General features: G+C 35.7%; 1 protein-coding gene across 1 annotated transcript; it reads left to right on the forward strand.

Annotated features, from left to right (window-relative positions):
- Window positions 1-4,526: 4,526 nt before the first annotated feature.
- Window positions 4,527-85,662, forward strand: LOC129741431 (uncharacterized). Its single transcript, XM_055733154.1, has 2 exons — window positions 4,527-8,011; window positions 85,533-85,662. The coding sequence occupies exons 1-2, from the start codon at window positions 4,527-4,529 to the stop codon at window positions 85,660-85,662; spliced, it is 3,615 nt and encodes a 1,204-aa protein (XP_055589129.1).
- Window positions 85,663-144,179: the final 58,517 nt, after the last annotated feature.

Consider the following 144,179-nt stretch of genomic DNA (forward strand, 5'->3'; position numbering starts at 1 on the left):
AAAAACGAGCCGGACTATCGACTTACAAGATGGTAGTGACTCCAAATAGCGATGATAAACAAAATACGACGGCCAAAGCGCAATCCCGAAGGCTGTACACGACGATGTGGACGAAGTTTGACTGCGTGGTAATGGACGACGAAACCTACGTCAATGCCGACTACAAGCAGCTTCCGGGTCAGGAGTTTTATACGGCAAAAGGAAGGGGAAAGGTAGCAGATATTTTCAAGCACACAATTCCTTCCCCTGACTATCTCAATTTATATGAAGTCGTTCAGTAGTTTGCTTGTACAAAACAAGCCAAAAGCTAAGTTGTTTCCAGAAAATGTCATCAAAAATGTTGCTCAGTGTAATTATCCTCATGAGTCCTAGCCGACGGGATTATAGCACCCAAAATTTGTATAATTTTGAAAAAAAAAAATCGTGTTATTTACGGCTACGTCCTTTCCTTCTTAGAATTTTGTTCCTATTATTTTCGCAAGGAAGAGTCAACAAGTATGCATTCTTTTGCATTCACAACTTTATTCATTATCGATCAATTTTCATCGAAGTTTTTATTCAAATATAGTTTTGTGATAATATAAAATGAAATCCGGCTTACATGCACTTTGCTCCATGCCACCATGTCATGCCATTCACTCATTCATGTAGAGCAACTCTAAATCAGGTTTTTCACATTTGACTTCCACCTTTCTATCGCTGTGGAATTTAACATCATTAATGTTTATTTAGTTTTCGTAAAAATCTCTTTATCAAATTCCTGTTCCGCCGCTCACTCGCTCGCTCATTCGGTATCCGGCTGCTATTCTGTTCTGGTTTTTGGCAAAGGTGCCGGAATGAGATTTTTCCTCGAGACTCGGTGCTTGAAGCTCGGGTCCCGGATGCTGCGGTTTTGATTGCCGGAAAACCCGCTCCCCCTTGGAATCTTCCGGGGGGAGGCGCTGATGTTTTTCGAAAAATTGGCTCAGCACTTTCTAACCATAAACGTTTGAATTATACCTAACCCTCCCGAGAAAGTTGTTCGGCTTTTTTCACCACCACCACCCGGTTGGAAAATGGCAAATCAAGTTTACCTGCCTCACTTCGAGAAGTTACTACCTTTGACTGATGGTGGAAGAAAAAGCGTCTATATTTGCTCGGTGATGCTATTTAATGTGCCGAGTTTGTCGATTGGTTAAAAAGACCGGGATCTGGGCTGTGGGTAGCAGAAAACTTATAAAAAAAACCTGCTCAAAGCACGAGTGAGGTTTCCGGTTTACCATCATGCTGCTAGAAAAGAGAAAAGGGTTTCGGTCGTTTAATTATCCTGCTCAAATCCAGGATCAACTCAATCAACATTCTAACAGCTTTCGCTTTGATGTTTTTGTTTCTTACCTCTTGGCAGGGATTGACCAGTCAGCTTCCAGCTCAGCAGGGTGATCGTTTAATGCAATTGAAGTTGATTTTAAATTTTTGAAGTGAATAGATTACACTTGAATGTGTTGATATTTCCTCTGAGCAAACATGAGAATACTGGATGGATGAAAAGATTTTTCGATTTTTACCCAGGCCATTAATGGAAAATTTTTATCGTCATTTCAAAATATAATAGAGTAGACGGTTCTTATCTAAAAATTGTTGGTTAGATCCTTTCTTTATTTCAGGCGTTATTTTCTCTGAGTCTGATCACTAATCCTAATCGTACTTCCACAGCCAGAACTTATGTCTGATCCCGGAGAATAATAAAAGGTTGTTATTATTCTTATGTCTTTGTTCATGTTTTCCACTATATTAACATAAAAACATCAAAATAATAGAAAACATAAATTGGCCAGGCCCAATGTGGAGCAGGGAACGCAGAGACGTCAGGAACCATACGCTGTTGACCATTTGGCCTAACATCCATTCGGCCAAATAACCTTCGGCCTGATGTCCCAGGCAGCAGGTCTCAGGTGATGAGGCAGCAGGTGTTAAAATCAATGTCGGAAAGACCAAGTCGATGGAAATCAACACAGAAAATCGTTCCAATTTCGTGGTAACTGGACAACAGGTTGAGAAAGTGGAGTGCTTCCAGTATCTTGGTAGCCAGATTACGCCTGATGGTGGTATCAAGAAGGACATCGAAACCCGGATCAGAAAAGCCCGGTTTGCGTTTGCGAGTCTCCGAAACATCTGGCGCTTACGCCAGATCTCTCTACGAACTAAGATTCGAATCTTCAACTCAAACGTCAAATCCGTAATGCTGTACGGGTGTGAAACTTGGTGCACATATGCGGTGACGACGCGAAAACTGCAAGTTTTTGTGAATCGCTGCCTGCGGAACATCATCCGCGCTTGGTGGCCTGGCAACTGGATCTCAAACGTTAAACTTCATCGCCGGTGTCATCAAAAGGCGCTAGAAATCGAGATTCGGGAACGTAAGTGGAGATGGATTGGAAACACGTTGCGAAGAGATGAAAACGAGATTTGCAGAGAGGTGCTTGATTGGAATCCAGATGGGCATCGAAGAAGAGGCAGGCCCAAAAGCTCGTGGCGGCGAAGTCTAGCCGCTGAAATCCGCACAGTTGACGAAAACCTTGGCTGGCAGCATGTGAAGACGCTGGGTCCGGATCGCCAACAGTGGAGATCTTTTATCTCAGCCCTATGCGTCGGTCAATCGGCGCCGGACCCTTAGCCTAGCCTGATGTCCCATTCGGCCATTGTCCTATTCGGCCGAACATCCGTCGGCCTTTTAACCCATTCGGCCAAACATCTTTCGGCCTATCGGCCTCGGCCGAATGTTCAGCCCCCGTTTTTGAGATATCGTCCAATACAGAAGTTCATTGAATAAATTTTTTGGGCAGGGTCACGAAAACTTCAGGAAAGTTCCAGCGGGAGACTCAAAAATAGCAGGAAATCAACTATATGATCAATCGTTCAAGGAGTCCTTGAGGATCTAAAAGTGTGCTAATTCGTTCTTATTTTCACTATTTATGATTTATTCCATGAAGATAGGGTATATTAGAGGTTTTATCAAGTGCAAATTAAAAATTTCGATTGGGGAAGTGACAAAAAAAAAGTTTTTTACTAGTTCATCTAGCTGACTAATAAACACGCCTGACTTCATTTCTGCAAGAAAAAAAAAACTTACCTCAGCAACAATAAACAAAACACGATGGTCAAATCGTGTGCAAAATATTGGAACCGCTAGCGAGATGATATTTTGAAAAATTACGTAAAGGACATCAAAACGAACTGTTTAACGGGCACTTGGTAGGCTTCCAGCAAGAAATTTTTCGTTGAAAAGTCTTGCCAGGATGTTCCGGAGATAAACAAAGAGAAAAAATTGAAAAAAAAAATTGATGTCTAGCACTTGAGGTAGCTGACGATCTATGAAAGCTGCAAATCAGTCAGTGTTACATAACTATTGACGGTTTTGTTTGTTTGTCTATTTGTCTGGGATTTTAACACTATCGTGTTATTCATCCCTAATATAACAATTAACACAATGGATGGCTAAATACACAAAGAAGTTATTTTCAAATGCGACCTTTTTCCCTGAATTACACTTCCATAGATTCTACAAAGTTGATACTATGTTTCGGTTGGATCTGGAATAGTACAATTACTCGAAAACAATGGTAAAGTGATTAAAAGTCAAATATGTTGTTTTTGTATCGAAGGAGGACTGTTAGAAAAGGAAGGAAAACATATCGACATTCAAAATGCTTGAACACCCCCAGCGATAAAAAACATCGCACGGCTTGACAGTCATGCCGTCGCGTATGTGTGGTAGTATGTGACTACCGAAACAGCTGACTGAAGCAGCCAGCAGCAGCACAGTTTAGCATAAACCACCGTCGACAGTAAGCCATCTCGCAATAAACCGCCGCGAATTAATCAAGTCGAAAGTAAAGTGTTTCAATATAACGATCCGCGAATTCCCCGACAAGTGTCCGAACCGGTAACGTGATTGGGTGAACGATTCCCCCGAACATTTTGGTCCTTCGAGCCGGATTCAGGACATTTGTGGAAGCCCCGTGGACCGCGGAATAGTGAAGCTGTTCGAGCTATTGTTCCTGCCTGCTAGCTGAACCATTTTGGACGCAGGATTCGCCATCGCTATTGCTGAGACGACGCCGCGACGCCATCGCAGATTTCGGTGCAATTGAAAATTGCAATCAATCAGCTGGGAGCAGTTTTTTGGAAGCAGATCCAGGAGGAACTGAAAGTTTTTTTGGTTTATTACGAGAACGGTAAAGTGTACGATTGGTGGCTTGATGCATGTGGCCTACCTGAGAGAAATAATAAAGATTTTGCATGTGAGTAAGTCTTGGTTTGTTGCATGTGGTGTGAGCCTTGTACGCTGTAATTTGGTCTCGGATTCTGCCGCTACATTTTCACTTTGCTGTTTTTTATTGGTTGCCTCCCCCTCGCTGCTGTCAATAGGGTTGCCAGTTGTCGGTTTCGTCGCGGTACTGTGGAACGTCGAGTTGATTTATCGGTCAGTGAATTAATATTGAAGTGTAACATATTTGGTGCAGTGTCAGATATTTAAAAGTGTAGCAATGTCTAAAAGTACGCTGAAGGCTTTGCTAAAACGTGAACGGCAGTTATATGTTATTTTTGATGGTACGGATAGATTCATCCAAACCTATCAGATTGATAGTGATCGGTGTCAATTAAGTTCGAGATTGCATGTGATTGATACTGTGTACAGTGAGTTTTTTGAAATACGGAGCAAAATTGAACTTTTGCTGGATGAAGCGGATGAGAAAGAGCAGAAAGATGCTGACAGTGAAGTCAAAGGAGAAATTGCCAAGCAACGTGAAGAGGAAAACGACAAGGTTCTACAACAATTCGATGACCGATACTTCGCCATCCGAGGTGACCTCCTTAGACTCCAAGGTGATAAGGATGCCTTAGGTGTGAACACAACCAGCAACAGTCAGAGTCAGTCTGCGTCAGGAAATACTTCGAGAGTAAAGCTACCAGAGATACGTTTGCCGTCCTTCAGTGGAAAAATAAGAGAGTGGATTACATTCCGGGATTCCTTCCGAAGCCTTATCCATGACAACGAGCATCTGACGGCTATGGATAAGTTTACATACCTACGTTCCTCTCTACAGGGTGATGCACTGAAGGAAATCAACAACATAGAGCTTTCAGAGGCAAACTACGATGTCGCCTGGAAAACTTTACAAGTTCGCTATGAAAATAAGAAGCTGATTGTGAAGGCTCATCTCGACGCTCTTTTCGCCCTCGAACCGCTTAAAAAGGAGAATTACGACGGTCTGAACTTCCTCATCAGCGAGTTCGAGAAAAACTTGATGATGTTGCAGAAAATCGGAGAGCCAACGGAGTCTTGGAGCACAATATTAGTCTACATGTTGTGTTCTAGGCTAGATTCTGCAACATTGCGCCAATGGGAGACGCATTACGGGTCTAAGGAGGTCCCAACGTACGAAGAGCTGCTACTGTTCCTGCAAGGTAATTGCTCTGTTCTCCAATCAATCACCTCTGCAAGAAATCCACCATCCGAAGCCCGTCAGACGAGATCAGCAGTTTGTAATACAACCATCAGATCAGTTTCACGTTGTCCGTTCTGTGCAGATCCATGGCACTCACCGTTCCAGTGTGGCAAATTTCAACGGATGAAGGTTCCCGAGCGAATGGATGCTGCCATTCGCAACAAGTTGTGTCGGAATTGTTTGATGCCAGGCCACTTCTACCGAAATTGTGAACGAGGTTCTTGCCATCATTGTCAGCAGAAGCACCACAGTATGTTACATTCCAGATCCTCCGTTCCACAGTCGCAGTTTTCGGCACAATACCGACAGCAGAGTCAAACGCGTTCGGTGCAGCAAATACCGTTTCAACCGCAACCGCAGCCAATGAATCAACAGCAACAACACAACTCAAGACCAATACAGCATGCGCACACCACTACACAGCATGCACAAACCCACTCACACAACACAAACACAAATCTAGACAACGCACAAGCCACCACAAGTCAGAATTACGTAGCACTTCCGTTTACACCGTCTCGTAATATTTTACTGTCCACGGCGATGATCCGAATCAAGGATCGTTTTGGAAATACACTTCTGGCACGTGCGCTGCTAGATTCGTGTTCTCAGCATTGTTTGATGACACGTGAATTCTCTCGACGGCTTAAGTTCCATGAAACTCCAACGTTTTTGTCGGTGCAAGGCATCGGCTCTTCTCAAATGGTTTCTACGAAGTTAGTTTCTGCAGAAGTTGGTTCCAGATCCCCCAGAATTTCACAGTTTAAAGAATGGATGCAATTTTTTGTACTGCCAAGGTTGACAGTTGATCTGCCTACTGCTGCTTTTGATCCTTCGATTCTTACGCTGCCGAGTTCGGCCTGTTTAGCAGATCCTGGGTTTTATGAGTCTGGTCCAATTGATGTTATAATTGGAGCCGAATTTTATATGGATTTACTGTCAGATGGAAGAATGAAGCCGTTAGAGAACGGACCCACATTACAGAATACAGTTTTCGGATGGATTGTGTCTGGTAGATTGCCCAATAATCAAAATTCAGTTTCTCAGTCAGAAGTTTATGTCTGTTCAGTCGGTGACATACAAGATCAGCTTACACGTTTTTGGGAGCTCGAAACATGTCATGTTCGCAGCATTCAGTCGATTGAAGAGTCAGCTTGTGAAGAGATTTTTAAGAATACTACTGTCAGAGATGAGTCAGGAAGATTTGTTGTAACGTTGCCCAAAAAAGAAGGTTTTTTGAATCGGATTGGAGATTCTAAACTTATCGCCACGAAACGGTTTTTGAGTTTGGAGAAACGATTATCAATGGATTCTGAATTGAAAAGGTTGTATTCTGAATTTATTCATGAGTATCAGAGTCTTGGTCATATGTCAGAAGTTATCGACAGCTCAAGTCAGTTAAATGAAGTTTGCTACTATTTGCCGCATCACGCAGTTCTTAAGCCCGAAAGTACCACGACAAAGTTACGGGTGGTTTTCGACGCTTCCTGTAAGTCGTCGACAGGAGTCTCTTTGAATGATGCGCTTATGGTTGGCCCGGTTGTACAAGATGAGCTGATCGATATTGTTTTGCGATTCAGATTGTGTCAGTTTGCGATTGTGGCAGATATTGCCAAAATGTACCGTATGATCCAAATTCAGAAATCAGACCAAAAATTACAGAGAATTCTTTGGCGAGACTCCACCGATCAACCCCTTCGCACTTACGAGTTGTTAACAGTAACCTACGGAACAGCGTCAGCGCCTTACTTGGCAACAAAGTGTTTGCAAGTCCTAGCCGATCAGGGTTCTAAAACTCATCCCTTAGCGACGAAGATTTTGGGTCGTTGTTTCTACGTCGATGATATGCTTGCTGGAGTTGACAGTATCGAAGAAGGTGTTCAGTTAGTCAAAGAAATGTCAGAATTAATGGACTCAGCAGGTATGTCCTTGCGAAAATACGTTTCGAACAGCTCAGAAATACTCTTAGAAATCCCTGAAAATCTTCGAGATGAACGTTCGGTTTTGGAGCTTGATTCATCAAGCTCGACGGTGAAAACTTTGGGATTGTTATGGGAACCAGAGTCAGATGTTTTTCGGTTTAGTACCCCAAGTTGGAAGAGTTCAGCACCCATTACGAAAAGGTCAATTTTGTCAGATGTTTCCAAGTTATTTGATCCATTGGGATTAGTCGGTCCTGTGATTATTCAGGCAAAAATTTTCGTTCAAGAACTTTGGAAACTACAATGTGGATGGGATGACGAACTTACCGAAGATTTGAAAAGCGCTTGGGATGAATACAGAAGAAATTTGATTGGGTTAGATAATGTGTCAGTACCACGATGGGTGGGTGTCAGTAAAACAGTCAGTTCATTACAAATTCATGGATTTTGTGATGCGTCAGAGAAGGCCTATGGGGCCTGTATTTATGTCAGAACTGTGTCAGGATCGGGAGAAACTGTTGTTCACTTGATGACCTCAAAATCACGAGTTGCCCCTCTAGAGAATCTCCAGAAAAAGAAGAAACGTCAGTCAATTCCAAGGTTAGAGCTATCGTCTGCATTACTGCTTGCTCACCTGTTTGAGAAGCTCGTGAAAGGCACGGAGCTGTCTTCTTTCAAATCTTTTTTCTGGACAGATTCGATGATAGTTAAATGTTGGCTTGCGTCTTCACCGTCGAGATGGACTAATTTTGTGGCAAATCGTGAGTCTGAAATCCAGCACATTACACGGTCGGGCGTGTGGAGTCATGTCGCAGGCACAGAAAACCCAGCGGATATCATATCGCGAGGAATGACCCCCGCTCAGTTACAGTATCAGTCTCTTTGGTTTCATGGTCCCAATTGGTTACGACTGGAGGAATCGCATTGGCCTCAACTTCAACAAGTTTGCCCAGAAATACCCAGTTCCTTGCTCGAAGAGAGAGGAGCTGTCACTGCCGTCACTGATTCTTTGACAACCAATGAGATATTTGAATTGAGAGCCTCACTTGTAGATTCAATTCGGTTGACCGCGTACTTTTTGCGATTTCGTTTCAATGCGCAAAAGTGTAACAACAGTAACAGAAAAGTCGGATATTTGTCAGCATCAGAGTTAGAAGAAGCCCTTCAGTGCTTAGTCAGATTGTCCCAAAAAGAAAGTTTTCCGAAAGAATATGCAGATTTGTCGAATAACCGTCAGATTTCAGTCAGTTCAAAGTTGCTGTCTCTCAATCCACGCATGATGAATGGAATAATTTGTGTCGGTGGTCGATTAGAGAATGCAGCAATCTCTGAAACTAGAAAACATCCGTTTATCTTGGACTATAAACATCCGCTTACTAGATCAGTCATGTTGTATTACCATCAGAAGTTGTTTCACGCTGGACAGCAGCTTTTGATTGCAACAGTTCGTCAGAAGTTTTGGCCAATTCATGCAGGTAGTTTGGCTCGGTCAATAATCCATAATTGCGTACGTTGTTTTCGTGCTAGACCCAAGATTCAAGAGCAGCTTATGGCTGATTTAACCCCGGAAAGAGTGACTCAAAACCCAGTATTTCAACGTGTGGGAGTAGATTACTGCGGCCCATTCCTTGTCACTTACCCCCAACGTCGATGTCGCCCGGTTAAGGTATTTGTAGCCATTGATGTGTGTCTGGTTACGAAAGCTGTGCATCTTGAAGTTGCGTCAGATTTGTCAACAGATGGGTTTCTTGCCACTTTCAAACGGTTTTGTGGCCGAAGAAGCACGCCAAGTTTGATTATGTGTGATAACGGCAGAAATTTTGTTGGAGCCAAACGGAAACTCGACGAGCTTTCCAAGTTATTCAGCGAGAATAGTTTCCAAGAATCGGTTGTAAAGCACTCAGCAAACCAGGGGATAGAATTTAAGTTTATCCCAGCTCGATCACCCAATTTTGGTGGACTTTGGGAGTCAGCAGTGAAGTCGTTCAAATCACTTTTGAAGCGCACTATTGGTACACGCACGTTGGGTCTAGAAGAACTGCAGACTGTCGTTGTACAAATTGAGGCAGTTCTAAATTCACGTCCGCTCACTCCGTGTAGTAACGATCCAAACGATTTCGAAGTGCTTACTCCTGGTCATTTTTTGGTTCAAAAATCGCTCACTGCTCCCCCAGAACAGAACTGGGAAGATGTACCAGACAATCGTTTAAATGTATTGCACAGAATGGAAAAAACAGCCCAACAAATTTGGAAAAGATGGTCAACTCAATACTTGTCTGATCTGCATAACAGAACGAAATGGTCAAAACAGCGAGATAACATCAAGGTCGGAACGATGGTAGTTCTTAAAGAGGACAATTTACCGCCATTACAGTGGGCAATCGGAAGAGTGTCAGAAATTCACCCTGGGTCAGATGGTAATGTCAGAGTTGTAACTGTTCGAACGCAATCTGGAAGTTACCAAAGAGGCATTTCGAAGATATGCATCTTACCAATTCGTGACAACGATGTCACATCAGAGAAAGAATAACAGAGTTAAATTTTGTCAGATTTGGGTTTCTATTTCAATTCTTAAGAATATACAATTTTATGTCCGATATAAAAAACCTGAGCATGCTGCATGTAGTTTAAGTCAGAAGTATTCCGTCAGATGTATTGTCAGTCAGTAACTATGTCAGAATGAAACATAAGGTTTCACTAACAGAGGCGTTAAGCGCCAGCACAGCATTGTGCACGTTCAAATTGAATTTGTGTCCAAATGGGACTAACAGCGGCGTTAAGCGCCAGCACAATTTAGTGCACGTTTTCGGGCAGAATTATTCCCCCTAAGATGCAGAGCGCATATCACCTAGCAAGGTTGATAGGTACCATCAACCTTCTCGTCCAGGCATAGCAGTAATCGACAGGCTTGGCCAGCATTGTCGATCGCAGCTTAAAACCAAGCACACTGGACCAGATTGGAAACCGTCAAAATCATCAGCGAGGAAGGACTCCAGGCGACGGAGGAATCAGCGGAGGCCTAGTGGCCTCCGCGCCAGGCAAGTTCCTTTCATGTTTGCACTTCGACGGTTTAAAAAGCGCTCTTCATCCTAACAGGTCACTCTGGTATTTTCACCGCACGTCATCGAATTACATCACACGTCGGTTGCATCGCAGAACACCACCGCAGTTGATCTCTCAGCACTACAAGGGTTGTAAGAAACCGACGATCCAGCAGCAACAAAACAACGGCAGTAAACATCAGCGCAGCCTAAAACAGTGAAACAAGCAGAAATTAGTTTCATCATTTAAAGAATTTGTTCAAATTCTTCTCACTGGTAACCGTATCCCTACTGCAAGGTCGCAGTCATCGCAGTTCACATCATGCTCATCAGCTGATCTCAAATATGCAGCAGCTAACGGGACATAAAGGATATGATGCAGCATTTGAACACACATAAACTAATACACTTCAGAACTTTTTCACACCCTAGATTAGTTTTCACAATATTATAAGCAGAATTTGCATTTATTTGTATAAAATCAGATCCACCGTAACAGAATCGCACTATGATGAAATCAAAACAAACACGAATTATGTTTATATACCGTTAGAGTAAGCGAGATAAATTGAAATGATATTTCAAGGCGGGCGGCATATGTTAGAAAAGGAAGGAAAACATATCGACATTCAAAATGCTTGAACACCCCCAGCGATAAAAAACATCGCACGGCTTGACAGTCATGCCGTCGCGTATGTGTGGTAGTATGTGACTACCGAAACAGCTGACTGAAGCAGCCAGCAGCAGCACAGTTTAGCATAAACCACCGTCGACAGTAAGCCATCTCGCAATAAACCGCCGCGAATTAATCAAGTCGAAAGTAAAGTGTTTCAATATAACGATCCGCGAATTCCCCGACAAGTGTCCGAACCGGTAACGTGATTGGGTGAACGATTCCCCCGAACAAGGACAATCTGCTAAAATTGTCATAACTTCGATAAAAGTAAAAGCTTTGAGTAATTTTGAAAGTCAAGCTTCAAGAATCAAAAACAGTTATAAATAGAAGCCTTGATTTAAAAAAAGGATGGTTCATACATAAGGTTGCCAGAATTTTTTCAACTCCCATCCGGGCCTAGCAATTCCGGGCATTTTTTCAAAAAAACCTGGCAAAATCCGGGCATGGATTTCAAATTTTCAAATCCAAAAACCGGGCAAAAACCAGGCAAAATTTAGGTGTTATTATTAAAGAAACTATAGTAAACAAAGAAGCGCAATCTGATCCCTTTCGAAATAATAAGCTTGCAACCCTGCTGTAGGGCTGCCTTTAAGACTGCTTGGTTTTGCTCGATTGGAATGACACTGACAGAAAATCAAAAATTCCAATCGTGACATTTCGTCTCTTTGTTTACTATAGGCTCGTTAGTTATTATATATAAAAGCAAAGAAAAAGTGCAAAAAAAATGAAATTAATATTTTATTAATGTAATTGCAGACTTCCAAAAAGTTTTTGGAACACTTAAATATTTAAAGGTTTATAAAAGTAAATCAGTGAATTTATTTGAAACAACCGTTGAAAATTTCCATACCGTTAATCGATTTTGCTGAAACTTACTCAAAAACTTTGTTTTTTTTTGTTTCTTTGTGAAAATTGTGAAAAAATCCGGGCAATATCCGGACTTTTTTCTTGATATCCGGGCAACCGGGCCGGACCGGACTTTCTCGAAATTTTGCATCAAATATCCGGGCAAACCCGGATAAATCCGGGCAATCTGGCAAGCTTATTCATACACAGTAAAAATTATTTCTTGAAAAAATAAGGCAAATGTCCTGTAGCAAAAAGGAGCAGGACATTTACCGTAATTTTACAGATCGAAAACATGATTACGTGACATTTAATTTTCAGTGTACAACTTTTCTACAGGACATTTGCTGTAATAACAAATGAGTTTCGTTAACTTAAAAAAAAAAATTAAATAAATTTCGTTAACTTTCAAGGAAACCTATTTTAAATTACAGGTTTTGTTAATTACAGGTGATTTATTTTAAAGGTTGCAGTTTTCAGTGACACGTAATAGTCAAAATTTTTTTCTGTGTAGTATGCATTATAGATGGCGCACCTGGCACAAAAAATTTAAGTCGATGAATTTCTTCATTGAACGTTATCTCAAAAACCACTAAACAAAACTTACAAAAATTTGTACATGTGAACATTACACTATCAGAAAGCTTCACTGAAATTTTCATGACAAGTGTTGCATTTTTTCCGAATACACTCCTTATTCTCCGCCGCCACTTTAATTTGTGGTACTTTCTTTTTCACGTTTTCTTTCTTTTTTAGGGGAACTTTATTTCTTCTATCAACGTTTTCTCCCACAAATAATATTCAAAACACATCAGACAGGGATTTCACCGTACTCAAGCAAGGCTAGCTTAGCTCTTTTCTCATAAAATATGCAACCTTAGTCTTTGTTTAACAAAAATATTAAAAATAAATGTTTACAAATTTAACAAGTCATTAACTTGTAAAAAATTAAATACATTTATTTTCAACAAGTTATTCTTTAGTATGAATTTATGAATTCAACAATTTTTAAGTGACATGGTAGTGAGTGTTTCATTTGAGTTCAAAACAAAAAAATTAAAAAAAAATCCTTTAATTTCCTGATTCTTATAAAGAAAAAGAAAGACTACTGTAAAAATGCAAGAAAATCTGTGATTGTGACTGAAGTTATATTTTGAATTTAATGTTTTTTAACTAACTGAATAAACGACAAGAATTTCAAAAGATCTTCTTTTAAAACTCAAGATGAAAAATCTTAATTTCATTTAAACTACGGAACTTTTATGCAAATTTAAAAGTGAGCTACAAATATACATGAATATTTTTCAAATTGTTTTCACATTGTTCTGTTGAAACTAAACTTCCAACATATATGTTGAAAATAACGAAATTACTTAGCTTCAATATTTCCCAGAGAACATGAACCGTTAACTCCGAATGTTGCTTCCCCGCTTAGAGTGGATCACGCTCCGGTTGTCCGATAATTTTTTGATAGTAAATCGAATTTAAAATGTTTCTTGTCTCATTTCATAACTTTCAGGCATAAATCAAACTTTTGAATTTATGTTTCAAGAGTCTTCAATATTTTCTAGCCAAAAAAAAATCACAACCGACATCAACGGTATTTTTAATAAGTTATATAAAATTCATTACAAAATAGTTATTCATGGAAAATGTTGCCAGAAGTAGATTTTTTTATTTACGTTGAGTGCTGAAAACATCGAGTTTTGCAACAAGCTATGCAATTTCGTAAAACTTACTTGAAAATCCATGAATTAACCTACAACTTACAAGAAGCGCATTTCACCAAAAAACCTCATGGGCTTGTGATGTAGCTCTGAATGACTGTCTGAAGGTTTCAGGTCATTTGGAAGCACGAGCTGGCGCAAAGGACTTGAAATTTGTATGGAGATTTTCGGCAAAATATATGAAAAATCGACATACTTTCACTCTTTGTGTTCTAAAATATGTTTCCATGTATGCTAGAAAGCTCAGATTTCAGGAATCGTAGCTCAAACAATGACGAAATTATGAAGCGATACGGATTGATTGTGATTAGTTATCCACAATTGAATGTGTGATTTTTTTCGCATTCTTAGATATCTCATGAACGGTGTATGGGCTAATCATCGCACTAACTAAAAACTCTTTTTTTTAATCCCAAAACAATGCTGCAGTTCATAGTTTTTCAAACCTTTCTTTAAATTTATCGGAAAGATATTTGGTATAAAATAAGCTACAACTTTGCCGAGGGCACAAGCTTTCAATCTGTTATTCTCATTATGTCGCATTGGATCGCATTGATCAAGTTAGTAGTATTAATCCACCTTTACACCGTTCACAATACATCGATGAAATGCGAAAAAAAAACACACATTAAATTGCGGTTAACTAATCACAGTCAATCCGTATCGCGTCACAATCTTCTACAAACTTATTTGTAATTGTTAAAACTACAATTTCTGAAATTATGCGCTTTCTAGCATACTGGAAACATATTACAGAACACAAAGAGTGAAAGTATGTAGATTTTTCATACATTTTTCCGAAAATCTCCATACAAATTTCAAGTCCTTTGCGCCAGCTCGTCTTTCTGCCGAATGACTTGAAACTTCCAGAAAATCATTTTTTCACCTAAATGCACCAATCTAGGGGGTGCCGCGTTTATATAAATAATAAATCATCCCATACAAATTTGGGCCAGTCTAGTAGAAATATGGGATACTCTAGTGAACCTTCATATAAGAGAAGCGACGCCTAATCCCTCTTAAAAAAAATATGTGGCAACATTGCCGAAAGCTTGGACAAAAAAAATCTTCAGCACTGTTTTCGGGCTCAATGTTCATTCAAGCTCTAAAGTAAACGCTCAGTACCGTCAACTGGGGCAACATGCAACAATTTTCAAATTCAATGGCTTCTAAAAAACTGATGTTCACAATTAATCCTACCCCTTATGCATCAAAAGTTTTAAGGATGCTGGGGTATCAAATTGGCGTAATTAGAAAAATTATAGGTTTCTTCAGTTTTTTTTAATTTTCTAAAAACATGCGATTTTCACCCTCCTTAGAAAATGGGGTAACTTGCAACAAACTTTGTTTTTAATGAAAAATCTTATGAACACGTACGAAAATTTATAGTTTTTAATATATAAGCGATGCCTAAAAGATCATTACGCATGACAACACCAATTGCAGTAGTTTTTGGGTCTGTAATAACTAATTTTCACATTTTTTCTGAAAATGAAGATGCTGCATACATTTAGGGGTTAAATAATACTACGAAAAATTCTAAAAGCTGAAATAATTAAAATAAATGTTTGGATGAATGAAATTCCAATGTTTACAAACGCGTGATGCAAAACATTCATATTCCAACACATGGAAACGAGATTTACAAGGTATTTCTTTGATTTGCATTTTGTTGCATTTAACCCCAGACACCTAACGGAATTTTAAAAATATTTATTTAAAAAAATTGGGTGATTGTTCGAAAAATATTTTTACACCAACAATGTTGGTATGACATGAGGAAACCAGTAAAAAGTTTGTAGGTAATATTATCAAGCCGATCCGTCATACTGGGTAATTCGGCATCGAAAAATGTTAAAATTTGTACATTTATTGCTCGATTTTTCAAATTTCACATAAAAATAAAAAAACTTAAGAAAACTAGCTTAAGATGTGAGAAATTATGTCATCATCATTTTGTGATCATTAAAAGATAACTTTATTACAATACATTAAATAAAAAATTGATTTAATGTAGTGTTATATAAATGTTGCATCGAACCCCGCTGTTGCATGATGCCCCGTTTGACGGTAACTCCAACAAAACAACATTGAATTTGATGCCCAAAGGATCACGACAAACCGTATGAATGACTTGAATTTTGTAAACAATCAGATAGTTTTCTAACTAGGAACACGGTCTACGAAAGCAGTGAAAAAAATGCACCTGATCAAAAATGTATATGACCAGCTATAAAATTATCTGTTTGAACTACAACAACAATCACGATAATATCCTTGGTTGTGTTATCAATTAGAAAGCTCTACGACAAAAGCTCTGATCGATTGGAATTGATTTTGACAGTTCTTTTGTATCGATTGGAATTGTGTGTTTCAGACATCGCTTTTCTTACATGTAGGTTCACTAGGACACTATAGGCACTTCCCGGCAATGTTATTCAAACCGTGTGGAGCACATCTCTCAGATTTCCCCTTTTTTCCCCTCGTTTTGACAGATTTAAGCTTTTTTCCTCAGATTTGAGCTTTCGTCTCCTATGCTCTCAAGGCAAAAAAAGCTTAAATCTGAGGAAAAAAAAGCTTAAAAACGAGATTCACGACCACTTATTTAAAAGATGTTGGTCATAGACAAATCGTGTAACGTTGCAGGGATCTGACTATAGGTGACTACAGGGCCGTAGGAAGAACCGGCTCATGGAGGGGGTTTTGATGACAATTTTTTTCCTCAATCATTTTTGCTTGAAAAATGCATGCACAATGCACAAGTGAAAAAAAATGTATATTTATGTATGAGATAGTGGGGAATCATGGGCCACTTTTTTGTTGTTGTTCCATAACTTCTTTATTATAAAAGATAAAATGAAAATAAAAAATGGTATGGTTTTCTACATTTTTAAGGTATTATAAGGTTTTTTTTTTAATTTTTAATAAGTTATTTTCCCCAAATTCTGACTGTTTGAAAAAAAAGCAATATTTTTTGGATTTTGAAAAATGGTGGGGAATCGTGGGCCACCAAATCCCAATTGACAAAGTAACATGGAAAATTTATGAATTGACCCAAAACTGTGATTTCCTATTCGTTATTTTAAAGCAATTTCAGATGATGAAATAAAAAATAGAGCTGTGTATGATCCAATAGGTTCCAAAACCTGGCTCGCGAACGTTTTGGCAAAATTTCTTATATAGGATTAACAAAATTTTTTTCATTACTCTTCATTTGGCATAAGAAAACTTTACAGATAGGAAAAACGTATTTTAAGTTCTGAATGTGTTTAAAAACACCAAAATATAGGTGGTTCAAGATGTGTGGCCCACGATTCCCCACAAGCTATGATTTGCAAATTGGTTGCGTTTGTGTAACTTATTGATGTTTCATCATAAATTCCTTTTCCATGTGAAAGATCATGAAAAAACTAAGATCATAAGCGTATGAGCATATTTTTGTTATGTACTTTAGGTTCCCCATCGATAAAATTAGCGGGTGTTTTTTTAATTATGTAAGTAAATTTTTCTAACTTTTTTTAGCTTGATAAATAAAAGAAGCATATGATGCGTATTTAAGTCAACAACATATAAAAATATATGCTCACGCAAAGCGACGACGATGACAGTTGGTTTGAGATTTTTATCTCAACACACATCTGAGATATTGAAAGTGGCCAACGTTTCCCCATGGCCCACGATACCCAACTCTCCCCTACTAATGACAAGTTATTCAGGTTGATTATATTGCGCATTAGAAGTTATTTATATTTGAAAATAAGTTCTAGGAATTAGGATTTTTTTTCATAAAGTTTTCAAAAATAAGAAGACATGTGATAAAGCTCAGTTGGTAAGTCAGTTGCCTCCTGAGCTGATGTCCGTGATTTCGAGCACATGAACACAGTTGTTCTTGTTGTTCCAGACAAGTTTTTCAATAACTGGTGTGCCAACTGCATTGTTGATAAAAGTCGCGAGTGACACAATGATGTAGAAACGATAATCGATAAAAAGGATTTTGAACGCTTCATTTAGAAGATTTTTTTTACTTAGGTATTTAAATGAGCAAGCTTATTCTTTTGAACCACAAGCATAACCATTTTAAGCATGCGTAAAAATGTATTAAATACTCTGAAATAGTTAAAAACAGAAATAGGGTTGCGGTTTAAATAAGGTATATTCTCTACTCTTGTAAACTCGATTAAAATTTAAAATTTTAGTAAGGACTTTTGATTTTGAAAAATTTGCAATAAATGTAAATAACATTAAATAAAAATTCCAGCTGAATTTTTACCTGAGGGTAAAAAACCAAGTCAAGAATTATAATTTATTATTATACATTTCATAATTTTAATCCTGTGATCGAAGTTTTCTAAATTAAAATCTAGATTAAAAGAAACAAATTCTTTTAAATGAATCTAGATCTGATTTTTTATATATGATTTTCACCAGGTTTGTGTTTCTTAACTGACATTGATTGAACTTTATTTTAATTTAATTTCAAATTTAATAAGTTCCTTCAATTTGAATCCTTAATAAAATTCTAACAGTGATATTTTAATATTGACTAGAAAAACTAAATTTGAGCTGAATCAAATGCGAATCTTGAATTTTTGTTCCAAGTCTGACTTCTGCGTTTTTAACCTTAATTCAAAACCTGATTCTTAATTCCAGATGAGAAATCCTATGAATGTAAAACCAAAAAGCAAAATTTGTGGCAGAACCCTTAACCAGAAATTTCTTATTTGATTCTGAATTTGTGGTTATCAGTATTATTTTTTTTAAATTATTTATTCGTAATTGAACTTAGTTTCACATTTTTCAATTCTAGACTCATACATTTTTCTTATGTTTCAACTCCGCATAAACACCGGATAAAAATGTTAGATCCTTATTCAAAAAACGGTTTGAATTTTAAATACAGACCCCGTTCGATTTTGGCAACATTCGATTTTGGCAACATACGAGCAAAAACCGTTCGTTTTTGGCAACATCCAAAATATATGATTTTTTTGTCACTTTTTTATTTTTTATTTTAATTTCAAATTAATCAAAATTAATGTAAAACGTAATACAAGCATGAAATTTTTCAATTTGGCTTAATTTTAATAGTTTTAAACAGCAAGACCAATAAAATTGAGCCAAATTGAAAAATTTTATGCTAATATAAGGATTAACATCTTAAAACCTTGCGAAATCAGGGCATATTGTTTCAAAATTTTCCCTAAAATCCTTCCAAAATTCAGGCAAATTCAAGAACTGTTCCAATAAAATCAAGATGAGAAACACGTGAAAAACTTTATGAATTTTATCGAAACACATCAGCCGATTAAGAATCATAAATATTGAAGTCTACCAAATCATTGATTATGTTTATTTTGACAAAATTTGTTTGAAAAAAAAATTGAACGCAAGGTACATAATTCTAAGGACTCAATTGAAATTTTTGTTTGATTTTGCAAATAGAGTGAGAAAATCTGGTTGAAATTCGTACAATCTGGTAAGCTTAGTCTAACTTTTTTGGAATTCATTATTTGGGACTCAATAATTATCAACAAGTGAAAATTTTTTTGAAAAACTGTTGTAGAATTGTTGTCTTGGCAAGAGATTTCGAGGTTTTGGAGTTGAGATTGTTACTCTTGAATCATTTTAGTTGTTCATCAAATTTGATTAGAAATTTCAAATTATATGTTTAGTATAAAAAATTTCACTTAGCATTTTTGGATCTTCATGGGGGGGGAGGGTTTAACCCCCATATCCCCCCCCCCCCCCCGTTCCTACGGCCATGGGTGACTATAGTTTCAAATCCCAACAGCTATCAAACTACTTTGATTTACTTCCGATTGTAAAGGTAGAATCCTCTCCAAAAATAAGGAAACAAAAAAAAAACGCTCGTCTCTAACAAATTTCCACTCCACTGATATTCAAATCGCTGCTCGCTGGAATCCGTGTGAAAATCAGATTGACGTGATATGTACGCGGAAACGATTGAATAAATCATTTAAATGGATGCGAATTTTCTAACCAGTCGCGGCTTTGCGTTGCAGCGCCAAAATTGTTGAACGACGACGTTCATGTAGATGCAGGTTGACTGTCTCTAAATCAATTGCAAATCATCACTAGCTAGCTAGGTAGTTCACAGTTTTTGCAGAGTGTAGGTAAATTGCAAATAAGCGAATGCATGCAACTATTCCGAAAACGCTCTATCTCTAATACGCGTTGCATCGATGCACTGTTTAAGGGAGGGAGTTGCTAACTGATTTGTATGCTGAGCACTTTCGGGGGCCAATTTAGGGAAAAGATTTTCCCGACTAAGTTCACAGAAAACTTTTACCCACCAACAGGAAAGCAACAGGGAATTCGGAGCCAAAAAAGCTCCATCGAAAGGTTGTGACGTGAATGCAAGTGCGATAAAAGCGCAGTTTGAATAAAATATTAGAAATCGTGATGCGTCTGAGTGCATTTGAAAGCGCCTTGGGAAAATAGAAAAAACCTGATGGCGTTTTTAGAAAACGTTCTACTAGATCTATTGAAATTAAAATATCAAAAGATGAATGTTTACATGAATGTGTAAGTCGAATGCTGTACAGGCAGTTTATTTGAACTCCAACCCGGATGAAAAAAATTTAGGCCTGTTTATGATGCACGTTGGGCTTGATTTGCAAAATAAAATATTTAGACAAAAATCTGTCCCCTTCACGGATTTGTTCAAATTACAAATTCGTGTTCGGAATGCAAAACCTGTGTGCTGTCGAAAATAGCGGTTTCAAGAAACGAAAAAAAAATGACAGATATTCGGAGTGCCAAATCGCACGTTGAGAGATTTCCAACCGCTTCGCGATATTCATTTTTTCCCATCAACATTCGCCGGCAGAGAAGTTTGGTTTTCCATGATTTGAACATACATATACGGCAAAATGTTCGCATAATCCGCATCTAGAACATGTCAGTCGTCGCTGGGCTGGGTTTTAGAAATGGCTGAAAAATAGGAGTGATCCAAAAAAAAAAAAAGAGATCCGAATAGCCAGGTACTGCACAACAGATTGACGAGTTCAAATCTGCTAAAACATCGAGAACGTCGCCAGCAGCAGTCAGATTTCGCGCAGCGAGCGCTAGTATGAAAATCCATTTGAGAGGGAATTAAAATGGACAGATTAAATTTTGTTTTCTGATCCGGATTGTTCGGACTTGTGCATTAGAAATTCACGTTGTTTCTGCATGTTTGTTTATAAATAATTTAATCCTAAACTAGAAATTGTGAAAAATTTTCAGCTTGGTTGTAGAAACACTAATGGCTGGATAAAATCTTATTGATATCAATTAGATTTTATTGGATTAGTCCAAGATTATGAATTGGATGTTTCCTATTCAAATTTCTAAATATTCAAAACGGTGCAATACAATAATTTTAAACCATAACGGGGACTTAACATAAAGAAAAATAGCTTTTCGAATTTAGTAGGATGCTTGTTTTGAGTTGGTATGTTGGTTTAGCATTGCATAGCATAGCATTGGGTGGCTACACACATCTTGCATTAACTGATACACAAGGTACAACCCATAATTAAAACCAGCACAAGATGCTAAAATGAGTGCATCACTCATTTAAAGTGTTAATTTCAAAAATAAGTGTGGTATCTTAATGCACCCCGCGACAAGTCAATTTAATCATAATGGGATAATCTAATACATGTTGTATTAATGTACTTGTAATGTACTTATACTATTTATGTATGTGAATAGAACTTTAGCGACCCTGGATGTTATATTCAGATAAGGAGAGGGAAGGGAATTTGTTGTGGAAAATCCTTTTTGGAAAATAGGATTAATAAACAAAAGAAACGTCAAAACTTGATGCATATTAAATAAATAATTTTCTAAAATAAATGATATCACCAAAATCCAACTGGTAGGTTTCAGTCGGTCCTATCTCCCAATTTTTTCTGGTTGTTGTCGATCGAAAAAAAGTCTCAAAATAGATGGAACCAAAGTAATCAAAAGTCGCATAGTTACTTAATCGTGTGCATTCAAAGTTCACATTCGGCTGAAAAAAGGTACTCGAGAGAAGTAACAATCATTTTTCGACCAAACATGAAAAGTCCATAGAAGTATCATGGAACATTCTTGTTCGTTCTAAACGACTAACAAAATTCGAAAATCATATATTTCTTTATTTCTTTATTGACATGTAACATACGATTGATTTTTTAACTCGTTACAGATTTGTAATAAATATAATAATAATTCAAGTTACTTTGTATAACTAATCCTGACGTTGATGGCAGTATTCTTAAATATTCGTTCAAGTCTTAACACTTCTATTAAGTCAAACCAGCAAATCCTCTTTGAAACGTGATTTTGAAATACTCATCTTAACTTGAATGGAGTTGGTTCCAGTTTTTTATTCTTCTAACAATGAAAGAATTACTGTAGTAGAATGAAGTATGAAGAGGAATAAGAAATCAAGATGAGCGTAAACTACGTAGTGGAATGAATAACGAATTCAAATTTCTTTTCGCCAGAAACTTCTTCTTGGTTGGAGTTTTTCTAATTTTTATACTTTCCGTAGCTGCGTGACTGTATTTAATATCATAAAAAGTAGAAAGCCTCCTTTTCTACTTTTTATGATATTAAATACAGTCACGCAGCTACGGAAAGTATAAAAATTAGAAAAACTGCAACCAAGAAGAAGTTTCTGGCGAAAAGTAACGCTTGCATAACGATCAAGGTTGTAAAAATATCGCACGCATGCATTCAAAGCCGTCTGTAAGCGATTCAATTGAGAAACATTGGCATTTGAGAATGTAAAACAACTAAATACGAAATGTGGCAGTACGAAGGTTTTGAAAAATTTTAGTTTATGTAGTGGTAGAATCTGTGTCTGGTACTTATTTCCAGCCTCATAGGTGTGAAATAAATTTTCGAACACTGTTGCTTCATTTGTGAATTCCAACTAAGATTGTTTTCAAAAATTACACCGAGATTGAAATTCCTTATTAGAAAATTGAATTTCATCACAATTTAGTAACAAAAAAAGGCTTCATTCTTGTTTCGTGAAAAGATAATAGCTTTAGTCGTGAATGAATTAATAGGTAAAAGGTTATTTACAGACCATTCAAAAAGTTTGGACAAATCTGAGTTCTTTCTATCAGCTACTTGTAAACGATTATATGGAGTTTCATTGCAAAGATGCAGTTGAACATCATCGGCGAACAGATGAATTTGACAATTTATGAGAACCGATGGGAGATCATTAACAGTGAGAACAATAGAGGACCTAAAACAGATCCCTGAGCGACACCAGAAGATATTGTTGTATAATTTGAAAGCATGTTCGCATAAAAAACAGTTTGCTGTCTACCATTAAGATAGGATTTTATCAGGTTAACTGCGGATGAACTAAAGTTAAAACAAGATAAAAGTTTCTCACAAAGTTTAGAATGTGACACTTGATCAAATGCGTTCTATCATTAACACAATTGTAACACCTTTTTTTTCGATGCACTGGGCGACGTCATCGTGGACGTTGGTATGATTGGACAGTACTATGATTTGCACGGAAACCTGACTGGAAGTCGTGAATAAAATTTAAGTTGTTGACGAAATCGAAAATATGTTTTTTCAATAACTTTTCAAAAACTTTAGAAAGTGTAAACAACAAGATAATTCATTGCTGCCAAGTAAACAAAAGTTCCATAAAACAGGCTGTTACAAGCTTATTCAGCTTTGTTTAACCTATGAATAGCACTCTACTCACCCTAAAATTTAAGTTCTTATCGATACTTCCAAAGTCCATAGTTGAAGCTGAGTAGAAGGCTATTCAGCCTCCTCATGAGACCTTAAAAAAAAGATTAATCAAAAGAATCATACTTTTCCTTGCTTTGGATGTTTATACCTATTTATTTTAATTTAAAGTTGCTTTAATTGTGAATGAGTTTTATACTTACTTGAAAAATGTGTATGCATGAAGATTTGAACCTGAACCAACGAGGTGAGGACTGAACACGGTACCTCTGTACCATGGCAATGCTTAGGATGCTGTTATTCTAAATCTCAATATCTAATAAACTTAGAGTTATCGTCTTTTTTAAAGCACGCGATATTTAAACCTTGTAAACATTCGCACCTATTCACCAAAGGATGTATCAAGTTCTTCCATGTGGTTGCTCATCAAGGTTTTTCCCAATCACGGCAATTAAGATTTTCGGAACTGTTTCTACTAACAGATAGAAACAGATAGATAGAAAAAGTTGAAGCCCAGCTCATCCAATTGGAGAATAAATTGTTACTAGCTGCGAGAAGCTACCGTCGATATTAGCCGGTGGTTTTGTTGCTCTAGATGCTGGAGGTTTCCCAGCTTTGGCTGTAATAATAACTCCGCAATGAAAAACAGGAGGAAAAGTCGGACTGTAAACAACGAGTTGTGTTTTTAGTTTCGATTTGTGAGATATGAATATTGTTAAAGTTTTAAAAACAATGTGAAATATACATATATTAGATTTATGTCATCCATCCATTTTGATTAAAACAGTTGATTTATTTGTGGGTTTAATGCGTTGTTAGAATATTCGTAGTTCTGATATTAAGTTATTCGCTCTTGTGCAAAATCTTAGAGAAAACGTTTGCATTGAAATTCTATAAAAGTTCCTCATGGAACCAAAAATTTCGTAGCAAATTGTGCATCGAACCAAAAAGTTTGAAGAAGTTTTATAGGGAACCAAAAAATTCGTAAGAAGTTCGTAACGAAGCACGAAAGGCTAAATTGAATCCAGGATTTTTAAGGTACTTTGAACGCAAAAAAAAGTTCTTTGCTGTTTGTTTAGACTTTTCATGTTAGTTCAGAAGTCCAAATCAAGCACTTATTTTAATTTCTCTCGATTACCTTTAAATCAGCCTCATTATTTTCATCTAGATTTTTTTTTTCCAAAAGATGCCTTTTTCATAAGTCGATGTTGAATTGGACAAAAATAGGTGGAAGGAGAAACGTTAAAAAAGTACAAATTATTTGGGAATATTATATTCATCTGCAATATTCTAAGCTTTTCCACACCAGAAGAAAAATAGTTATTAAAATTCCAAATCTTCTTATTTTCCTCCTTGATAAAAGCAACTCTCACAGCAACAGGAACGACACATCTAGCACCTTGAATATTTCAACAACAGCTGGTATCAAAGGCACACCATCGTGGTGGGAAATTCATTTATCGGCACTGTAAAAATATGGACCGATAATTTTCGAAATGTTGAAATCTACCGTGAAAAACGTGCAATTCTGAATTCAGAATTAAAAGCGAGAAACGGCTGTACAATAGGGTGTCCCAAAATTGCATAACTTCTGGGAATCTGGGGGCTCACCCTCCAAATGGTAGATTAGGATGTGCAAAACAAACTTTTGTATGGGACCGACTAAAAAAAATCATGTTTAGAGGTTCCGCAAGCTCGATCTTTGAAAAAAGTCCACTGTCAAAAGATTTGATTTTAAATAAATTCTAGGTCCAAAAATTTTCCTAAAACTTATATATTTTATATTTTTTTAAATTTTGTTTGAGTTTAATTCTACACGTAAAAAATTAAAAATGAACCAAATTTGTAACAAAATGTAAAACAAGCAGGCTATTTCCAAGAAAACAAATTTTTTTTGGTCCAAAAATTTCGGATTCAACTGAGCAAAATGTGTACCAAGCGTAAAATATTTTTGATACCAATGCCTCAAAAAGATGTGGATTTTTGTGCACTTAAACTTAAACTTTAAACTTGTGTGAAGAGCTATTCATGGTTTAACCCTTAACAAAAATCACAATTTAGGATATTTTTTATTCAATTTATCAAATTTGTCTTAATAAATATCTACTTTAAAATCAAAATACTTGCAAAAAAAGACTTGGATGGTTTAAGGAAGTCATCAGAAGGCCATATGCCGAATTTGAGCGGAATCGGACAACAGGAAGGGGTTGCACTGAATCTCAAGTGTGAAAGGGATTCTGAGGCATAGTGTTCTAAAGAAGCATAAAAAACTGGTTTTTCATCATACATTTTTTCCTTTAACAATCGATTGCTTGATTATGTATATTTTATTAAAATTTCAATTAAGACTAACATTTCACCTGAAGACTGCAACTCGATTGGACTTAAAGCAAAAAAGTTATGGCTGTTCAAAGATTGTATATTTGTGGCAAATTGTCGTTTAACACACAATGAGTACATTTTACTCATTGCGTTTTACAGAGCAATTTGCCTCAAAAACACAATCTTCGAACAGCCATAACTTTTTTGTTTTAAGTCCAATCGAGTTACAGTCTTCAGGTGAAATGTTGGCCTTAATTGAAATTTTAAAAAAATATACATAATCAAGCAATCGATTGTTAAAGAAAAAAATGTATGATGAAAAACCAGTTTTTTTTGCTTCTTTAGAACACTATGCCTCAGAATCCCTTTCACACTTGAGATTCAGTGCAACCCCTTCCTGTTGTCCGATTCCGCTCAAATTCGGCATATGGCCTTCTGATGACTTCCTTAAACCATCCAAGTCTTTTTTTGCAAGTATTTTGATTTTAAAGTAGATATTTATTAAGACAAATTTGATAAATTGGGTAAAAAATTATCCTAAATTGTGATTTTTGTTAAGAGTTAAACCATGAATAGCTCTTCACACAATGATACAAACAACATGTTTTGTTCAGCAAAGTTTAAGTGCATAAAAATCCACATCTTTTGATTGCATTGGTATCAACAATATTTTACGTTTGGTACACATTTTGCTCAGTTGAATCCGAAATTTTTGGAACAAAAGAATTTTTTTTCTTGGAAATAGCCTGCTTGTTTTACATTTTGATACAAATTTGGTTCATTTTTCATTTTTTACGTATAGTATTATACTCAAACAAAATTAAAAAAAATTAAAAATATATAAGTTTTATGAAAATTTTTGGACCCAGAATTTATTTAAAATCAAATCTTTTGACAGTGGACTTTTTTCAAAAATCGAGCTTGTGGAACCTCTAAACATGATTTTTTTTAGTCGGCCCTATACAAAAGTTTGTTTTGCACATCCTAATCTACCATTTGGAGGGTGAGCCCCCAAATTCCCAGAAGTTATGCAATTTTGGGACACCCTACTGTACAACGCCTTTTATTTTGTGGTTTTTTTTTATTCGAAGTTTGAATTTGAAAACTGAATAGCCTTCTAATCACCATTGATTATGGAACTTGGAAGTATCGATTAGAACATAAAATTTCAGCTGAACTTTCAGCTTTCAATCAGGGCTGAATAAGCTTGGCGGACAGTAATTAAAAAACTTATCTGGTACAACTGTGTTTGATGTTTGCTCTTGGGCTCGAACTCCCGGAAATCGGCTGAGGAAGCAACTGACTTGCCAACTAAGCTATATCACAAGCCCACTCAATGTACATGTGAAAAATACTGCGTGCCCATTATATGCTGGTTTTATTTACCTTGCCAAAATTCATATAACTGCAAGTTTTCCAAGTATCAAAAAATTGCTTCGGTGTGAAACTTAATGATTATAAATAACAAAAATTTGCTTAAATGCCTTTGATCATAGTTTTCTGTTATTCTTTCACATGAAAAAATGAATTTTTCATGTAGATCAAAAAGTCATTCAAACGTCACCAAATTGCAAATCATAAGAATGTAACATGTGGGGAATCATGGGCCTACTATGTGGAGTATTATGGATCACCTATTCTTAGTGGTTTTGTATAGGCACACAGCAAAAAAAAGGTGCGATTTAATATTACACAACTAACCTGGAATTCCGAGTGCTATCGAAGAAGCTTCAAGTTTTTTTTCACAGAAATTTTCCTAAAATAAGGATTTATCAAATAAGTATGGTAAAGGCACATTCCCTCAGATTTTATGTGAGGATTGATAGTACTTACCAGTAGAACAAATTCTCCTGAGCCCCACAATCCGTTTCTCAGATTTTAATGTTGATAGAATTTCTAACGTCAATTGAGAAAAACTTTGACTATTTGATGTAATACCAGAACTTCAAATGGTCAGTGTCAGTCGACTTTGATAGTGCCTTGGATGTCATGTACGATACTAAGTTTTGGTCAGCGACATAAGGATACAATGTCATGACCAAGTTGAAAGATCAACATTTTCATTGCTGCGTTTTTTTTGCTCACAGTGAAGATTTTATTGGTGCTTGGTCTTTCAATTCGTAAACGACTTTAATATTCTTTTGTTGACATTGACTACTAGTCGCTGGTCAGAATCGAGTGAAATTTACTGAAAACTATTAGCCTGGGGTATAACATAGAAGGTTGTGATATTGCACAAAATAATCTGATGGGCATCATTTTGATGTCATATTTCAGCGAAAATCCTGAATAATACAACATCGATTACAAAAATTACATCGGCCATCGTCACATTTTTTTCTATGTGTACTTTCATACTTTCATGACTCAAAATACATTTATCCTGTTTGTTAAGTTTTCTTATGGAAAGTAAACTGTCTTGAAAATATTGTATCAATTTTATTGAATGCTTTATAGACGTACATGAATGCTACACTCAGAAGAAATACTATAATACATTTCATAAGATATGTTTTATGAAGCGCTTATTTGAGCGCCAAATAATGCTTTATGAGTCTTTTTGCTCAATGTTCGTATGGTTTGTTACTATCGCCAGAAATGCATTTAATCTAGAGTGTCCATTTCCCGATCATTTTCCCATTCCCGGGAATCGGGAAATCTGGTGGCCTATTTCCCGGGAATTCCCGAGATCCCGGGAAATATTCAAAAGCGTGTAAAATATATGTACTTCGATTGAAATATAGCTTATTTAACTTTTTTTGCATACTAGTCCATAATTTGTTCAAAATGAATTCTTCTTTATGTTTTTTAAACTTATTTGGATCAAACTTTTTTCAACAATCACTCATTAAAAACATTCAAACGAGCTATAATATAACCTTAATAGGTCAAATGAAGAATTAATTCATGCAATTAGAGGGTAATAAAAAACATTATCTTTTTATTTGTTTTATTTATACCCCCTTTTTTCTCGTTTTTTTGAACACTACAAATTTGTTCTTCAGATGAAAAAAAAAACGATATCTTGGTCATTTTTAAGTTTTGAAATTCATCTGGTTTTCAAAGCCAAAGTGTATAAATGTTACTTTCGAGAAAGCACAATTTGCCTTCCTGCTGCGCGATTCCTCATTCCTCATTCCTCATTTATTTTTTGAAGAGTTTTGTTATAAGTTTTCGTACAGTGAAAAACAATGAAAACGGTATGGAAATGCATATAATCTTTTTGAACTTAACTATTTGAATTAGGAAAATTGCACCAAATGGCTGCAAAATGTCTACTGCCACAGGAATCGGCATATTTTTAAAGAGTTTTGTATGAATACATTTTCAAAATGATCAAAATGAAACTATGATTCCCGGGAATCGGGAATTCCCGATTTTTTTTAAATTCCCGGGAATTCCCGACCGGGAAATCCCGGGACGGACACTCTAATTTAATCTTAATCCTTTTTGAATTTATCAAAAAAAAAGTCCTTCTCACTTGTAATGTACTTCTTCATGTTAATAAATTTAATACAAACGGATCAACATTAAAACCACCGTTCATTTCCATTTTTCTGTTCGAGTGCCGAACAAAGCGGCCCTTCCGGCCGAGAGGGAACCCAAAAACTCGACCAAATTCAGGTTCATTTGTCCCAACCGGAAGAAAGGCATAGCAGCAAACCACATCCCGAAAAATGAGAGAATAACACCGCTTCATGGCATTCCGGTCCTGGTCAGATGACGTAACACTATTCTGAACTGAGGCCACCCAGCCAGCCAGCCAGCCCCCAGCATTCCAAAGCACAACCAGTCAGTTCCGGTCCGGTAGTGGGAAAAACTCTGCCATTGGCCAGACCAGAACCTTCATCGCCATTCAGATGGTCAGCAACAAAAAACTGCAAAATTATTTTACACTCGTTTATTGACCACATCAAACGCCATTTCCAGCCACTTTTGCAAAACGCTCAAAATGTTAGATATGGCGGTGCTTAAGCTTACCTTGATCCGTCCCCTTCCCCAGCACCATTACCCACGATTTTCCCGGCCTAGAGATTTTCCATCAGCCCGGAGGGAGACCGATTAACGAAAACACAATGTGGTTCCATCATCATCAGCAAAACTTTCATAATTCGATAAACGAGTTAAAAAAAAAAGAAAATAAAATGCAAACACAAAAATCTGACGCAATCCGGGAGCCCCCACAACAAAGCTCTTTCCGTCGCTCGCTGGCTGGCTGAAGATAATCCCCGGGATTGAATTATTTCCCATACACATTCAGAAAATGTTTTCGGTATGTTTTGTTTTTCCATTCAACTGGATAAATCATCACAGAGAAAAAGTTTAACGAGCTTATTCTTGTACAATGCAGCACGCAATTTTTGTGAAAAAAAACGAAAACACCGGTTATGAATGTTTTGGTGAGTTAATCTCGCTGCTAATCCATTCAAAAATAATTGCTTCATAGTGCAAACTAATGAAGATAAAAAAAAATTTCATATTATTTTGGTAAATTGACAGAATTCAATATGTATGTATATGAGGGTTGGCCGAATTGCAACTTTTCTCGAACTTCTCAAAGTCTGTAGTCTAAAAAGTTTCCTTTTTGGTTGAAATAACAGAATTTCCGCAGATTATTTAAAAAAAATGATATTTAGGTACTTGGGTGTTGATTTTATTTGCGTGAAAAAATCAGAAAATTTGTTAGGAGAATATCAATTTTTGGGTTCCCTTTAATATTTGGTTCACATGTATTGCAAATTAAATTATTATTTAAATATTGAATTGAAAAATATTGAAAATTTTCCGGCTACAACTTTGACGAAGACGGAAAAGCAGAAGGAGAAGCGAGAAAATAGATATCCATTTTGCTGACTTTTAATGGCTCGGTTTCATCACATTTTAAGGAACAGGTAAGTGGTCGCTCATAAACGTAGCTTAGCTTAGCTTGCTTAGCTTGGTTGACTACTCATATCCACCTTAAATCATTGAACTTGAAGTGCTTAGACATGACCATTCATTTAGAGCTTCAGAGAGCTAACATATTTGATTAGACTTTGTTCAACTTACGCACTTCGAATTCCATGGGTTTTTTTTTTGTTTTTTTGTTTTGTTTTTTTTTTTTTCAAGCTCTCAATTTCAAGCTTGTGAAAAAGTTTCAAAGTTTATTGAAAATCAAGTTTAAAACGTTATTTCGGTACGGAAGAACCCAGTTGTGATACCAATAATGGAGCGACCGATAAGAAAGCCAAAAGGACCATCTGAATTTTAGGAAAACGATGCTTAAGCTGGTTTCTTGGCTGATTCCGGTGGTTGTTGGAGAAACTTTGATTCAGCAGTGAAAATACCGGAGCTAAGTACATATTTATTTTTATTACTTTTCTGTGGCATATTTTTGCTTGTTGAAGTGCAACTGTTTGTATCTTTTTATGTAGCCTTCCAACAGTAGATGTGGTCTGTAGTTTATCAGTTTCTTTTTTGAAAATCGCTATCTCAATAACCCCTTTTTTATAATAACGGCATAAGATCGCCGGAAAACAGGAAACTATTTGGAAACTTAATAAATAGTTCGAGAGAGAGATAGTTGATACAGATAGTTCATTTACATCATTCGTTCCTGATTTTAAATTTCCCCTCAAAATGATATAACAAAATTAAATAGAGAATAAGCATATTCGAGCAGGATTCGACCAGACCGAACTGAACGCAAATGTGATATAATTGCAATTCGTTGATAGAAGTTCTAGTTTCGCGATTTATTCAAATAACGATTTTATTCGGGAAAACAGTGAAATTGAGAGATTTCAAAGAAGCAACCAGCTAGCAGTGAGCAATGCAATATATAATTTGTATTAATATTTTCATTTGCAATTTTCAAGCTAACTCAATTGAATACGAAAATACCAGAGTGCGGTTCAAAAGAAAAGATAACAATAAAAAATAGTTTTTAATATATCAGGCAGGAAACATAAAAAATTGATAATTTAGTGAAATCTTCATTTTTAAACTTTACTACAGTAAAATTTTCCCAATTCTTTTTTGGATAAGGAATATTTAAAGAAAATTATAAATTGAAAACTGGAACATATGATCATTTCAGGATGGGGAAAGCATGAAAATTTGGAAGTGTTAGATACTTGAATATATTTTGAAAATTGAATTTTAAAGATGTTGATAGTAAAGAATTTATAAGATGAAACTCTTAATTTTTGTAAACTATGGAATTATTTGGAATTTTGAAAACTTGAATAGATAACCTGAAAATTTCAAAACTAAAACATTATTAACATATGTACGTTCAACGGCCTACGCGGCCCTCATTAGATGGGAACCAATAAACGAAAGAATAATCGTAGCCAGATTCAGAACAAGGGTTAGAAACCTTACAATGGTCCAGTGTTATGCGCCAACTGACGTTGCCGACTTGCAGGAGAAAGAGCAGTTTTACAGTCAACTGAACAGCGTGGTAGAGAAAGGGTGACATTCAAATCCATTTGGGCGACTTCAACGCAAAGATTGGCTCCGACAATCAGGACCTTGAGCGCATCATGGGGCGCCATGGTCTAGGACAGATGAGCGAAAACGGAGAGCTGTTTGTAGAATTTTGTGGCAACAACAACATGGTGATCGGAGGATCGCTCTTCCCCCATCGACCAGCACATAAGGTCACTTGGGTATCCCGAGATGGCCGAACAGAAAATCAAATTGACCACATCTGCATCAGCCGAAAATGGAGAAGGAGCCTTCTTGATGTCCGCAACAAACGAAGCGCAGACATTGCATCTGACCATCACCTCGTCCTTGGCGAAATACGACTGAGAGTTGCGCGTGTCCAACGGCGCGAGGAGAAAGTCGGGTGTCGATACGACGTCCGCCGGTTGGAGAATCCAGAGGTGAAAAGGGCTTACGTTGAACAGCTAGAATCCCGAGCCTCGGAATTGCCAACAGACGGAACAGTCGAAGAACAGTGGTGTGGAATCAGGAATGCTTTTATCACGACGAGCCATGGTACTCTTGGTAAAGTGTGTGGAAGAAGAAGTGAATGGATGTCGGATGAAACTTGGAGGATGGTCGATGATCGGAGAAAGGCGAAAGTCGGAATTGAGCAGGCATGTACCGGGTCAGCCAAAGCAGCCGCCCGCTTACGATATGCGGAGCTGGAAAAGGCAGTAAAACGAGCTTGTAGACGAGACAAGAGAGCCTGGACAAACTCCCTAGCCGAAGAGGGAGAAAGAGCCGCCGCCATTGGAGATATCCGATTACTTTATGACATTTCTCGCCGCCTCAGTGGTGCAAGGACAAATGCAAGAATGCCGCTGAAAGACCGAGCAGGTCAGTTATTGACCGATCGAACAGATCAGCTCAAACGATGGACTGAGCACTTCGAACAACTCTTCCGAGTCACGAATGGCGATGGCCAACAGAATCCGCAGCTCGAAGCGCCAACAGTAAGTCGCATAAATGGCGTCAACTCGGAAGCGCCTTCGCTGGCTGAAATAGAAGCGGCAATCAAGAACATGAAATCCAACAAAGCACCTGGGATCGATTGCATCCCTGCTGAAATGCTGAAAGCCGACCCTGCCCTGTCAGCACAAATGTTGCACCGTCTCTTCGCCGACATCTGGGATACTGCAACATTCCCGGCCGACTGGATGCAGGGTATCCTCGTAAAGGTCCCGAAGAAAGGAGACCTGACAGAGTGCGGTAACTGGCGAGGCATAACGTTGATCTGTACAACCCTCAAAGTACTCTGCAAAGTGATCCTGAACAGGATCCAGGAGAAAATTGACGCTACACTCCGACGGCAACAAGCTGGATTCCGATCCGGACGATCATGTGTGGACCACATCACAACGCTACGAATCATACTGGAACAAATCAACGAATTCCAGGACTCTCTTCTGCTGGTTTTCGTTGATTTTGAAAAAGCATTTGACCGACTTAACCATGAAAACATCTGGGCGGCTCTAAGGCGACGAGGGGTCCCAGAGAAACTAGTCCATCTCATCGAAGCACAATACGAGGCATTTTCATGCAAGGTCTTGCACGATGGTGTCTTGTCCGAACCAATCCCGGTAACTGCTGGAGTGAGACAAGGATGTATTTTATCACCGCTACTTTTTCTCATCGTAATGGATGAGATTCTGACTGGATCGATCGACTGTGCACCGAACCGAGGATTGCCGTGGAATCCTACAACAATGGAGCAACTGAACGACCTTGACCTGGCTGACGATATTGTTTTGCTCGCCCAAACACAACCGGATATGCAGAGCAAACTCGACGACCTCACCGAAAGTTCCAAGGCAGCAGGTCTCAAAGTCAATGTCGGAAAGACCAAGTCTATGGAGATCAACACAGCAAATCCCTCCAGTTTCATGGTAGCTGGGCAACAAGTGGAGAAAGTGGAGTGCTTCCAGTATCTTGGTAGCCAGATAACGCCTGATGGTGGTACCAGGAAAGACATCGAAACCCGGATCAGAAAGGCCCGATTTGCGTTTGCGAGTCTCCGAAACATCTGGCGGTCACGCCAGATCTCTCTACGAACAAAAATCCGAATCTTCAACTCAAACGTCAAATCCGTATTGCTGTACGGGTGCGAAACTTGGTGCACATATGCGGTAACGACGCGAAAACTGCAAGTTTTTGTAAATCGCTGCCTGCGGAATATTATCCGCGCTTGGTGGCCTGGCAACTGGATCTCAAATGAGGAACTACATCGCCGGTGTCATCAGAGGGCGCTAGAAATCGAGATTCGGGAACGTAAGTGGAGATGGATTGGGCACACACTGCGAAAAGATGAAAACGAGATTTGCAGAGAAGCGCTAGATTGGAATCCAGAAGGTCATCGAAGAAGAGGCAGACCCAGAAACTCGTGGCGGCGAAGCCTAGCCGCTGAAATCCGAACTGTCGACGAGAATCTTGACTGGGACCAGGTGAAGACGCTGGCTCCGGATCGTCAACAGTGGAGGTCTTTTACAACGGCCCTATGCACCGGTGGATCGGCGCGGGATCATTAAGTAATTAAGTAAGTACGTTCAACATAAATTCAGAAATTTGAAGTATTAGAAACTAAGAAATTAAAAAAGTGTCAATTAGTGTACTGAACATTCCGAATTTAATCTGGATTTTTTTTTCTGAAGATTCTTCTAAAAATACAGATTTGAAAAATTATTGTAATTAAAATATTTTTTTATTCAAAAAGCAATTGAAAATTTTGACTTTTCATATTTGTGAATAGAATAAATGAAACTTTAAAAGTTTGAAATTTGGATTTGGAAAATTTTGAAAGTTTTCAACTCAAACCATGAAAATTTTTGTCAATTTCAGTGTGCACTAAAACATTTTTTTAATGGTTTATAGCTTGTTGTAGATTATAGGAAAGTTATTATGAAATCAGTCATTCTTTATTTTAATGTTTCTTTTTCTTGAAAAATGAGTTCAAAAGGGTTACATTAACATTTCAAGAAAATATATAATTCTAAAATATAATAGACTCATCTTGTCATTGTTTCCTACTTTTTAACTAATGTAGACGATTGACTAGGAAACCGTGAGAGTGCAAAAATAGAAAATAAAAGTTTTCATTAATTTCTGGTGAGAGACAACTAGAGATGTTTTCAAAAATTTCTATTGCAGAAATAATGCAAAATGAAATACATATCAATGGATAAGATAACCTTTCGAAAATAAATTAATTATGAAAGAATCTATTCAAAAATACTTTCGTTTAAAGTTTTAAAATCAAATAGTGCATGATTATAAACGGCAGATCTAGGGATACACTGAAATTGGTTTTCTTTATCATGTTTTTATTATTTCTGATAGAATTTGTTACAAATAAACTTAACTTATTTAAAACATTTGTTTGACTGATAAAAAATTCAATGGAAAATCTTTAACATTTTGGAATTTTATACCAAACATTTTTGATAATTTAATATGTGAGGCAACAGAGAGTAAAGAATCAAAGAGTTTTCAAAAAGGCAATATTCATAGAAAAACAATTTGGAAAAATTTGTGTCATTTTAAGTTGCTTTCTGCCTTCAACCATTAGATCCCTTTCGCAAACTCTTTGCTTCAACAGGGATCACGTTTAGGAAAAAGAGCTAGTTTATCAAGGAAGAAATTTGGATCTTATTGATTTGCCTTCAATATTTTACTCGATTCATTTTTATTGGACGTTTATGAAATGCCTCATAGAAATAGGAGTTTCCTTAGGAAATGTCTAGGAGCATAGGAGGTATAGGAAACTCATGATCGCACCATTTACCAAAATGGATCCTGATCTCTACCTTTCACCAACTAACACAACCCCTTCCTTGGATACTTGAATATGGATTCGCAGACGTATAGACGGTTTCCATAGTTTGTGATACTAGCTTATGTCTGGCTCTGACAATTTCAAATTTTTTTTTTGGAGTGCAAGAGCGAGAGGTTGCTAGTTAAACTTAAATAGTATCTTACTAACAATCCTTCCTTTTTCCCCATTGACTACTAGGACGTGGCCGGCGCCGTTATTAATCATATAAATCATATAAAAAAGGGAGAGCATCAGTTTTGTGCAATGAGAATGGATGCTAATCCCAAGCACCATTCTTTTGGACTTTGTGCAAAATTGATGGCCTCGATTAATCACCCAGGCTGGTGGCTTCTGGTAACCGGAACCAGGTGCTAGATGGGCAGATCTTTTGTGGTTTTTATGCCGATGAAGAAAACATGAACACTTATGAAACTAGTAGTTTTAAAGTGTATTTTGGTTAATGTGGTGAAAGTGAAAAAAGTTTTGAAAATGATCCATAAATTTGGCTATCCAAAACGTCTGCGAAGGAATTTGATCATTGTTCTTTGACTAACATTCCTCCTAGTGAGCAGAATGGCGTTCCAAGAGTCGAGCCGCTAATTGGAAAGAAATTTTCATGGATATCAAATTCCGAAGATTGATTTGGTCTTGGATCTGAATTTAAAACGAAAAAGGTGGTTTTGGTTGGTGTGAAGATTTAGTGACATATCAACACCGCTTTCAAGTGAAGTTTTCTATAGAAATGTGTCCAGAATGTGTCATCATCGAAAGCAGAAAGTTCATTTAGGGTTGTTAATGAAAGTTATTGAAAAAAGGGGGAAGGTGGCGATGGTAAAGCGGTGGTAGTAAAGTGGTCTACAATTTTCGTCCTACGAGCTGACTGCCAGAAGGATAGATGAAAATGTTGTTGAAATTGACCGATGGTTGCTGCGATTGACGACAGTTTTTTTAAAGCTACCAAAAATGCAGTGATTGGCAGAGAATAGTAATATTGAATATCGAAATTCTCAGTAGCGACCCTTTTCAAGATTACTGGAATCAGGATGAATTGGAAGATGGCAGCGATCGAGTATAATTCCATTTAATTAACATTGGTGAGATCGTTTCTTTATAAAATTTTCATATGCTTTTACACTATCATTTATTTATTTTAATTGATTACCAATCCCGTCCTCTAAATAGGATCTCCTATATAAATGTTCCTTTCTCTATATTTCTGAATACATAACACTGGGTCGCATAAGGTCCCTGCACCTGGAAAGTTTTTTTTTTCAATGATATCCCCATTATTTCTATTATAAGGGTAATATTTTTGAAAAACCTTTCGAGTTCCAAGCAGACCTCGAAGGTTTTATGTTTTATTAATATTTTCTGATTCTTATTTTTATTTTCAAGAGCGAGTAAAGGCGCTTTATCCTTGGTCGATGACTAGAAATGATTGTACATTGAAATCCGAAGCAGTTGAACAAAAATAATAAACCATTGAACTTTAAAATAATTTTTGTTAATTACATCACATTCTGTAAGAGGCATTTTGCAGAATGTGATGTAGGTTCTTAGGTTTTGTGATATCTGTGTACAAAATAAATCATTTCCAGCCACTCAAGAATGGTCCAATTGGTGGAGTTATCCTACATGACACATGGTTTTCTGTCAAGGAGCATTTATCTTAGCATGCTTCCAACGATATTGCCCATTTGAAACGTATGGTACTGGTGGTCCACGTTTCTTCTGTTCCTGTGCTCCAGATGTCTCTGCGTTCTCTGCTCCATGGTAGGCCCAACCATTTTATGTTTTTGATCATTTTAATGTTTTTATGTTAAAATAATCAAAAACATGAACAAAGACAAGAAGAATAATAACTCGCTTTTATTGTTCTTTGGGACTCAGACATAAGTTCTGGCTGTGGAAGTACGATTAGTGATTAGTGATTAGTGAATTGATGGCCTCGATTAATCACGGAGTAGCAACCATTGGCGACGTGGAACTTAATCTGCTTAGCCACGCCAGCGATCATGGAATTCGAAATGTATAGTTTGAAAATAATGTAAAAAATACGAAGTTTCTCTGGAATCGATTTAAAAAAAAAACCTTAAATTGAAGCATTTCAAGTTCAATGATTTAAGGTGGATATGAGTAGTCAACCAAGCTAAGCTAAGCTAAGCTTACGCACTTCGAATTCCATGATCGCTGGCGTGGCTAAGCAGAACAAGTTCTACCTCGCCAATGGTTGCTACTCCGTGATTGATCGAGGCCATCAATTTTGTGCAAGAACCAAAAGAATGGTGCTTGGGACTAGCAGTTCATTCACAATGCACAAAACTCATGCTCTCCCTTTGAAAATGATCAATAACAGCGCCGGCCACGTCCTAGTAGTCAAAGAGGGATGAAGGAAAGATTGTTAGTAGGATATTTTATCGGATCAATTAACAACCTTTTGTCCCTCTATTTTCCAAAGATAAATTTCGAAAAAATCAGAAACAAAGGTATGTCAATATCACCAACTATAGAAATCGTCTATACGTCTGCGAATCTATATATTTAAATATCCAAGGCAAGGGTTGTGTTAAAAGGGGAAAGGTTAAAGATCAGAATCCATTTTGGTCAATGGTGCGATCGAGTTTTCCTACACCTCCTATTCTCCTAGATTTTTCCTAAGGAAACTCCTATTTCTATCTTTGAGGCAGTAGAAAGAAACTAAGAAAGACCTGTACCTAGTAAAGTGAAAAATGTGTTTAATTTTTTTAACTAACTTGCATTCCTAATTCTTATTCCTGATAGACTAATGTTTTTCCAAAAACAACTTTTCAGAGTTAAGATACTTTTATCATACTTCTAAGCATATTTATAAGGAAATGTTTAAAATATTAAAATGTTGTTGATGGATGAAGTGAATCGTCTCTTTGTTCTAGTTGATTTTTAACTTGTTATGTAGTTTGGGATAACTGAATAAAATCGTTTTTGGAACTCATTAGTACAATTTAACTCTTTGCCTCATACTCTTTATGAAAAATTTATCTCATTTTAACAAAGTTTTATGACGGTAAAAATGTTTAATCATTTATTAACATACGTGATGGTTATAAAAATTATTATGGAATTAATAATTATTTATCAAAGTATAAATAATGCAATTTGTTAAAGTGAATCATTTATTGACCCTTATTGTTTTATATCAACTTACAGCACTGTTTAATACTATAAACAGAATGCAAAATGAACACTACGTTATTGAATCTTAAGGTATCACGACGAAATGATTGAAAATTTGATATGTTAATACTATTGTTGATTGTTTATATTGCTGAAGATAATTTGATGCAGGAATAGGTGCATAACTAATTTATTTTGATACTGATGACTGAATGATAAATTTATGTTGGTGGTTAATCACAGTTTCAAATCAATCTAGCTAGATTCAAAAATATTTATATTAATTATCATTTCCAATCAATAATGCATTCTTGAAAATCCCCTATTTGTTTCCTCAGCCTCGTGGTGACAAGGCTTTTTGAAAATCTATACCTTTACAATCCAACCTTACGAGAGAATAGTTCTGTTGAAACATCTATTAACGCTAAAAATAGATGGTTTTTCCTTTGTCAATACTTTAGCAACGCGTTAAAATAAACACTCATAAATGCTATTCTTATAACTATAGATGATGAAAATAGTTTCTCAAATGTACGATAATGCCTTTCAATTAATCGATACCATTGTTCAATTCATCAATTTTTTTTTTAAACAAACACAAACACATACAGGATCTCAATGAAACTTTATGTTTCCTCGAAAAGATTCCTTTTTCTTAACTCTAAGCGTACAACTTTCGAGGATATGATGGCTAGCATCTTACAACCACCAACCCACAGGAACTATGTATGCCGTGACCGGGATTCGATCTCATACCCACTGGCTTAGAAGACTTGAAGGCTATCCTCTACGCCACGGGCTGCGGCTGATTCAGAGCTTAATGTAAAATGTAGTAAAATGATGATAACAAAAACTTTAATGCAGTATAATTTCGGTAAATGAGGCCGGCTCATTTCGTCGGAATGACCCAAATTCAAAGAAAAAGCCAACAAAACATATTTAAAATAAAAATTAAAAAACTTGACCAAATGTGAGGGTCAAACCTAGTCGATGGTAGGCCATTTAGATGCATCAAACCGCAGATCTTTTAAGCTGCTGGGAGGATATGAGACTCATTTCGAGTCTCCCGAACAAGACCAAAGATTCGAGACCCTCCGCAGCCATCAAAACAGCGTATCCGTCTCCCAACGGATGCCAGGCTTCAGAATGCTTCTTCGAAAAGCAAACAAACAAAAAACTTTAGAAACGAAATACTTATCTGAAGTGATGTTAATTCCTTCGGACATTTCAAAAACAGAAATCACGTATCGCCAGTGTTATTCCAATATCTTCTGTTCCAGTAACGGCGTATCGAGACCGGCTATCCATACACATAGTTTTTGCTTCGTTACGCTCAATTTTGATGCGGATTTTGACACTTTAACCATAAAATGTTCACTTGGCACCTGATGATTTTTTCTTCACAGAACTAATCCGAATCCGCTTAGTAGCAGAGTTATATATCGATCTCAACTCTCATAGCCTAAATTCTCCAGAAATATAAAGAAAAATTTCACCATTTACAGCTTCGAAAAATTTGGTGTCAAAATTTTGCGTCTGCTTCTATTCAGGCCCAGCCTACTCTTCCTTTTCGGTAAGTGGTGGCTCATAAACGTAACTACAAAAATCGATCATATTTTCCGAAGAGTTAGCCACCCTCTTGATCATTGAAGTTTTCCTTATCCTGACAAAATTATCGGCTAGGGACATTTTATATTCCTTTTTCACACTTTAAATTTTATCTACAGCAAAATTGCATTGCCTCTTTTCGAAAGAGCATAACATGATTCACAAGAATTGTTCTTAGAAAAAGGAAAATTCTGATTTATTCATGATTGTTTTTTGGACGATTATTTGGTTCTTTTAATTGCTGAATCATACATAAAATATGCTCATGAGAAAGCCAAGCAATCGAGCGGCTGGTTAAAATTGTTTCGGTAGCCTCAGACGAAGTTTACTCGTTTGAAAAAGACATGAATTTGTTCGAACTAGGATTGTCCAATCTTGGATCGATCTTTTTGACTCAGATTTTCGATTTTTTTTATCATCTTTTAGTCATGAAAAGATAGATTAAATCGGTTTGTTTTCAAATCAATCGTTCGATCTTTTTAAATTTTTCTCTCCTTGGTGTGTTAGAGACATAAAGATGAAATTTTCAGAACCGATTTTATGTTCAACTGTACATCTGTTTGGCATCTGGTCGATACCGATACTCCAAATAAAATTGGCGTTTGCGGAATTCCTGTCAGTAGATTTTAATGTAGTAAGTACCTTCATTAGAGTTTGGAAGCATTTTTTATTAGGTAAGACTGTTAATAAACCTTTAAAACTTCTTGTTCTTTTTTTTGCTTTTTTTTATTTCAAAACGTAACCCCCCTTGCTAAAAATCGGAAGATCGATCTATCAGAGATCGATCCTTAAGCTCCTAATTTCTTGGTGGATCGATACTGTGGCCGTTTATTTGAATCAATCTTGGAGATCAATCTTTTCCTAAAGATCGAACTATCCTAGTTCGAGCCCAACATGCTGCACGATTGGAAATGCACAAACTTAATTCAATTTACATTTATTTTTGGTAATTTTATATTGCAAATGATAGAGAATCTACACAACAAATTTTAAATAGCTGGAAACCAGCAAATTTTTTTTTTTTTGGTTTTTGCCCTGCTTCGGTTTTCTAGCAAAATTTCCAGCAAAATAAATTGCTGGAAACGATCAGCAAAATCAGCAATCTTAAATTGCTGAAAATTGGCAATTTTTTTTCGAAACACAACCGGAATTCTAATTTAATTCTAAATTTCAATGGTTCTTTAGCTATGTATAAATCGAAATTGTGTGTGTTCATTATTCATCGCTGGAATGTGAAAGAACACAATGTCAATTGTATTTATTGGGAAATCATTTGTCAAATAGAATTTTACCTTGCAACTCCTCCAACGTCATTGTGGAAACAGTCTTCACTCGAGCAAAAAAACTGACAAAACAACAAAAAATCCACGCTTGAAAGATCGATAGCTGATTTTTCAGCAATGCAGATTTTTTTTTTGCTGAAAATACAGGCAAAAATTTAATATTATTTTTAAGAATATTTTAAGACCATAAAATCAATAACTTTCCTGTTAAAATAATATTTCTGAAAATTGGACGGAAATCTGTCAGTGTTGCTAGTTTCTCTTCATAAAAATATGATTGCTCGGTTTGGGGCGCATCAACTATTTTTTCGCTCCTCCTACCGCTTTGCCGTCTTCGGACAAATTGTAGTTAGAGAATTTTCCAGTAAGTTTCATATATTGGAATTTCATTTGCATTTCGTGAAAACAAAATATTCATGAATAAGCAGAAATTTGAAGTTCTATGAATAAATTTTCGCGTTTTTTTCCATACAAAATTTAAAATCAATACCCGGACACCTAAATCTCATTTTAAAATCTGCGAAAATTCTGTTGATCGTTTTGGCCAAAAAAGAAACTTTTTAGATATTTAACAGGGGTTTAAAAATTCAAGAAAAGTCGAATTTGACCTACCCTAAGTTCATGAAGTTGTACCAATTTGTTTGAAACAAAGAGTAGGGTGATTTGTCAATCGTTGCACAGGTAAGCACATGAACTTGATTTTTGGCTGTATTTTAGTAATTGGGACCGAATTCTCTCGATTTTTTTTCTTATATTTTTTTTTGTATCTTGTTGATTTTACTCATGCAAGATTGGTCAACAAGATACAAAAGTTCAGGTGATAGAAAAAGTCACATGAAAATTTAAAAGATCATTCAAAAACTGGCCTTGTGATATAGCTCAGTCGGCAAGTCAGTTGCCTCCTGAGCCGATGTCCGCGAGTTCGAGCCCAAGAGTAATATCGATCACAGTTGTACCGGGTAAGTTTTCAATAACTGTCCGCCAACTACAACGTTGCTATAAAGTTGCGAATGCCATAAAGATGGTAAAAAGACTATAATCGAAACAAAAAAAAAGCTTGTCTGTGCCCAAAAATTGCGCAGGCAAATTTAATGTCGTTCCTTATGTTATGCGATTTTTCCAATGGTTTCACATCTTAAAAGCCTTGTTAAGGCTCAGTGATCATATGGTAGGGTTATGAAAACTTCTAGTTTAAATGCAATCCAATTTGGAGACGGCCTCTTTTGAAGGAGTCATTCCTATAAACCGTCCAATGCACAATGGGAAAATTTGGACTCAAAATCAAAGACGACCGAAATATTGACAATTTTAGTCATCCTGTAAAAAAAAAGGTAAAAGATTGACAAATTACCCTACATCAGGAGTGAGCAACCTTTTGAAGCAACGGGCCACTTTAATTTGAAATTCTTTCGGCGGGCCGCATCAAAATAAAATTTAATTTTTATATTATAAGAGATGGAAAGGTTTCAAAATTATTGTAAAACATTTTTTTACTAGATTTGTCAATGTTACAGTTTACATTTTGGATTCTAAAAAATATTTACAGATTTCATAAATTTTAAATTTAATTTAGACACCTCTGGGACAGGTTTTCTAAGGCTGAATCATAAAAATCTTATGACTTTGGTAATGTGGATGTCTAATTTTTAAGTTAAATGACTCTTTTTAATCAATTTTTTGCATGATATGTCTATGAAAATAGCATCACACATAACACAAGTTAAAAAAATTCACATTTTTCCTAGGTGCAAAGAATCTCAGAACTGATTTTGACTTATTCAGGGGCGCTGAATCCAAATATGTATTCAATTAGTTTTTTTTTATCAGCTCTAGTTTTCGAGATAATTTTAATAAATAGGTAAAAAATAAGTTTCATTTTATGTCCTTTTTTGACAAAACTGTTTAATACAAATTCTATTGACTTATTGTCACTTTAAAAAAAACACACAAGTAATTTTGTATTCTGAAAAAAGATGTGGAAGTTTTCTTTTTGTTATCCAAACCTGCAAAAACTGGGAATTTATAAGAAATTTCAAAGAAAAATCAAACTAAATTGAATCTTTGATATTTTTAAAACCGTAAGTCAAATTATTCCGCAGTCTTCAACAAACTTGCTGATAAAATTAAAATCTTCAGTTCAAAAACATTCTTTTATGAGGTCAGAAGAAGTTTTAATCTTATTTTTTGAATTTCTATAAATTGCAGAATTCAATTTGTGAAAGCGTTTTATCTTTGAAACAAGAATATCTTGACAATATCTGAGTCCTTGATTGAAAAAAAGGATAGTAGATTGATTGAAAATCAGCTTTTGATTATTATGTAGGTTTATTGGTTTATCAGTTATGAAAGATCCAACCTTTACCCAAAACTGATCAATTTAAAAATTTCCACACGCCATATTACCGAAACTAGAAGCAATAACCGAAATATTTGAAATGTTTTGAATGAAGGACGCCAATCTCTTACAAAATCAGTTGAAACATAAGCACCAAAAATGCTGTTTCACTGAGTAATCGTTACAATTTTTTTGGATTGAATCACAGAATTACAGATATTGTTTTTGTCGAGGTATCAGAGTTCTATCGATATGATATCTATAATCGTTAGCCCAGTTTTTATTATAAAATTTTCCTTATTTCTCTCATTAATCAAGAACAAAAATATATCACTTCATCATACAATTTGAACTTTGTTTGAAACGAAAAATCAAGCCTTAACTACCTTCTATATAAAGTATTTCCGATAAATAAAAAGAACTCAATAAAAAGATTAAATCCTAAAGTCAACAATCTGGATGATTATGGGAAAAATACAACTGAAAACAAGCGACGTGCAAATCAAGTTATTGATATATCATGTTTTTGGTTTAGTAGGTGCTATTTTATGATAATTAAAAAAAAAAATCGTGAAATAAATTCAATTTGAGATTATCTCCGCGGGCCGCACAAAAATGCCTCGAGGGCCGCATGCGGCACGCGGACCGCGGGTTGCTCACCCCTGCCCTACATGATTTCCAAAAATGTCTTTCTTACCTTCAATTTTGAGTTCTAAGATTTCTAATAAAATTTAAAAGTCAGATTTTAACTCCGAAATGTTGAGATAAGGGGAAAAATTCCACCGTTGAAGCTTCTTGATTTTAAAATTTTTATATTGAAAGAAAAATTTGTGAGAGTTTGGGATTTTAAAAATAAAAACAAGTAAGCACATATGGATCAAGAACTTGAGGACTGGTTTTTAGAAGATGTAACTTTTTAAGCGGCAAATCCGTTATTGAAAGTAATCTGATTGCAATAGAAAAGAGTATAAAAGGAAAACAGCCTTTAAAAAAAGGTATTTAAAAATTAAAAAACCACAAAATTTCATTGTATTGTATTGTATTGTATTGTATTGTATTGTATTGTATTGTATTGTATTGTATTGTATTGTATTGTATTGTATTGTGTTGTATTGTATTGTATTGTATTGTATTGTATTGTATTGTATTGTATTGTATTGTATTGTATTGTATTGTATTGTATTGTATTGTATTGTATTGTATTGTATTGTATTGTATTGTATTGTATTGTATTGTATTGTATTGTATTGTATTGTATTGTATTGTATTGTATTGTATTGTATTGTATTGTATTGTATTGTATTGTATTGTATTGTATTGTATTGTATTGTATTGTATTGTATTGTATTGTATTGTATTGTATTGTATTGTATTGTATTGTATTGTATTGTATTGTATTGTATTGTATTGTATTGTATTGTATTGTATTGTATTGTTTTGTATTGCATTGTATTGTATTCTTTTTTATTGAAAAATATCTTTTATATCTTAGTACCCAAACCAAAATACCCCATGTTAAGAGCAATATTAAAATATCTATTGAAGCTCCAATGTTTCTTTATGTTCCACTCCGGCTTTGTTTTTTTCCTGTACCATGTCTTTTCTGCACCGTCCATGTTCCACGCTACTAAAGTTTCGCCAGAACCCATGTTCCGTCACATGTTACAGAATGAAACAAAACCAAACTTGAGCTTCATTTACCTATAAGGTACCCTTTCTCGCCCAGTTGGATTCAGACATGCATACCTGGTTAGTACCCTATGATTGTACGCTCCGGGGAAAAGTCCCTTCGAAAATTTCCGGGCCCCATACCGTTCTTTCGTGTTGTACCTTCAGTTTTCTTTCGCTTAACAAGAGCTGATTTATGATTTCCTGAGTATGGTACCTATAGTTTTTCTTTTCTTCCTCCTCGTTCAGGAGTGATGATAAAATTATAGGGTGCACCCAAGATTTACGATATGTCGCCCGAGTGACCGACAAGTAGCTTCATTTTTCAAACAATAAGGGGATAAGTTGATAATCATGCAAGCGTGGTGAGATTTTTTCCTACCGATTTTTCCTTGCTCGGAGGCATCAACAGGAGAAAAAAAGCTGAACCCAAAGCTGTCTCAAGAGCGACTTTCAGTTTTGGCGAACGGTCAAAGTAGATGGCATATGCGATATTCTTTCGTTTTTTTTCCTTCAGATTTGTGAAAATATAAACTGTAGTACCTTAACCGGATGGTAACAGAGGTGGACAAATGTTGCGAAGAGGAAAAAAAGATTCGTAAATCCTCTCCGAATGGTCATTGTTGTCGAAATTTTAAAATATGATTCCCGGGCAACAATTCGGGTGCTACTTGTTGTTGATCCAGAACTCTCTCTAGGGTTGGCCACTTTCTCCGCTTAATAGGGACCGTACTTCAAGTTCGTAATGATACTAACCGATGGCAATCCGCGTACCCTATGTAGTTAGCCGAAAGTGGCCAGGAAAAACAACTCTTGGCCAAACATTTCCACATTCGAGTGGCCGGCCACACAAACACGGTACATTGCACCTGAACTAAGGCAACCTTAATCGGCTAACGTGGGTGCGCCCCATCATCGTCAGCGAGCATCCGAAGCTGCTGGATGGGAGAGGATTTTTCGAAGCAAAATTCTAGCATAACAGTCGAGTGCCATCTACAATAGCCGGTAATGGCCGCTCTGGTTGCTCTAGAACCGGACTTTGGCGCCGTTCCTAGGGCAATAAAAGTATTGTATCCTCCGGTTCTCGAGGTTCATACGGCAACGCAACCGGACCACCGACTCGGAATACAAAACAATCATGCAATCCGGAAGCTTTAAAGAGCTTATAATGAATTAAAAATTGCGGCGAAAACAGAATACGATTTTTTTTCTGGATGTACCGTGCATATCTTCAACGAGATGGTGTTTTCATAAATGCTGAAAAAAACCATCAACCAAATATTCCAGTTTTTTCGACTCCAGTCATTCTGACAATTTCAGAATCCACTAAACAATGAATAACATTCAATCTCTCGGAGAAACTCGCGAATGAATTTTATCATTGAAAACTTAGTTAAAGGCGTTACACGGAACATTTGTATCAACTGTGTCCAAGCGATGCATGCCTTTCTCGTATTCGATAAATAATACTATTACTTTCTGTTTATGGGCGATATCCTCGAACTAAACGCCACAGCCCGTGGCGTAGAGGATAGCCTTCAAGTCTTTTTAGTCAGCGGGCATGAGATCGAATCCCGGTCACGGCATACATAGTACACTTTCCATAGGTTGGTGGTTTTAGCATTTGTAAAATGCTAGCCATCATATCCTCGAAAGATGTACGCTTAGAGTTAAGAAAAAAGGAATCTCTTCAAGGAAACATCAAGTTTCATTGAGATCCTGTATGTGTTTGTGTTTGCTTTATCAAAATATTTTGGTGCTTGTGGCTGAAAATCTCGTAAATAAAGACAAAAAAAAAATATTTTGAGAGTCTCTGAATTCCAATTTAATTATGGTTTGTAATTCAGTGATATTGGCAAGTAAAAGTTGGCGTTTATGTAGGTAAAGGGTGATACGGTCAAAATTTGGTCAATATCAACTTGACGTATTTCTTTCAATTTTGCATTTAAAAAACCTGAACACCCCTCATTTTGAAGGTGTGTGTGTAGAATGTTGCTCCTATTTTGATTTTGGAATTCACTCTTCAGTTGTGAAAATGCCGTCCAAGGAAGAAGAGCAGCGTATCAAAATTTTGCTCACGTATCGCGAAAATCCGAGCTACTCGCACGCAAAGCTGGCAAAATCGCTAAAAGTTGCCAAATCAACCGTTACAAATGTAATTAAAGTGTTTAGGGAACGTTTATCGACAGCCAGGAAGTCTGCATCGGGGGGAAATCGAAAACAGGAAGCCGCTGAGACGACAAAGAGAGTTGCCGGTAGTTTCAAGCGAAACCCTAACCTCGCTCTCCGAGATGCCGCAAATAAGCTGGGTGTATCGTCTACAACCGTGCATCGAGCCAAAAAACGAGCCGGACTATCGACTTACAAGAAGGTAGTGACTTCAAATCGCGATGATAAACAAAATACGACGGCCAAAGCGCGATCCCGGAGGCTGTACACGACGATGCTGACGAAGTTTGACTGTGTGGTAATGGACGACGTAGGTTTGTCAAAGCCGACTACAAGCAGCTTTCGGGACAGGAGTTTTATACGGCAAAAGGAAGGGAAAGGTAGCAGATATTTTCAAGCACATGAAACTGTCAAAGTTCGCGAAAAAATATATGGTTTGGCAAGTCATTTGTACCTGTGGCTTGAAAAGCAGCATTTTCATAGCTTCCGGGACTGTCAACCAAGAAATTTACGTGAAAGATTGTTTTAATAAACGTCTGCTGCCTTTCCTGAAGAAACACGGTTGTTCCGTACTGTTTTGGCCGGATTTGGCATCTTGCATTACGGTAAAAAGGCCATTGAGTGGTACGCCGCCAACAACATGCAGGTGATTCCCCAGGACAAGAACCCTCCCAAGACGCCAGACCTCCGCCCAATTGAGAAATACTGGGATATTGTCAAGCGGAACCTAAAGAAGACCACAAAAACTGCTAAGGACGAGCAGCAGTTCAAGGCAAACTGGCTTTCAGCGGCGAAGAAGGTGGACAAGGTGACTGTACAAAATCTGATGGCAGGAGTTAAGCGTAAGGCCCGGCAATTCGGATTTGTAAAAGCGGAAGCCTAACTGAATATTTTCCTGAATTTTATACTAACTAAACATGAAAAAGAAATTTTATTTGATTTTTTAAATAAACGATTTCACCGATTTACACGCGTTTTCCCTTGACCAAATTTTGACCGTATCACCCTTTACATTTATTTGAAAAATTTTGCGGTACTTTACGCTTAATAAATTATTACATTAAATACATTAGAGGGTGGAACGACCAAAAAGTGCTTAATATCTACAAATCACTAGTCCCGTTATTGAAAATTTGAAAACAACTACTGGAAGCTTCTTTTTTTGTTTTCAAAGATGTGTAGAATAATTTGCTCATTTTGTTTTCGGCGCTAGCTCTCAGTTGTCAAAACGGCACCCAAGTGACCCACGCAAGACCCACGGAATCAAAAATTTTGCACAAGCATAGGCACGGTATCTCTGAAAGAACTATTTTATTTATCGAAAATTAGCATCGCATATTTTTGCACAATTTGAAAGCTGGGACTTTCCCCTTTCATTTGAGCTCAAGTTTGAAATAATTCAGTGAATTAACCTTTGAACCTGTAAACCGTTAAAATGGTTAAAAAATCTTCAAAAAAATTAAATGTTCTTCAAATTTGGGCTCAAATGAAAGGGGAAAGTCCCAGCTTTCAAATTGTGCTATAATAAGTGATGCTTATTTCCGAAAAATCAGGTTTTTTTTTCAGAGACGCCATGACCGAATTTTTTAGTCGGATCATTTGGCGAAAAGGTCGCATACCACTTTAGGGCCTTTTTAGAGGCACTCATTGACGTTAATTTCCTGATTGGTGAACCAGAATATCACCTGCCAAACCAAGTATGTTTAACGAGCATCGACAATTTAATGTTTATAAATATCTTTGCTCTTTTCCACTACCCGTAGCCGTGAAGAATTCTTCAATTCAGACGTTATCTTTTAAGACAAATTGACCGTTTTGCTAACTAACTATGCTACAAAAGCTTGAATTCTAGGAGAGTGTGATACCTTTTTTGAACATCGATCCCTTTGCACGGAGGCCAGTTTTACAACTAAAGAACTAGCGCCCAAAAAAAAAAAAAAATCTACACACCTGTGACAAAAAAATTGGGATTTCCCATCTTTTTAAAAATATAATTGATTATGGAATTAAATAATCCTACGTTGCAGTTAAACACTTTTTGGTCGTTACACCCTTTACTAGTCATTAGTTTTGAATCAGTCTCTTAAAATAAAGCTTGCTTCAAATAGAATTGGAATAAAAACAATTTTCAGCTAGCCTAGATGCAGACCACCATGGATCATCAGTTAGTGAGCATCAGTCTTTTAACGAACCTTGAGTTTAACGGTCGCGTATAAGAAGTGAAAAAACGGAAATTTTGGGATTGTCCGAAAATCAACTTACATGTAGGGGAGAGGAGGGCTATATGCGCATATTAAGGAAATCACTCATTTTCTCCCATATTCCAATAGATAGGATTCTCAAAACTATATACACATGAGCGGACATCTGTTTTATATACGTTAGAGCAATTTTTTTGTTAAAATCTCTTACCGTTTTTGTGAAAATAATTTTATAATAAAAGAAGTCAAAATAGCAGATTTCCGAAACTGGCGGGCTAAATGCGCATATTTATGTTTTTAGCTATATTTCATTAATACTTGCAATATTTTGATATTATTTAATTGAAAATGGTAGAAACGGACGTTAAGCATACGTCAAGACTGAAATTTCGGTGGAATTTTTTACATCACTAGTTCTTTTGCATGAAACATAGTTAAATATGCCATATGGCCATATTTCATGGTAATATTTTGCTCATATCGTATTTTCATCGGATCAGTATGAAGTTCTTCTTTTTTCGCTGTAAGGTCGTGATTTGGGCGCAGATTTCATGTTTAAATGATAAAAAGTAAAAAATTTATAAAACTAATCTATTTTTCTTGATATAGGCATTTTACCTGCTTTGATATGGGCATTCAGAACCTGTCTCTTATTCCAATATATTATCAAATACAACTTTTCCAAAAACTTCAATTTGTTGAATTCCCGATTTCCAGATGAATAAGAAAGAAAAACCATCAAAATTTATGTTCCCAGAACTCGTACGCACGATAATTAAAGTTCAATATATTATAACAAAACTGACAGAAATCTTGTTTGAATTTTTAAATTTTTTCGACTTTATAAAACAATTTTATTTTTTCATGCCATGTGTTAAAAGCGTATTACCCTCAAACTGCACTGATTAGATATGATGAATCTCCAGCCATATCGTCAATCGGCTGGATGCGCATATTACCCAACATACGCATTTAGGAACACTTCCCCCTACGACAAACTGTGTACAATTTTTCCCTTCTTGCGGCTTCTATGTTGATTTTATACTAATTACGATTTCCGGAATGTCAAAAATACATACGTGGAGCTGACAAAATCCCCATACGTGGGCGCCAAGAATTTACAAATCCGTCGACCAGAGCGCAACAATAAAGCTTTGTTCTTTAAGAAATGCGACACTTCCTTTAGCTGATAGCTCATGTTCAAAATTTTGACAGCATTATGTTTCCTGTGAAAATTACTTATCGACTTATTTTTTAATTTTTTTTAAATTGACGCGTTTTTAGGATATTTACGATACAAAAGAAAAAGAAAAAAATATTTTGCTAAGTTTCCTTCAAAATTCATCATTTTGATAATGACAGCTGACAAAATCTCTGATTATTCAAAGAATTACTGTGTTTGTGGGTGGTGGAAAAGTATGCAAACACTGTCAAAAATGTCCACAAAGTTCAAATCAAGCATGGGTCGATTCACGATGACGTATGTTCCCTTTTATGGTGACAGTTCGCACGTCCTGTTTACAAAATTTAATGAACGAGAAATGGGGAGCGGCGAAATTTTTCGTATAGCTGCACGGTCAAGAAATTTAACTCAAAACTCAGTTTGAGGATAGCAAAAAACCAACTCCCATTTTGTGAACTAAATTTAGCACATTTTTTTGGTTTCTAAACGGTTATCTTCGGTTATCGGGACAGAAAGTTGTAAATTCTTTAAAATTTCGAAAACTCCTTTTCGTTTGTTTATTAAAATGTTTCAAAATTTTTTTAAACTCTTTTTGCAACTCATTCCTTCTGGACTAACCCACTTTGCATTGAATATTCTAGGGAAGTGGGACTATTCAGGGACAGAAGATTCCAATAAATTCTCTGATAAACGTACTGAAAGAAAAGGCTGAACTGTTCTAAATTGTTACGATATAATAGTTTGGAGGAATAAAAATAACGTCGGGTAGTTTAACTTTTAAGTTATTTATTTTAATAATTTTTTTTTTCAGCTGGATTAACAAACAAAATGATTGATTTTTCGTTATTAAAACCATGTAATTTCCTTTGGCGGCATCCATAAATTACGTAACGCAAAAAATGCACTTTTTTGACCCCCTTCCCCCCGTATGTCAGAAATCGTAACGCTTCGACGTACCCCCCTATGAAATTACGTAACGCTGATAATAACCCCCTCCCCTCCATCTTCTCAAGTTTTAAAATACTGATATTCGAGGATCCAAAAAAGATTTTAACATAATTTTGTTAACGTTCTTCAAAACGGAATTAACATCTATCCAAACTAAATCGCTTCGTAGTACTTATTGATGCTCTCTGATAAAATAAATTGATTGTCTTATTACGAGTTGTTCTGTGTTTTTTCACTAATGATTACATAGTTTACTTCATTTTGTTTAAGGAGCATAACTTTTTATGCAAAATATACTCCACTTAATATTCATCGGAGTTATCAAAATTGCAATTTAAATCCATTGAAAAAAATAGTAAAATTTCCGTTTTAAGGTTGTATTGAGTTCTTGGGGGTAAACGTACCTAATATCCGGTTTTCCAGCGTGTATTTTACGGATATTCAATACACTTTTAAGGTGTCTATCTCAGAATCTTTAAAGAGAAAAGTTTACAAACCAGTTTCAATCATGTTGAAGCTTACAAATTTTAAGCTGATTTTGGTTTGTTTATCATTCTGCAAAAATTGCATGACATCAAAATAGCTGCGATTATGTACACTGAAATTTTTAAGGAAAAAATCGTTACGTAACGATGCGCATACCTCCCGCCCTCCCCCATGTCACAAATCGTAATGTTCGAGCTTACTACCTCCCCCCCCCTCCCCCTAGGAGCGTTACGTAATTTATGGATGCCCCTTAACTGAGCTTAGAACTTTTGCTAAAAACGTGTGAATGAAAATATAATGTGGACCCAAATGTTTGCTTTGCTTCCTCAGCGTGTGAAATTGGAAAATAAGGAATCAAAACAGGAATCGCAAAATGTCAAAAACAGTGAGGCCAGGCAGTACGTGAATCGACCAATTAGAGTGAAGTACATGATCGGCAACTACGGTTGTTTGCTGATTTTACTACAGTATTGCTCCGATTTTGTCAGCCCCATCTTGAATTTAGGGCTGACAAAACAGGGTACCTGACAAAATCGGGAAAATTTTTTTCTTGAAAATAATTTCAATTTTGATTTGATAATTGTCCATTTACTTGTTATTTCGATATTTTATGTCAATACCGTTATAACGGGTGACATTGACCCCTTTTCTTCATTTTTTACCCTTCTTACAAAGAAGGGTATACATGTCGCTTGAAAAATCAACTTTCGATCTGAGGCCCGGAGGGCCAAGTGTCATATACCATTCGACTCAGTTCGCGAGATCGGAACATGTTTGTATGTGTGTGTGTATATTACAAAATAAAGTCACACATGTTTCTCGATGACCGCTTGACCGATTTGAGTTCTTGATGCGTCAAATGAAAGGTATTGGAAATAGCAAAATGGAGGACCTGTTCAAGAACTCAACTCTAAGTGATTGTTTACAAACACTCTTCATACAATGGATTGTGTACATGCCATTTGAAAAACCGTTGGTGCGTAGCTGCAGGATTGATATACAATTGCAAAACAGCTGAATTTGTTGATCACATAAGTTAGATCACTTTAAACTTAATACATCTTGAACCTATCAGCACGTGTTGACAACTCACTGCTGCCAACATTACAGAAATGCTTCATGATTAGGTGTCAATATTCAACAACCTCTTTCTGCTTCCAACCGCCGATGAGGTTAGTTCTAAACGCCAAATAAAATCTGAAAATACTGTTTCCTAATACCGCAGTAATATCAGAAACACCATCAAGAACCTTCATTATAACTAACTTTAAAAAGCGTCACCATTAATAGCTAAGCACTGTGTAGAGCAAGGTTTGTACTATCCTAAGTGCTTCAAATTGTATGGTTTCCAAAACAGATGGTTTTTTTTAACAATTTACAGATGTCTCCAAAAATAGTGGCTATAGAGAAAAAAAAATGAAGTTCGCTCATCCTTAAGGAAAAAGTCAAAATCCTTCGGAATCTTGAGAACAACGCTGCGAAGAAAGCAGACATCGCGAAGAAGTACAACATTCATCCAAAAATAGTCAGAAAAATTCAAAAGAATGCTGACTCCATACTTCGTGCGGCATCCAACACCTCGTGTCGTCTTGGTAAGACTTTCTAATACGTTTCTACAGGTGCGTATAAAAATTTATTTTGTTTCTTTGGTTTCTTAACCAACGACGCCTGAACAAAACAGTTTCTTCGACCATGCTCATAGTCAAAGCTCAAACATTTGCTGAAAGTTGCAACGTCCCAGATGCTTATGCTTATGCTTATGCTTGCTTATGCTTATGATACATACACAGCCAGATCTTGTCAGCATCCCGGTGAGTAGTAAAAGTACATTTACTACTCATCTTAACTTGGCCGGGCCCACTGTGCAGTATTGGACGCAGAGACAACTGGAACACAGGGAGGAAGAAACGTGGACAACAGTACCATACGTTTCCATGGCTATAACTACGATTCTAACGTTGGGAGCACATATGCTAAATTTCCTGTGCTCCTTGGTGGTGGTCCGAGGAATTCGTCCTTCTGGGGATGGAAATGATGTTTTTCTGCACAGAAATACCAAACCCTATGTAGAAGTTATAAGCTTATAAATGTTTTTTTTACCAAGAATCATTATGTAAAAAATTTACGATTTCAGTATATAATTTACGTTAGATATTGTACATATTGAAAATTGAGGGTTCCGGATTTCAATGCACTACCATTTCTGGTCTTTGACCTTGGATATAGCGCCTTTGCTCGCTCTTGGAAAGAAACATTATAAGAACAAAAAAAAAATTAGTGTCAACACCCCCCCTCCCCCTCCCCCCCCATAACTTTTACAGCAACGTACACATGAACAAACATGCAAGAACATGATATCTTTATTTTAAGATTGTGTCACAGAAAAAAAAAATGTGCCCTCACCTTCCCACTGTGCTAAGACACCAATCTTTGTCAGTGGTTTAGAATAAAAAAAATACTCCCCGGCCTCTCAATGGTAAATGTCAAACTAAAAACTCTACAAAATTAAGGTGTAGAAAGATAATACTTAGCTTTGAAAGTTGCAACGTCCCAGATTCATTTAAACTTTCACTGCACTGGATACATAACTTCAAAAAGCGCTATGGTATCCGCAAGCATAAGATATGTGGCGAAGCGTTGTCGAGCGATATAGGAAGTGTTGAGGGTTTTTTGGAGAACTTCCACGAGGAAATTCTTCATGGAGAGCTTACTGCTCAGATGGTATATAATGCGGACGAATCGAGATTGTTTTTTAAAAATGTTGCCAACAGAATCACTTGTTGGTTCGAAAGAGGCAAGTGCTCCAGGGCGTAAAATTATTAAAGAGCGCATCACTTGTCACAGCAGACCATAAGATCCCTCTGGTCGTAATCGGAAAATCTCGGAATCCCAGAACCTTTAAGAACGTCAAACTTCCCGTAACGTATCTGCGTCCAAAAATCCATGGATGACCAGGGACCTGTTCCGTTCCTGGTTTTTCAATGATTTTGTTCCTGCAGTACGGCGATTTCAACCTCGTTCCATTCGTCATCAATGAAAACTCTTATGAACCTTCAATCATCCCCAACCCTTAAAATACCAAGTGGTTAATGGGTGGTCCTCTACGTGGGTCAGGACAACCCCCAAAAAACATACAGTGTTAAATGACTGGGAATTTTAGTTCAAAAACAGAAAATTCCAACTAAATTTAAAGGCTGACAAAATCGGGATAAAATGCTGACAAAATCGGGGATAGACAAAATCGGGGGTAGACAAAATCGGGAGCTGACAAAATCGGAACAATACTGTACTGCTATACTCTTGAATCTTTAAAAAATATTTTTGTGATAAAACAACTGTTAAATTCAATTTTTTTGCTCGGAAAATCTTTTTAAAAATACAATGTATTAGGGTTCAACAAATTCTTGCTTAAGTTAGTTCATGTTTATTTTCAAGAAAGTAGAAATACAGTGTGATATATTGGGCGCAAATTTCCAAACAATTCAAAGCATGGCCGTAGGAACGGGGGGGGGGGGGTTTTGGGGGTTAAACCCCCCCCATGAGGGTCCAAAAAAGCAAGCGAGGTATTCTACTCTACACTCAAAATTTGTAATTCATAATCAAATTATGATAATAGAGCAAAAATATTCAAGAGTAACTATCTGAACTAAAAACTAATACAAAAACCTCAAAAACCCATTTCAAGTTCAAAATTCTGCTACAATTTTTCAAAATTTTCTCACTTGTTCATAGAATATGGTTGTCAGATTTTTTTTCAGCACGGATCCGGGCTGTTTTATATAAAAACCTGACAAAATCAGGGTATTTGATTTAAAAATTGTCGACCAATTCAAGGCAAAACCGGGCAAATTTGATTAAAACCTAGGAATTGCTCATCAAAAATCTAGAAAAAATAACTTGAAAAACCTTTCATAATATTTTTTGAAACTTGCTGCATAAATTTCGGACGCATGCATATTAAAAAATTACATCACAATTTGTTTTTTTAGGTTTGATTTAAGAATGAGAATGAGAACAAACCCGGGTAAAATCCGGGCTTTTCCAATGAAATCTGGGCAACCAGGTCGGACCGGACTTTTCCCAAATTTTATATTAAATATCCGGGCCAACCCGGTTAAAACCGGGCAATTTCGCTACCTTATCATAGAAATTAAGGTCTGAATATTGAATTTTAAATTAAATCCATTTTGGAGATTCTGGTTCCATATACCCATAACCAAAATTGTATTTCTACATATTTTCGTATTTCTGATTTTATATCAAGTTAAGGATTCTTGATTTTCAGTTCGAATAATTATAAGAAATTAGGAATGAAAAGCTGATATGAAATCTTTGTTCGAATTCGGTATTGCATTTCATATCAAATTTGAAACATGTATTTCGAAAATCAAATGCATTTGCAATATTTTGATAATAGTTTTCCGAATATGGAAAAAGAAGAAATTTGTTTTATATTCAAATTCGAAATTCTTTAACTTTATTGTAACATAAAATTTAAACATTTGAAGCATCTACGTGGCGAGCCAAAATTGAAAACCAGATTTTGATTCATCATTCGAAATTTACATTTTAAATCAGATTCACAAAACAGATAAAAAATAAACAATTGAAATAATGAATTAAGATTAAACCAGCACTACAGAATTTTAATAAAAGATTCATGAATGGAGTCTCTAAGATTTGGTTCATGAAGTTCTGATCTGGAATTAGGATCAGAAAACGTATTTTTTGTACATTTCAGAAATCGTATTGAAATTCGGAAATAGATTCAAAGTTCAATTTTTGAACTCAGGTTTAGAATTCAGATTGAAAATTCAGAAAAAGATTCAGCTTGTGAATAAATTTTTCAATCAACATAAAATTGTTAAGAAATTCAAGAAAACATAAACTCAAAAATTTGTTTGTCAATTCAATTTCCAGATTTCAAAGTTTTTTATCAGAATAAGTTTGTGTACACAATTCAGCTGAAAATCACAGATAAAAATTAGAATTTGAGTTAATTTTCTAAGTTTTGATTCATGCAAAATATTCCAAATTATTTAAAAAAAGAATCATCCACAGGATTTTTAGTATGGAATTGGTTCTTTATGAAAAATATTTCCTGTTTAAGAAACATGTACCTGATCTTCACCTAAAAAATCTGCACAAATTTTTAAATTTTTTCGGTGTATCGGATAACATTATTAATACTACAGCTTTTTTAAAGCCAAATTTCAAACTAAAATCATAAATTTAGTTCAAGTTTGCATCAAGCAAATTTGATTTGAAAATTTTTTATCTCTTACTGATTTTTTTTGGAAAATTTTATTAATTTTCATTAATGGTTTGAATCTTGGAATTTGCAAAAGAGTTTAAAAGATTGAGCTTGTTTTATTTGAGTATAGAATAAGTTTTTTTTTAAGAAATTGAAGGCGACCCTAAAAAGAACATATTTTATGATCAAATCAAATAACTTTGATCTACCAGACTTTTGAACAAATTCAAAAAATTTTATCATCTATAAAAGCAAATTTCATATTTTGTTCCTAGAGGTTTCGTTAAAAAAAATTAGACTCACCCTTAAGGCTAAGAACCACTTTTCTAAAGTGACTTTTTTTGAGGTTTTTTTTAAGACACTTCGTGTTAAGAGAAGACACAGTTACTTAAGTTACTTTAAAATGAGTAATCATATAGTTACAACCATAATTTGTTTTAATGTTTTTTTATTCGTGTGCTGATAGACAAAAAATCATAGGTAAAAATTTGTCACCAAAACCCCCCCCATGAGTCGGTTCTTCCTACGGCCCTGATTCAAAGCTCAATTGCACTTGTGTTATTCTCTTCAGTATTTCATATTTTCCGTCAGTACGTTCAACGCCACATGTCAAGGTAAATTTTATTTTCAAAACGATTACACTTCAACGTCTTTTTGTACATTTTTGTAAAATTGTAATTTTTGTCATTTTTGTCATTTTTGTCATTTTTGTCATTTTTGTCATTTTTGTCATTTTTGTCATTTTTGTCACTTTTGTCATTTTTGTCATTTTTGTCATTTTTGTCATTTTTGTCATTTTTGTCATTTTTGTCATGTTTGTCATTTTTATCATTTTTGTCATTTTTGTCATTTTTGTCATTTTTGTCATTTTTGTCATTTTTGTCATTTTTGTCATTTTTGTCATTTTTGTCATTTTTGTCATTTTTGTCATTTTTGTCATTTTTGTCATTTTTGTCATTTTTGTCATTTTTGTCATTTTTGTCATTTTTGTCATTTTTGTCATTTTTGTCATTTTTGTCATTTTTGTCATTTTTGTCATTTTTGTCATTTTTGTCATTTTTGTCATTTTTGTCATTTTTGTCATTTTTGTCATTTTTGTCATTTTTGTCATTTTTGTCATTTTTGTCATTTTTGTCATTTTTGTCATTTTTGTCATTTTTGTCATTTTTGTCATTTTTGTCATTTTTGTCATTTTTGTCATTTTTGTCATTTTTGTCATTTTTGTCATTTTTGTCATTTTTGTCATTTTTGTCATTTTTGTCATTTTTGTCATTTTTGTCATTTTTGTCATTTTTGTCATTTTTGTCATTTTTGTCATTTTTGTCATTTTTGTCATTTTTGTCATTTTTGTCATTTTTGTCATTTTTGTCATTTTTGTCATTTTTGTCATTTTTGTCATTTTTGTCATTTTTGTCATTTTTGTCATTTTTGTCATTTTTGTCATTTTTGTCATTTTTGTCATTTTTGTCATTTTTGTCATTTTTGTCATTTTTGTCATTTTTGTCATTTTTGTCATTTTTGTCATTTTTGTCATTTTTGTCATTTTTGTCATTTTTGTCATTTTTGTCATTTTTGTCATTTTTGTCATTTTTGTCATTTTTGTCATTTTTGTCATTTTTGTCATTTTTGTCATTTTTGTCATTTTTGTCATTTTTGTCATTTTTGTCATTTTTGTCATTTTTGTCATTTTTGTCATTTTTGTCATTTTTGTCATTTTTGTCATTTTTGTCATTTTTGTCATTTTTGTCATTTTTGTCATTTTTGTCATTTTTGTCATTTTTGTCATTTTTGTCATTTTTGTCATTTTTGTCATTTTTGTCATTTTTGTCATTTTTGTCATTTTTGTCATTTTTGTCATTTTTGTCATTTTTGTCATTTTTGTCATTTTTGTCATTTTTGTCATTTTTGTCATTTTTGTCATTTTTGTCATATTTGTCATTTTTGTCATTTTTGTCATTTTTGTCATTTTTGTCATTTTTGTCATTTTTGTCATTTTTGTCATTTTTGTCATTTTTGTCATTTTTGTCATTTTTGTCATTTTTGTCATTTTTGTCACATCTGTGCTTTTGGTTAGTTCAGGCTCTCTAGTTGATGCTTCTTCAAGCTATTTGGTATATTTATTTTTATTTTCTCAAATTCTGCATATAATAGGTTTTTGAAATTTCAGGCTTCTTGTCTCATCTAGGGATATCGGTGGATTACGGTTTGAAAAGTTTCAAATCTAACCTATTTTTCAAAATGAAATTGAAAACAGCAAACCACAGTCGATTCCATAAATACTAGCTTTCCAATCCAAATGTTTTATTTATCGTTAGCCACAAATCCTACCCCATTATGAAGCCATGGTGCGTTCGTTGATTGAAAATCGCACCAGCCGGTTTGGGGGAAAATGGAATTATTGCTTCAATCGCTCCCACCCATTTTCACCGTGGTGGACAATGCAAACCCAGGGAGAGAGTTTGTGGCTTCCGCTCAATGGACTCCCGAAATCTGGGCAACGTGGTTTGAAGGATTAAGCTGCTTTTCGATTAAGCTGGTTTGATTTATAAATATGCAATAATACAGGCTGATGCGTTTGGTACTGTACTGGTTATTGTGACCATATTTCGACAACACAATGAAATAATTCAGCTGTTTTTAAAGTTTGACTATCTTACAACGGTTGCAATTCAGAATTTTTACCATTGCACTTCGTTTAAAAAGGAATAGGGTCGAAATATTTCTGCCTCATAAACGTAGCTTGATGAAATAAAGCTTGCAAATGAACTAATCAATCATGCATCAGGACTTGTAGTCAGTCAAGCAATAAATTTTTGCCACATGCATTCAATTGCAACAACAACCACCACAAAAAAACGCACCGCAATTTTCCGAAAAACATTTGCATAAGGTACAATTTTTACCGTCAAAAGCCTGTAATTGAAAATTATACCACCCTCCTTCTCATTCTCTTCCCAGATCCATCCACCTTACCCACATTATCACCGAGCATATAAAATGATTTCTTCTCGTGTCTCATTGCCGCTGGCTGACGATAAATTATTCAACATTTTGTAAAGTATGGAAGAGAAAACCCCACCGAGAAAAGATGTGGGATCCTTGCTTGTCTCACGCTGATCACCTGCGGAATATATTTTGTGTTTTTTTCTCCACCCAACATCTTCACTTGCTTGAGTTCCACATTTGATACAATTCGCTACGGTAATGTTGCAGCTTTGAAGCGGTCCGATGTACTAGAATGATGTATTTTTGAAAGAAAAAAATGTTTCTTAACTTTAAAAATAAAATGGCTATCGAAAATATTTTATGAAACCGTTAGGTGCTTTAGGTGAATTAAATTTATTTAAACGTTCCAGTGAATAATTTTGAGAAAAGCTCTTTATTATATAGAAGGAATTTTTTTTTACAAAATTGAGCCAACGTAATTGATCACATTGTATCTATCCGCACCAAAAATCCGCTTCAAGCGGTGTACCGGTGTTTAACCTCAAACTATAAAATCAAAAAAAAAAAAAAACGACAACGGAAAAGAGGGAAACGGTTTTCCGAACCACTTTTATTATATGTTAATCAGTTTAGCCACAAGCTAATAAGACGAATATGTTCATCGCAACATTTTTTTTGCTTGGTGTTGCCCTTTTCGGTTAAGCTTGATATAATTTGAGCTGCGTTGCATATGGTCGGTTCCAGGAGATCAGGGCAAAAAAAAAAGAAAAGAAAATTAGTTCACTCATTTCCCGCTCGGTGCTCCATGCATAACATTGTGATCAGAAAAAATTTATCTTGTTCGAATTATCCACCGACCTGGACTGGAGAGTGGGTTCTGTAAAAGAATCAAGGGTACATCATGCTATTTTAATAGGAAATGTTGGTTCAGGATACATGAACGTGCACGTTTCCCCGGATGGTTTCAAATTTTGAAAGAAGTCCCATGGACCACAGCTTAAAAGAATGCAAATATGTTTGGAAACGTAAGATGGTGAGATGGTTGCAATTTTTTTTATTTATTAATTAGCTGAACCAAAATTTATTCAAAAGTTAATCAAAATTTTGATTTTGTAAAAAAAATTTAAGTTTTATTTGAAATTAATTCAGAAGCAACTTCTTTCAAATGAAAGCTGTGACTTTTGTCACGAAGTTACAACGTTAAACTAGATTTACAATAGGATTTTAATCATTGTGTCTTGTGTCTAATGCAAATTTTATATTTTAATGTAATTTGTTGCATAAGGCCGTATTGGTAATGCCAAAGTTTATGTTTTTTATATGAAGCCCTTCTTCTTCTCCATCCAATGTAAAGGAGGTATCGAACAATTATGTACGAAGATATTACATCTTATACATAAGAGATCTATTAATGATGTCTTCAGCAAAAATGCTCATCAAATCACGTGCTTTGATAATCTTAAATTAAATATTAGAGTGTGTCATTTTTTTTTCCATGATTTACACATTAAAGCTGACAGAGCCAAATTGTTTTTCACAAAATTTTAGTCAACTATTTCTAAGCCAACTCTGCCGAAGACACCACATACATAAGATGATTGGTACGTGAGTTATGATTTTTTGAAGGTTGAAATGTTAAGATGTATCGAAAATAACAGTATTCTGGCTCTAACTTGTGAATGGATTCACGGAAATTAAGAAAAAAGTAAAAATTTACCGAGAAGTGAGGTGGTTTTTGTCCACCCAGCTTCTCCGTAAATTTTACCTTCTTTTATTCACCTAGAAAAAAGGTAAATTTTTCCTTTTTTCAATTCACCTAGAAAAATAATAAATAATAGCGTTTGCCATTCACAGATTTGAAAGGTAAATGCTAGTTGGTTTGGTTGGTTTCTGCAATAAAAATAAAATAAAAACAAAATTTATTTAACAATTGATATTTGTTTGAGATAAATAGACTTTATTGTTGAGGCAAGTCCTTTCTTTGTCAGGCTCGCGTTCTTCCACTTCGCCTTCTGAATAATTCGGTCAGGTCCGGCTTTTTCGGAATGATATCTGGAGGATGACGTGGAATATATCTCGAAGCTTTGTGGGCCAATTTGAAACAAAAGCAAGTATTATAACGAGAACACCAACAAATAAATGATATCTAAGAAAATACTAACCATTCTGTTCCGATTTTCACATTTTGGGCAAGAAGCAAAACTTGTTCCTGACTGACAAAACAGCTTAACCTCAATAAACGGGTTCGGCGAATAGTTACTTTCTTCGAGATGAATTGTTCCGTTTTTGTTTAGCTCAATCCAGGTCAACTTCACCTCCCTACGAGGTTAGATTTACCTTTTTTGGATTCGCCTTTTTCTCGGTGAATTGTACTTTTTTTGTCTACTCGATTCAGGTAAACTTTACCTCACTGTGAGGTGAGTTTCACCTCGAAAAGATATTAGTTGCCTTTTCGACTTCCACGAACGTTCTCCTTGCTATCTCCGTAAAATTTACCTTTTAATTATTTTCCGTGTTTATATAAGAAAAATATATTGTAAGCATTTGTATGAAATCAAAATGAGCACATTTTTTTTCGCAGGAGGGGATTTTGTTTTATTATCTGACAATTTGCGCCGGGGGTCTTTCGATCTTCTCCAAAATTGGAATTTGGTTCATTTTTACGACTTCAAAATTTATGTAGTTTTTCAGATTTCTAACATTGTTGTTTTTTGAGTTAGCCTCGGTTAGATTATTTGTAAATAAAAAATAACCATATTTCAAAGCTACCTAACTCTGTTATTTTTCACGGAAATTATAAAATACCACATCAAAATGCATTGAATTTTTATCAGCTATCCTAACAAAATACTTTAAAAAAATTATTAATGACCTTCAATATGAAAAATTGTAAATAAGCTTTAAATTGCGTCAAAAAGCACCGTCTGCATCACCGTATATTTTGCAAAAAATACCATTGTACAGCGCAATTTATGATACAATTTTCATCTGAAGACACAAAAGTGGGCCAACAACTCCTTGAAGAGTTATGAAAGAAATGATGACAATAAATCTCTTTTTTGCATTTAAAACAAACAATGGTCGAACAACTGCACTCGCATATGGAGGTAGCGCGCCCTTTTAACAACATGGAAACAAAAAAACTTATCAAAGCAGGTAAAAACACTATTTTTTTGTGCTTTGTAGAGTGTTTGCAGCAAAACTGAACTGAAATCATTCTTAAGAAATGAATACCTTCGAGGAAACATCAAGTTTTGTTGTGGTCCTGTTTAAAAACATTGAATAAAATCATTTGAATTTATGTTTATTTTAAAACTGGTGCTAAATTTTAAGAGGATTCAAATAAAAATTTAAAATTTCATGAATATAAGTTTGAAGTTATGGCTGCTTTTTTATCTATCCGAAATTGTAGTAATTAGTTTGCTAAATTTATGGTAAATTTAGTTTAGGAATTTTGATTACCAAGGATTAAGATAGGCGTTGTATTTTCAACACAAACTGAATGATGTCAGGTGGAAAAATATATTTTTGATTTTTCTTTATTTTATTTAATTCTTACTTGATCCGGGTTATTTAATGCAAATTTTTTAGGAATTTTCTATAAAGTGCTCCCTTTTTTATTTTAATAATTTTTTAAAGAAATTATCCAGACACTAGCTATTTTTTTAAAATTCTACTGTGTTGTGACTTACAACTTGTGAGCCTACTTAGTCGAATGATTCAATTGAATTGTTGGGGACCTTCAATGAATACTTAAAATCTTCAATTTCGCATTAATTCTTTTTTTTATGACCACCCCCTAAAATCACAGGAAAAAAACTCTCTAATTAGACCTTGAGTATCAATTTGACACTACTCGCTTGAAATATTTCTCTTCCTTTCTAGTGAATATGAGTTTATTGCGAAAATCTTGCGTAAACATACTAAAAATCCAATGAAAAGTTGAACTTAAGAGCCAGAGAGAGCCAATCTGAGAAATTGCAAATTGACAAAAGGTTTGAAAAACTGCTATCTTTGAAAATTCATCAAAAATTCTGTATGTCGTATTTTGACAATCTTAAACTGCCAAAATGTGCCAAATCTTGTCAACTTTCTAACATTTTTTTCTAAATTTATCTGGTTTGACTCAATCAATTCATGGGTGCACCTCGAGCAGTATCAGAGAATCAGCTGATTTGTTTGCTGAATTTTTCAGCAAACTCCTCAACTCCTGACTGTGCTGATACGTATTTTCGAAACCTGCCGAACTACGACGTCAGGCTACCGCAACCTCTATTTACCGATCAGGAGTTGCTAAACGTTCTCAGTACGCTCGATCCATCGAAAGGTCCAGGTCCAGATGGAATTCCATCGTCGTTGGTTTCGAGAATAGCTGTTTCGCTTGCAACACCGTATGTCTAATTTTTAACCGATCCATCTCAGAAGAAGTTTTTCCTAGCCTTTGGAAAATCGCTTCAATTTTTCCAATTCATAAGTCTGGAAATGCTCATCGTGTGGAGAATTACCGGCCAATTTCAATCCTCTGCTGTTTTTCAAAAGTGCTTGAAGTTTTGATGTATGAAAGGCTGTGGAAAAGTCCAGCACGGGTTCATCCGGAAAAGATCGACGTTGACCAACTTGATGTGCTATGCCAGTGAATTGTATGCTGCAACTGATAAAAAACTGCAAGTGGACTCAATATATGTCGACTTTGCCAAAGCCTTCGATAAAGTGCCGCATATGGTCGTGATGGAGAAACTTAAGCTCTACGGTTTCCCAGAATGGGCAACCAAATGGTTGCATTCATACCTGTTACATCGTCATGGCTTTATAAATATTCTTGGAATTCATTCTACTAGTTTCGATATGCCGTCTGGTGTTACACAGGGAAGTCACTTAGGACCGCTTATCTTTGTGATTTTCATTAAAGATCTTGCAAGTTTCCTTCAATCGCCAAAACTAATGTTCGCAGATGATTTTAAAATCTACAGGATCATTGACTCGAGAGTGGACTGTGCTGCGCTTCAAGAAGACATCAATATACTACTCGCATGGTGTGGAAAACATGGTATGGAAGAAAACGCCGATAAATGCAAGTGTATCAGCTTTTTTAGAACCAGAACCTCCGTGGTCTTCGAATACGCTTTTGGTGGCACTCCGGTTGAAAGAGTTGTCACCATTAAGGATCTAGGAGTAACCTTTGATCAGAAGCTCTCGTTTAATCAGCACATCGTGACAACAACAGCTTAGCCTTTGCTATGCTTGGATTCCTGCGACGAAATACTTTGAGCTTTGAGGACCCATACGCTCTCAAGACAGTGTTCTGCTCTTTAGTACGAAGTGTCTTGGAATATGCGGCACCAGTTTGGGCACCCTACCACTGTTATCAACTCGGTAACATTGTTTTTGTTATTTTATTTTTGAATTATTCGATGGGTAGGAATAAGGTTTAAAACATTATAAACAACTAGCTCAAGGCAACGAAACGTTGTATTTGAATTCTACACTGCGAAGTAGGCGAAACCGAAAAAGCACATGCGTTGAACTGAGGCGTTGCTTACGCTTGAACGCAACGACCACAACCACGCGTTCTGGAAGAACGCAAATAAGCAGCGCAGCGTCGAGACGCGGAAGTTTCTTGGTGAGTATTGACGCATCACCAAGCCTCTTGGTTTCCGGCGGCGACGGACGTATTCAATAAGTGCTCCGCAAAGTGTTGGGACGACAACGAATTCCCACGGTCCGAACAAAAATCAGCGTTCAAGTTAGCCAGTTCTAGTTTTGGACCGATCACCGCCGCAGCCAGAGACCAGCTTGGACCGAATCCCATCTCCCGTGTGTGCGTGACCGTTATACGCGTGGCTCGATCATTTTGGTCAGCATTTCATCGAGCCCGAGGTGAGGCGACTGTTCAGTCGAAAAACCCGAGGTGCGCGCTAAGCCAAAAGCGCGTGGTTGGTCTGCATAGCCAAGGAGAGAGACCGAACCGACCAGCCGTGCCATGAGTGTGGTGCGTGGTACTGTGCCGCTCCTCCCGTTCCATCCAGGCGTCGCCCGGCCCGTGGCGACTCCAACGTTCGACCGAGTGGGTCGATTGCCCCGCTTTCCATCCGAGACCAAGAATTCGCCGAATACATCTGATTTAAAAAAGGTATTTATCTTTTAGGAATCCACCCATCCGAAAACTCCCCCAGCCTAACACGCCCTGAGACCCAGGAACTAAACAGGCCTTGAGCGCCCAAACCCGTTAGTCCCCGTGGCTTTAGACCAGGGACTGGGTGTTGCTGGGCAGCCCCTTCTGGGTTGACCCGTTCCTGGGGAAAAAGCAAAGTTTCACCACTCTGTTCATATCGAACGGATCGAACGAATTCAGAAAAAAATTCTTCGTTATGCACTGCGTCGACTGCCCTGGCGAGACCCCGTAAGGCTACCGCCTTACCCACAAAGGTGCGCACTTTTGTCTATTCAGGTCTCCGATTCAAAGAAGAACATATTTGCAGCGAATGTTTGTATACGATATCCTGACAAATTGCTCCAAAGCTTGAGTTTGCACGCTCCAGCACGTCGTTTGCGCAATCAAACCACCTTCTGGCTACCTAGAAGCAGAACAGTTTTTGGACAAAACCACCCGCTTTATCGATGTTGTCAGGTCTTCAACGATGTGTCATACTTGTTTGACTTCAATGTATCAAAATCAATGTTTCAATGTGCAATCCGTGACGTTCCTTAGCTTTAACGTAACTTTAATTTAAACATAAGTTAATTTTACCATTCGGTCTGTATGACAGCCATCAAAGACTCAAATAAATAAATAAATTTTGACGGTTCATTGATTGATAAGTCCGGATTTTGCACAACTTTTTTTTCATTTTTTGTGGTCATGAACTTAAAAAATTAAAAAAAAATAATAATGCATCCTTATGTGCAACGTATAGCTTCTTCCTTCAGTTTTCTGGGACACTTAATTGATTTTTTAAATTCCGTAGCTGATCTACAGTCTTTTTCCGAAGCATGTTTACTCGTATTTTCTTTTTTTAGAATGAAAACTGAAGTGCTGGTTTCCAGCACGAATGAGGCGAATGAGAGTGAGTTATGTTTGCGTGGACTTTTTGTTAAAATTTGTGATATTTTAACATCGATGAAAAAAATTGAATATAAAAAAATCTCTTCTCGATATATTTTTTAATTTCTCATCTGATCGAGTATTTACATATAAGTGAAAGAGCACACGTAAAATCGATGTGAAGCATAAGAAACTTCATTTACGTGAAAAATACCTTTAAACTAATTTCAAAATTTTATTTTCCGTGCAGATACTCTTTGTCTGAATTTGCATTTAGAGTAGAGAAATTTAATGGGGTTCTTCTTTAACTTTTACTTCAATACGGAATTCATCACAATTTTCTTTTAAAATAAACGATTTTGGAGTTCATACACTACGTTTTTTTTAACACGGTATGTAATCCACTGTGTTGATTTGCGAGAGCCGTGGAGAAGAACCGTGCTTATGTCAAAAAGCTATGTAAAAAACGCCGTGTTAGAAAAACTGAGTGAAAAAACCGCCTATTAAAACCTTAGTTTACTAAATATAAGCCAATTAACTATAATAATATACCACTGATATTGTTTATGTTTGAATTTTGTTGGTCTAACTCGAAAGATGTTAGACCTCTGTTATGCCCTCTTATTTATATTAGGAGCACTCACTGACCTTTAAATCAAGTCAAATTAAATTAAATGAAATAACCACTATGAAGTTTTTCAATTTCCAGGGCAACATACTTCAAAAAACCTGAATAAACAGAAGTTGTTGGAAAGTCAACTTTGCCGAAAACTTCAAAACTCTTTTTTTCAAATATTTCTTGAAAATATGATTGATTATATTTGACAATCTTTCCATAGCAATGCAGAGTCAGATACACTGTAATATTTGTTTGCCCTGAATAATTTTTTTCAGTTTTCTCTTCGAACATAGGGTGAGTGCTCTTACTTTAGACTTTAGACCTAAAGCCTACTTTAGTCCTAAAACGCCGAATATGATTAATTTTGCTTGCATTATTGGATAAAGATACTCCTATGAATACAATGAACTCTTATTCTTCCTTAATCCAACCATTCAGCTTTTTCAACAAAAAGACTTTTTTTCTAAAATTTGCAACGTTTTTGAAAACGTTCCTCCTCATCGGTGGCACGTAGATCAGACAGCTCAATTAGCGGGACGCGTTTCGAGAAATTAAAGTGAATAAGAGAAAATCACGTTTTTTACTTTCCAAGCCAAAGTTTAAAGGGAAATTACTTTCACTGCAAAACAACATGATCCATACAACCTATTTTCTCTAAAATAAATGAAAATCAATGGAATTTAATGAAAAGTGGCGGTTTAGAGTATCAAACTCTCGGCCAAGCTATCAAAATCATACATACATACGAAAATCAATGGAAAACCAGGAAAATTCTTAAAGGGTCCATAAATAGGAGACTTTTGACTTTGATGTTCCGTTTTTAGACCTGACATCACCAGAACTGTGTTTCAATACCAACAAATCAACAAAGGTGCGAATTTTTGATTGAGACATAATTCGGAACCAATATTGAACATTCGTAAAAAATTTTTTCCTATAGTTTCAGCTTTTGTACTGCTGATAGAGATGACGGGGAGTGAAAGTATTTGAGATATTCGTAACATAAATTTACCTGTTTTTATGAGATAAACATGATTATTAAAAAACTACCGCTTAAAGGGTCCAAAATAGGGCAACTAAACCTATGTATTTACTTTTCGGATACAGCTTTACATGAATACTTTGTCCCTAAGCTCCAAGAAACTATTTATCTTGTGCCAGAAATAGATATTCTACCAATGTTTTATGCAATAACGCCCAATTCCTACTGGCAGCTGTCTTTGAAAAACGTCAAACTCGAGAAGGAAATCGGGCATCTCCGCTGCTGCACCGAGATCGGTTTTATTTTCCCCAAACACGAGGCTGATATCTAATTTGTTGCTCTCACAAATCACCATTTACCGGCATGTACTTTTTGGTGGCCGCTACCTCAAGTCGGCATCCTTCAAACTTGTTAAGTTGTATTCTGTTCCGTCAAGAAGCTGAAGGATGCATGAGTTTTTTTTCTGGTTTGTTTTCCACTGATGGAACATTTTCATCATATATTATTCAGGAATGCTTATCTGTCCAGGACTATCGGCGAAATGGTTGGTGTTGCTAAAACAAGTTTGACATGAAAGCACCTTCCACTTTTTCCAGGCATCAGTGTGGCAGCATCAGCAGCATTCTTCATCATTGATGGGATCTTCGTTGAGCTGAGACTCTGCATCAACCGCAAGCAAAATTAAGATGGGGGTTGGTTTTGCAAAAAAAAAGAAGAAAAATAAGAACGGCAGCATAAAATGCTGTAACGCCTCGCTTTGAAGCCACATGACACGGAAAGTATCAAGAGAGTGAGCAGCCAAAATGTTTGTCTTTAGCCCCGAGCAACCAAGGGTGGTTTATGATATTTGTGACGTTTTTATTTTTTGAAACGGTGTGTTTCGGTTTTTTTTCCCATACCGTGCATCTCGCGTGTCTTGTCAGGCGGGCACGTTTATGGACACGTTTTTTTTTCCTTCCCAGTTCTCCTTTTGCTCCTTCCGACATCTGGATGCTGTATGGCAGCGGCAGGCTACGATTCCCCCTGGACCGGGGAGCGAATAAAACAAAATGTGTCGGTTAAGGAGTTCGGGACAGTTGACTGTGAGTTGTGTGCGAATTTTCTTGTCAAATTTAGTGTCCGCCTAATTTGCATAATCTGATAGGTTACATGGAGCGGCGTAAAAATAAATTCTCACGGGATGCCTTTTGATTGTATGGTTAAATTTTCAGTAACTTCAATAGGATGTTTTTATTTTCTAGATAACAGAACTCCAGCCAGACTACATTTTATTGGGATACAGATGGCTTTCAATTCAATTTATTCTTACTTGTCCCTCAGCTTTATCTTAACAGAAGGAAATAAAAACATTAGAATTTTATAAAATGTTGATTAGCCGACAAAAAAAAGATATTGTAAATTTGATATAACACAAGAATGACAATGAGCGAAAACCAATAAATTTTTAAAATATTTTGTAAGTTTGAGACCCTGGATAAAGTATTATCCATTAAGTGTATTTTACATTTTAATAACGCTAATGATTATCTACAACTTCGCTGAATAAACGATAGGCGAAATTCCGAAGGGTTCACGAGCTTAAAATTTTTTTTTTCGAAACATAAGAAATTTTCAGATTTTTGATGTAAAACTTCCGGAGATGCAAAAAGTGACATTTTGATGAGATCGGAAAATTTTAGATAAATTGAGAGCTGATATTTAAAAATTAAAAGTGACTGGTTTTACACATCACAGCTGGTTATGTGAAAAGTTCATATAATTTTTTTTTTGCTATGATTTCATTACTTTATTTTCATGACGATGAAGGAATTTGAATGAAAAAAAATAGGTTCTATTTTCAGACACCAACAAATTATAATAATTTTCTCATAAATCTTCAATTCTTCATGAATATAGTGAACATGTAGTCGATTCCAAAATGGCATAAATTATGAAAATTGATTAGGTAATTTTGAAAATACAGTCAAAAAAGTAATCCGAATCTATTAAACGCTAACCGGTAAATTTTTCTTTTTATACCGTAATAGAAGGTTAAAGATTCCTTCCGGGCCCGAGGAAAACCACCAAACGTTGTGCTAGTCAGTTTTAATCGGATATGAGAAAAGTCCGCCATGTTTGTAAATTTTGAAATGATATTGCTCCCGCATGGGCTTCAAGTGAGATAATCATCGTCATGTTCTCTTTGCAACCAGCAGTGCAGCCAGATGGCTCCAAATGAGAATTGAGTAATATTGACCAATGAGAGAACAGGAAAATATTGTCGCTGGCAACGATTTGAAGGCTGGGAGAGCAAAAACTTACGGTCTCTTGTATTCTTGCGATAGGTACGAATGGGTATGAATAAGGTGTCGGATAACGCCCAATTCGTGCAATTTTCATCGTTTTAGAGAGAAAAGAAACTTATGTAGGGGAAAACTGTACAAGACACACCAGCGGGGTAAGATGGTCCATGTCATATTTTTTTTTTAAATACTACAACTGATGGCTACGAATGATGTTATTCTTTATTATTGTTGCGGCAAACAAGCTTTTCTATCATGAACTTAATGGAAACAATAAAATTTTGGGTAAAACACACTAAATAAATTTGATCCAAAATAAAAAAATAGAATACACAGCAGGAAAAATAAGAGTAATTTTGAATCGAAAACGATGCGCGAAAACGGAACATCGTTTTTGATCTAAAATTCTAATAAAGCGTGTAAATTTAGATCGAAAAAAATGCACGAAAATGGATCAGCATATTGTCGTGTAAAAATAAACAACGATGTAAAATTTTCTAAGCTTTAATCTGGATGTTTTCAATTTTTGTTAAATATCCGGGTTTTGGATGCTTCATATCAGGCGCGGTCCTATGGGGGGGGTGATCGGGGTGATCACCCCCCCCCCCCCCCCAAGCGGTAAAAAACCGTTACAAAACACTCGTAAACGCTGGAATTTCTATAAAAGTTCGAACTTTTCCTAGTGGGTTTTCTTTCGAATTTTCAAAATTTTCCACTCCGTGGGGGTGATTGTTAAATAAAAGAATTTATAAATTTTATAAACTCTTAAAAATGGAATAAAAAAATCGGTCCGCCAAACTAAAATAGTTGTAACTTGCTATTCCCTAGACCGTTTTTCACCACATTACTTTTGTTAATGCACTTGCGGTGTTAAATTCGAAAGTCCTGACCATATATGCATCTTTCATACATTTTTATACATTCATTTCTATTTAATTTTCTAAAAATACCAAAAATACTACTTCTTGGTAGTATTTGATGAACAAAACCTGATAAATTTTTTTTTTGTTTCGATTATAGTCGTTTTACCATCTTTATGGCATTCGCGACTTTATCAACGTTGCAGTTGGCGGATCGTTATTGAAAAACTTATCCGGTACAATTGCGTTCGATGTTTACTCTTGGACTCGAACTCGCGGACATGATAAAAAATGAGTTCAGGAATATACCTTAAAAACAGTTTTTAAAACATATGCTCCAAAAACTAGCCTTTGTATTTTTTTTTCAGATAAGATAAAACCAGTGTTAATAATATCCCGTCATCAATCGACTATTCTCTCGGGAACAAGGCAATCGCTCAAGATATTTTTTCCAATTTTTTATCAACACGGCTGGAGTTCCAAATTCGCACCAATTATATCACTCATACTGCAGCTCATCCACACAATAATAGTTAAAGTTTTAAGTAGAAATCTAGCTTAAAAATTTAAGTTGAAAAACCATCCTCAATCTGAAAGTTTCGTTATTTCAATTGCGATTAATTAAGACTTTTTTTTTTATTGAAAACTAGAATTAGCTTTAAGAAATTAACTCTTTATTATTTTTTTTATTTAAATTATACAATACAAGTTTGAAAATATTGAGTGCATGAAGCAAAAATAATTTTTTTCACTTTTTTTACTAAATCATTTGTTTCAAATTTGTAACAATTTCTTCCGATTCAGTACAAATAAATCTTAAAATCTATGAAAGCTTGAATTTAAGAGAAAACAAATAAAAATGAAGTTCCGAAAGCTGCATACTTAAGAATTTGATTTTAATGATTTTGATTTAGAATTAAATTTATAAATAGGAAATGAAAAATCGTAACAAGAGTTTATATTGATTCGATTCAGCAATATGCTTCAGAAAAATAATAAAATATTCAGTTTTAAATTCATAGAAATTGTTAACACTTTCTCAAATAAATGTTTTGATTTCCAAAGGTATTGTTGCAAAACGAGAATCACTTAAATTTTGGTGAGAGTTTTGCGGTAATATATAGATACTCAAGAAAAATATTGTACAGAAAAAACTTGAAAATTTATTCACATTTTCTTCTATAAGAAAGTGTGTATTTTTTCTTTTGTAAAATCACATTCATATCGGAAGATTCTTTGAAATTTTCAAATTGATAGTTATTGAACTGCTCAATATACAATTGACGAAAATCATCTTTTTGTTAACAATTATTCGCAGTGAATATTAAAAATTCGCAGATTGTTTTATAAAAGGACGAGAATAAGCGGTTTAAAAGGGTATAAAAAAGTATGTAGAGAAAGTTTGTTAAACTTCTCTAATTTCAAATTTTTTGAAACACAAACCTGTAATTAAGATAAATGAAATTTGAAGGGAAGAGAAGAAGCAGTGTGCATCATGGTCGTGTAATATTGTTTTTTTTTGAAGAAGTGTATCTCATCAAGTTCATCCATTACTTTAATGATTGATCACTAAGATAAAAGAAATCGTTTGAATCATTACAAATTTTATGCTGATATGAAATGTTTTTCAAGAACCCAATTTCAGCCTCTATTTTCTATCTAAATGTTCAACTCCACATTCAAAATGGTATTAATAAATTCACATAAACAATTTTTTAGATGAAAAGAATTAAAGAGCGAATTTTTATTTATGTTGGTGCCCTTAATTATTTTCAAATAGGTTATAAATTATTTTGCACTTTTGTGACAAAACTTTCAAACATTAAAATTAAAATTCGAAATTAGGCTTCATACCACATTTCTTTCCGAAAGAACGCAAGTAATTTTGACTTCTCTGAAAAGAAATCATTGAAGTTTTCTGTTTGTTTAATGTTTCCAATTCTGTAATATAATAGACTTTTAACGAATGTTTAAAGAAGTAATGACTACATTTAATTTAAGCAATTTCTCAAAGCAGAAACAAAATCGTTTTTCAAAATTCAGTAATTTTTTAAACAAAATAAAATCTTTGTTTCTTAAAACTTTCTTTAGTATTGTCAAAAATACGTGTCTTTCCGAATTATTAAAAACTTAACATTTTGTTTGATCATCATAAAAGTATTATATATTCTTTAACTGAATAAAGTATAATAAACAAATTCAGAATCAGTTTTCTCATGCTAAATCGTAAGTACATGAGTTATCAATGATTGATTTCACTCAAAACTAATTCATTTTAAAACTTATAAACTTCATATCACCAATACGAGAGGTGATAAACAAAATCTAGTTGAAGATTCGAGTTCAGCGCTCCAAAATCTACTAAATTAATCATTAAAACATACACACCAACATCCTATCTCTTGAATTATTTTGGTAAGATGTTTTTATTAGAAAAAATCTTTTTCAAATTTTGAAAACTAATCCTGTTCATCTTCATATAAAATTTTAATTTATTAAGAGTCACCCTGATTTTGTTTGTTAATTTAGTAATAGAGTATTTAGAGTTGTAGTAATAGAAAGTTAGAAGGAGAAATATTCCCGGCACATAAAAACTTCAGTAAAACAAGTAAAATGCCTTTATAATATACTTTGTAAATCCAAAAAAATAGAAAGTAAGTAGAAATATAAGAATATTAAAAATCAGAGAGAAGAATTCTATAAGAAGCAATATTCCCATTGACGGCGAAAAAATATTCAGAGCTTGAATTTTAAACTATAACTCCGCTTGAAAATTTAAAAGAGATTTGCTATTTTTTTTTAAATTACTTTAAATAATCTTTTTCCAATCGTTCATGATTTTTATTTAATCTAAGTAGCAACTTTTAAAAATAATTTTAAGCGCAATGGGAACTTAATTAGTATTTGCGATATTTTTTTTTCAATATTTATAATAAAACCTGAAACTCCTTGTTTTTATTTTTATCAGTTTCGTATTTGATCATTAAATAATATTAATAAAGGATTTTATTTCTGACTTTGATAACTGACACTCTTGAAATGAAATTTATTATTCTCATTTTCAAATTAATCATCTACCTATTTCGAATAAATTCTCTGAGGTTCAGTTTGGATATATTTTCCTGATCGATAATTCACATTTCAAATTGTGTTTGAATAGTATTTTAAATGGATGACTTTACACAGGAATTTTTCGACCAACCCTACCCCGCCTCCGCCCACTAACTCTCCAAATGAACGTTTTTTCGCCATATATTTACGTTATTGACTGATTTTTGAAAATTTGGAAAATCACCCCCCCCAAGAGCCAGCTCTAGGACCGCCCCTGCTTCATATGCTATTGAAAACAGTGATAAATTTTATAAACAATTTATTTTAACTTAACAGTACAAAAGTAAATTTAAAAAATTCACCCACAATCATCACCAAGAGCAGCGCCAGGCAGGTACTTTATTGGAATCGAAGATGACTATAATGAATCCTGATCATATTTTAAGAGTATCAAATTTTGTACCGGGCAACCATGGTTCCGGATCCACGTCACTGCAAAGAAAGAAGAGAAACTCATTTTCAACATCTCCGGTTTATTGCTTGAAATTTCACTTCATGTATTTACAGATATTTACCTAATCGGGATCCTGTGTGTTTTGCCTTTTTGGGCATCGATTTGCTCTGGCTTGCATTGATCCGTTGAACTATCGCGAACTGCTTCTAACTTTGCTGTTCGTTCTATAGAAAACCCCATCGCGTGTCAAAATTATTGAACTTAGTCTACGAAAAAAAAAAAAAAAAAGAAAAACAGTTGATCTGTCATACTTTACATTGTTTGAGATGTGAATTTAAATTTAAAAAAATATTTTTCAAACCGGGAGTATAAATTTATACCAAAAGAGCTCAATTTTACACTTTTTCATTAAAATCTATTAAAAATAAATCAAAAAGGGTGTAAAATTACATCTTTCCACAATTACACTGTGGAAAAAATAGATCCCTCTCATTTTAGATTATGTATACTTTTAGAACATTTTTGCTGTGTAGAATTAAAAATAGAAAAAAATTGTGATTTGAAATTATTTTCAAAGCAAAAATATTTTCCGATATAAAAAAACGCTTTTTTTCTAAATTTATTTGCATTTATTAACATTAATTTTGTACTTTTAGCTTTTATCCATCTTCGCCATAGCAGAAGCTCTCTCATTCTGCCGAGATGCTGTCTGATTAAGGCATCGGTACGATTCGCTATTCCAACAAATTCTGGAACATACCTTCATAATCAATCAAGATCTTAACTGTGGCTCGGCTGCCTAGAGCTTGTCGTGGGTCGATGAACCTGTAAATTGCACTTCCGTCTGGCATCTGAAAAAAATAATGAAAAATTAAATCTTACCCAAACTTCTGTGTTTCGAGAAGTTCTGTACCCACCGATCCTATAATTTTGGACGGTTCCATTGCTGTTGTTTATTGCAACACCATGGTTCCGGAAACCATATGACGATAAATGACGACCCAACTATGGTCACCTCGACGTCGCTTTCTTCAAATAATCACGAATTTCTCAAATATTTTTAGCGATTTATTTTTCTTTTTATTTATAATTTAACACTTTACACGTTTATTGAAAAAAAAAAACTTAATATTTTTCTAAAACTAATCTCATATTGATTTCAAGTAATTAAAAATGTGAGTGTATGAATAACAAATTTTTTAGCTATTTGCAATTGATTTTTTTATGTAAATATTACTGCAAAAATTGCATTTAAAATATAAAAAAAAGAAAAAAAAAAGGGTTTGGTGAAACGACTCCCCTTACTTTTTCTGCGTGTTTCAAATAAGCAGTCAAAAACGCTGAAATTAAATGAATTGATTTAAAAAGAAAACTTTTACAACATTGAATATCTTTTCTGGGGTACAAGTTGGGTTTGTGCTTTGTTCACATGAATTGTACTGTAAGAATCAAGGAATAGTTTACACCCAAAGTTATATTTTTGCTGAAAATTTGATTTTCTCATACAAATTCCCATACAAAATTAAAACTCGATGCGCTAATTCAGGACTGGATCGATCGAATTCTAAAAATTTTATTGCTTTTTCTGGCAGCAAAAACAACCAAAAAAAGTGATGAGAGGTGTACAATTTAAGAATTTGAAATTTTCATACAAAGCTTGCAGCAGTCTTATACATATTACCCGCACTTTGGTAGGTAAATGCTGTTTTTTTCAATATTCGAACGATAATTTTTATAATGTACTAGCTGACCCGGTAAACTTCGTCTTACCGTCTTTGCGTCCACTTTCCATTAATTCTTTGCTGTTTAACTTTAAAAATGCATCAAATGTAAAGTTGTAAATCGTTTCGCTTTCGTGAACATGTCCTATTTTTTTTAAACGTTTCCCTCCTTTCCGTTTACTCGAATTGTCCCCCTTTATTCTATTGAAAAAAAAACCTAAGAAATTTCACTCGTAGAATTAAGGTTTTACTTAAATTATCAAAAAATAACATTCAATAAATCTTACATGCATCTTACTTTTGAACTGCTTTTTTTTTTACTTTTGTACTTAATTCGGATGTTTTGAATATTGCCGAATGGTATCAGGTATCAGCTTCCTGTTGCAAATTCGATTTTTTTCAACACTGAACGTAACCATCAAACTTGGCAAGCCTCGTGCTAAAAAAATCAACTGTTTTGTAACTTGGTCCATAAATAACTATATGTTGATAATATCTATGTTTCATTTATTGAATACCATTTAGTTGATTTACTCCGCTTTGCTCGAGTTCATTTTAAGGTTTAAATCGAAATCAAAAGTTTCTCATTAATTGTAAACTTATTGCATATGAAACTTTATGGAAATAGAATTTTGAATATCGGAACAATTTTTGAAATATTTGCCCAATATTCTACCTAATGCAGCACTCTCAGCCCCTGCTTAGCTTTGGATGGTATATTTTTCAGAACTGAAGAAATAAAAAAAAAAAACATTAGAGAAGATTTTTTGTAATTATCATTTTAAAGCAGCTTTTGTTTACCATCCTCGTCCTTCGAAGTAGTTGGAAATATTGTTCATATTTTCACTAAAATCATGTCCAAAAAAGGTTCGCTGTTTTTAATTATTCATTCAAGGAAAAATGCATTTTAAATTTCTTTGACCTTTAACCCAATTTATTAAGGAAACAATTGGTTTAGAAAGGAGGAAAAAATATGTTTAGATTTTTTGTCATTCAACCGAATCCCAGCATTTTTGCCAATTTAACCAATTGTTTATTAAGATTCTAACTGAAGCATTGGGGTGTTCTGATTTCAAAATTATCTGAGTAGTGTTGAAGGTAATCGGTGACTTCATTCAAGATTATGTGATATTTTTAAGATTTAATAAAATTTCAAAAAAATAAAAAATATCGAAAAGAAGTTATCTGCTAGGGCTACGATGATTTCATGAGTTCATTCTTTTTTCTGGAAATTTACATGTAAACATAGCCTCACAGTGTCTTTTTTTTTATTTTGAATTGTACTTTTTAATAAAGAAACACCGGGGCAAGTGCGACCAGATACCACCGTGTGAAATGACAGGAGTTAATATTATTTTCAAAACATTCAGGTTATATTAAAAACTTATCTAAAAAAGTTTGCTTCTGCTATAAAAAAATATGCTTCTGGAATATCAATCACAAAAAAAAATGCGCAATTAAGTATAGCGTCTATCTGAGAACCGCTATAATGGTGCCAGTAATTTATCTTTTGTTGTCTCCAGAATGATTTAGCGAGAAAAGCTGTAATTTTGAATGTAGAATAAATAAAAACTTCCTTCAGTGTTATTTTCCTCCGAAAATGGTCTGACCAAACTTTTCAAGAAAAAAGCGGACCTAAAGTATTTTCTATGTAGCCAAAATATGTAAAACAAAAACACACGTTCATGTTAAGTACGAACTTGAATTGTAAACGAACAGTGAACCTGTAAACAGATTTTCAGTGGATGATTTAAAAAAAAAGTTGACTTTACTTAGTCAGATTGTTTACCTTCTTAATAGTGTACTTTCTTAACTGAAAATTCTTCCGAAAAATGAATATCCTCACTTTTTGTTATGAAAATAACTTTCACTTATGCTTGCAAAACAATCAAAAAGTTCTTTGTAAAGTCTGCTTCATTTAATATTGGAACACAAACAATTGCGTGTATTTCAGTCATTTATTAACGAATTCATAATTTGTTTTTCATACAAATGTAGCCTTTTCTTTACTCTTTCATAAAAAAAAATTAAAAAAATTATTCATTGCTGTTTCGAAGAAATTCTCGTACTTTTCCCGTAATACGGCACATTAGGCGGCGCACACCCTTTTCGTCCACCGTTTTGGCGATTTGATTCCACCAGTTCTTCATTTGAGTCATGTTCCTAACAAGTATTCCTTTTGCCTTAAGCCTCCGCTTCGTGATTGCCCAATATTTCTCTATCGGCCGGAACTGGGGGCAGTTTGGGGGGTTGAGGTCCTTCGGTATTACGCTGACCCCGTTCGTTGCGTACCATTCCATAACCGTTTTGCTGTAATGGCAGCTTGCGAGGTCCGGCCAAAACATTACTGGACGGTCGTGGGCACGAATAAACGGCAGAATCCGTTTCTGTAGGCACTCTTTTTTGTAGACTTCTGATGTCATTGTCTTGTCAGTGAGAAAGACTTTGGTTTTCTGTCCACAACTGCATATCCCTGCCAAATCATGTACTTGCGGGCGAATTTATCCGCAAACACGAACTTAAATTTTGCAGGTACATCCCCCCGAGCCGTCGCCAAATAAAATTTTTGACCTGGGATTTGCCCAAAGTCCGCCTTCACGTAGGTCTCATCGTCCATCAGAATACATCCGTCGAACTTGGTCAGCACTTGGTCATACAGCTTTCGAGCACGGATTCTGGCCACATTGTTCTGCTTCAGCGTCCGATTTGGCTGTTTGCTGGCTCGGAATGACCTTATTCCTTCCCGGAGACGAAGCGTACTGTGAGCGGCCTGGAACTTATTGGCCAAATCGCGGTCTGAAAGATTGGGATTCCTCTTGACGGCCTTGATGACTTTCCCACGCAGTTTCCGGTCGACAGTTCCACTCCGACGCTTCGAATGCGGCTTCCGAGCCGTCGTCAATGTTTCCTTGTACTGCTTGATAACACGCCATACGGTATTTCTGGGCATTTTAAGCTGTTTAGCTAGCTTCGATGCCGACAACAATGGATTTTCAAGAAAACTGTGCACAATTTGATCTCTCCGTTCGGCTTCCATGGCGGTTGTTTACAAAATGCTATCGTTTGGTGTTATGACATAAATACATGGTGAAAGGTAATGAATTTCCCGACACGTGGGTGAAAAAAGTTTCCAAATCCGTCCACTAGGAGCGCCACAATGAGCAAAAGAATTTGTTCCAATATTAAATGAAGCAGACTTTATTCGGTTTTTAAGTAAACTTCAATCCGATATAATCCATTTTAAAGGACATGTTTAGTTCATGTGTCTGTTCATTTTCATTGCATTTTTTTGCTGCATTAAAAATTTAAAGGCGTTTGATACATCTTATTCATTTTTCTGTTATAGATATAAATCAAAACTTACCTTCTAGGCGTATTGGATTAAACAATGTATGTAAAGCTTCTCTCAAACGTCCTACCATTATTTCATATGCATCAGTTCTGAATTCTGAATTCATATTTATCAGACAATAATTGCTGTTTTAATTAACACGAAATCAAAATAGTTTTAATATTTACAATCGTTTAATTGGTTTTGATCCAATCGGCAAAATATCAATCTGGGTCACATCTAGGCGTCAATCATTACCATGTGCTGTACAAATGAGCTAGGAATCAAGAAGAAAAAAAACACATCTAGGCTTCATATCGCAACCACGTGCATTGAAAATATGCTTGATTGAGAAATAGGCACCCAAATATTTCCACTAATCAGTATGCTATGCCATGGTTACTATCCTCTCACGACGTTTGCTCGCGACGCCCCGTCCTTGGAGACGAAAAACAAACCGCCAAAATGAAAATAAAACTCGAAAAAATTGAAGGCCATGACTTTGATTTGATTCAAAAAACTACAAATTTAATTTTTACGGACAATTGATGCCACTTTTTGTTATTTTTATTCAATATAAACCGATTCGCATGCCCACAGAATATTCTAAAAATAATTTCACTTGTACCTTTTGAGTAATTTCGGAGGAGTAGTACTACAAACACCGTTACAAGAGAATTTTATATAAAAGATATGGAACGTATTTATATCAAAACAGCATAAAATATAGCTACCAAAATGTTTACTTGAGTCCTTTTAACGAATGCGATGATAACAAACTGAGAAGGTTACACAACGATAAATTTGTTTTTGAGTTAATGGGAGCTTACCTGAGTGATCCCATACCGTCTTTTTGTCCGTTCGCACTGCAAGTTTCCGCTTATGGGGCGAGCCATGCTTGGCCTACTAATGGGTAGGGGTACACAGAAAAAAATCTGAATCCTTAACGACACTGAAATTGAAAACCTTTATTATTACATGACATGGAACGCGATTTATTTATGTAAATTTACAAAATAAAAATGGTTGAATCCTTAACAGCACTGAATTCTAATGACACAAATATTACTTGACACGGGACGCGATTATTTGATGTAAATTTACATCACATATGATGTAAATAAAAAGAAGCATCACATACGACGGAATTTTCAGTGCGAATTAAATATTACACGTCTTAATATTTTACATGTCTTTCAAATTTAGCACGTCTGTTGAAGATTGCAGACGTGTAATATTCAACTCGCACTGAAAATTCCATCATATGTGATGCTTCTTTTTCGTTACATCATATGTGATGTAATTTTGCATTTTTTTGGTCACACGAAATTCTCAACAACACTGAATTGGAAATTTCTCAAATTTACACGACATGAAATATTACAATACACTGAACTTGATAATGTCATGTAAAATTATAAACTGTGAAGAACAAGACCAGACAAATGTGACAAAAACTGTTAGTCAAGTCGTGCGCCAAAGTATTGTCCCCGCGCGCGAGTAAGTTAATCGGTGTTGATGGTTCCCGGAGATATTCGAAAAGCAGGGATGCTGTTCTGGAAGCGGATCCACGGTGTTCAACATTGGATCCGGTACTTCGCGTAAAAAATAAAAGAAATAAAATATAATGTGTGTTAAATAAAATTTTTGCCGCTTAATAAAATGAATCATATTAATTATAGATGAGTTTTATTTTTATTAAGAGACGTGAAAATTCCAGCATTGAATCATATTAACAATAAATAAAACAAATCAAATTCCATTTGGAAAGTTTTTCTTCCTACATTCAGTGATTTTATAATTTACATCATTTTTATTTTACACGTTGCTAAATTTTACATCATTTTTTATTTTACCCGTTGCAAAATTTTACTGGCGTGTAATTTCCAACTAGCACTGAATATTCCGTCATATATGATGCTTCTTTTTATTTACATCATATGTGATGTAATTTTACAGATTTTTTTGGTAGTGTGTAGATGCAACTATATCTATGTATATCTACTACTTCATAGTAGTAGGCCCGTGCGGAACACAAATTTGGTATGTGATTATAATGCGTCTAAATAAATTCTACCCGTTCTTTTTCACCATCTTTCATTTCTCCTAACTTTCTATCCGTCTACAAAATTTCATAATCTAAAGCTGTCCCCACTAAAAAGGGCATCACTTTTTACCGATAAGGCCGATGAATTAAATAACATTATTTTTAATTTACATTTTTCCCTTTCTGTCTTGAATTGCTTTCTCTCAAGGTGTATAGTTAATAGAGTGTCCGTCCCGGGATTTCCCGGGAAATTTAAAAATTCGGGAATTCCCGATTCCCGGGAATCGTAGTTTCATTCCCGGGAAATCCCGACATGTATGAAATAATTTCTCTGGAAAAGCCTGAAAGTCTCCGTAATCATTCTTATTGTTTTTTTTTTTTTGAAAATATAGTCATACAAAATTCATTGAGAATATGCCGATTCCTGTGGCAGTAGACATTTTGCAACCATTTGGTACAATTATTTTATTCAAATAGATTAGTTTAAAAAGATTATATATCGCCACGCCGTATTCATTGAACGAAAACCAACAATAGTTCGAAAAATATATGAAAAATCGCGTAGCAGGTTGAAAGATTGTGTTTTCTCAAAAGTAACATTCATGCACTTGTTTCCTTTTGGTTTTGAAAGCTAGATTAACTTCAAAACCACAAAATGAAGAATACATCGTTTTTTTTCATATGAAAAGCAAATATTTGAAGTTCTCAGAGAAACGAAAATTTTTTGGTATAATCAAACAAATAAAAATAATTTTTTTTTCAACACCTAGTTGCATGGATGAATTCTTCATTTGACTTATACAGATTATTTTATAGTTCGTTAGACTGTTTTTAATTTATCATTGTTGAAAACAGTTTGATCAATTTGATTAATTAATTTGATAAGTTAAAAAACATTGTAAAGTGTACCTTTTGAACAAATTATGGGCTCGTATGCATGACAGGTTCGATAAGCTATGTATATTTGAATCGAAGTGCATATATTATACATGATTTTGAATATTTCCTTGGATCCCGGGAATTCCCGGGAAATAGGCCACCAGAATTCCCGATTCCCGGGAATGAGAAAATGGCCGGGAAATGGACACTCTAATAGTTAATCAACCAATTGTTAACAAGCAAAACCGACTTTGGCGTACTCAAAATCTTTTTGTTGATTCATAAACTTAAACCAGAGTTTAAAGACGGATCATATTATTTAAGTTACCAAATTTAAGTTGGCCAAAACAAGCGCACAACAAATCAGAAACGAAACAATTTTTTTATTTGCAGCAAAACATCCTCCAGCAAACAAAGAATCGATCAGCATTATTAATGTTAATAAATGAAACTATACAATATCCATAACAGCAAAGAAAAAATGTGGACATTATTTATTTTAACCTCTTTCAAATGTCTCGAATAGCGCTTAAACCTTTGATGTTCGGTCTTAAAATATTCACCCAAAAATTACTTTCATAAAAAACGGATTTATGCTTAAACGAAGCCTTTTTTATATTAAAATGGAATTTTTGAAAAACATAATTTTGACAAGCGTTGTTTATTTTCTATCCGATTTAAAGTAAGGAATGTGAACTTTGTTGCTATTGAACTAAATGTTTTACATGCTTAAATTTGTTTTACATAAAATAACGCCCCCTTATTTTGATAACTATGCTCAGTAATAGCAATAAAATTTAGAGCACTATTGATGTACATAATTAAATCCATAAACTATAGTTTATTCATCACCAAAAACCATTCCCATTGGATGCTGCCCCAAAAAGTAATAAACATCCATCCAATCTGAGAGCCAAGAATTTAGCAACAAATAACCGTTCGCCTTCTGGTTGGCGCAAAATCTTTTGCTTTTCTTTTCTTTTCTCGAGACTCGATGTCTTGCAGAGGGGCCAAGAAGAAACAACAACAGCATCAACATCCGAGAATACCGCGCCCACAGCCACTTGTTGCTTACAATCGACTGTCAGTGAGGGAGCTTTTCCCCCATTTGGGGCTGCAGGCTGGAGCGAGATGACAACAGTTTCATGCCGAGTCGTAGTCACGGCATCATTATTGGGGGCTTTTCATGCTTCCGAATGGCGTTGAATCGTGAAAGCTTTCGATGGGGGGAAAAAGAGGCAACATCATGTTTACACATATGTGCTGGCTGTCGTCGTTGAGCATTGGCCATGTGCTCGCAGCTGCACAAGTATGATTCCTTCAAGAGATTTGCATTCGGCTGCCATGTGACCTGGTTTCTGCTTTGTATGTTGGCAGATGTCCTACAAGCCATATGTACTTGGCATGCGAGTGGTTGAGACTTCAGGGTGGTTTACGGTGTTGGAGTTGATTGCTCCACCCTTTTTCCAAGATGTTCATCAAGTTGATGCTCGAGATGGTAAATTTGATTATGTTTTAACGACTCTTGATATATTTAAGACTCAAGTCTGTCGGAATGAATGTCTATATTTTTGAAGTACGTTTTTTATATCAGTTTTAGATAAAAATTAGTTAAAGGTTTAATTTACCCTGTATTCAGAGTAATTTTTCCTTTATCCAAACTTATTTTTTTGTTTTAAAATGCCATAAGTTAGAAATGAACTTTATGTTTATCAAATTATATGAAACAAAAATCTTCATCAATTTTTCTTCGTGTCAATGGAAACTTGTTGCTACCCGCGATCGAGGTACAATTTGCGCCACGTTGTCTCCGCCAAAGTAGTCATCTCATTCCCCCAACAGAAACTTTCTGAAAAACGCTACAGCTGGAGCTTTTGGGGCCGATGCGCATGCTCCAAAGACGTTCGGCATGTGGCCGGCCTTATGTACAAGGAGGAAGATACCGGTTGCGAATGCACTTTCGTACTGCTCGTGTGGATTGTTTTGATTTGGTATCGTACCCGGTCGGTCGGGGGATCTGCTTTTAGCTTTCCGTTGGACCGTTCCATACTTTAGTAGCGAATGGCACCAGCTGGTAAGCGGTTCGGTCAAAAGCTGGAGATGCGTGCTAGATTAATGAGGGTGGGTTTTAAACTGAATAAAATTTCTTAAATTTTGAGCACTTGATTGAATTATACATATCGCATCTGATCAAAAATCTAAAATTACTTTTTTATTCAAAAAACTGAACCTCATGAAGCCACCACCGGACTGTGATGGAAACAGTTCTTGGAAGTGATCCCTAGAAAATCCTCTTTCCTTTCCTATAATCAGATATTTCCTGAGTCAGATGCTTTTTTATTTGGAAAATCATAATGTCAGTTGATTTCTATTTTGAACGTTGAAGGTGGGATTTGTTCAAGAATTTTTCGAAAGAGAAATCGTTTTTTTTTAAATTGATTATTCGTTTCCTGTAGAAATTGAAATGTTTTTATCAGTTTCAAATACGATGAATCTATAAAAATGTATATCTACCTATAAAAAACCTTAGGGGAGAATGAGGATACTTTATCCCTGGGGATACTTGATTCCTTCGCTATATCTCGAAACAGAAATGTCTTACAAATATCAAATTTTCAAGAAAAATGTGCCAAATAGAACAATACAACAATGCTGTTATCTTAACACGTTTTAAAAATTTCTCGCGTATTTCTTCGTATGAAACAAAATGTAAACAAAGAGTTTATTACGAAAAAATGCAAAAACTGACATAAACTAGTCCCAACTTCTTTCCATTTAGCATATTTGTAGCCTGGACATCATATTCTATATGTGGAATACAAATTTGTAAGTTGTTTTGATAACTTTTGCAGCATTTTTTGTGAATTCTCCAGATGTTTCATACGACGTGATGAAAGCTCATGCGAGATTTGATTTTTCGAGTTATTGAACTTTGTTTGAAAAATTTAACAAAATATGATTTAAAGTTCTTTTCTCATCACATTAAAATGTTTCCCACATGAATAAATTAGAATAAAAATATTTATTCCAATATGTCAAGAAGAAGTTTTCTAAAATACAGTAAGGTTTTTTTTACACTGATATACGAACCGCGTAAAAAAAAACCGTGTAAAAAAAACCGTGTTAATTCCCGAAAACCGTGTAAAAAAAAGCCGTGCTAATTCCCGAAAACCGTGTAAAAAAAAAACCGTGCTAATTCCCGAAAACCGTGTAAAAAAGACCATTCGAATTCTGCAGCTTTGAAGTTCTGACACTTAAGACCTGAGACCTGAGACTTGAGACATAAGAACTGGACTTGAAAATGTAGACTTGAGACATGAGACCTGAGACTTTAGACATGGAACCTGAGACCTAAATCCAGGGACCTGAGATCTGAGACATGAAACCTGAGACTTGAAGATTGAGACCAAAGACATGGGACATTAGACCTGAGACCTGAGACTAGAAACCTAAGACAAAAAACACGAGACCTGAGACCTGAGACATGGGACATGAGACCTGAGACATGAGACTTGAGACTTAAGACATGACACCTGAGACCTGAGACCTGAGACATGAGACATGAGACAAGAGGCATGAGACATGAGATATGAGAGCTGAGACCTGAGACATGAGACATGAGACATAAGGCATGAGACCTGAGGTATGAGACAAGAGCCATGAAAGATTAGACCTGAGACATGAGACTTTAGACCTGAGACAAGCTACTAGTGTTATTACCGCGAAAAATTATAGCTTCGATTATAACTTGCGACCCCTCTAGTGAAAGGGTTTGACATGTAGGTGACGAAAAACAGTGTCGCGAAATCGCTAGTCTAAGCTACTAGTGTTAGTACCGCGAAAAATTAGTTTAGCTCCGATTTCAACTTTTGACCAGTCAAGTGAAAGGGTTTGACTTGTAGATGACGAAAAATAGTGTCGCGACTTCGCTAGTACAAGCTACTAGTGTTAGTACCGCGAGAAATTAGTTAAGCTCCGATTTAGACTTGCGACCCCTCTAGTGAAAGGGTTTGACTTGTAGGTGACGAAAAACAGTGTCGCGAAATTGCTAGTCCAAGCTACTAGTGTTAGTACCGCGAAAAATTAGTTTAGCTCCGATTTCAACTTTCGATCAGTCAAGTGAAAGGGTTTGACTTGTAGATGACGAAAAATAGTGTCGCCACTTCGCTAGTACAAGCTACTAGTGTTAGTACCGCGAGAAATTAGTTAAGCTCCGATTTAGACTTGCGATCCCTCTAGTGAAAGGGTTTGACTTGTAGGTGACGAAAAACAGTGTCGCGAAATCGCTAGTCCAAGCTACTAGTGTTAGTACCGCGAAAAATTAGTTTAGCTCCGATTTCAACTTTCGACCGGTCAAGTGAAAGGGTTTGACTTGTAGTTGACGAAAATTAGTGTCGCGACTTCGCTAGTACAAGCTACTAGTGTTAGTACCGCGAGAAATTAGTTAAGCTCCGATTTAGACTTGCGACCCCTCTAGTGAAAGGGTTTGACTTGTAGTTGACGAAAAACAGTGTCGCGAAATTGCTAGTCCAAGCTACTAGTGTTAGTACCGCGAAAAATTAGTTTAGCTCCGATTTCAACTTTCGATCAGTCAAGTGAAAGGGTTTGACTTGTAGATGACGAAAAATAGTGTCGCCACTTCGCTAGTACAAGCTACTAGTGTTAGTACCGCGAGAAATTAGTTAAGCTCCGATTTAGACTTGCGATCCCTCTAGTGAAAGGGTTTGACTTGTAGGTGACGAAAAACAGTGTCGCGAAATCGCTAGTCCAAGCTACTAGTGTTAGTACCGCGAAAAATTAGTTTAGCTCCGATTTCAACTTTCGACCGGTCAAGTGAAAGGGTTTGACTTGTAGTTGACGAAAATTAGTGTCGCGACTTCGCTAGTACAAGCTACTAGTGTTAGTACCGCGAAAAATTAGTTTAGCTCCGATTTCAACTTTCGACCAGTCAAGTGAAAGGGTTTGACTTGTAGGTAACGAAAAATAGTGTCGCGAGTTAGCTAGTACAAGCTACTAGGATTAGTACCGCGAGAAATTAGTTAAGCTCCGATTTAGACTTGCGACCCCTCTAGTGAAAGGGTTTGACTTGTAGATGATGAAAAATAGAGTTGCGATTCCGCTAGTCCAAGCTACCAGTGTTAGTACCGCGAGAAATTAGTTAAGCTCCGATTTCAACTTTCGACCCGTCAAGTGAAAGGGTTTGACTTGTAGTTGACAAAAAATAGTGTCGCGACTTCGCTAGTCAATCCCTTTCACTTGACGGGTCGAAAGTTGAAATCGGAGCTTAACTAATTTCTCGCGCTACTAACACTAGTAGCTTGGACTAGCGAAATCGCAACTCTATTTTTCATCATCTACAAGTCAAACCCTTTCACTAGAGGGGTCGCAAGTTGAAATCGGAGCTTAACTAATTTCTCGCGGTTCTAATCCTAGTAGCTTGTACTAGCGAAGTCACGACACTATTTTTCGTCAACTACAAGTCAAACCCTTTCATTTGACCGGTCGAAAGTTGAAATCGGAGCTAAACTAATTTCTCGTGGTACTAACACTAGTAGCTTGAACTAGCGAAGTCGCGACACTATTTTTCGTCATCTACAAGTCAAACCTTTTCATTAGAGGGGTCGCAAGTCTAAATCGGAGCTTAACTAGTTTCTCGCGGTACTAACACTAGTAGCTTGTACTAGCGAAGTCGCGACACTATTTTTCGTCAACTACAAGTCAAACCCTTTCACCAGAGGGGTCGAAAGTTGAAATCGGAGCTAAACTAATTTTTCGCGGTACTAACACTAGTAGCTTGTACTAGCGAAGTCGCGACACTATTTTTCATCACCTACAAGTCAAACCCTTCTACTAGAGGGGTAAAAAGTTGAAATCGGAGCTAAACTCATTTTTCGCGGTACTAACACTAGTAGCTTGTACTAGCGAAGTCGCGACACTATTTTTCATCACCTACAAGTCAAACCCTTCTACAAAAGGGGTCGCAAGTTGAAATCGAAGCTTAATTAATTTCTCGCGGTACTAATCCTAATAGCTTGTACTAGCGAAGTCACGACACTATTTTTCGTCAACTACAAGTCAAACCCTTTCATTTGACCGGTCGCAAGTTGAAATCGGAGCTTAACTAATTTCTCGCGGTACTAATCCTAGTAGCTTGTACTAGCGAAGTCGCGACACTATTTTTCGTCATCTACAAGTCAAAACCTTTCATTAGAGGGGTCGCATGTAGAAATCGGAGCTAAACTTGTTTCTCGCGGTACTAATTCTAGTAGCTTGTCTCTGGTCTCAGGTCCAAAGTCTCATGTCTCAGGTCTCAGGTCTCATGTTTCATGGCCCTTGTCTCTTGCCTCAGGTTTCATGTCTTATGTCTCATGCCTCATGTCCCATGTCTCAGGTCTAAAGTCTCATGTTTCATGGCTCTTGTCTCATGCCTCAGGTCTCAGGTCTCAGGTCTCATGTCTCATGCTGAGGTCTCAAGTCCAATATCCCTTATCTCAGCTTCCAGGTCTCAGGTCTCATGTCTAATTTCTAATGTTTCATGTCTCAGGTCTCATGTCTTATGTCTCATGTCTCAGGTCTCAGGTCTCAGGTCTCAGGTCTCAGGTCTCAGGTCTCAAGTCTCAGGTTTCAGGTCTCAGGTCCCAGGTCTTAGGTCTCATGTATCATGTTCTTAGTCTAAGAGATAAGATTTTCCCAACTTCAAAAAGATTCTAAGTGTTTTTCTTTGAAAAGGACTTAGAATATTTTCTCTCAAAAACCGTGTTAATTCGCGAAAACCGTGTAAAAAAAAACTGTGTTAATTCCCGAAAACCATGTAAAAAAAGCCGTGTAAAAAAAAACCGCGTAAAAAAAACCGTGTAAAAAAAAACCTAGGTGTATATGTTTTGGGTATAATTGATCCCTATAGTCCAACAAGATATATTTTCCTCCTGAATGGATCGTGATCATTCGTTATCATGAAATTACTAATATCTGTCCAATAACTAATAATTATTCAGTAACTATCTGATAAAAAGGACTAAAAATACTGTATTTAAACTTGAAAAATGCATCTTAAAGTATGTAATGACTCTTGGGTAGCAGACACACTTTAAGAATTTTCTTTGACTGATACTTACAAACTGTGAAATAAGAACAAATGTGGCAAAAAATAGTCAATGGAGCTCTTATTTTCGGATTTAACTAGATTTTGCTTAGGGTCAGGGCACTTTGCAGGATCCAATCTCCTTTAGTAAAGAATCAAGTCTTTTGTAGCTTTAAAATTATAACATTTTTTGGTCTCACGAAAATGCTTCTAGTTCATCTGCGAGTTCATGTATCGTTCTAACTTTTAGAGCATATAAACTTGAAATTACACGAAATCAGAAAATGTAACAGACGGCGAGTTGCTAAATTTTTCCAAAAAGATAAGATGAAAATAAGAAAAGAAATTAGAGTATCCCCATTCTCCCCTAATGTGACACATATCGTTTCACTTTCATTTGATTTTGGCATCAATTACATTTTGATTTCGCGCGGTCATTAATGTATGTAAAATAATTGAAATTTGGGTTACATATTAGATTAATAATTACGAGCAAAAGTTTAGAAAATCATATCGGAAACATATAGGGGAGATGGGGGCATAATGGTCACCTTAAGCAAAACGCTTATTTAACCATAGAGAACAGCTGTAATATGTGAATTACATCATTGTTTCGTGTTCAGACACTCAAATAGTCCATTGCCTAATTGGATGAAACTTGAAAAAGTAGATAAAAACGTTTTAAAATTCATTTTAAAAATTTTTGCCGAAAGCTGAAAACCAGTCACTGTGGAGGCATAATGAGAAACCCCCCGAGGCAGTATGAGCACCATTTATGAAGGCAAGATGAGCGTTTTCTGCCGGGGAATCTAGCAGCGAATTCGACTCGATGAAGTCAACTGAATCATAGAGCTACAGCTTAAATTGACGATTTGACTTATTGGTTGGATGTCGGAGAGGTAATCAGTAGGCTCGGGTTCGATTCCTGGTCGAGGTGATTTTTTTTTCATTTATGATTCATGATCATGATTGCACTAAACGGTGAGGCGTAGATTCATCAAACAAAGCAATAACAAAATAATCTAGGTCTGTTTGTAGAATTCAAAGAACTAACACAGTACATTTTTTTAAACTTCCTTTGTTAAATTCTGACATACATTAAAAAAAAAAGAAGTCGGGCAAAAGAGGGACATGTACACACTAAGTGGAAGGGAAATATAGGTACAACAGTACCTCTGAATCATAGCGATTATTGCAAGTGGAGTGGATTGCCAACCATTGTAGGTTTCTTAGGGTTGGATGCCTTCTCTCGACGAACCATCGGCCGTGGAAGCCCTAGAAGTCAATTCGAAGGCCAAGCCACACAGACATAGGCTGGACCTTGCTACCGATGGGGGAATCATACATACATACATACATACAATAGTACATCTGAATCATAGCTTAACCATAAAGCAGATTCAGAGCACAAAGTCTTGATTTTATATATTTTTATTTAACTGACCAGTTAGCGCTCTGGTTAGAGGACTTCAATGAGCTTCTTTTTTTTTTTTTTTTATTTCTAAATTAAGTTTTATTAGGCATATTACTTTACAAAGTATTTATGTGCCGGGGGGCTTATTTAATTTCATTTTTACACTATTGGGAAGAGGGGGTTGGAAAGGATTAGGATTGGGAGGAGGGGTTGAAAGAGGAGAGTTTGTTTTGCCGTAATCCTTTACGGCAGAGGAAGATGATTTGTTGGTCTCGTTGAGGAGATCATTGCTTTCGGTAGGTACACCATGTGCTCGGCGAGGGCAAGGTGATCGCTTTCGAGGAGGGCTTTCCACAGTAAGTGCTTTCGGTCCAGATTCTTCTGTTTGGTGAACACGTTTCATTTGTTGCTGTTCGGTTCGATTCTGCTGCGGGTGATTTGCGTTCTTTTGTGCTATCCCTGATCGAGTAATAGATGCGTAGCTGGTCGAGTTAGAGTTGGTGCAAATTGTGCGACGGGCTTCTGCTATGGTTACATTTTTTTCTACGCTCATCCTCAAAACGGCTTCTTCTTCTATCCATTTCCTACAGCTTTTTTCGGTGGGTGAGTGATCCGATGATTGGCATGTTTGGCAGAACTTAGTACCAGGGCATCCAGTTGAGTCATGTTTTGTGCTACAACATATGCTGCATGCTTTTTCGAATGTGCAACGTTTTTTGGTGTGATTGTAACGATAACAAAGCTTACAAAGCAGTGGTTGTGGTATATAAATGCGAGTGCGCACTCGAAGCAATCCGAATTGCACGAACTCCGGTATAATTGTTGAATTTATCGTTAGCACCAAAGTTGGTGTACCGACAATACCATCGGGTGTTTTTTTCGTAATGCGGCGAACGTGTGTTATTTTTTGATTCGATAATTCGGAAAGTAGCTCTTCATCTGTCATACCATTAACTTCGTCACATCGCACAACAAATTTTCTGCTATTTAATGTAGGATGTCTTCCAAATTCGATGGGAGTACCATCTTCTAGCTTTTTAAGTAGTAGTAAATGCCTACCTTGGTCTTTATTCCTGATCTTCAGGACGTACCATTTCTTGTTGCGGTCGTAGAAGGCTCCTTCAATTTTTCCAACTTGTTTTTCGATAGATCTTCCAATCAGAAACGGGTTATTTGGTAGATTGTGTCCATCTGCAGCGCGCAAAAATATGTAGTACAGCTTCCCATGCATGTTGGTTGGGTCTAGCCATTCCGGAAGAGTACGTTCCGGCTTATCACCGGGTGACGGACTCATTGTAAAACGCTCACCAAACTTTAATACTCATTTGAAAAATAATTTTAGCCTTTGTTTTCAGCAAGCACCGAGATCGAAAAATCGACTGGTCTTGCTGGAGGCTGAGAAAGAACTCAATGAGCTTCTGTGACGCCAAATTTGAAACAGGCGATATTAACACTGCACGAAGCTGTAGCAGTGGATTCCAGAACCAGGATTGACGTATGATACGGAATATCAGAGTACGATATTAGAGGAGCTTTGACTCTTCTTAACACTATACCATTCTAAAGCTAAGGGAACATGTGTCAATACAAGAGAAGTGACATATATTAGGTGAAACAGATATGACTGTCGACATGCGGTACAAGTTTTGATCAAAAACTTGATTTAATAGGGAACATTGAGGCCTTTAGGCAACCCTAAAAAAAAATATATTTTTTTGAAATTTTTTTTTCCACGGAAACGATATTTGCACGGCTTCAATGATTGAATAACCATGATGCAATTTCTACAATTTAATATCTTTATATAAACGGACGTTTATATCCACAAAATTCTGTTGCCAATCCAAAGATAGAAGGGACTGAATACTTGTCCATTATAAGGAAAATACAGTAATTTTGCGCTTGACGTAACAGATATAACTAACGTAATTTAGATCATATGCTTCTATGATTTCAAATCGGTTAATATTAACAGATAGCCAGAAGCAATGGGATCGTAAGAGATTTTATTGAACGGAGTTACTAGGAGAGCAAAGAGATTTGTTAAATGAAAAATCATATTCCAAATTGGTAGAACGAGAAAATATGGAAGAATACAGCTTGTGCAAATGCAAGTACTACATATGCACTATTGGCATACCCTTCTCGAGAGAAAATACGTACAAAGGTTAAAAAATACTAGCAAAAATTTAAAACTGATTCAGATTCAAAACATTTCCTTCCAATGTTTTGAACTTGAAAAACTTCTGAACTCTGCATGCAATAATTGACCTTGACCTATTTTCTCCCCCGCCCAGATACAGCCTCATTGATTTCCAATAGACAGAAATATGAGATAAACGTATCTGGGAAGTACTGGATAAGTCGCCTCGTACGACATGGACCAGTATCCCAGTGGCAGTATTCTTTAGGCCGCTGCCACACAGCCAGTCTACTGATTACCTCTCCGACACCTTACCAATAGGCCAAATCGACAGACGAAACAAGTTAAGCTGTAGCTCTATTATCCAGTTGACTTCATCGAGTTGAATTCGCTGCTAGATTCCCCGGCAGAAAATGCTCATTATGCCTTCATTGATAGTGCTCTGTTCGCCTCCAGTGAACAAATTAAAGTAAAAAAGCGTTTTAAAATTGATTAAAGTGAAAAATCGAAAATTTAATGATGTTGAAAATTGAGAAACAGTGTGTAGATCATATTGCAGTGCGTACATTTCAGATCAAGATGATTTAGAGGTCATAAAAGCTTATTTGGTGGTGCTCAAAAATTATAATATTTTCGTCACTTGAGAACCTAGCTGATTATTATTTAATATTTCTGTAAAGATGAAAAGGATATTTCTTTTTTGGTGAAAAATTTATACTATAGGTAGTACGAAACAAGTCCTTATGTTATTTGTTTAAGAAAATATGTACTTATGTATAAAAAAGGAGTGCTTATTATGCCCTGGGTGCTCATTAGACCCACATCTCCCCTACACGTGGCTTAATTAATATGAATGGAAAACGGTAGCATTATTACAAAAAGGAAGAAAACATACCTCAGTTCTGCAAATTCCTCAACAGATGTCTGCATAAAATACTAAAAATTACCTGAAGATGGCGTTGGAACGTATATTGGAACGTTTTGACATTAGTGCCATCTTTATCAGCATTTGAGTAAGCTACTACCAAATATCAAATATAGTAATAACACAAATATATTAATAAAACCAATATACCTCACTCTTCAAAAAACAAGGCGACATATCAAACATGCCATCTTATGGAAAAAGTCCTAACTAACATGTATAAACATCGACGATATTAACTAATTCTGGAGAATTTATGACTTGTAGGTGGCACTGTTGCCAGTTGGTGGTAGCGATTTCGGTACTTTCAGTGACTTTAGAAGGAACTTTCGTCAGAAGGTGGTGCTGACATGCGGGTCATTGATGAGATGTATGGAAAAGGCTGACAGTGGGGTACATTTGTTTTAATATATTTGGACCAATATACCTCACTCTTCAAAAAACAAGGCGACACTTAGTGACTTTAGTAGGAACTTTTGTCAGTACATGGTGCTGATATGCTTGCCCTTGATGAGATGTATGGAGAAGGCTGACAGCAGGTGCTATCGGCTTCCACGAAATTCTGGCGACAAAACACTAGCGCCAGATAAGGGTTGACGGGTTGCGATCGAGCCTCGAGCTTAAAAATTTTTCACGCATACACATGCACCAGTGCAAATTTCCTTATCCTAAACAATATAAGCAGACACATTGTGTGAGTGAAGTGACGCTTGATTTTCAATGTATTCGCGTGATGATGTGCTTTTACTCAAAGCTTGAATGCAAAGCAGCAATGCTTGAGTAGAATGCTGTAAAGCTTGGATCCCATCTCGCAGGGCGGCAGCACCATAAACATTTTGTAGGCGTCGCCAACGATTTGTTCGAATAAAAATCAGCCCGACTATCTTGATACTTGGAGATCTTAAAAAAAAAGACATACACCGTCTTAGCCGATTTAGGCTTTACAGACTGAATAAATGACGTGGACAACTTAAGATTAACATTTAACACCCAGTACCAAGATGGGAATCGAACCCATGCCATCAGTGGATCAGCGATTACCGTCTTACCACGCTAACCACTCGACCACCGAGACGACCAGATCTTTGCTGAAAGTGAGGTATATTTGTTTTACTATATTTGTCTCCATGGTGGCGTCATCACAAGACCAAAGACGGAAACAACACAAAATATTCGCGAATTATCTTTCACTACGTGCAGAAAACTTTTAAGTTCCGATATTTGCACACGCACCAGCACTTTACACATCATTAATATAGAAAATCTACTTAAAAACTCGATCATAACATTTTGTATTTTCACCTCCTGAACCGATGTCCGTGAGTTTGAGCCCAAGAGTAAACATCGAACTCAGTTGTACCGGATAAGTTTTTCAATAACGATCCGCAAACTGTAACTTTGATAAAGTTGCAAATGCCATAAAGATGGTAAAACGACTAAAATTGAAACAAAAAAAAAATGTATTTTCACGATTAAATCTCTTCACACTCGAATCACTTTTTGACCAATGCAGTAATTTTTTGGTGTGCAAAAAAAAATGTCAAAGGCTTTTGACGTGATTAACATATATGCTCTCCTGTCAGTGCTGTATAAAAATGGGATCACCGAAATTTGTCTTCAGTGGATTCATTCGTACCTGAAAGAAAGAGTCCAATTTGTGAAGATAGGGAATGCGAGATCCAGGGAAATCTCAGTCAACAGCGGCGTACCACAAGGGAGTCACTTGGGACCACTTCTTTTCGTCACTGATTTGAACGAGTTTCCTGAAGTGCTGCATGACGTGTTTTTGTTGATATACTTAGATTTTCTAAAACTGTTCCTCCCTGTGCGACACCCAAAGGATTGTTTGACCGTACAAAATACGCTTCATAGATTTTCAGAGTATCGCAGCTGTTCCGGATTGAAAATCAATGCCTCAAAGTGTAACGTTATTACCTTTTTCCCGGAAAGTGAGTGATATGTGCACGAATATTATTTCGAGAACAGCTGTACCATAGCTAGAAAATCCTCGGTGAAAGATCTGGGAGTCAAGTTAGATGAAGAACTCAGTTTCTCGAAACATGTTATTACTTGCTCACTCGGAAGGAGGTCGCCAATAGCCCCTAGTTGCTGGTCAAGCCACGGCAACCGTCTGGGGTGGGCTACAAACGCCTCTTTTGCTGGGCCAGCTAGAGTTTGAGAAACGCTTTGAGCTCAAGGTCGGCTCTCGCTATAAGGGAACTGGTCGGATATCCAAGAAGAACACTCAAATGATTTTAAAACCAATATGTTATGTATTATAACTTACTCTTTCGTGTAGTGTGTGTGTGTGTGTAGGGTGTGTTCTGCTTCGCTGCTGCTGCTGGTACCGGCCGGCCGTAACGGGAATCTTCGATGCTGCGTCTTCAATCGTAGTCATTGAACCCGTTTGAAGGGATCAAACAACACCCTCTGGAACCAGTTCGAGATGAGTCGGTTTGGCGGTTACTGTTGGCCGTCTTCGTGGTGGATGCCAATCTCCGCTGGTGCTCTGGATGGTGCCCGCAGCGCTTACGCTCCGCAGGCTCCTCGACAGAGCAACGGAACTCGATGGATTACTGGCTTGGGTTATTGGGGATTTTCCGCTCTGGTTGTCCACTGTGTTCGTTGGATCCTTTGCCTCTTGGGATGGCAATTCGGTGGATCCAACTAGCGGATGGACACGGGATGGTCGGGACCCTCTGACCAGTGTTTCTGCTCACCTGCCCAGTTGCCCCGTGTAACGGGAGTTGGTTGAGCCGCCTTGGTAGGATTCGTTGCCTGGAATCCTCCTGACTCAGGATGGCAGTGGCAGAGTAGCAGATTAAAAAGCGGTTATTCACTGGCCCGTTTGCCTCGTGCGAACGGAAGCTCTGTGGAACCCACTTGGCGGGATTCTATGGTCAGATTCTTTAGCCAGAATCTTAAGGCCAAATCTTAAAGTAGAATCTTAAGGGTCCTGGATGGGAACTACTGTTAGGAGGGGTTCTTGTTATATAAGAATTTACCAACTCACTTGACTTAGATGCTTGCGATGCTCACAATAACTTTCCACTTTTAACTTTTATAACTTATAACTCCTATGAGATATAGCTTAGGAATTTTGCGCTAAATGCGTGTTTGCGCTTGCGTGGCCACAGGTGGAAAGGAAGTTATTTTACTATTTGTCAATGAGTTGGCAACCCCCCTGATCCAATCCGTTCCATTTTCCACTGACGTTTAGTTGCTGTCATTCCCGTTTCGTTGAGTTTGAGCTTTGTGTGTGTTTATGTATTTTAAATTTAAATCTGCTGAATGTTTTCCCTGATATCATTTTAATTTGGAGTGTTTTATTTATTTTTATTTTAACCTAGCTGAACCTGTCTAATTAAACCTTTTACAAATTTTGTCCCTATGAAGCTGAGTTCCATCGGAAAATTCTCGATGAACAGCTTGAAAGCTTTGAGTGATCGAAAGGAACACTCCAAAATGGCTTGCTCTGTGGGGGTTTAACGGGGCAAGATAACCTAAAGGTTACAATGTTGAACAAGTCGTAGCCAAAGCGAACTCCATGTACGGAACGAATGGTAAGCAGGATTTGTAACGAGCTAGACAATCCTTACGGTACCGTCTCTATTTATGTTGGACTTATCCGAACCACTATTGAATACGCCAGTGGCAGGCGTATTATAACGTTCATAAAAACAGGATTGAAAGGGATCAAAAAAGATTTCTGTGATACGCCTTAAGGAACCTTGGATGGCAAGAAGAAATGCCGGCATACCGATCCTTGTGAATGTTAGTAGGATTGAAGTCACTCGAAACTCGGAGGAAATCAAAAGATGCGCTGTTTTTAAAGGACTTGACCAGTTGAAAGTACTTTCCACCGTATTTAGTATCACAAATCTCTCCAAACGAAGGACGTAGCAGTTTGTGCAACGTGAGACCGTTTCAGCTTCCAAATCGAATACAGAACTATGCTCGTAATGAACCAATCTATAGACTGATGGCGCTTTACAACGCACATGCTGATGTAATCAAATTGACTATGTCCAGAGAACAAATACAAAATAGTCTTAAGATGTTTTTATCATAGATGTGTTGTAACTAGTTAGGATCAAATGCTGACTTGAATCTGATAATTAATAAATAAATAAATACCGGTTTTTGAAAGTTGCTTGCTAGCTTTTTGTGTCTTCAATAGCGATATGCGTAAAAGATTTCTGGTTACCTAACCAGGTAAGAAATGTATTTGGCTGACCTAATCGTAACTTTAAAAATGATTTCTCTGTAATTTCTATTAACATCACCAAAAATGAGACAGTCCTCTATTCAGTAAAGTAATCTGATTGTCGTTAAACTCTTACACCAACCAATTTGCCACAAAGCCCTTCAATACCGGAAACTCGGGTATTTCTTTGCCGGCTTTAAATGAAGCGCGTAGCACTTAATCGTCTTTATGTATAGCTGTGCATACAACATTAAATAGATATTAGTGTTTTACTACCTCATTATTATTTTGAGGAAGTATTAACACAGAGAACCAGAGAACGGGCCCCGAACAAATATGTGTCGAATCCGTGTGTAAGAATTTGAATCGTCGGCCATTTTAAAACCGTTAAAATTGGTCTAAAAAATAGCACCATCTAGTGGCTCTTAGCTTAGTGACTCAGCTGTTGTTGTTGATTTTTTTGTCAACAGTTGAAAACACTCAGAACATAAATAACCCAAAATTTACTTCCAGGTAGCACCAAAACAGAATTCAGCTAGTTTTCTTTTTTTTTGGGTGTAGAAAAAGCAACATAATGAAATTTGCAGCAGGAACTATATAGGGGAGAGTGGGGTAACGTGGGCCATGGGGAAACGTGGGCCATGGGGAAACGTGGGCCACTTCAAATATCTCAGCTGTGTGTTGAGATAAAAATCCCAATCCAACTGCCATCGTCTTCGCTTTGCGTAAGCATGTTTTTCTATATGTTGTTGACTTATGTTCGTATTATATGCTTCTTTTATGAAACTAGGCTAGAAAAATGTAATTACATAATTAAACAAACACCCGCAAAATTGCATCCGTGCGAGACCTCAAGTACATAACAAAAATATGCTCATACGCTTATGATCTTGGTTTTGTCATGTTCTTTCACGTGGAAAAGGAATTTATGATGAAACATAAATAGGTCACACAAACGCAACCAATTTCCAAATCATTGCTTGTGGGGAATCGTGGGCCACATTTTGTGGAGTATCTTGGGCCACCTTTATTTTGACATTTTTTACACGTTCAGAACTTAAAATGCGTTATTACTACTTGAATAGTTTTCTTATGCCAAATGAAGAATTATGGAAAATGTTTTGTCCATCTTTTCTATTACGATAGAGACGAACAAAAATCCTATAAATGGAATTTTGCCAAAACATTCGCGAGCTAGGTTTTAGGATCAATTCGATTATACACAACTCTCTTTTTAGTTTCCTCATCTGACATCGCTTTAAAATAACTAAATGAATTATGAAATTTCAGTATCGGTTCAACTCATAAACTTTGCACGTTATCTAGTCAATTTGGAAAAGGTGGCCCACGTTTCCCCACAGTTTTCGAAAATCCAAAAAAATAACTTTTTTTAAAACAGTCAAAACTCGGTAAATTTATGTATTTAAAAAGTAGCAAAAACTGCCTAATGATACCTCAAAAATGTAGAAAACCTTTCCATTTATTTTTTTCTTTTATCTTTTCTAATAAAGAAGTTATGAAACAAAGAAAAAAAGTGGCCCATGATACCCCACTCTCCCCTACCCTTTAAACAAAATCTTTTTCTTTTGGTAATGTTGCCTCATTTGGTACTCGCTTTGTATTGAGCCACTGATTTTGTTCGAGAAAAAAGCAAACATCATTTAAAAACATTCATATAAGATTTTAATTATGTGTCTGTTTTAATATGAATTATAATTTCAAAAATAGTTCAGACAACATTTGCCGCAGGATTTCTGTATGATGTGTTAATTTATGATACCCCTCTAATGGATAACCTCCACTTTTTGTTTAGGATCAGATTTTTTTTTAATCAAATTTCATTCATAACGAAGCATTTCAAATCTAATTAATCGAAAGTATCACTACCCATCTTCGTTCGAACATTGCGAAATTCTAGCATGTAAACATCGCGTCATTTCTGCCAGGATAGGACTTCAATACCTACTTCCGAAAATATTCGAAAATTGGAATACATTCTTTATATCGAATTTGACCTCTTTGACAGAGCAAAGTAATTGCATGGAGGTTACCCGGACACCTAAGAATCTTAAGAATTTAAGGGAATAGCAATGGGCATTAAAAAGCAACTCGATATCAAAATTTTATAAATTCTTCAAATATCCCCCCCTTCTATTCTACTAATTACAGATATCCGATAACACCATGCGCCAATTTTTCACCAATCCTACCGAGATAACAATTTTGTGAAAGAAAAAAATAATACTGAACGATTTTTTAAATTTGTGTTCATCATCGAAATTTATTCTAAATTATAAAAAAAATCAATTTAGTCTTGATGTAGTGAATTTTATGTCGAAAAAAACAAATACATTCCAAAAACTGAAAAAAAACCATACAATTATTTTAACACCCAATTGAGTTCCGGTTCCGGTACCGGTAACGACATCTGGTGGCTCTTAGATAAGTTGCAAAATGGCGTCGTTTATTTTGAAATCACGGTTGGTATTTTTATTCACGGTTGGGGCTCCAGTCCGAACTCTGGTTCTCTGTGGTATTAACTTAATCAGCAAAAAATCTTGCGTCGATCTAACAACTCTAAAATTAGTATAGATAAAATTTCGGTTTGAGATAGCTCCTATACCGGTATTTCGAAAGTCGCCAGGTAGCTGGTTGTGTTTGCAATTGTGATAGGTGTATTAGATTTCTGCTTACCTAACCAGGTACGAAGTGTATTTGACTAACCTAATCGTAACCATAAAAGTGACGTGAAAAAAATTTATAATCATCATTAGCACTTCTTGCGTTGATCTGTCAACTCTGTAATTTCTATTAACATTTATAAAGGATAAACCTAACCCCGCGATACACTTCTTTAATCTAGGATTCTGTGAAGGAAGGATTTTCTTCTTTGAGCCAGATCGAGCTATAGCCATGTGTTCCTCGAATCTATCAATCAATTTCCTTTTGGTTTATCCAATGTTTTGGCACCCATCCCACCTTTCAGTAGGGATATATGAAGCGGAGAGGATGGCTTTCATTTCGAGCAAATGAAAAAGGGGCATAGGAGGGTTTAGGGTACGAAAAATATGTCCCTGTATTTTGGTATCCCTCTCCTCGTACAGTGGGGAGATTGGAGGTTAGAGGGGGCTAGTGTACATTTTTTCACATTCGTAATTTATTCAAGCGACCGGAATACGAGAAATATTTCGATGATTATTCGAGACCCCTCCCTTCTTTCATTGGGAAGATAGGAAGGGAGGAGTGAGGCTCCCAAACAATTTTTAATTCATTTCTTGGAAACAACTTGAGCAAATGGAACCAAATTTGGCATGGAAGGGTATTTGAGAACAAAACTTTTTTCGATCGATATTTGGTACCACTCGTTCCTTCCAGTAGGGAGTTAGGAAAGGGGCTCCTTTACCATTTTTTGCATAGCTTAAGAATTTATCAAGCCAAATTTTTTAAGTTGTAGGGGATGGGAAAGTAAGGAAGACCACTTACAGCTTTTTTGGCATAAATTGAACACTTATCAATCAAAAGGTACCATCTTTTATAAAAGTATATGTTTGAGTACTAATAATTTGAGACCCTCCCTTTTCTCAGGGCGGAGTAGGAAAGAAGAAAAGTTTTTTTTTCAAATCTGTGCTCTTTCCACTTTAGAAGAGGGAAAAGGTGAACAATCCATACGAATTAGACATACATACTGATAAAATAAAAAAAAAATCATTAAACTTACAAAAACACAGAAAAAATTTTAGTCTTTGAAAACAAATTTTAAGATAAAGTTTCACTAATTAAGATGAAATCGTATTTGATTTAAAATTCTACCTACAAAAGTTAAATGAAAATTTATTTTTTTTTACAAATTTCATTGATTTTTAGAAGGTGTAGTAAAGCACACCGTGTTATCTAGATACTTATAATTTTTTTGTAAATGTTCCACGTCTTGTAAAAAAAGCATCATACAAACTTTTCCCATTACACTTTTCATCAGTGAATATCTCGTTAGTCTAATTTAATAGAATAATAAATTCATCATCCTTTACTAGTGCAAAACATTACTGATGAAAATAATAATCCGCAAATTCGCAACGCAACTGTGCCGCAAGTCACCGGAACCGAATGCGTAACGCCTTTTCACACATCGCACCAGAGATGAAGTTTACACTAATGGGCATTTGGGCGGCGATGTTATCAAGTAGGGCTTGAAAAAGAAACTGAAAACACTTAAAACCGTGCAGCATGTGATTTAATAATTCAAACCCACTTGACTCTAATTTCCAATTTTAACATTTCATTTATTCGGCTTTGAAGCGTGAATCAGCCGAAGGTTTTAATGGCCGCAAAAAATGGATTGGTATGTTCAAAATAGCGCTGATGCTTATGTTTAATGAATGCACTGTGTGGTGCCACACAACACGAGCCGGAGTCGGAATAGATTAAAAGGTGTCGGTGGATTTAAAAATGGGCATTTTAAAGTGGCGTTATGGGAAATGAAAATAAAACGAACACGATTTGGTGGCATTCAAATGGTAGGTTGATGTTGATTAAAGTTTGTTTGCAACGGATTTGAAATTTAATTTTTCGGCTTATTTATGTCTCAATTCTGGAACTTATTCCGCAGTAAACCGAAATCAAATTGTGTAAGTGTGAAATTTTCTAATTTTGAAAAAAATATCCGATTTCAAAAGATTTCATTAGGATAAGGTATCTAGCTTTCGCATACCCTTTGAGTTTTCCATAAACAACAACCAATCCATCGGGAACAATCAGAAGCATGCGGTTTGACGACTAATCAGTCTTTCCCGGCAAAACCACGCCGCCAATTTTCGCTACATGGCTATGTGACATTCCATCCCGTGATCGTCATTATTGCGGCGTTCCTTGGTCGGCCAAATGCCTCCTCGCAAGTGCACATCCATCAGCATCGTCGCGTCAAACCACAAAACGCTCAATCCCGCCCGACACTGATTAATAAGACAACATTTTATTACGAAATTATAATAATCAATCGGCTCTTCTGGTCGGTCGGTCGGTCGGTTGGCCGGTTCGTTGGTTGGTCGAATGGTCGGTTGGTCGAATGAGGAGGTCGTCGGACACGCGAACTCGGTGGTTACTTGCAGCTATGCAATACGGAGTGCATTTGCGATACGACCATAAAACCACGCGTACATACATTGGCACATTCCAGCATCCAGCAAGCCGCAGCAAAACTGCGAGGGATCACATGCAGTCTAAATTACGACACCCTTTTGGACGCAGCTAAACTATACTACCTCCCCCGCAGGAGACTCTCCCCCATTCCGTTTAGCCACAAGGTAGCGCGTTCCGATCTGTTGACTGCCTCACAGAAGGCTTCCATCCGATAGCATACATGCAATCGAAACCGCAGAACAACAATAATCAGATAGGTAATCAACCGCAATTGTTGTTGGCGTAGGCGTCACATTCGATTTTCTAGCTCTAGATTTAATCCACGATTATTGAAATCGTAAAATCAACCCCTCATCAAGAACGGATGAAATAATTTTTTCTGGATTCGAGCGTTTGGCACTACCTAGTTGTGGTTTTATTTTTTACTAGCTAAATATTATGTGCGTTGCTTAACTTTCATTTGTGAATAAATTTGGAAAAAGAACAAATTGTACGTCGAAAAGAAATCTTCGTTGGTAAAGCCTTTTCTTCAATCTTAAACTGAATAAGTTTAGTTCGGGCTTGAAGTCTTAAAGGGTTTCCACGATGAAATTGCCACACACAAAATTGATTCGCAAAATTCAAGTTTTCATCCGATTGCCATCAAATTTTCAGGGATTGAAAAATAACTATTAAACTTAATTTTACCATTTTACTAGTATTTTATTTATGCCCACACCTTGGCCTTAACCCCGGCCATAAGATTCTGCACAACCTGTGAATCAACCGTTTTTTTTTTCAAGTAAACCCATACTTTCTTCAGTTCCTCGACTGCCTTAACTACCTTAGGTCGTTTAAGAAGGTGCTGCTTCATAATCGCTCAGTTCTTCTCGTTGGACAGAGCTCCGGAGTGTTGGAAGGGTTGAACATTTTCGGCACGAAATTGACCTTATTGTCCGCATACCACTTCAGCACGTCCTTGGAGTAGTGGCATGGGACCAAATCCGGCCAGAAAATTGTTGGGACGTTGTGGGCCTTCAGAAGAGGAAGCAGCTGCTTCTAGGGGGCACTCTATCATGTATTTACACCAGTCCGTTCATCGAATCCTGGGTCACGGAAGGTGCACTTCGCTTCTCGCACGTGCAGATGGCTTGCAAAACCAGGAATTTATTCGCAAATTTGGACATCTTCTGAGTGCGGATATGCCTCGGAACGCTGAACTTATTCTTGACCGTAAAAAACGGATTTCCGGGGATATGTTTAAAGTCGGCCTTCACATATGTTTCGTCGTCCATCATGCAGCATTCAGCTTTCGTCAGCATGTTGAGGTACAACTTCCTGGAACGGGTTTTGGCGGACTTGTTCTGCTTCTCGTCGTGCCTTTTGTACCTTGAAAGTTTGGCTGGGCTTAGTTTTGGCATTTTGAACAAAACATCGGCTTGGGTGCAGCTTCTTAGCCACATTCCGAACGGATGCGTTCGGGTTTCGGTTGAAGGCCCCAACTACGCGATTGTGATTTTTGGTGTTGAACGGAATTCTTTTTCCTTTACTTCTGGGCTTCCGATCGGTGGTCAATCGTTCCTCGAACCGCTTAATCACTCGCGACACCGTGGAATTCACGATTCCCAACGTTTGAGCGATGGAATGATGCGAGAGATGCCTGTTTTCGTGATGAATGCGCAAGATTTTATCACGCACGAGCTGTTTTTTCGACTCCATTTCCGCGAGTTTTGATCACAGGACTTCAAAACTTGCAGGATGTAAACAATGCAATATGAACTAAATCAATCCAAATTTTCATTAAATTCTACCCAACGGTTAAAAAGTTAGAGCAATTTCACAGTGTGGCAATTTCATCGTGGACACCCTTTACAACCCCAGCCGTTTTGGGTTCGAATATTGGGTATTGGCTGTACATTTGAGTTCAAACCCTATTATATTTAAAATGAATTTTTCCGGTTAATTTTATGTTTCCTCGAATGTCACATTACCTAGTTTGATTCGTTTTAATCATCATAATGTAGAACCAACACCTTAGACTGAGTCGATTTGGGGGTCATTTTGAAATGTTTTAAACCAGGGAGCCGAGAAAGCTTTGTTTTGGTTCAAAACTCACCCATGATTTTTTTGCAAAGTTCGTAAGTAACGTTTCCATGAGTAAATTTGAACTTTAAGGTATGTATGGGAAAACTGAATATTTTGTACTGAGTATTCAACATCATTTTTGTTCTTCTGTGGAACCGAGCCTGCTAATGGTTTTTGTGCCAATTTATGAATTCTGTACAGGACATTTTCCACTGAACAACTTTGTTCAAGGCGTTTTTGCCTAATACGATACGAAGTCTTGAGTTGTTCACCAGAAAATTTCCTTTGAAGAATATATAAATTGGCACAAAAACCATTACCGAGTTCGGTTTCACAACAGAAACAAAAATGATGTTGATTTTTCTGTACAAAATATTCAATTTTCCCATACAAACCTAAAAGTTCAAATTTACTCGTGTAAACGTTACATAAAAATTCTGCAAAAAATCATGTATGAGTTATAAACCAAAGCAAAGATTTTTATACCCCTGGGTATGAACAATTTAAAAATGACCCCAAATCTACTAAGTCTAACAACACGTATTTCATCATTTGAACTCATACTCAAAAAAAAGTTACGGGTTCCAAAAATTGAGGATTGATTTTTGTTTGCAAAAATTACGATTTTCTTATGAACAATTGAAAACTGGGTGGCAAAGTTAACAGAAATAATATTTTTTAGAGTGGCCAGAGAGATTCCATTTTAAAATTCCCGGTTTTCCCGGTTTTTCCGATTCATATTTTATAATTATTCTGGTTGAAGAATACACAAATGAGTAACTTTATCGGGATTTTAACTTGAATGTTAAAGAGCTAAAGTGACAACAGCTTCGCTTTTTGTTAAGAAAAATAGTTTATTTTTATGATTTGGAATCAATAAAATATTGTTTTGTATTTATGTTCCGGATTAAATTTACCTTATTTTTCATGCCCTCATTCAGAATTTTACTTTTGCCTTCTGGGATCTGGGATTCTGGGATCAAGATTGATTTAAATCGCTACTGATAGCTATTTTTATTTTTATTTTTACTATGCAGAACTGAAAACAGATTCCGCTAAAACTTGTTTTTCTTAAGCATTTTTTTTTTTTCAATTCTCGTCTTAAATACTGAACCAGGTTCTTGGTTGGATAAATTTTAAATTGATTTTCTTAAATGCGTTTTTAGAACCTGAGTTCTAGGTGTTGGAGTCTGGATTTGACATAACAATCTAAATTCTGAGTCTGAATTTTCAATCCAACCTCTAAAATGTAAATCTTGAACTTTGAATTTAAAATCCTTATCAAAATTTTGGAAATTATTCTTAGGCTGAAACTAAAATTTCCAAATGATTTTTTACTCATACACTTATGATCTGTGACTTTTCATTCCTAACTAGCTGACCCGGTGTGCTTTGCTACCTTTCTCATGGAAAAAATGTTCGTTAAAATTATTATAGTTGAAACAAACTTCCTTTTCAATTAAATTTAAACATTGTTCACTGTTCAGAATATCCAGGTCTTGAAAACGGCTACACACCAAATTTAACTTTTATCGTTTCAGTAGTTTCCTAAAATTGTTCAAATTGTGTCAAATTTTTGTAAACTTTGTATATTTTCGAGTCTACAGGGAACAGACAGATAGACAAACATTAATTTTTATATATTCCTATATTCCTTATTTTTTATATATTCCTAATAAAGAATGTCCCGAAGAAAGGAGATCTGACCGAGTTCGGTAACTGGCGTGACATAACTTTGGTTTGTACAACTCTTGAAGTACTCTGCTAAGTGATCCTGAAATCGACGCTACACTCCGACGGCAAAAAGCTGGATTTCTATCCGGATGATCATGTGTGGATCAAAACACAACGCTACGAATCATACTGGAACAAATCAACGAATTCCAGGACTCTCTTCTGCTGGTGTTTGTTGATTTCGCAAAAGCATTTGACCAACTGATCCGTGAAAACATCTGGGCTGCTCTAAGGTGACGAGAAACTAGTCCATCTCATCGTAGAACAATACGAGGCATTTTCGTGAGAGGTCGGTGCACGACGGTGTCTTGTTAGATCCAATCCCGGTAACTGCTGGAGTGAGACAAGGATGTATTTTGTCACCGCTGCTTTTTCTCATCGTAATGGATGAGATCTTGACTGGATCGATTGACTGTAGACCAAACCGAGGATTGCCGAGGAATCTTTCAACCATGGAGCAACTGAACGACCTTGACCTGGCAGACGATATTGTTTTGCTCGCCCAAACACAACAAGACATGCAGAGCAAACTCAACGACCTCACAAAAAGCTTTAAGGCAGCAGTCTCAAAATCAATGTCGGAAAGACCGAGTCGTTGGAAATCAACACAGAAAATACTTCCAATTTCGTGGTAGTTGGACAACAAGTTGAGAAAGTGGAGTGCTTCCAGTATCTTGGTAGCCAGATTACGCCTGATGGTGGTACCAAGAAGGACATCGAAACCCGGATCAGAAAAGTCCGAATTGCGTTTGCGAGTCTGGCACTCACGCCAGATGTCTCTACGAACGAAAATCCGAATCTTCAACTCAAACGTCAAATCCGTAACGGTTCGAGCTGAGTTTCCTCACGAACAAGCAGGATCTAAAAGCGTACAGGTTTTTTGAAGGACAACTTATCAGGTTGCTCTGTAGATGACTCACTCTTTCGTAACGGTTTAGGATGTAGATATACCGCACACAGCAATTTAACGCAATATTCAATTCTTGCAACGCTCCTGCACTGGGGCGGACATGAAGTACATCGCCAAACAGAAAATGGGGAAGAATCAATGCTTTGAACAGATTAATTTTAGTCTCGGTTGATGCAAAGTATGTACTGCTGTAGAGCGTGCGTAGGCAGCCGTAAATTTTACCACATTGTCGAATGATCATATCGTCCCATATCAGATTTTCCAAGTATCCAAGGTTGTTCGCAGAAGATTTCCAAAGGATTCGCTCGCCATCCATGAGCACACTGGGAAGGGAGGCTGTAGAAGTCTGCCGCCTGAACTTGGTAATGTACAACGCTTTTGCTATGATTACCCAACAGTTTATTTTCAAAGCACTATGTAACAACCCTTTCAACATTTTCATTCACTTGTCGGATAAATTCATGTGAATTCCAGGTTCTATCAACAGCGTACAGCTGAATGTCGTCGGCGTATAATTGGATCGAACAATGTTTTAGTACCAGTTGCAAATAGTTGTGACAGCAAGTAAACAGCAGTGGCCCGAGAATAGAACCTTGTGGAACACCGGAAGTTACAAGCGTGCTTCGTGAGAGTTTATCATTACAAAAAACTGTTTGTGACCTTTCTGACAAATACGATGAAATCAACTTAACAGCAGGGATTGAAATATTGAATTGTTCCCTGAGTTTTTCACAGAGTTTTTCGTGCGAGATATTGTCAAAGACCTTGCTAAAATCAAGCAAAAGGAGTACACCTGATTATCGTTTATCCACTGCTGATGAGAGATAGTCCTAAACACGGATTACTGCTGTCTTCACACTTAAGCCTTTACGAAAACTAGCCAGTCAGGCAGCAGATTGTGGCTATTAATATTGGATATTACAGATTTTTTTCAAATGCTTTGGATAAAGCGCATAGAATGCTTATTGGCCTATTGTTTTTAGAGTGTTCAATTGCGCCTTTTTCTTCAAAGGGATAAATTTTGAGTGCTTCCAGCAAACAGGATAAATCGATGTACTTATGATCGCATTGAAAGGGTGAGTTACATGGTGAACAATTAGAGGCGACACCAAGGCCGGATTAAAGGGGGGGCAAAAGGGGCAATTGCCCCGGGCTCCCCGGTTCAGGGGGGCCCCCCGAGGGAAAAAAAGTTTTAACATTCCTTCAATCATACTACTACAAATCCATGAAAAGAAATCAAAACTAGAAAATCTGGATGAAAACTTGAAATATAAAAACTAAAGAGCCCCCGTGAAATAATATCTAGATTAGTTTTTGTCTCAAAAAAGTTAAGGGGGCCCCCTAGAGTAAGCAGTGAAAGAGCTCTCCCACATTTTTGAGCTGAGAATATCAAAATCTTCTGGACAAATCTGAATTCGAAAAAAAATTTAGAAAAAAATGAGGCAAAACACCTCAAATTTTCATTTTTTATCGAAACATATCAGTTACGATATTCTGTACAGAACAGGTAAAATAAAGAAAAAAACATCTCCTCATTTTCATAACATTCAAAAATCTTGCACAACAATGATGTTTGTTGTTACGTTAAGTTTCCTATCTATGGTTTACTGCACTAAAATAGCAGCTAATTTCACTTAATGATAAACATTTCAGAATTTTACACGGGCAGTATCCGGGTTAATACCGCGTATATAATAACTTTTCACCTTTTAATCATTATTATTGAAATTTTCATCTATATATATAAAAAGCAATTATCTGTATGTTTGTTTGTTTGTTTGTTTGTTTGTTTGTTTGTCCTCTATAGACTCAGCCGTCTTAAGAGCTAGAGATCTGAAATTTGGCATGGATGCTCATTAGGACCAGGAATGATGAAAAATGTTTTTAGATTTTTGGACGACCCCTTCTGAAGGGGGTCGTCCATACAAGACAAATATTGTTTTCACGTTATTGACGTTATTTTCTGTCGGATTTTGATGAAAATTTGAACATGAGTGTTTTGAGAGACGAGCAATCCATTACAGTTGTCAAATTTAGGGTCAGGGGTCGGCCAAAGGGGTCGTCCATATCAGCTGATTAATGTTTTTGCGATATTGGCTTTATTTTACATTGGATTGTGATGAAAATTTGCACATGAGTGTTTTGAGAGACGAGCAATCGATTACAGTTATCAAATTTAGGGTTTGAGGTCGGCAAAAGGGGTCGTCCATATCCACTGATTAATGATTTTTGCGATATTGGTGTTATTATACACCGGATTGTGATGAAAATTTGCACATGAGTGTTTTGAGGGACGAGCAATCGATTTCAAGTTTCGAATTGCGGATCAGAAGTCGGCTGAAGGAGTCGTCCATACCCAACTTTAATGTTTTTGCGATTTTGACGTTATTCTACATTGGATTGAGATGAAAATTTCCGCATAGGAGTTTTGAGGAACGCTCTTTTGCTTTCAGGTTTCAAATCTTGACTCAGGGGTCGGCAAAAGGGGTTATTATCTGTTCACTGTTTTACGATATTCTCTTGATTGAGCATAGAATTGTAATGAAAATTAACACATGGGAGTTTAACAGAAAAGATAACTGATTTCAGGAGTCAAGTTTTGAATCGTGGTTAAAAAAAGGCCATCCATGTTAGTTGCTCACTGTTTTCGCGATATTGTCGTGATCATGCATCGGATTGAGATGAAAATGTTCAGATGAGGGTTATAAACTATGAGCAATTGACTCCAGCTAGCATGTTCCGTGTCAAGGGTCAGCGAAAGGGGCGTCTATATTCACTGTTCACTGTTTTCAAGTTCCTGAAGTTATTTTACATATAATTTAAAAAAAAATGGCACAAGGGAGTTGTGAGGAACGTAAAATTGGATTTAATTATCGAATTTCGGGCCACGGGACAGAAAAAGAGGGTTTCATTAAAAGTTCAGTGTTTTGTGCAATAATTTTGTTCGAGGCAGTTAATTGATACCAATTTAAGTGTGAAGGTCGTGTAAGCAAAAGAGTCGTGCACATAAACAAATAGAACATGTTTCTAGCATAATGTCTAGATTTTGCAACCGATCGAGAAGAAAACACCCTCACATAAATTTTAATAAAAATCCAATCAACCGTTTAATTTCAAGTAATAGTAATAATAGCGACTTTAAACACTGTTGAATTTTTTCCCCAAAATTGTTGAAAGAATGTTTCGAATTCATTTTCTAAACTCATTTTGACGTACCAATGATTTAAAGCGAAACGAAGTTCGTACGGGATCAGCTAGTCTATATATATAAAAAGCAATTTCTGTGGGTTTGTTTGTTTGTTTGTTTGTTTGTTTGTTTGTTTGTTTGTTTGTCCTCTATAGACTCAGCCGTCTTAAGAGCTAGAGGTCTGAAATTTGGCATAGATACTCATTAGGACCAGGAATGATGAAAAATGTTTTCAGATTTTCGGATGACCCCTTTTGAAGGGGGTCGTCCATACAAGACAAATATTGTTTTCGCGATATTGACGTTACTTTCGTTACTTTCGTCGGATCGTGTTGAAAAGTTGCACATGAGTGTTTTGAAAGACGAGCAATCGATTTCAGGTGTCAAATTTTGTGCAAAAAGTCAGATAAAGGGGTCGTCCATATTAACTGTTCGCTGTTTTTGCGATATTGACGTTATTATACATCGTATTCAGCTGAAAATTGGTACACGATAGATTTGAGTGACGTGCAATCGATTTGAGGCATCAAATTCAGTGTAAGAGGCCGGCAAAAGGGGTCGTCCTTATTCATTTTTCAGTATTTTAGGTACATTGACGTTATTATACATCGGATTTGGATGAAAATTTGCACATAGGAGTTAATAGAGACAAACAATTGATTCCACTTATCAAAACTTATGTCAGGGGTCTGCCAAAGGGGTCGTCCATATTAAATATTCACTGTTTTTCGATATTGGCGTTATTATACCTCGGATTCAGATGAAAATTGGTACACGTTAGTTTTCAGGGACGGGCAATGAATTTCAGGTATTAAATTCAGTGTAAGAAGTCGGCAAAGGGGGTCGTCCATATTAAACTTTCCATATTTTTGCAATAGTGTCGTTATTATACACCGGATTGGGATGAAAATTTGCACACGGGAGTTTTGTGGGAAGGGTAATCGATTTCAGATGTCAAAGGAAAATTATCTTGTATTTTTTTAGTTGGGAAGTGAAATTTTTGAATTAAAAAGAAAACGCTATATCGGACCTTGTGAACGTGTACAGAAAAATTCACCATGGCGTTACTACATTTCATTTCCGGTAAACGAAGTGCCACCAAATCGACCAACAAAAGAGCCTCAAGAATTGGACGGGACTTTACTGGATGAATTTGAGCTTGAAATGAATCCGCTTTTCCTGCCTTGGTGAGCCCGTTCTGATCTATTTAATAATTTGTTTATTTGGTTATAAAAACTTCCTCAATATTATTAAATTTTTAAGCTCAGGAACCATAAAGTTGTGCTAAAATCGATTAGCTGGTACGAAATTTTTCAATTGGAAAACCAATGTTAGTAAATGTAAATCTATCATTCAAAATAGAAAATATTTGTCAGTTTCACTTAATTCATGAAGTTGTTTTGGTTTTTTTAAATAAGTGCTGACATGCTTAACGATGTCATAATAAACAAAATTTTGCATGAAGAAAAGTTATGCAGTTATCAGCGGAATCTTCTGAAATTTAGTTAAGGTTTCTAACAGATTTTTGCAAAGCATTATCAAAAGGATTATAACACCATTTAATTGAAGAACAGTTTTCTATATCATTCTACTTAATCAAAAGATTCATTCTCTCATTTCTTGGTAGGAAAAAAATATTTTCAATTTTAATACGAGTTTTCATAATTCAAATGAGTTTGTTGCAAGAACAGGTGAACCAGTTGATTTCGAAATCACAGGAGCTTAGTAGAATAGGATTTTAACCCAGATTACATAACACTAGTCAAAAGTGTTTCCTGACCATATCCTTTTTACCCAATCCACAAAAACAATTGTTTTGCTAGGATGCAGAGGTGACCTCGGTCCTAAAGCATGAATTATTATTCTTTCAATCCCATTCCTCAATTTTCCTTCTATCCATTGACTACTAGGGCGTGGCCGGCGCCGTTATTGATGTGTAAAGAGAGAGCATCAGTTTTGTTCATTGTGAATGTGCTGTCAATCCCAGATACCATTCATTTGACCTCTGGACAAAATTGATGGCCTCGGTCAATCACGGAGTAGCAACCATTGGCGATGTAGAATTCGTTCTACTGAGCCACGCCAGCGCTCATGGAATTTGAAATTTCTGTGTTTTAATAACGATAAAAAATCATTTATTGGTTGACGAAGCTTATTAAGAACTATTAATTTAGATAATGTTGCATTTCAAGTTCAATGATTTAAGGTGGATGTGAGTAGTCAGTCAAGCTAAGCTAAGCTAAGGATAATCTATTTCAGATGTCAAAGATTGTATAAGAGGTCACCAAAAGGGGTTTAATTTTCTGGCAATAATTGCGTTGTTATGCAACGATCGAGTCGAAATTTATAAACGGGGATTTTTGGTACGGTCAATTGATTCATGATTTCAAATTAAGTATCAGACGTCAGAAAAGTGATCGACTAATATTTTTGCGATTATTACTTAACAATGTATTCGGATGTGCATCTGGAAATTGCTTGGCAATTGACTTTCATACAAATTATTCATAACATATTCCAAGTTGAAAGCGAAACGAAGTTTGTATGGGATCAGCTAGTTGGCTTATAAATTCTAAACTTTTTTCCCTCCCTATTTTTTGAAGTAAAATGTTTAAAAAAAACTATAGTTGCTTAAATTGGATCAATCGACAGTATAGGGTTTCGTTATTGAATTTCCATCCCAATAACTGTTTAGACTTGAAATTTTGTGGACATTTTTAACTGATTCAACCAAAATTTTATCATCAACTAAAGTGAATATGCTGAATTCAGTATATCATTTTCCAAATGATCATTCTCAAATTATCATAAAAAATATCTGATAGTTGAGTTGCTAGTATCATTGAGTGATTTTCTTTATATGAATATTTCTATGATCTTAATATTATCTTTTTCCAGATTCAATTCATTGGGATTTTCAAGTCTTGCGTTGTTTCTCTAGGATACAGTTGAAAAAAAATCGTATAAGAAGGGCCCCTCGAGAAAAATTGCCCCGGGCCCCCCGATGGCTTAATCCGGCCCTGGGCGACACTATTTGGCGACTTTATTGGTAGACGATCCAGGCCCCTCCGCGTTAGATAATTTGGTTTCCTGCTAATGCATAAAATGTACATATATCAAAATCACACAAAAACTTGTATCATATTCTACCTTCTGTGCATTCATCATCAAACCAAATAACGTCGGGTCAATAAATTTCTATTTTTTGTTTCCCGCATTTCTCCAGATAGAAATTATCGGTCTAATGAGTACGCAGACAGGCAGACAGACGGAGAGACAGAAATCCATTATTTTATAGATTTTTGAAGAATTTGACGTCCTGAACTCGAATCGTTTTTCAAATTTTGTCTATTTCGTCAATTTTGAGTAATATCAATCTCTGAAAAACTAATCAATCTACCAGACATGAAAATTAAATCCTTCATTTAATACAGAACTCACAAGTATAACGCTTAAAAAAAATTTTTATAGTTTTTAGAAATTTTTGAAGATTACATTAAAAATTTTTAATGATTTCATTAGAACAATTTTTTGAATTTTTTTATCTTAAAGATTTCAATTAATTCAACAGCATTGCTGAAGATTTCAAAACGATTTGACTTATGCTTTTGTTTCATTTCAATTCCATTTGGTTGAAATTTTCTTCGTTTTTTCGTATTTATCGGAATTGGAAAAAATGGCAAAAAACTTTTAGAAATTTTTATGAGTAGTCAAAAATTACTCTTGGTTTCGGGAAAGTGGATGATTTAGTTAAAAAAAATCATTTTCGAGGTCTTTTGAATGTTCTTTGTTTTTGCCAAAAAGTGCTATCATTTTTCAAATGAAGTTTTACCTATTGTCAAGGGTTTCCTCGAAAACAAGAGCTGATAGAAAAAAATTTAATATTTGAATTTAGCGCCCCTAATTAGTTAAACTTTACTCTTAAATGCTTTGCATCTCATATAAATGTTGTTTTTTTTCCTTGTGTTGTTAATCCTCGTTGTTTTAGTGTATGGCTTCTGCTTATTTTCTTTTCTTTGAACAAATGCTCAACTGTTTCACTGTTTTTAGCCTCATGTTCGAAAAAATGCTAGTAGATAATGTAATTTTCCGTGTTACAAAAACCCGCTGCAAATAGAAAATCCTCACATGCCTCACTAAATGAAGTATACCGTTTTCAACCGAAATCCTCTGTCACTGACATGTTTATCCTTTGTTTCCCGCCCACACTTACATTTTTCTTCATAGAGCGGTAAATCCTTCCCCGGCAGCGAAACATCTTTTAATTAAATCTCTTGCCAAATTGAATTTAGAAAAAAAGACAAGAAATCCAACCTGAGATGCGTCTAATCCAACCGAGTGGGAATAATTACCTAATCTTGTTGCCGCACTTGAGAGTAAGTATCTGCAGCAGCCACCAGCACATGGTATGTTTGCCTGAATTTTTTCCCAAATCGCCCAGAGCTTTCGTTTTGTTGATCCAACATGTACGCAACATACACGCAACATCTCGAGATCCAAGGAAAGAGTTTTGTACTGCAGCACAAAAAAAAAATCCAGACGTATTAATAATTTTAATTAAATTTATTAAAAATAGCAGCAACCCCTTCTCGCTTTGTTCCCTTGGACCGTGTTTGGTTCATCAGCCGAGCCAGGAAAAAGTTAATCTCTGACATAACTCAATATCCCCGCGGAGGAAAATTAAACACGGTTTCATACTGAGACGAGATGAAGAAAAGAAGTTTTGGCGGAGAATGAGAAAAGTTCAGCTTGTGCCTTCTTTCGCGGGGGTGATATTTCGGTAAGCCTTGGCTCAGAGGGTTCTTCCATTTTTAAGGACTCTCGCAACATTAATCGACAGCCGCTTACGTCAAGCGGCAACTGAACCACACCGAAGTTAATGAGGATCTCAAGATTATTAACCTACTTGTATGTGACGCATTTCGGGGTTTGCTCTACTAAATAGGAAAGAGTTGCTGATTATCGAAGGGCTTTAATAATTTTGAAGTTATTAAGTCAGAACAAACAGAAATCCATCCAAAAAATAAAACTAATTCAAAAAGTTGAAAAGTCAGAAAAATCAGAAATTCGAAAAGTCAGAAAGCAAAAAAGTCAGAAAGACAGAAAGTTAGCAAATGAGAAGAACAGAAATTCAAAAAGTCAGAAAGTCACAATGTCAGTAAGTCAGAAAGTCAGAAAGTCAGAAAGTCAGAAAGTCAGAAAGTCAGAAAGTCAGAAAGTCAGAAAGTCAGAAAGTCACAAAGTCACAAAGTCACAAAGTCAGAAAGTCAGGAAGTCAGAAAGTCAGAAAGTCAGAAAGTCAGAAAGTCAGAAAGTCAGAAAGTCAGAAAGTCAGAAAGTCAGAAACTCAGAAAGTCAGAAAGTCATAAAGTCAGACAGTCATAAAGACAGAAAGTCAGAAAGTCAGAAAGTCAGGAAGTCAGAAAGTCAGAAAGTCAGAAAGTCAGAAAGTCAGAAAATCAGAAAGTCAGAAAGTCAGAAAGTCAGAAAGTCAGAAAGTCAGAAAGTCAGAAAGTCAGAAAGTCAGAAAGTCAGAAAATCAGAAAGTCAGAAAGTCAGAAATTTGGAAAGTCAGAAAGTCAGAATGTCAGAGGGTCAGAAAGTCAGAAAGTCAGAAAGTCAGAAAGTCAGAAAGTCAGAAAATCAGAAAATCAGAAAGTCAGAAATTTATAAAGTCAGAAAGTCAGAAAGTCGAAAGGTCGGAAAGTCAGAAAGTCAGAAAGTCAGGAAGTCAGAAAGTCAGAAAGTCAGAAAGTCAGAAAGTCTGAAAGTCAGAATATCATAAAATTGGAAGGTCAGAAAGCCAGAAAGTTAGAAATTCAGAAAGTCAGAAAATCAGAAAGTCAGAAAGTCAGAAAGACAGAAAGTCAGAAAGTCAAAAAGTCAGAAAGTCAGAAAGTCAGAAAATCAGAAAGTCAGAAAGTCAAAAAGTCAGAAAGTCAGAAAGTCAGAAAGTCAGAAAGTCAGAAAGTCAGAAAGTCAGAAAGTCAGAAAGTCAGAAAGTCAGAAAGTCAGAAAGTCAGAAAGTCAGAAAGTAAGAAAGTCAGAAAGTCAGAAAGTCAGAAAGTCAGAAAGTCAGAAAGTCAGAAAGTCAGAAAGTCAGAAAGTCGGAAAGTCAGAAAGTCAGAAAGTCAGAAAGTCAGAAAGTCAGATAGTCAGAAAGACAAAAAGTCAGAAAGTCAGAAAGTCAGAAAGTCAGAAAGTCAGAAAGTCAGAAAGTCAGAAAGTGAGAAAGTCAGAAAGTCAGAAAGTCAGAAAGTTAGAAAGTCAGAAAGTCAGAAAGTCAGAAAGTCAGAAAGTCAGAAAGTCAGGAAGTCAGAAAGTCAGAAAGTCACAATGTCAGAAAGTCAGAAAGTCAGAAAGTCAGAAAGTCAGAAAGTCAGAAAATCAGAAAGTCAGAAAGTCAGAAAGTCAGACAGTCAGAAAGTCAGAAAGTCACAAAGTCAGAAAGTCACAAAGTCAGAAAGTCAGAAAGTCAGGAAGTCAGAAATTCAGAAAATTAGAAAGTGAGAAAGTCAGAAAGTCAGAAAGTCAGAAAGTCAGAAAGTCAGAAAGTCAGAAAGTCAGAAAGTCAGAAAGTCAGAAAGTCAGAAAGTCAGAAAGTTAGAAAGTCAGAAAGTCAGAAAGTCAGAAAGTCAGAAAGTCAGAAAGTCAGAAAGTCAGAAAGTCAGAAAGTCAGAAAGTCAGAAAGTCAGAAAGTCAGAAAGTCAGAAAGTCAGACAGTGAGAAAGTCAGAAAGCCAGAAAGTCAGAGAGTCGGAAAGTCAGAAAGTCAGAAAGTCAGAAAGTCAGCAAGTCTGAAAGTTATCATTTCGTGATTTAATTTTTTCCGCAATTTTTCTTCAAATACTTGATTGTTTTGCAATCCTCGTAGTGATAACCAGAAGTAGAAGCTGGCGAAAATAGTAAATTAAACCGAGACGCCGTAATTTTAAGTGCAACTTGCTTAAAAATTTATGAATTGTATTCTATAGACAATCTTCAGAGGCATCGGGACTGTTCTGGTTGTAGAATAGGACAGAGATTAGGAACAAAACAGAAAGGGGGAGGGATAATGCATAGCTTTTTCATCAACGTCGTAATCGGTGCCGTTGATGGCGGCTTAAAACCACCAGGAATGAGAACCATCACACCGAACAGCATCATTAGTTGAGATGGAATTTTGTGAATTGAAATAGCTGTGAAGCTATGGCTGAGTCTGTCATGGAGTTTTTCCCTGTCGTTTCCTAAAAGAGAAGAAAAGGAACTTCAATTTGTTTTGAAGAGTGATTTGATTTCAGAATATGATTCGAAATTTTAGATAGCATGTTTTAGATTTTAGATGACAATTTTACTAAAATCAAATTTAAACTTCAATTTTTCTGACGTGAAAACAGCCGAACATGTTTATAGGCCATTTAATCATGCAAATCTTTCCGAGAATCGGTTCGCATTCGAAAGAACTTCGAAGAGAAAAGCCGTCCATCATCATCTGATAATCAACGTTGGATGGCAATTTTACTCGGTGGTAGGTGCATTACATTTTCATGGAATAGAATAAGAAGAATTAGGTAGCTGATCGGAGGGATTCCGATGGAGCGATTCAGCAGAACTAGTCATTGTGCAACAGCAGAACTCGTTCACTCAGGATCCACTAGCAGCAGCCTGACTGAAAACGTTAAACTTCAGTCATACTTTAGCGAGATAGACAGTTAGACAGTGAGAGAGAGATGAACGATGACGACGAAGTTCCGTTTTTTGGGTAGAAGATAGCTTACCTACTCCGGTGCATACCGAATTGGGTCATCATTATTCATCGTTGTATTTTGAAGGAACGGACTCAAGCGACTATCGTTATGCATAAGGATAGCGGGATTTTGGATACGGCAGTTGAAAATGTTGATCCATTTTACAGGTTTTCATTCAGTAATTTTAATACCTTACTAAAAGTCACATAACGTTCTATGTATTAAAATGTTATACACCCACAAATTAAAATCTACTCCAAAAATGACCTTCCTTGGAGGCATAAGATTCTATTCCGGACCGACACTAACAAGCTTTTTCATCGCTGGCACAACTGCATTGCATATGTCTAAAAGAAATCAACCAAAACATATCCCATTTTTTTTTTTTAATATATCTTTATTAGTACCAATTCATCATTACATTTATATTACATTAATACATTGAATTAGGTGTTCAGTTCAATAATGAACTTTCAGAGCCCTATAGTTTAATAATCACTAAAATTTATTTATTTGACTTAAATTTGCTGAGCACAATCAAGCATTTTTTTAAAGGAGAACATCCTGTAGTGAAAAAAAAAATATTTTAAACTAAAAACTAAAGCTATCCTAAAATTAAACTAATTGTAGAGAGAGCGAATCTCTGCGATGGAAGACTGCATCGATTTGCCTCTGAAGTTGGAGATGATGTTGTTGGCCATCTCTTCGATAGATTCAATGCCTGCAATCCGATGAAGATCTTCGGTGCTGTGCCAAGGTGGAAGCCGCAAAATCATTTTCAGAACCTTGTTCTGAATCCTCTGGATGGCTTTCTTCCTCGTCGCGCAGCAGCTAGACCAAATCGGAACTGCATACATTATCGCTGGTCGGAAGACTTGCTTGTAAATAAGCATCTTATTCTTCAGGCAAAGTCGGGATTTCCTGTTGATGAGAGAATAAAGAGATTTAGTGTATTTATTACATTTAGATTGAATATCTTCAATGTGATTCTTAAAAGAAAGATTCCGATCAAGTGTGAGTCCCAAGTACTTCACGTGATCAGACCATTCTAAAGAAACCCCATTAAAAGTTATGGAATGATTTTCATTAGGTTTTAAAAAATTTGCTCTTGGCTTATGGGGAAATAAAATAAGTTGAGTTTTGGAAGCGTTAGGAGAAATTTTCCACATTTTCAAAATTAATGTATAGTAATTCAAAAAGGAATTTAAATTTTGTTGCAATCTACTGCGTACCACCCGTAAATTTCGACCTTTGGCTGAAAGCAAAGTATCGTCAGCAAATAATCTTCTACCTTTTCCTTCTGGGACATCAGGAAGATCAGAAGTAAAAATATTGTATAAAATAGGCCCAAGTATACTACCCTGAGGGACACCAGCTCTAATGGGTATCCTTTCAGAGCATGAATTTTGATAGCTTACTTGCAAAGTTCGGCTAGTCAAATAATTTTGAATAATTTTGGTGAGATATACAGGAAAATCAAATCGAGCTAATTTAGCTACTAAACCTTTATGCCAAACACTGTCAAAAGCTTTTTCAATATCAAGAAGAGCAACACCAGTTGAATAACCCTCAGATTTGCTAGCGTTAATCATATTAGTTACACTCAAAAGTTGATGTGTAGTAGAATGTCCATGACGAAAACCAAATTGTTCATCAGGGAAAATAGAATTCTGATTAATGTGAATCATCATTCTATTCAAAATAACTCTCTCAAATAGTTTACTTAAAGAAGGAAGCAAACTAATTGGTCGATAACTTGAAGGCTCTGAAGCATATTTTCCAGGTTTCAAAATTGGAGTTACTTTGGCATTTTTCCATTTATTGGGAAAATAAGCCAAGTGAAAACATTTATTGAAGATTTTAACTAAAAAATTTAAAGTGCTTTCAGGCAACTTTTTAATAAGAATATAGAAAATCCCATCTTCCCCCGGGGCTTTCATAATTTTAATTTTTTTGAAAATCAATTTGAGTTCATCAATATTTGTCTCACAAGAACTTTTAAACACAATTTGCTTAGAAAGAATATCATCAAATTCTAGGGAAATTTGAGTATCAATTGGACTTACAACGTTTAAATTAAAATCATGAGCAGACTCAAATTGTTGGGCTAATTTTTGAGCTTTTTCTGAATTAGTTAAAAGAAGTTTATCCCCATCTTTCAAAGTAGGAATTGGCTTCTGGGGCTTTTTTTAGAATTTTAGTTAATTTCCAAAATGGCTTTGAGTAGGGTTTTATGTCCTCTACTGCTTTAGCAAAATTTTCATTACGAATGAAATTTAAACGACGTTTGATCTCTTTTTGAAGGTCGCAATAAATTAATTTCAAATAAGGATCCCTAGTTCGTTGAAATTGGCGTCGACGAATGTTTTTTAGTCGTATCAAAAACTGAAGATCATCATCAATTAAAGGATGATTAAATTTATGTTTAACTTTAGGTATTGAAGCGGCTCTAGCATTGACTATTGAAGTTGTCAAATTTTCTACAGCCAAATCAATATCTTCTATTGAATTCAATGGAACGTTTACATCTAAATTACGTTCAATAAAATTCATATATCGCTCCCAGTTAGCCTTTTGAAAATTAAAAGTTGATTTTAAAGGGTTTTCAATGGGACTTTGGGATAAAGAAAATGTTACTGGAAGGTGGTCTGAATCGAGGTCCGCATGAGTAACTAATTGACTACAATGCTCGCCTAAATCCGTTAGAACCAAATCAATTGTGGAGGGATTTCTAATTGAAGAAAAACAAGTATGCCCATTAGGATATTCAACAGTATAATAACCTGCAGAGCAGTCATTAAACAAAATATTCCCATTTGAATTTGATGAAATATTAGTCCAAGATCGGTGTTTTGCATTAAAGTCACCAATAATAAAAAATTTAGATTTATTTCTGGTGAGTTTTTGTAAATCTCCCTTCAAAAAATTTTTCTGTTCACCGCTGCATTGAAAAGGCAAGCATGCGGCAATAATTATAATTTTCCCCATAGAAGTTTCTAATTCAATTCCAATTGTTTCTAAGACTTTTGTATTGAAAGAAGGAAGAAGTCTAAATTTGAGACGACTATTGATGACAATAGCTACACCCCCACCTTGTCGATCAAATCGATCATTTCGCAAAATTTTAAAGAAAGCATTGCTTTTCAAGTTATTGTCTGGCTTTAAAAAAGTTTCAGTGATGGCAGCAATATGTATGTTTTGAGTTTTCAAAAATAAAAAGAACTCGTCTTGGTTAGCCAGCAAAGATCTAGCGTTCCAATTCATAATATTTAAACATCTATTTGGATCCATGAGGGAATCGTAAAGTCATAATAATTTTGTTAGCATAATTAAAAGAAGTTTGGAAAGCTTCAAACATTGAATTTGCTTTCAACATAAGTTGCACCATTTCCATTAAATTTTGATGCAAAAATTTTAATTTTTCCTCAGTAATCTCACCCAAATCAACAAAATTGTTAGAATCAGAAGAGGAAGGAGAAGAAAAAGTATTTGAATTTCGGGGATTTTCCCAAGCCTTCGCATGAACGTTGAGACTTGGTTTTTTCCCATTTTTATTAGTTAAACCTGAAGAGGGAATCCCATTTTCAACCACCTCTGAGAACGATAAACAACGAGTCCGGGGCGCAGAATCAGCCCAGGTAACATTAAAATCACTTCGGGTATTACCCAGCCGTGATTCCAATGTAGGCCGAGGCTGACTGCGAACAGGCAGGTTGTTTGCCGGTCTGACGTGTGAAGACGAAAAAGAGGAAGGAGGAGAAAAAACTTTTCTGGAAACTTTGGGGTTTTTCCTACAAGCAACAATTTTTGCCCTAACGGGACAATCTAGAGAATTCGAGGAATGATTACCTGCGTAATTCGCACACTTAAAAAATTCTGTTTTTGGCTTATCACCACCAAAAAGGCATTTAGATTTTTCAAGATTGAATGAGCCGCAAAACATGCATCTGGCATTCATTCACAATTTTTAGTGCCATGACAAAAAGCTTGACAACGACGACATTGCGTAATATTTTGTAAAAAATTGGTATGGAATTTACGAAAAGGTTCAAATTTTACTCGACAATGAAACATAAGACGAGCCTTTTCCAAAATTTTCAAATTATTAACCTGATCCTTTTTAAAATGGATCAAATAAAGTTCAGGAGCAGAACCAACACTACTGGTATTATTCGTGTTGGTTCTTTTCCTCATTTGAATTACTTGAATTGGAGAAAAACCTAACAAAGAATTTAATTCATTTGTGATCTCATCCGGTGTCTGATCGCCGGTGAGACCACGAAATACAACTTTAAAAGGACGATCACCTCTAGTATCGTACGTAAAAAATTGGTGTTTTTTATTATTCAAATATTTTAAATTTTTTTGAAAATCATTAAAAGATTCCGCCAAAATACGAGCAGTTCCCCTTCGACCGATCTGAAAAGAAATCTTCACATCCTTGACGGAAGTGACGATTTCTTTTCGAAAGGCATTGAAGTCAGGAATCGAGACCGTTATTGGTGGAATCTTTTCGTTTTTAAGAGTATAAGAAGAAGAAGGTTTCTTAGTACTCTTATCAGAATTAAATATGAATATTTCCTCATCACCGATGTTATGAAGGACATCGAATGAATTGGAAATTTCAACTTTTTTGGCAGATGGCCCTGGATTAGGTTCAGCAATCCGTTTTCTTCCGGTCGCCGAAGACTTCCCCATGCTGGAAAGAAAAGAGAAAATATGAATAAAAGAAAATGAAAATAATTTTAGCACTGAAAAGTGCTGATTGAAATACAGGTAAGGAAAAAATAAATAATGTAAAATGTTCCTGCAGGTACACAGCAACGATACGATGCTCCGGCGTACGTGTTGACGGCTCAACGGTACAGATGGAAGTGATTCTAATTCTTTCATTTCTGCGAATGAACTACTTTTAGAGACATAACTCAAATGACATAAAATTAATCATGAAATTCTAAGAAATAGAACACATCACTTTTGGTGACTTAAAGATACAAGTTTTATAACTTTTGGTCCAGTGACTTCTGAGATATAGAATGCTAAATTTCGGTGTTTCTTGGATAAGATTTCTTCGCGGTCCAAAAAAACAAAATCGCGGGTCCTTAATGTGTAAAGGCCGAACAACAATCAAAACCGAAAGATAAAATTAAAAAAAAATAAAATTTTAACCACAAAAACCTATGAAATTTTGCCTTAATTGCATTTCCTAGGCCCACGTTTTCTCGTTTTAGTTTTTCCTTCAAACTTCCCCATTTGATAGGGTTTCTAGCCTTTTGTCCTAGACTGGCTTACTCTTGGAAAATTTCGATATTTTTTTTATCTCAAGAATTTGCCTCAAAATAAAACAAAAACTATATATTTACTAAGGAAAAAAGTTGAGCTCTCACATAAATCAACCTGTTTGCTTCTAAACGCTTTTATTTCAGCAGGAAGGGTGTTTGTTTGCGAGCCTTCGAAAAAATGGATATTTTGAAATTTTGAATTTACATTTTTGCTTTCATTTGAAATTTTCAAAAACAAACAAAGTTTTTCCCAATTATGAACCAAACGTATAGGTTTTTAAACGTAAAAAAAAGTGTTGAGGTATTTTAACTTTAGAATTATGTGGAAAAATTTCATGATGATCAAAGCTACCTCGGTTTACGGTACATCATTCATTTGGATTTCTTTTCTGATACTTTTAAATTGATTACTGATACGGTGTTTGATTTGAACATTTATTCTGAATATAGAATTTATGCTTTCAAATGTTACTTTTGTCACGTTAAGAAGTACAGTTTGATAAAAGTGTATCATCATGATGATCAATGATTTTTTGAAAAACATTTTAAATACTTAAATAGTTGCCTATTTCTTTAAATTTTTGAATCAGATAATTCCAGTTGGTGAGTTATGAAATAAATTGCGAAATGAATTTGCATTTAAAAGGTCTAATCATAGTTTGAATTTTTTATTAGTTGATCAATTCTTCCACAATAATGTTAATAGTTAGATACTGTTTGAAGATGCACCCTGGCTAGAATTAAAATCGCCTTAGGTGGCATCCATAAATTACGTAACGCAAAAAATGCACTTTTTTGACCTCCTCCCCCCGTATGTAACAAATCGTAACGCTTCGACATACCCCCCTATGAAAATTACGTAACGCTGACGATGCCCCCCCCCCATCTTCCCATGATTTTAAACACTGATTTTCGAAGGTAAAAAAATATAACATAATTTTTTTAACGTTCTTTAAAACGGGATTGTTATCCATTCAAATCGCTTCTCTAGCACTCATTGATGATAACTCTCTGATAAAGTAAATTAATTGTCTTATTACGAGTTGCTCTGTGCTTGTTAACTGGTGATCTACCTTGTTTACTTTATTTTGTTCAAGCAGCATAACGTGGTATGCCAAATATCCTCCATTTGGTAATATTCGTCGGAATAATCAAAATAGCTGATCGGAATAATCAAAATCAATTGAGAAAAAATAGTAAAATTTCCATCTTAAGGATGGATTGAGTTCTTGAGAGTAAATGTTCCTAATATTCGGGTTTCCAACGGTTAATTCACGGATATCCAATACACGTTTAGTCTATCTTAGAATCTTTAAATAGGAATGGTGACAAATCAGTTTCAATCTTGTTAAAGCTAACAAATTTTAAACTGATTTGCAAATATACTAGAACCGATATACACCACTTAACGAGAAATCGGGAGACACGAATAGCGCTATCTGGCGATAGAAATGGAACTATTACACTGTGAATTTTTTCGGAGCTTTGATCAGAGATGCCAGGTGTCCTGATTTTTCAATTGACAATGGCAAAAAGTGTGGCGTAGCATATAGAAAAGGCGGAAGTAAAATGAGTAATATTTGAATAAACATGAATTATTAACAGCGCATTTTCTTACAATTCTTAAAACGTTGTCTAAACCCTTAAAGCATCGGAAGCGGTAAGTGCTATCCCAGGCGTTAACTCCGGACACATTCTAGGTCCTTTTAGCTTTAGCAGTACATTTGCGCACCGGTTAATGCTAAACTGGTTTCCATTTTAGCCACTGGTGACGCTCCGATAGGTGTTGTTTTTATGCTATTTCCTTTTGTTAGCATCTGTCAAATCAGGAGCTGGTCGGTATTCAAATATGGCTCCTGGCTTGCTTTTTTAATACCGAGGAGCAAGTGTCAAAATTGAGTGTTATTATAGCTTTGACACCTGACCGCTGCTGATACTCTTAAACATCGTGATTGTAATATTCCTATCGATTTAAATAGCGCGAAGTTTAAAAAAAGAAAGAATGAAAAGGGAATGTTATTTGAATCAAACATTTTGAAGGCCAAGCATTCGTAATACATGACTAATTTATTATCTATATATATAAAAATGAATTTCTGTCTGTCTGTCTGTCTGTCTGTCTGTCTGTCTGTCTGTCTGTCTGTCTGTTCCCTATAGACTCAAAAACTACTGAACCGATTTTCGTGATACTTGGCAGGTGGGGGTATTGGAGGCCGGGGAAGGTTCCTATTATGGTTTGAGACCCCTCCCTCTTCCATGAAGGGAGGGAGGGTCCTCCCAAACAAAAGACAAATGTTTGCATAGCTCGAGAACCAATCAAGCAAATAATATCAAATTTGGCATGTGGTGGTATTTGGGAAGGGGAAATATTTCAATTAATATAAGGTACCCCTCCCTCCTCTCAGTGGGGTGACAGGAAGGGGGGAGGGGGGCTTACTTACATTTTTTCATATAACTCAAAAACTAATCAAGATATTGGAACCAAATTTGGCATGGAAAGGTATTTTGATACGAGTAATATTTTAATGATTATTTAAGACCTCTCCATCTTTGCAGTTGAAAGTGGGAGGGGCCTCTTTCATATTTTTTTACATAACTCAAAAACTAATAAAGCAAATGGAACCAAATTTGTCATGGAAAGGTATTTGGATACGAAAAATATTTCTATCATTATTTGAGACTCCTCCCTCTTTCCAGTAGGGATATTTGAAGGGGGGGGGGGGGCTCTTTTAATTTTGTATATAACTCAAAAACGAATCAAGCAAATGGAACCTAATTTGGCATGGGCGGATATTTGGGAACGTGACATGTTCTAATGATTGTTTGAGACCCCTTCCTTCTTCCAGCGGGGAGAAAGGAAAGAGGGAGGGAATTTTCATACAATTTTTATTGCATAACTCAAGAACTACAACAGCAAATGGAATCAAATTTGGCATCAAAAAGTATTTGATTACGAAAAAACTTTTATGAATATTAAGTTCTCTCCCCTCCATTCAATTGGGAGGACGGAAGGGGGGATGGACTCAAGAATTTACTAAATACGCAAATAAAACAAAATTTGGCATGGGATGGTATTTAAATACGAGAAATTTTTCTATGTGAAACAATTCCTTTCTTGCAGTAGGATGATAGAATTGGGAATATAGGAAGGGAAGAGGAAAGCTTACATTTAACTAATTTTTACAAAATCCGGGACAATTTGGTATGATTCTATGATTATCTGACACACCATCCTCCATTCAGTGAGTTGGTACATAGGAGGAGGAAGGTGAGCCTAATACAATTTTGTTAGCATAAGTTCTTAATTTTTGCTCACGAAGCCAAAAAATGGATACAAATATGGCATGGAAAGGTATTTGGTTACGAGATATGTTTCTACGATTGTTATAGACCCTTACGCTTTACAGTGTAGAGAGGGGAAGAAAGGAGGGGGCTCCATATAAATTTTGTTGTAAAGCTTAAACACTTATCAACTATATTTGATACTAGCTGACCCGGTGTGCTTTGCTACACCTTCCAAATTTATATGATATTTTCAGGAATTATTCAATTTTTTTTTGTTTTGTTGGCATTATTATAAGTCAAATTAAAGCATAATTCATAAACAACCGCTATATAATGAGAGCCGCAGCTGGAGTTTCGAATTGCAACACAAAGATATCTTAAACTAATATTCTGAATCTTGATCTAAAAATTTATGTTAAAGATCTGATAATTTTAATCAGTTTCTTTGAGCTTCGCCCTAAAAAGAAGGGTCTCAAATTAATCATACGCAAACAATCTATCTTATAAAATATGTTTTTTTTTGCATTATATGTTCTGGATTTATGCTAAAAACTGATGAGAAAGCCCCCCTTCCCTGTCCTCCCTTCACCCCCTGCTGAATGGAGGTCGTCATCTTCAATAATCATACCCATTTTTTTTCGTTCCCAAAAATTTGCTTATATCAAATATAGTTCCTTATATCAAATATAGTTGATAAGTGTTTAAGCTTTACAACAAAATTTATATGGAGCCCCCTCCTTTCTTCCCCTCTCTACACTGTAAAGCGTAAGGGTCTATAACAATCGTAGAAACATATCTCGTAACCAAATACCTTTCCATGCCATATTTGTATCCATTTTTTGGCTTCGTGAGCAAAAATTAAGAACTTATGCTAACAAAATTGTATTAGGCTCACCTTCCTCCTCCTATGTACCAACTCACTGAATGGAGGATGGTGTGTCAGATAATCATAGAATCATACCAAATTGTCCCGGATTTTGTAAAAATTAGTTAAATGTAAGCTTTCCTCTTCCCTTCCTATATTCCCAATTCTATCATCCTACTGCAAGAAAGGAATTGTTTCACATAGAAAAATTTCTCGTATTTAAATACCATCCCATGCCAAATTTTGTTTTATTTGCGTATTTAGTAAATTCTTGAGTCCATCCCCCCTTCCGTCCTCCCAATTGAATGGAGGGGAGAGAACTTAATATTCATAAAAGTTTTTTCGTAATCAAATACTTTTTGATGCCAAATTTGATTCCATTTGCTGTTGTAGTTCTTGAGTTATGCAATAAAAATTGTATGAAAATTCCCTCCCTCTTTCCTTTCTCCCCGCTGGAAGAAGGAAGGGGTCTCAAACAATCATTAGAACATGTCACGTTCCCAAATATCCGCCCATGCCAAATTAGGTTCCATTTGCTTGATTCGTTTTTGAGTTATATACAAAATTAAAAGAGCCCCCCCCCCCCCTTCAAATATCCCTACTGGAAAGAGGGAGGAGTCTCAAATAATGATAGAAATATTTTTCGTATCCAAATACCTTTCCATGACAAATTTGGTTCCATTTGCTTTATTAGTTTTTGAGTTATGTAAAAAAATATGAAAGAGGCCCCTCCCACTTTCAACTGCAAAGATGGAGAGGTCTTAAATAATCATTAAAATATTACTCGTATCAAAATACCTTTCCATGCCAAATTTGGTTCCAATATCTTGATTAGTTTTTGAGTTATATGAAAAAATGTAAGTAAGCCCCCCTCCCCCCTTCCTGTCACCCCACTGAGAGGAGGGAGGGGTACCTTATATTAATTGAAATATTTCCCCTTCCCAAATACCACCACATGCCAAATTTGATATTATTTGCTTGATTGGTTCTCGAGCTATGCAAACATTTGTCTTTTGTTTGGGAGGACCCTCCCTCCCTTCATGGAAGAGGGAGGGGTCTCAAACCATAATAGGAACCTTCCCCGGCCTCCAATACCCCCACCTGCCAAGTATCACGAAAATCGGTTCAGTAGTTTTTGAGTCTATAGGGAACAGACAGACAGACAGACAGACAGACAGACAGACAGACAGACAGACAGACAGAAATTCATTTTTATATATATAGATAGATAAGGAACTATATTTGATATAAGCAAATTTTTGGGAACGAAAAAAAATGGGTATGATTATTGAAGATGACGACCTCCATTCAGCAGGGGGTGAAGGGAGGACAGGGAAGGGGGGCTTTCTCATCAGTTTTTAGCATAAATCCAGAACATATAATGCAAAAAAAAACATATTTTATAAGATAGATTGTTTGCGTATGATTAATTTGAGACCCTTCTTTTTAGGGCGAAGCTCAAAGAAACTGATTAAAATTATCAGATCTTTAACATAAATTTTTAGATCAAGATTCAGAATATTAGTTTAAGATATCTTTGTGTTGCAATTCGAAACTCCAGCTGCGGCTCTCATTATATAGCGGTTGTTTATGAATTATGCTTTAATTTGACTTATAATAATGCCAACAAAACAAAAAAAAATTGAATAATTCCTGAAAATATCATATAAATTTGGAAGGTGTAGCAAAGCACACCGGGTCAGCTAGTGACTTCATAAATATCTAAAAAACATTGATTTTCGACATTCGCGATAAAATCTGCCAGCACAGATTTTAGACTTTTGCATTGCAAATTTCCGCCAGCACTTTACGAGAAAGCAAACAAACTACATATTCTTAATCAAACATTTTCACCTTTTAGTTTATTTAAATCGAATTCCATAAAGTTTATTTCATCTTTGTCTTTATTTCGAGTTTTAAACAACGATCCATTACCTAGAATATGTCATACAAGACGGCAAATCAAAATAAGCGGAAGCTTAATACAAATTTCAAAAGCTTAGCTAAGAGACGAAAATTAAATATAGATAAAGTAATAAAAAAATGGAAATTCAAAAATGATTATTATTAATTTTTGTGTTTTGGATTATCATTTGTTTTCTAATAGTAAAGAATAATAAAAATGTTTCATTTCCAAACCATTAAACATGCCATTCGGTACCTGAGATGATTTTTTATTTAATTTCGTCACATTCCATGGCGGGAACAGAATTTTGCCTTCTTGGTAATAACGAATGACATGATGCTTAATGTGCACACAATTTTCGTATTAATTTAAAAAAAAAATGAGCCTAAATTTTGTTTTCTTCTTGATAATCGTTTCTGTGAAACTTTTTCAGCTGTGATTTTTTATTTGTTCAGATTTTTGTTTTGCGTTCACGTGCACAAATAAATGATGGGAAAACATTAAGAAATATATCGCATTCCGATTATTCATTGAGAATCGAAAAAGTTTTTTTTATTTATTTCAGTACAATTGGTTTAAATTTGAAAGGAAAAAACAATTCTATTGCACACATTTGTCTCAAAATAAAAAAAAATCAATCTGTGCCCTTGTAAAATGTTAATCTGGAGTTGTCAAAATGCTGATCAGGGATGCCGTCCAAACATATTTTCATCACTTTTTTTGTTTAGTTTAGGAACACATAACAAAAATAAATTCCGCTCATTTAAGAAATTTATTCAAAATTCGCACCCCCAGCCTTCACTTTTTTCATGTTTTTCAGAAGATATGTCACAAGTCTCTCAGGCATGATTCCAAGTCCATAATCAGAAAACATGGATATTAGTTGTTAGCCTTTTGTTTTTTTTAGCACTGGCATTTCGGAAACGATTTGTTAGCATTGATTTTTTTAATCAATTCATTAATTATAAACATTTAAGAGAGATTATTGTCATGTTATTGCTGGATAAAAGCTCGGTATAATATCCTTTGACCTAAGATCTGGATTTGATAAATGATCTAACAAACTTTATAGTTTGATAATAATAAACCAATTTGTTTGAAAATGTTCAAATATTAACAAGAAACATCTAGAATGAGACAATAACAATACCTACCTACCTACCTAAGGGTCCAGCGCCGATTGACCGGCGCATAGGGCTGAGATAAAAGATCTCCACTGCTGGCGATCCGGAGCCAGCGTCTTCACTTGCTGCCAGCCGAGGTTCTCGTCAACTGTGCGGATTTCAGCGGCTAGACTTCGCCGCCACGAGCTTTTGGGCCTGCCTCTTCTTCGATGCCCATCTGGATTCCAGTCAAGCGCCTCTCTGCAAATCTCGTTTTCATCTCTTCGCAGCGTGTGCCCAATCCATCTCCACTTACGTTCCCGAATCTCGATTTCTAGCGCCTTTTGATGACACCGGCGATGAAGTTCAACGTTTGAGATCCAGTTGCCAGGCCACCAAGCGCGGATGATGTTCCGCAGGCAGCGATTTACAAAAACTTGCAGTTTTCGCGTCGTCACCGCATATGTGCACCAAGTTTCACACCCGTACAGCAATACGGATTTGACGTTTGAGTTGAAGATTCGGATCTTAGTTCGTAGAGAGATCTGGCGTGACCGCCAGATGTTTCGGAGACTCGCAAACGCAAATCGGGCTTTTCTGATCCGGGTCTCGACAATAACAATACCTTCATTTAATACGAATCGTTTAAAAACGCATTTTTTGTCAAATTGAAAAGCGACACCCATCATCTAGTAAAGAGAAAATAACGAAATTTCTACGTAAATTTCGTAATATTTTTCCCCCAAACTATTATTAGTAAGCAAAATTTTTATGAACAGTTAAGCAGTTGACCGATTGAAATTAGCAAGAATAGAAACAAACAATTTCATTCATTATAACTGGCACCCCTGATCAAGTCGAGTCGGAATACACGCTATTCACAAGTTAGACGAATTTCTCGAATTAATGCTTCCATTTTGTCCGCTAAAGGATGCTGATGGTGTCGCCTTCTCATTATATGAAGAAAATAAGTGTGGTGAATATTGGTTTTAATTATATTTGCTGATTTGGTTTGCTTATCATTCAGAAATAAATGCATGACATCAAAAAAGCAGCAATTAACTGAAATTTTTTAGGAACAAAATCGTTACGAAACGATGAGCATACCTCCCCCCCTCCCCTATGTTACAATTCGTAACGCTAGAGCTTACTCCCTCCCCCCCTAGGAGCGTTACGTAATTTTATGGATGCCCCCTTAAAGTATACAAATAATTTGCGCTATAATGTTGCCAATCCTTTCTTGTATTTCTGTATTATTTGAATTTGCGGAGAAAATTGTAATTTGGAAATGAATCCAAAGAAAACCTCTCTTCATGTCTGTCCGGCAACAAGAAAATCAGCGGAAATTTAAGAATTGTAATTTTTGGTTTTCAATTTTAGTAAATATTTCCAGCAATCTTCTTAGAACCAAACGGAACGAAATAAAAAACTTTTGTTTAGGAAATTGTTCGGCACCTTTTTGTAATTTCCACGATCATTCTCAAAACTTTGGTAGGCTGTTGACAGATTTTACCTCTTGAACCTCTGAAATCATCTTTCTGTTGATAAATTGTTTTCCGTTTCATGCCCTAGAGAAATTTGTCAGCCGTTGCCTCACAGAAATTGCGAGACCATGTTGAAATAAAGTCTCATGATGTGATGCAATGAAAGATGGTAAAAATCAAGATTAATTTTTAAATGCCAACACCGAAAAGTTTCCAGAAATGTTGTAACGAAATTATCTGTAAATGTTAATAAAAAAATCAGTTTACATTGTTTTGAGTTATGATTTATGTAGATATACTATTAGTCTGTGGATATACTTCGTTTATCAACAGTATGCAACCTTAAAGTTATGAGTCATATCATGAAAAACGCTCCTAAATAAGCTGAAATGGGTCTTAAGTGCTTGTTATAGTAATTGCTTCCCGATTAAAAATAAGCTAACATGAATCGTCGGTGATACAGTTAGCTCAGTCTTGAACCCATTGTCCAGTAGTATAAATTTTCCTCCATTCAGGCTCAGAATGCACTTTGGATGCACTTCTGCGCTGACTGATGGATGGCCCTGCCTGGCTGATGCGTGCGTGTGAGATGAACCTAAAAATGAATTAGAACGGACATGAGGCGTCACATATTGGGCCCTTGCCGTCAGTACTTTCGATGCATTCTGCTCGCGCTGTGGATGGAAGTTTACTTATATGTGAACGGATCGAAATCAATCTGGCCGTGCTGTGTTGTAACGGAAAAATTACTTTATTTGCTGTGAATAATTTAGGCGCTCCTCTGCTGGTTCCGGTCTTTTCAGCTTTGGCCGCGTTTGTGCCACACCCGGTTGGTTGATGGCTTCCCGAAAATGGCGTGGCGTGGCGTTTTTGTTTGAAATATTCAAACATCCAAAAAGAGTTTAGTTACATGGTTTTGGCACAGTTGAAGAGTACACGTTCTACATGGTCCATTAGCTAGCTGCCTGAGCCTGCCGGATGCTGCTGTTTCGTTCATTATTCAATTTGGTCTAAAATTAGATTCCTGGCCTGTTTCTGTTGTTCCGAGTGAGCCGGTTCAATAATGTGCTTCCAGGGATTGAATCATCCCTACATCAACCAGCCCCGTCTAATTAGTTTCCATTCACTGGCAGGGATTATTAGGCGGAGGGAAAAAACAAATATGTAACATCTTTCGTTGAAAGTGTTTTACCAAATCACCCCCTATATTGGCTTTGTAAAGAATCCTGCGTGGCCGTTTACCCTAAAGCATGGAGGCAGCCATCTGCCGACGTCAATTCCAGGGGCCCTCGCATAATGATTTTGATGGCTTGTTTGCTTGCTTTCTTCCCTTGGCGCTTATCTGCGCCCGACCCCATTCGGGCAGCATCATCATTATCTGCGCGCCAATATGATGATGAAGATGGGAACATATCTGTTAATGACTGGCAATTTACAAAGTTTAAATCCTCGAAAGAATCCCCACCGATTGAATGACGCAGGAATGTTGGCATAAAACCGTATCACGGCGGAAGGCACGAGCAACAGATCGCCTTAAAATTTCGATTAATCACTATCATTAGCAGCAGCAGGATGTGGAATTTTTATTATTTTGTAACATATGGATTTTACAACGATTTGTGACTAAGCTTTGAAGAAAAGTTAAATCAATGATATCTAAACGATGACAATCTTTCGACACAATTTTGAACAATTTTGACATAGTTTAAACAACACAATCTAAAAAGAATACTCAATTTTGATTAAATTTCGGTTCAATTTGGACACAACTTTGATTTTGACGACTACTTTGATTCAAATCTGGTACAATTTCTCCACTTCCCCTCACAATACAAATTTCATTTTTCTCTAACTTATCGTGATTTTTAAAAAAGGCTGTCACATTTAAACACGGTCTTGACGCAATGTACAAAAGGTTTTGTCAAGCATAGTTTGATGAAACGTTTTCAAAACTTTGCAATTTTGAAAGATTTTAGGCAGATAATGAAAAAAATGAACTAAGTTCGTAGGTAGTTTTAAACAAATATGAGTAAACTTTGGAACAACACAGTTTTGAACTATGAGTCAGAAAAAAGTTTTGACAATTTTGACAATTTTGACAATTTTGACAATTTAGACAATTTTGACAATTTTGACAATTTTGACAATTTTGACAATTTTGACAATTTTGACAATTTTGACAATTTTGACAATTTTGACAATTTTGACAATTTTGACAATTTTGACAATTTTGACAATTTTGACAATTTTGACAATTTTGACAATTTTGACAATTTTGACAATTTTGACAATTTTGACAATTTTGACAATTTTGAAAATTTTGACAATTTTGACAATTTTGACAATTTTGACAATTTTGACAATTTTGACAATTTTGACAATTTTGACAATTTTGACAATTTTGACAATTTTGACAATTTTGACAATTTTGACAATTTTGACAATTTTGACAATTTTGACAATTTTGACAATTTTGACAATTTTGACAATTTGACAATTTTGACAATTTTGACAATTTTGACAATTTTGACAATTTTGACAATTTTGACAATTTTGACAATTTTGACAATTTTGACAATTTTGACAATTTTGACAATTTTGACAATTTTGACAATTTTGACAATTTTGACAATTTTGACAATTTTGACAATTTTGACAATTTTGACAATTTTGACAATTTTGACAATTTTGACAATTTTGACAATTTTGACAATTTTGACAATTTTGACAATTTTGACAATTTTGACAATTTTGACAATTTTGACAATTTTGACAATTTTGACAATTTTGACAATTTTGACAATTTTGACAATTTTGACAATTTTGACAATTTTGACAATTTTGACAATTTTGACAATTTTGACAATTTTGACAATTTTGACAATTTTGACCATTTTGACAATTTTGACAATTTTGACAATTTTGACAATTTTGACAATTTTGACAATTTTGACAATTTTGACAATTTTGACAATTTTGACAATTTTGACAATTTTGACAATTTTGACAATTTTGACAATTTTGACAATTTTGACAATTTTGACAATTTTGACAATTTTGACAATTTTGACAATTTTGACAATTTTGACAATTTTGACAAATTTGACAATTTTGACAATTTTGACAATTTTGACAATTTTGACAATTTTGACAATTTTGACAATTTTGACAATTTTGACAATTTTGACAATTTTGACAATTTTGACAATTTTGACAATTTTGACAATTTTGACAATTTTGACAATTTTGACAATTTTGACAATTTTGACAATTTTGACAATTTTGACAATTTTGACAATTTTGACAATTTTGACAATTTTGACAATTTTGACAATTTTGACAATTTTGACAATTTTGACAATTTTGACAATTTTGACAATTTTGACAATTTTGACAATTTTGACAATTTTGACAATTTTGACAATTTTGACAATTTTGACAATTTTGACAATTTTGACAATTTTGACAATTTTGACAATTTTGACAATTTTGACAATTTTGACAATTTTGACAATTTTGACAATTTTGACAATTTTGACAATTTTGACAATTTTGACAATTTTGACAATTTTGACAATTTTGACAATTTTGACAATTTTGACAATTTTGACAATTTTGACAATTTTGACAATTTTGACAATTTTGACAATTTTGACAATTTTGACAATTTTGAAAATTTTGACAATTTTGACAATTTTGACAATTTTGACAATTTTGACAATTTTGACAATTTTGACAATTTTGACAATTTTGACAATTTTGACAATTTTGACAATTTTGACAATTTTGACAATTTTGACAATTTTGACAATTTTGACAATTTTGACAATTTTGACAATTTTGACAATTTTGACAATTTTGACAATTTTGACAATTTTGACAATTTTGACAATTTTGACAATTTTGACAATTTTGACAATTTTGACAATTTTGACAATTTTGACAATTTTTACAATTTTGACAATTTTGACAATTTTGATAATTTTGGCAATTTTGACAATTTTGACAATTTTGACAATTTTGACAATTTTGACAATTTTGACAATTTTGACAATTTTGACAATTTTGACAATTTTGACAATTTTGGCAATTTTGACAATTTTGACAATTTTGACAATTTTGACAATTTTGACAATTTTGACAATTTTGACAATTTTGACAATTTTGACAATTTTGACAATTTTGACAATTTTGACAATTTTGACAATTTTGACAATTTTGACAATTTTGACAATTTTGACAATTTTGACAATTTTGACAATTTTGACAATTTTGACAATTTTGACAATTTTGACAATTTTGACAATTTTGACAATTTTGACAATTTTGACAATTTTGACAATTTTGACAATTTTGACAATTTTGACAATTTTGACAATTTTGACAATTTTGACAATTTTGACAATTTTAACAATTTTGACAATTTTGACAATTTTGACAATTTTGACAATTTTGACAATTTTGACAATTTTGACAATTTTGACAATTTTGACAATTTTGACAATTTTGACAATTTTGACAATTTTGACAATTTTGACAATTTTGACAATTTTTACAATTTTGACAATTTTGATAATTTTGACAATTTTGACAATTTTTACAATTTTGACAATTTTGACAATTTTGACAATTTTGACAATTTTGACAATTTTGACAATTTTGAAAATTTTGACAATTTTGACAATTTTGACAATTTTGACAATTTTGACAATTTCAACACTTTTGACCATTTTGATAATTTTGACATTTTTGACAACTTTGACTATTTGTTACATTGAATGGCTTTTTTTTTCTCCAGACATTCTGCTGGCGTTTAGTGGTTTCCGATTTCTATTGGCATCGTTGTCAAAATGGCACGTTTTAATGGTCTTAAATCAATTACTATTCCAGCACATTAGTTGCACTTTTTCCGAAGCTTTACCTGACCTGATGGGCAGATTGATGGCAGGTGGGAGGTTTGATCGGAACATCGATAGTGTAGTGGTCACATTTCGGTCCAAAATCAGAACTCGGTTTAATGGATGGTAGCTTCGTCGTTTCGCTTGCTGCACCGCCTAATTAGCGGTGCATTTTGCAATGACTGTGGTTTTCAAGGTTTCACGCTTCAGTGGTTTCCTGTTGGATTGGACCGATTTGATTTTGAGAAGAAGATGTTTGGGGGTAATGAACTGTTGACTTTTTTGTTGATCCCATTATAACTTTAATCAGTTTCAGTAATTGGTTCAATAATTTGAAACAGTTCTTTGTTGCAACTGACTTTAAAGCTCGATGATCATTGTTAATTAAATGTTTTCAAAAATTTAAAATATTTCTCAAAGCTTGACTGAGTGAGCTCAGTCTTACCTATCAAAAACCAGTACCAAGGTTTTCATTCTCCAACTATATTATGATGCCCAGCTTGATCAACTCAATTAAACATTTGCGCATAAGCTCATGTCCAGTTCATTAGTCTTGATATCAGCATTGTTTGCGTACATCAAGCGTTCTGATTTAAAACTTCAACAACAAATTTCTGATACCGTTCCAGTCCAGCATCCCTTTGATGGAACCCCTGCTCCAGCGGGATTTCCCACCTAATATTTTATTCCCATATGCCTAGTCAGCGAGAATAGAAATGGAAAATGAATCATTGAACAGATTTTTTCTGCCTGACTCCACAATTTACCCTTTTGCTGTTCCCGGCTGGATTCACGCACAAGCAAACACACAAACGCTGCGATTCAGGTGTTCGCTCATGTGCTAGCAAGGAAGGAACCAATCACAAAACCGAACTTATTTATTATGCTCGCATGTATAAATTAATTCCACATTTATTAATTAGCGAAATGTACCTAAATTATTTATGGCTGCACGGAGCAGCGAAGCAGCCCACATTTAGCGGATTCGCGGGTTTTTTTTTCTGTTCAATCATTTGTGTTTAAAGTCCATCGCAGTTGGGTATGGGGGAGCCGGAAAAAATATAACCAGATCAAAATGAAACAAATAAACCTGCTCGTGGCAGGTTTGATTTAGTCAAAAATTAGCATGAAATCGACTTGTTCCTGTTACTAAAGGCTTGATGGACTTGTGCATACTTGGTGCATGAACATGAACATGGTGATGCAATAGTGTTAATACGCTAAAATCTTTGTTAAAAAAATTTAAATAATTTTGTACATAATTCGGTTTACGTATTGACATATAAAAAGAGTATTTTAAACTTTTTGAAATTGAAATAAAAACATTTCACACATTATTCTTATGGTATCATTCCAAAACCGATCAACTAATTTGAAACCTTAAAAAAATTAGGAAAGTGTAAGCCAAAGAATCAGTTGAGATTATCCATTTTTGAAGAAAATAACATTTTTCCGAGATGCAAAGAATTTGAGAGCTCATTTTGAATAATTTGGGGGTGCTGAATCCTAATATGAAATTTGATTTTTCTTCTGGTAAAACTTTCTGCTTAGTCAATTACTGAGCATCAAAAAAAGTTCTATTGTGTCAAATGCCCGGTTTAAAAAAAAAATTCAAGAATATAACCAAAAATCATCATTCTAGAATAAGGCTGCTAGGTTGCTCGGTTTTATTCGGACTTGCCCGGATAGGTAATACAAAATTTAGGAACGATTTGCTGGATTTTTTTGAAAAATGCCCAAATTTTTGCCCTGTATATGTTTGTAAATTTTTTTATGAATGTAAGATTACCTTCATTTCTTTCGAACAAAGTATTTGGATAAAACGGATAGTTGCACACATTCATAACTGCCCCATTTCTTAATAAGCTTAGCTTTAGGACGCATTGAAAGCATATAAAAAAACTTTTCCAATTAGGCTGCTGGCAGGGAGCAACTATAGCAAAAACAAACTGAAAACGGGCAACTTCACAGTCACAGCTTCACGTCTTCTGAAGATGACGGATCGCAACCTTTGTTAAAAAACTTTTGGATATTCTCTTCTAATCTTATATTTACTAAACTCTCAACTTAAAAAATAGCAATTTCGATTTTTTTTTTCGCTGATCAACTATGAAAAGCAATAAATGTTTAATTGTCAATCGTCTCGCTTTTGAAAACATGTTCTAGTTTTTTTTACATATCCCTCCTTACCGTTTACTCAATTTTAACTCAATTCTTCGGGTTCGTTCTACGATTGGTTTTTAATAAATTAATAAACTTTTTCCTGTGAGTTTTGGAATGATAAAAACTTTTTTACCAATTTTTCATACGTTTCGAGAAACTATGACATTCGCTTCTCTTACGTGGACATAAAATTCAGAAGGCAGAGTTTATTAACATTGAATTTGATAATAAAGTGTCATACGGTCAAAATTTGGTCAAGGGAAAACGCGTGTAAATCGGTGAAATCGTTTATTTAAAAAATCAAACTAAATTTCTTTTTCAAGTTTAATTAGTATAAAATTCAGGAAAAATATTCAGTTAGGCTTTCGCTTTTCCAAATCCGAATTTCCGGGTTTATCATCGCGATTTGGAGTCACTACTTTCTTTCAAGTCGATAGTCCGGCTCGTTTTTTGGCTCGTTGCACGGTTGTAGACGATACACCCAGCTTATTTGCGGCATCTCAAAGAGAGAGAGGTTGAGGTTTCGCTAAAAACTACCGGCAACTTTCTTTGTCGTCTCAGCCGCTTCCGGTTTTCGATTTCCCCCCGATCCAGATTTCCTGGCTGTCAAAAAACGTTCCCCAAACACTTTAATTACCTTTGTAACGGTTGAATTGGAAACTTTTAACTGCTTTGCGTGCGAATAACTCGGATTTTCGCGATGCGCGTGCAAAATTTTGATACGCTGCTCTTCTTCTTTGGACGGCAGTTTGACAACTGAAGAGTGAATTCCAAAATCAAAATAGGAGCAACATTCTACACACACACACACACACACACACACACACACACACACACACACACACACACACACACACACACACACACACACACACACACACAAACACACACACATACACACACACACACACACACACACACACACACACACACACACACACACACACACACACACACACACACACACACACACACACACACACACACACACACACACACACACACACACACCTTCAAAATGAGGGTTGTTCAGGTTTTTTAAATGCAAAATTGAAAGAAATACGTCAAGTTGATATTGACCAAATTTTGACCGTATCGCCCTTTATCTATATAGCTTTTACCTAGATTGTTGAACATAAATTCTCCTTTTAAAAGTGTCAAAGTGCAGAATTTTTGTTCAAGTTTTTTTTTCCCTTTTTGATTCAAATTTCTCTTGCATTAGAAATCACTTCCGAATTAAAAGAGACATTAAATAAGTAAGAGGAAATTATACTAGAGCAAAAGTCCGGATTGGATAGTTATGTTGCTTTTTTATTGATAGTTTATCACTCAGTTCCAGAAATATTCTACCTTTTAAACTATGTGGCAATACTAGCTATGTATGTATGTTTCATACTTTGAAATCTCTGTATGTACACGGTAACGTTCTACTGAACAGATCGTTCTTACAATGATTTGAAAAACTTGTCAATTTCCTTTTTTTTTTTAATTTTTTTGACTACTTGCAATTTTTTTTTCTTGTGATGGAAATTAATTTTTATGACTTTGAGGGCAATTCACCATTTTTTTAAATTATTTTAGTTGTGATGAACATCAGTTGACAATTGTACGTAATTTTTTTTTCAGTGTTTAGTTGAACCTTTTCCCTTTCAATTGAATGTAAAAATGTTGCTTGTGTAGGAAATTTGATGAAAATTTCTCTAAAATTGCTGTGCTTTTGCAGTATTTCTTATTGATTTCGTCAAGAAATTCCTCGCTTTGAATAAAAGTATCAAACCTAATAAATTGTTTTGTCATTATAATACTGCACACACACACACACACACACACACACACACACACGCACACACACACACACACACACACACACACACACACACACACACACACACACACACACACACACACACACACACACACACACACACACACACACACACACACACACACACACACACACACACACACACACACACACTCACACACACACACACACACACACACACACACACACACACACACACACACACACACACACACACACACACACACACACACACACACACACACACACACACACACACACACACACACACACACACACACACACACACACACACACACACACACACACACACA

The sequence above is a fragment of the Uranotaenia lowii genome, chromosome 2, assembly GCF_029784155.1.
Source record: "Uranotaenia lowii strain MFRU-FL chromosome 2, ASM2978415v1, whole genome shotgun sequence".
Lineage (NCBI taxonomy): Eukaryota > Metazoa > Arthropoda > Insecta > Diptera > Culicidae > Uranotaenia > Uranotaenia lowii.

Bases quoted from the DNA above. Each gene is read 5' to 3' on its own strand.
- LOC129741431 (XM_055733154.1), top strand. From the start codon at position 4,527: ATGTCTAAAAGTACGCTGAAGGCTTTGCTAAAACGTGAACGGCAGTTA. The intron at 8,012-85,532 runs GTTAGAGCTATC...GATGTCTTGCAG, and splicing joins AAACGTCAGTCAATTCCAAG to AGGGGCCAAGAAGAAACAAC.